At 40.2% G+C, this 104,629-nt stretch overlaps 1 protein-coding gene across 7 annotated transcripts; it reads right to left on the minus strand.

Annotated features, from left to right (window-relative positions):
- Positions 1 to 6,135: 6,135 nt before the first annotated feature.
- znf827 (zinc finger protein 827) lies at positions 6,136 to 101,458 on the minus strand. Of its 7 annotated transcripts, none has more exons than XR_012098653.1 (15): positions 101,127 to 101,458; positions 80,119 to 81,129; positions 79,388 to 79,560; positions 76,475 to 76,961; positions 62,941 to 63,156; positions 50,828 to 51,061; positions 41,746 to 41,803; positions 32,663 to 32,754; positions 25,287 to 25,424; positions 24,936 to 25,107; positions 24,625 to 24,791; positions 19,038 to 19,283; positions 15,702 to 15,879; positions 9,696 to 9,785; positions 8,512 to 8,645 (listed from the first exon to the last, which is right to left on the minus strand). XR_012098653.1 is itself a non-coding variant. In XM_073042951.1 (15 exons), exons 1-14 carry the CDS (start codon positions 101,170 to 101,172, stop codon positions 14,666 to 14,668), a joined length of 3,306 nt encoding a protein of 1,101 aa, XP_072899052.1. In that variant the 5' UTR covers positions 101,173 to 101,458; the 3' UTR covers positions 8,534 to 8,645; positions 14,637 to 14,665. The 7 variants fall into 7 exon arrangements, 6 of the variants coding, with proteins under 6 accessions (XP_072899049.1, XP_072899048.1, XP_072899051.1 ...); XM_073042951.1 differs by lacking the exon at positions 9,696 to 9,785 and adding an exon at positions 14,637 to 14,753 and having other exon boundaries at positions 8,534 to 8,645; XM_073042953.1 differs by lacking the exon at positions 8,512 to 8,645 and adding an exon at positions 14,637 to 14,753.
- Between the last annotated feature and the right edge of the window lie 3,171 nt (positions 101,459 to 104,629).

Consider the following 104,629-nt stretch of genomic DNA (forward strand, 5'->3'; position numbering starts at 1 on the left):
TGAAACATTAAACTTGTCAGCTTGAATGCTGCTCTCACCTAAAAGTCAATACACTTGGCTGTCAGATTACTGCCCACGATATGAAGACCATAGGTGTATCTCACTGAGGCAGATGATTGGACACAAACATTTTCTCTGATCAGCTGTTCAATGGCAAGCACTTTTAGACTTGTATTGCGGAAGACAGGTTCAGAAAATTTCTTTGCACAGCAGCATTGCTTGATTTGCCAAAATAAATGGTGAAAGCAGAAACCACTGGATCTCTCAAGGATAAATTTGATAAATATTTGAAGTTAAGGAAGATATGCAGTTAGTTTAGTGGCTGGTTTAAAACAAGAGACAGCACGATGGCTTTGAGTTGCTCTATTAAAGCAGCTACACACTTGCAAAGGGCTAAATGATACCACAAAACCCTTTGTTAGCTTCTTTGTGACCAGCTTTTCTACATTGTCCAATTCCAGACTAGTGCTGAGCCAACCTAGAGCATTCAGAATTGGCTTTTTGGCTCTTGTTTCTCCTCCTTTATTCAATAAAATTATAGCTGCCATGAAACCTCTTCACCACATTCCTGCACTAACACCATATCGCTGAGTTTCTAAGAAGTTAGAAACGAACAGTACAGCACGGGAAAAGGCCCTCTGGCCCACAACGTTGTGCCCAACCAAATAAATTAGTAATCAAATAGCCAATTAAACTAAACCTTCATGCCTACACAATGGGCACCAGCATAGCATAGTGGTTAGTATAACACTATTACAGATTGGGGAGTTCAATGTTTCAATTCTGGCACTGATCTGTGAGGATTCTCTGTACGTTCTTCCCATGGGAAGTGTGGGTTTTCGCCGAGTGCTCTGGTTTCCGCCCAAAGTCCAAAGACATACCAGGTAGGTTAATTAGTCAATGTAAATTGTCCCCTGATTAGGTTAGGACTAATCAGGTTTGTCGGGGATTCCTGGGGTGGCGTAGCTTAAAATGCTGGGAATGCCTACTCCACACTGCGTCGCTAAAATAAATAAAATTTTAGAATGTCTATATCACTCTGTTTTCCCTTCATTCATGTCCCTTAAAAGTCCGTAATGTCTCTTTCTACCACCACCACCACAGGTAACGCATACCAGACACCCAGCACTCTTTGTGTAAAAAACTTGCCCTCGCACCTTCAATGCATGTCCACTGGTATTAGACATTTCAACCCTGGGAAAAAGAGTCTCTGTTTACTCTATCTATGCCTGTCATAATCTTATAAACCTATATCAGATCTTGCCTCAGTCTCCACTGCTGCAGAAAAAACAACTCCAAGTTTGCCCAACCTCTCATTATAGCACATGCCCTCTCATTATATATCCTCTACCAGGCAACAGCCTGGTAAACCTCTTCTGCACCCTCTGCAAAGCCTCGACATCCTTCTTATAATGGGGCAGCCAGAACTGTATGCAACATTCCAGACGTGGCCCAACTAGAGTTTAATAAAGCTGCAACATAACTTCCTGACCTTTGAATTCAATACCTTGACTAATAAAGGGAAGCATGCCATTTGCCTTTTAATCACCCTACCAACCTGTGTAGCCACTTTCATAGAGCAATGAACTTGGACTCCAAGATGCCTCTGCTCATCAACACTGATACGGGTCTTGCCCTTAACGGTGTACTGCCTCTTTATATTTGACCTACCAATTGCAACACTTCACATTTAGCCAGGTTAGACACCATTTGCCCATATCTGCAACTGATCTATAACCCAGTGTAATCTTTGCTAATCTTCAGTGCTATCCACACCACCAACAATCTTTGTATCATCTGCAAACTTACTAACCCATTCATTTACGTTTTCATCCAGCTCATTTATATATACGTACATCACAAACAGCACAGGTTCCAATGCAGATACATACCTGCGGAACACCACTAATCAGACTTCCAGCTTGACTAAGTCCCATTGACCATTACCCTCTGTCTTCTAAGGGCAAGACAGTTCTGGATCCAAATGGCCAATTCACCATGGATCCCATGTATCTTAATCTTCTGTTTGAGATTCTGATGAGGGACCTTATCGAACATCTCACTAAAATCCATGTAGACACCATCCACAGCTCTACCTTCATCAATCACCCCGACATCTCGTCAAAAAACTCAGAACAAGTTAGTAAGACATGACTTACCTTGCACAAAGCCATGGATTTCCAAAAGCTCATAAATCCTATCCCTAAGAATTCTCTCCAGTAACTTCCCTACCACTGATGGGAATATCACTGGTCTATAGTTTCCAGGATTAAACCAGGTTCCCTTCTTGAATATAGGAACAAAATACGCTGGCTCACCTGCTCTTCAGGACCTTACCTGTAGAACACATAGATATTGGTCAAGGCCCCAGCAATCTCTTCTCTTGCCCATCCTAATAACCTGGGATATATCCTATTAGGCCTTGGGGACTTAATGCTCTTTATGAGACCCAACACTACTTCCTCCTTTACCTTGAAATGCCCTAGCGTATCAATGCACTCGGTACCAATCTCCCCACATGCTAGCACCAAAACAAATGTTCTTCCCTTTATCCTTGAGTGGTCCCAACCTTTTCCTAGATATCATCTTGTCCTGATGTATGTATATAATGCCTTGGGATTCTCTTTAAATCTACTTGCCAAGGATGTTTCATGGCTTTCTTAATTCCCTTCTTGAAATCTTTTCTGGCTTCTTTATAAACCTCAAGGGCACTGTTTGATTTCCCTCTTCCTTCTTAACTAAATTCATCACCTCTCTTGCCATCCTTCTGTCCTTTTCTCTGTGCAGTTGTTATTTAAATACCCTCCATGTGTCAGAAATGGATGTGCCCATAAACAGCTGTCCCATCTAAAACTCTTGCACTAAGAATGCCCCGGTTTAACTTAGAGAAGTTGAGGTCCCCCATGACAACAACCCTATTTGTTTTGCACCTTTCTTTAATCTGTCTACTTGTTTCTCAATGTTCCAGTGGCTTTTGTAAAGTCTGCAGTACACTCCCATTAGTAATTACACCCTTCCTATTTACCCATATAGATACAGTGGATGAGGCCTCTATCATGTCCCCTTTCAGTGCAGCTGTGATATTGTCCCCGATTAGTAGTACAAATTCCTCATCTCTTTTAACTCACTATCTTTTCTTAAACATCAAAACCCTGGGGCATTAAGCACCCATTCCTGTCCCTCTCTCAACCACGTCTCTAATTGCTACAACATCAATGGATCATGTCTTGATCCATTCTTGAGTCGATCATCTTTACCCATAATATTCCTAGCATTAAAATAAACACACTTCAAACTATCAGTCCTATTACCGTATATCGCGCAAACACGAGGAAATCTGCAGATGCTGGAAATTCAAACAACAACACACACAAATTGCTGGTAGAACACAGCAGGCTAGGCAGCATCTATAGGGAGAAGCGCTGTCGACGTTTCAGGCCAAGACCCTTCGTCAGGACCCTGATCAGGACGAAGGGTCTTGGCCCAAAACGTCAACAGCGCTTCTCCCTATAGCCTGCTGTGTTCAACCAGCATTTTGTGTGTGTTGTTGGTCCTATTATATCTATTGCTTTGTTCCCACCTGTTTTACTGGCCTTGACATCTATCCAACTTCCTCTGCATCTGTCTACATGCTGACCTGGTGCTCTGGTTCCCATCTCCCTGCAAAACTATCTTTGTCTGAAATATACTTGGAAGACGAGCCTCACAGCCCTTTTCAACAGAGTATTATAAAGAACCATTAGCCCTTGGCTGAAGAAATTTTTTTCTCTTCTGTCCTGAATGGCTAACCCCTATTGAGAGAACAACTCGTGGTTCTTTTGGCAAAGGATGGAAAACTATACAAGGAGAAATTGGAATGGGAAACAGGAGTAGAAACAAAATGTAGGAAGGGAAAAACAAATGATGCCAAGAGGGACGAGATACAGTGGCATGCAAAAGTTTGGGCACACCTGGTCAAAATTTCTGTTACTGTGAATAGTCAAGTGATTAGAAGATGAACTCATCTCCAAAAGTCATAAAGTTAAAGATGAAACATTCTTTTCAACATTTTATGCAAGATTAGTGTATTATTTTTGTTTTGTACAATTTTATTGTGAAAAAAAGGAACACCATGCAAAAGTTTGGGCACCCCAAGAGGTTTGAGCTCTCAGCTAACTTTTACCAAGGTCTCAGACCTTAATTAACTTGTTAGGGCTATGACTTGTTCACATCCATCATCAGGAAAGGCCAGGTGATGCAAATTTCAAAGCTTTATAAATACCCTGACTCCTCAAACCTTGTCACAGAATTTCATGGAAGAACACCTCTCCAACTGTTAAGCACCGGGATGGATCAATCATGCTTTGGGCTTGTGTTGCAGCCAGTGGCACAGGGAACATTTCACTGGTAGAGGAAAGAATTAATTCAATTAAATACCAGCAAATTCTGGGAGCAAACATCACACTGTCTGTAAAAAAGCTGAAGATGAAAAGAGGATGGCTTCTACAATAGGATAATGATCCTAAACACTTCTCAAAATCCACAATGGACTACCTCAAGAGGAACAAGCTGAAGGTTTTGCCATGGCCCTCACAGTCCCCCAACCTAAACATCATCGAAAATCCGTGGATAGACTTCAAAAGAGCAGTGCATGCAAGACGGCTCAAGAATCTCACAGAACTAGAAGCCTTTTACAAGGAAGAATGGGCAAAAATCCCCCAAACAAGAATTGAAAGACTGTTAGCTGGCTACAGAAAGCGTTTACATGCTGTGATACTTGCCAAAGGGGGTGTTACTAAGTACCGACCATGCAGGGTGCCCAAACTTTTGCTTCGGGCCCTTTTCCTTTTTTGTTATTTTCAAACTGTAAAAGATGGAAATAAAAGAGTAATCTTGCTTAAAATATTAAGGAAATGTGTCATCTTTAACTTTCTGTCTTTTGGAAATCAGGTCATCTTTTACTCGCTCAGCTATTCACAGTAACAGAAATTTTGATCGGGATGCCCAAACTTTTGTATGCCACTGTATATTTTAAAAAAACCAAGCTTAAAAAGTTTTTGTCTTAATGCATTGACAATAAGGTGAATGAATTAGATGTGAAAACTATTAGGTACTGGTCACCCTCTGTGCATGAACGCACCTGAATCCTTCAGTCTCGGCTGATTTTATATTATTTTCTACAAATTATGTATCTTTCGGCTGTATTACCTCCTTATACAATACAGAGTTTACCAGAATTAAATGCAATTTGTCATTGCTTGGCTTGAGAACAATTAAGTTCACCAGACTAATTTCTAGAATGGTGGTTTAGTAGTATGAGAAAAGATTAAGCAGGTTTGGGTCTATGAAAGGCCAGCTTATTGAAGATTTTAAAAATGCTTTTTGAGTTTGACAGGATAGATGTGGAATTGTAGTTTCCCCTAGCTATAGTGCCTAGAACCATTGGTCATGGCGTCAAAAGAGCTGGTTGACCACTTAGAACAATGATGAGTACAAAACAGCAGGAAAGTCACTGAGTGTATTTAAGACAGATCAGTAAGTTTTTAAGATACTGTTAAGATACTGATGAATTGAGGGTATAGAGTTTCTGTAGGAAAATGTTCTTGACATAAAAGCCATGAGTTGAGTCAAATGCCGTACGGGAACAAGACACAAAATAACTTACTCCTGTTTCTATGTCCTTATATAGATTTATGGTCTGTTCATTCCCAAGCTTGTTATCTTACAGTTATGGTCCCTAGGATCCCCACAAGTGGAAACATCTCTCTGCGTCTATCCTATTAAATCCTTCATAATCTTAAATATTTAAATTCAGTTACTACTTTGCTGTCTCATTTCTAGAACAACACTTTTCAGTCTTTCCTTATGGGTATAACCTCAGATCTTCCAACTTCTTTCTTCTGGCAACTCTAGTGAAATACTATCATTTACAGGACAATGAGTATGCAGAATGGCAACTCGAAGTACATTTTTGATAATTGAAATGGAACCACACAGGAAAAGCTCACTAGGAAAACAGAAGATCAACTTGTGAATCTGCTGTTGATTCAGGACCGTGGACAAACAAATCTTCACTGGAGTCAGCAATACAAATAGTTGTGTTTGCTTTGTCTGGCTTTGGGGACAATTGGCCAATATAGGACCAGAAAATCTCCCAAAGGTGCAAAATGTTTTATTGTAAGTTAGAAGAATAAAGAATCAACTGTGGCTACACAAATCAGAATCTTTGATACACAGAAGTCACAAGTTATTGACCCATAACAGGTCATAATAGGTAGGTATTTATTTCAAAGAAATATTTGAAATAGTTGTTGTATTATTTATTTTCTGATAGCAATTACTTTTTTGGTGCCATATTCAATGCAATCTGAATTATAGTTATCAATGGAGGCTGGGCAGCTCAGTCTGAAATAGATCAAAGTGCAGGAATTTAAAAGCAGACAAATAAGTCTTATAAACGTTCAGAAAGCTAATGTCTGCTGTGTTTGATACTACCTAAAAGTAAAAGGCAGTTTAAAATTGTTCTTACCGTAAGCCATGTACAAATCATTTTTACTTGGAACAAAACTATTTCTACATTAGATATTATTCTTCTGGAATGAACTGTTTTTCCTTCCTCAATTTTCACTACATTCAAAATATCAATTATACAAAGCATTGCCACAAATTATGTAGAACGAAGAGAAAGTAGTTTATAACTTTCAGAATTCACCAGTTGAACAGGGATTAGCCAGAAAGAGTAGCACAAACTGAAAGCAAAGGTAATGTTTCTGTAAAGAAATCTGGATGCCATTTTGATGCACGAATGATGTCAAATATGCAGGCAGAAGGTAGGAAATCATCATTCTCCCCATCACAGATAGTGTCTGCCAAGAAATTTAACGGACTCAGCAGCATTAATTCAACTATATGATTCAAGAGGAACAAAAAGGAAATTATACAACTGGCACTCTGGCAGGATCAAAACTAAGTACTAGGAAACCAAAATAATGCAGATTTATTTTGAATATACTGCAGGTTACACTTAGTAATGCAACTGAACAGGAAATAGAGCAAAAAATCTAAGTGCCAATCACTGTCACAAACAGCCTTTTAACAGCTTTTTTTAAATGCAGCAAAGCATAATCAAAGCAAAATATATAAATATATATTATGTACATACACACAATAATATATATAAATATATATTATTATATATTAGTACACACACACACACACACACGCACACACACCCACACACAATCTACACGGTTCAGAATACTGAAAACAACAATGTTGCATTTTGGAAAAAAAACAAAATACTGGAACTCAGTTGTGTGTTTGAGGATGAACTCCATAGTGCAGGGATCATTTCTACTGCATTGAATGCAAAAATGTCAATGTGCCAGTCCAAAGCTTGAAGATGAAAAATGCTGAAAACTCAGCAATGCCATGCATCTTTCAAAAAGTGCTAACGGTTTTGCTAAAATTAATGGGGGCCGATCACTATCATCACGCTGATCAAATTTAATCAACACACTGCTGCTCTGAAATTAGTAACACTAGGTAGAAAATGATACTACTTTAAGTAACGCAAAAATGTGCAAGACTAAGCATTGTGCAAAATTCTGCCTCATCACATAACTTCTTTTTTTTAGACTGGGCGTTTTTCAGCCCAGAGTCCAACTATCCCTTTCCATTACTTGGGCTTCCATACAAATATGGACATATAAGTATTTATATATAATTCAAGCAGCACTTATAGGAATACAAGAAGCATTTACAGCCACTTCTACGCATTCTACTCTTCTACAATAATAAACATTTTTGAAAAAAAATCTTATATTGCAGCAATGACCACAATTTGCTCTGTGGCTAAAACCTAAACGGGGTTTGTCTGTTCAGTTAAGCCAAGGTAGGCCAGGAACGAGTTTTTGGGTGAAACAGTATCTGCAGGTGCAGTCTGCTGCTGTGACGAATGGAATGTAGTTTCACATTTGTTTTGCGGAAAAAGTGTAGTCAGTGGAATAAGGTGGGTGAGATCACAGTTCCTGTATTTACTGAGATGTGCAGAAATGCCATTCAAGCCAAATAAGCCAAATGATCCCGTTGAAATTCCATTCTTGCCAGTCACTGACAGTGCAACAGATTGCAAAGCCTGTGATGCTGACATAACTGAAAGTGGTGAAAGGAGCTTCCTAGGACTGCCCCTGTTTAATACAGAGTTACTTTCTTTCCCAGGTACAGGTTGGGCCTTCTTTTCTCCTTCCAAATATTCGCCATTTTGATGTTTCTTTACATGCCGGCTGAAGACAAATGGATGTGTGGTTGTAAAGAAGCATTCTTCACAGCATAGAGTCTGCCTGGGAGAGTGCTTCAACTTTTTGTGCAGGTTTAGATTGTCTTTGCGTTTGCAGCTGTAACTGCACTGGTCACAATGGAAAGGACGCTCTCCTGTGTGGACACGCACATGCTCGATAAGCTTATTGGCTGTCTTGGAGAGATAACCGCATTGATCACATTTATAATGATTGCCAAGGCGATGCTCACGGATATGAATCTCTAGCTCCAGTTGGTTTGCTTTAACCACTTGACAGATTCGACACTTGAATTCCATTTTGTAGTGGGTCCTTAAATGGCATTCCATGGCTGAAGGACGGTTTGTGGCGTAAACACAAAATGGGCACCTAGTATACAATTAAAAACAAAGAAGTAGTTTAAAACAGATTTAATAATGGTATAATACCGTGTGTCATAACACGTTTGATACGAAGTCTGTGACTAAATGAACTAAACTGCTCAATAGTAACAGATGATACACTCACTGAAACACCACTGACTTGGTTTCATGTCCATAAATCATTAGGTCAACAATAAAAGTTCAAATTAAGCTTTAGGTAGAAGAGAGGAAGTAATGATTTCACCAATAAACTATACTTATAGTTTATAAATTTGTAATATAGATCAAAACTTATTTGTTAGAATACTCCCAGAAGGGGACTAACATAGGTTCCCACATCAAATGCTATTCCTCAAGTTACTGGGAATTAGAGCACTCTTCAGCTCCTACAGTATATGTGTGAGAAACACATCATTGAGAGGGCATTACAAGTACTTGCTCCTCTGTAGTGATAAAAGATGCCAACAAGTTTGTGCAATTGTGTTAGGGGTTACGTTTTATTTAGGAACTTTCTAAAATTTAACATTTCAAATGATATTTAATACTGCAGCATTTTCACTAGCTAGAACCATTTAAAAGGATTTTCTTATATATAAAATGGTATAATTTCAAAATTCAAATCATTTATAAATTCCTCTTATTACTGGTCCACCCTCTGCAATCTCTTTTGATACAACTAATTTTCAACACACCCCATTCCATTATTATTGACCACTATGGTCCAGCATTCTGCAATGTCCTTCCCAAACCCATTTGCATTACAATATTTCTTCCCACCTTAAACCTTCTGAATCTCTACTTCTATGTTCATACCTTTGGCACCTCCACTAATTCCTGCCTGTGTGAGATAAGCCCTTCAACGAAGTGAAGTTGGAAGTTCTGCTATGAAAGAAACCCTAAGCAAGCATAAATTTTGTTAAAATTCAGCACCATTAATGATTAATTTGGCATAATCTCAAACTAGAATGAGATTTCTATGTTTCATACTAAAGTTTTATGTACAAGAGGATATACAACAAGGCTTAGTGGTTTACCAAAAAAAGTTTTTGCAACTCACCAATGCCACAGTAAACCATCAAGTCAAAGTTGTGCATCCGATTTATACCACATCACTTTAGAGAAATTGTAACTTCATGGTTCAAAGTATCTGTTCAAATAAATATTTAGAGAAATGAATAAGGAGACCAAGGATTTATTAATTTTGGAGTTGGGTAGAAGGAAAAGCGGCTGCATAAAATAGGCTGATAAAGAATTTCCAGCACAAAAGATAGCTGGTTCAGATAAGTTTTGGAAGTGTGTGGTAAAGCTCTAGACATGGACACCAGATGGATAAGTGTAAGTGATGTAACCTGCAAATATTGATGCAGCAAGCTGAACAATAGGTGAGCACAAATAGACAGATGGAATTAGAAAATCAGTCAGGGACATAGCTAGAGTGAGGATAATAGGAAATTTGGGCTGGTAACACAATATTACAGCTACAAAAGACAAGAAATTATGAACTAGCTGAATGCTATTGTTTAGAACCAGTTTGAAAAGCGGGCTTAATGGCCTCCTATGCTGTAAACTTTGTGATCTATAGCAGAAAAGCAGAAGTTTGCACAAGTAAATGCTGTATAATTTAAATAAGGAAAACGTTGTATCGTTGCTAATCAGAAATCCTCATATAAGCCACAGCAAAGAGAAAAACTTGAAAGAACATACAGGTAACTTTAAAATATGGGCAAAATGAATGCCGACAAAGTACACTGAAAGTACAAAATAAAGTCAATCCCCAATGATATCATTTAACTAAATTAGTATAAGAAAGTAAATCTTATACTAATTAGCACACAGCAGGAGTAAATATCTTTTCATGTGCTATAGCCATGAGGAATCTACAGGGACCAGTCCAATTCAGTTGAACAGACTGCAAACACGAGCACAGTATACTTAAGGAGAGGTTATAATCCAACATATATCAAACTTGTTTCATTTTTATTAAAATTCAGTGATGTAAAACTTCCTCTATGAAAACTTTCCTTGCTGCATTTCTCCTGCCCCAAATTACCACTGTGAACACTAAAAGTAAATGCCAGTGATTATTTGGTATATCTGATCTTGCTGCTAAAACTAGTTCAGACATGCCCATTTATACCAAGAGATATCAGCTACAGGCAACAAGAGGGAAATCTGTCAAATCTTCCCCTCTAAACCAAGGTGCTTTCATAGCTGAGTCAAAGCAGGTTTATTCATTATAATAGTTATGTTTCAATCCACATTCTTTAAAACAAAATCAAGTTAATTCAGCAAATAAAATTCTGTAAGTTTCAGCTCCTTGCATTGTGCATTGTACTCTGCACGCTGCATTCTTGAGCATCGATTGAACATCTTACATTTAGGGAAGAAGGAAGAAATGAAATGAAGATATTGTAGGAAGATTTCTGTCCAAAGCCCTGTTTTGTACTGTAACTTGTCCAAGTGGATATTCCCAGCTGATGTCTCAGCTTCCAGCATTGGCGTGAGCCTAACACAGTACAGGTTGAATATTCTTAACTAAAATGCTTGGGGCTGAAAGTGTTTCGTATTTTTGAATATATAATGAGATTGCTTGGGATCACCATTACTCCTGACTCTGAATTTATGTGCTACCGGCAAGCAGTCTTTATCTTGAACTTGCTCATCACACATACACTACGTACTGATGAAGTTGTTCAGCATGTTAGATTTTCAACAGCGATGATCTTCGCAAACTCATCAATGAGTTTCTCTGCTGCTTTGTGATCAACAGACACTATCTTTAAAAATTTAATGCTGTGCCTGTTCTTAAGTTTCTGTAACCAGTCTGCTGAGTATTCACAATTACTGCAATTCTGTTGGTCATGATAGATATTTGCTTGTTTCATGTTCAGCATATGTTCACTCCCAACATTGACGAATCCACTCTTTCAGTACGTGTTCAAGATCTTCATTTTTTACTTTATGCAGTGATTTATATTTATTCATTAACTTCTGTCATTACATATATATCTGTAGTTACTTCTCAGAGACCTGTTCCATCTGGGAACTTTCCCAGCGCCTTGCAGAATTTTCCATTTGTGACATCATATCAGCGCTCAAAAAACTTCTGGATTTTGGAGGATTTCGGATAAGGAGTACTCAACCTGCAATATCTTCTCCTCTGCTGCTACTACTCCTGTGGATTCCCTCCATAGAGTCTGACAGGGCAGCATGAACTTCCACAGCTCTCAAGGTGGGAAGCTGCACCTAAAACCCTCCCAGTTTAACAATGTAAGTACAGCATTTCTCATTCAAATGAAAAGGAGTCAAGGCCTGCTAGGTGTCTGTGTTGCACTCAGCCATGCCGCAGCATTAGGAATGAAGCCTTGGGGCAAGTGATCAGTGATTTTACAACTACAGAAAGTCTGTGTCATTATCTAATCTCCCCCATTCCCATTTTACCAGTTCCTCTGGCTGATCTTCTTCTCCAAATATGCTGATTCCCAGATTTTTTGGAATAACATTGGGAAAATACCTTATACTACTTAGCATCCATTTTTTTATTGGCTAAGTGTCCAGCTTTTGGCTCCCATTTCGTACAATTTTTTTTTAGTTGCTGATTTGTTCAAACTTTTTTCTCTCCTATGCTCTTGCCTCTAAGGTAAACCTACAGAACTCATTTCAATTGCTCCCCCTGGTCTGGCGAATCTAGGTTATTCATCCATTGGTCATAGATCTGTTTCAAAACCAGGGCCATATCTTGCTGGATCAAAGCAAATATGTCAAGCCTATTCCCTTCATTCCACATTGTTCACTTCACTTCAATGTCAACCTAGAGAGCAAGACCCCAACTACTTTTCTCCAAAGCTGGCAATGTTTAAATTTCTCCTCTTTGTGCACTCCTTCCCCTTTTTCATGCACAGGGAACTCACAGACATCAGCACCAAATCTGAGGCATCACTCTCAGCTGCACTGCTACTTACCCCTCCTTCCTGTTGTCTAATAAGCCACACCTCTCTACTCCTGCACTTAATTGTGAACCTGTTTCTTCCCCTATTTATCACTCTCTTTCATAACATAAAAGGCAAGTGATCACCACTGTCTTCCTGGACTTCATTCCATCTAAACTGATGAGCACATAGTTTCTTATTCAGGGTCTCATACCAGTCAGCATTGTTGAAGATTTCTTCTAAACTACTGTGTTCTTCCTTTCAAAAATGCCAGCATATTTCAAAAAAAAGTTGTGCTCAACCTCCTACCAATACTTCAGGGTACTTGAGGCACTTGAGCCAAAGTCAAAGTCAGCAGGGAAATTCTTACATGACAAATCTGTTGGAATTCTTAGAGCAGATAACAGGCAGGATAGTCAAAGAAGAATGGATGTTGTTACTTGGATCTTCAGAAGGCCTTTCATAACGTGAAGCTGCTAAACAAATTAAGAATATTGGCTGACTGGCAGGAGACAAAGAGTGGGAATAAAAGGAGCCTTTTCTGGCTGGCTCAGTGACAAGTGGTGTTCCACAGGGGGTTGCTGTTGGGTCTACTACTTTTCACATTATATGTTAATGATATGGATTCACAGAATTGAAGGTTTTGTGGTCAAGTTAGTGGACGATAAAAAGATATTGTATAATACAAAGGGGCAGGTAGTGTTGAGGAAGCAGGAAGTCTGCAGAAGGAACTTGGAACTTGGAAAGATTAGGATAATGGTCAAAGAAGTGGCAGATGCAATACATGATTATGCACTTTTGTGGAAGGAATAAATTTTCTAACCGGGGAGTAAAGTCAGAAATCTGAGTTGCAAAGTGACTTGGGAGTCGTAGTGCAGGAATCTGTAAAGGTCAACTTAGAGGCTTGGTTCAGCAGTAAGGAAGGCAAATGCATTGTTATCATTCATTTCAAGAGGACTAGAATATAAAAGCAAGAATATAATGCTGAGGTTTGATAAGGCATCGGTCAGACCACATTTGGAGAATTGTGGACTGTTTTGGGCCCTGTATCTAAGAAAGAATTTGCTGGCATTGGAGAAGGTCTAGAGGAGGTTCATGAGAATTATCCCATTATTGAAAGGGTTAATGTATGAGGAGTATTTGATGTCTCTGGGCCTATACTCATCGGAGTTTAGAAGAATGAGGGGAGTTTAGAAGAAAGTGGGGAATTGCTTCAAGACCTACTAAATATTGAAAAGTCTAGATAGAGTGGATATGAAGAGGATGTTTGCAATAGTGGGGGAGTCTAGGACCAGAGGGCACAGCCTCAGAATGGAAGGACCTCCTTTTAGAACTGAGGTGAGGAAAAATTTCTTTACCCAGAGGAATCTATGGAATTTATTGTCACAGACAGCTGTGCAGGTCAAGTCATTGGGTATATTTAAAGCAGAGGTTGATAGGTTCTTTATTAGTAAGGGTGTCAAAGATTATGTGGGGGAGAGGCAGGAGAATGGGGCTAAAAGGAAAAATAGATCAGCCATGACTTGATGGGCCAAACTGCCTAATGCTTTGGCACCTCATCTTTCATGCAAGCACTACTTTGAAGGCCTTTAATTAACTTTCCATCCTTATCACAGTATTGAAGCATTTCTAATCAAAGCATTAAAGGATATCCCAGTTTTATCATTTTGGCACAGCATCCTCCTTTAATTTCTCTGCAGCCTCTGGCAAAAGCAGCAACACTATCATATTTTAATATAAACTCCATATTTCATTTCATCCTGTCCTGGTTGAACTATATTGGCTCCTGGTCAGTTGATTCAGTTTAAACTTTACATCCTTTTGTTTAAATCTTTTTAGGTTTCTCCAAGCCACTACCCACATACATTAACATATTTCAGTCTTACAAACTTTCCCTTCTTTCTCAACTCAGCTTCTCTTACTTTATACTGGTGTGCATTTCCTCTTGCCCTCATCCATACTGGAAGAACTGACTTCAACTGCCAAGATCTATTCCTCTAAAGGTCTCTTCCTAAATCTCTCTGAAACCCCACCTTTATCTCTCCTTTAAGGCCCTCCTTAAAACCCACCTGTTTGACCAATCTTTTGTTCAACCCTCTTAATATCTCCTTTGTTGGCTTGATGTCCACTTTTGTCTGTGTATGCCTCCGGGAAGTGCCTTGAGACGTTTTTCTACGTTAGAGGGACTACATAAATGCAAATTATTGTTATTGCTGTCATTATTGCTTATCCTTTGCATTCCATTCTTTGTAACACTGTGCAGTAAAATCTGGACTAAATTTGATTACCTATGATACAACATTGAATGAATCAAAGCACTCAAATAGAAAAATTTTAAAAAAAATTATAATCCTCAAGAGCAAAGGACATCAAAGTGACAAATGCTAAGTAAATTTTACCCAAAGATCAATACAAAAATTCTTCTCTTCAAAACCTAGTCTAGCTAGTTAGTCTAGCTCATTTTTCAGCAGTGGTTGCACTGTAACTACCTTTGGGGATGGAGAAAGTAAATCAACAAGGCTCTAATTTCACTTCATTGTTACAGAACCTCACTGAAATTTGCACATGTAAGGCAGCTAGATGAGGACAAGATTCAATTTAGCAATGATAATTCCCACTTCAATCTTAACTTTCTACTATCTCACTGGAATCCCAATATTTTGTATGCAAAAGTCAACATTTTTCTCAAGTTTCCACCCGTTCTGAGTAAACTAATTACTATGAGGACATCGCAGTGTTTTAGACTATTTAACAGTAACATCAACAGTTGAAAATAAAAAGGAAATGCTGGAAACCCTCATCAAATCAGGCGAAGTGTGTAGAATGGGAAAAAACAGCTTAAGTTTCAGATCTCTGATATTTTGTCGGAGGATAGTGCTGACACAGATCATTAGGCCAACATTTTTTCTTTATGGAGATTGACATGCTGGGGATTTGCAGCATTTTCCATTTCCCTGTATTTTTGTTGTTCTGACCCAAACTGGCTAATTTTCTCAATCAATACTGGAACAATTTTCTTAAAGCCAGTCTAGATTTAGCTGCTTCAAAACCAAAACTAAGCAAGGAATTAGTGCAGAAAAGTTCCTTAAAAGTCAGATCCCAAGAATGGTAGTCTAGATTCCAGCTTTCCTTACTTGAGTCCTCCGGTGGAAACATTATGGCATTTTTTGTGTTCCAAAAGCTGCTCAGATGTTTTCAAAAACTTGTGACAGATGTCACATTCATACATCCTGGTGATGAGGTGGATCTGCAGATGTCGCTCATACATCATCTTTGTTTTACACACAAAGTTACAGAAGATGCACTCAAAACCTAAGGATTAACACAAGCACCACAATTATAAACTACAAATGAACACAACAAGACAGAATGGATTTAAAAAATCTTTTAAACAGTCAGTACATACAATAACATTGTTCTAAGTGAGTGACAAATTACAAAACAGTAATTAGGTTAATTATGAAGTAGGACCACCCTTGGTGACATATAGCACGAGGAAGGTGTGAGCACTACCCCAAACAAAGATTAGCCACTGGTTATAGTACAGTACAAGTATTGATCCCAGCCATGCAAGTCTTGTCCAACAGGGAGCAATCACAAAATAGTCTTATTGATTCATCTCATTTGACTTCATAGGTGAAGGGTGTGTCACTATGCAATGTCCCACAAAAACAGGGATTCAATACAAAAAGAAACAGCTGTACTTTAAGGTGTTGAAGATGCTGTCCCTTCCAACTCCTCTTCAAATGTATTTTATGATGTCTGTGTCAAGTACAGTTTCAGGAAGCAACAAATGAAATGGACCTACATACACTCCTGCCTTATTGGTTACTACAAAATGCAATGCAAGCATCAACTCTTCCCCTCAGTATGACTTGTTCACATTCCTCTGATGGCAACCTCCTGCAGGATCACAGCATGTAATCTAACTACATAGTGCAATACCTCTGGGTGCTCTGCTAGATTGTTCTCAAAGATTAACGCCAGACCGTGAAAAGGCTGATAACCAATTACTCAATCAAAGAGGTTTTCTAACCAGCAGAAAGAGGGAGAAAAACAGAGCAAGGAGAAATTTAGGGAAGGAGTTTTAGAGTTTGACAGCTAAAGTTTTTAAAAGTTGGGAACGATTAATAGGATCTGATTGGGGAACACAGATATTTAATGGGAATAGGGCTGTGGAAGTTAAAGAAAGACAATGGGCAGATTTGAAAACTAAGGGGAAAACTTTAAAGTTAAAGCACTCTTTATCAGGGAGCCAATGCAGGTCAGTGGGCACAGGAGTACTGGCAAGTTAAAATACCGTTTATGAGCAGAACGATAAATTAGATCACAAACAGAATATAACCAAATTTAAAATATACAAGAGTAGGCCTGCTTAAAGAGGCAATATGGTTGAAAACCAGTTACTATCTATGGACAGCTATAGATCTGGGATCTCTGGCGCTGCGCTTCCACTGCTAACCAATAAACAATCCCTTAATTAAGAAATTATGAGGATCCCTCAAATGTCTCCCATGCCACGAAATCACAGAACATTTTCATGGATTGAGGGTGAATGCTATGTTTTCCCTCACAAAGTCTTTTCATTATTTAAAACATAATGAGTGTGTTTCTATATTTATACCAAGTGTTGCAAAGTACTGTTTCATGCTGAAATCCCAAATGGGCCCATAACTCCCACTGAATGAATATGTATGCAAACTTATACTGCGTTCACATACATTACTGATGCCAGAGATACACTTATTAAATCTTGTAGACATGGTTCTTATTGCTTCCCATAATAAATATTTAGAAATAGGTTGGCTACAATGGAAGAATATTCTTTCTCCTCTAATTGCTTTGAGCACACAAGTTTCACTGTGAGACACATGGTGTGTTTATAAAGGCAATCAAGGGCATTTCTGGCTTTAAATTATGCTGCTTCATATAATTAAGATAAATATAGCTCAGCAACACATAAATAAATGAATTCATAGAACAAGAAACCGTTTGCTCTACTGCAAGAAATGCAAGAAGCTGCACGATCGTCCTGTGACTGCATATATTTCTCCCAGGTGTTCTAGTTTCTTCCCACATATCAAAGACATGCTGACAGGTTAAATAATTACAGAAAAATCTGGTTAGCACAGGTAGGTGGCAGGAAAATTGGAATTAATGGGCATGTGAAGAATAGGTTTTTAGGGAAATAAATTTGGGAATGGGACAGATAGGACTGCTCCAAGAGCTGGCATGGACGCAATGGGGTGAATAGCCACTTCACTGGCATAATGAAATATAACTAAAAATAAAAATAACTTATTATATTCTAAAATAAACATATCATAAGTTATTTTTGTTTGTTCCATATGCATTGAGCCACATGAATTTTTGAACAATTAGAGCAACCAACATTGACCAATGCTGAACTGAAAAGAATGCAATTTAAACAATGAAAGTAATGAAATGAAATTTAAAGTAATGAAAAAATGTCTTTCATTTGTTTAATTTTTTATCATCTCCCTTACAATTATAACAAAGTACTCTGTACACTTAATTCAAGTGTGGCCCCTACCATAGAGGCATTTGCTCACGCTCAATGCTATTCCATGAGGATAGTTAAAATCTCATTTCTTAAGGCATTAAATGTATTCAACTACTGTTACATTTCCTCGGGGAGAGAAAAAGCCAAGTAATAAGAGCAAGTCTCAATTGATAGCAAATCCAGAAATGAATTAGTTTGCATCATCAGTACACTCCTCATCTTGAAAGTTCACCAAGAAACAAAATAAGTTCTTCAAATTAAAAGATGTTCACTACTTGTACAAGGAACTTCTGGACAAATTTTGTGTGCAAATTATAATTTCACATATTTTCACTAGTCACATTATAGGATTTTTTCTATTATTTAAATTGTTTATATAGTCTAGCTGTTTCGATCTGAATATGTGAACTATTTGCATTTCCAATGATATTTACACCATAATTATGAATTATTATTAGATCTAGGTCATTTATTCCATGCAGTATGCATGTAGATTAAGATCTCAGATCCTAATAGATCTGGTGTGTTTACTATACATTATCATAAAGCAGTAAAATTTTAAACTTTAATACTGGAAGAAATATTTAGAATTGGTGGGTTTGAGACACATGAACCACTTGTGCATTTTGATACCTTTAGTAACTGGACATCAAATTTCCAAGTTGCTCACTTCATCACTTTTACCAGTAATTTGTCAAATTTAGTACAGATTATTTTTATTTAGACATTTAATAAAAGTCAGCTTCTAATTAAATTCTGACTAATCATGACCCATTTGGACTTTTCATACATAGATGGACATTTGCATCTGAATGTACAGCTTTATGACATCAATGACAGGGTCTCAGGACAATTAGCATTAAATTCAGACTACAATGCAGTATGATAATAGAAAAAAATTTCAGTTGGATCATTATTATTAAAACAATAAACAGATTCACCCTACCTTTATCATTTTTTTCCTCAGATCCTGATGTAGATGACCCACTGAGCACCACCGGAGGGTTGAAGGAAGAGCTTTGCTCTTCGGTGGTCACGTCTGAATGGGGAGTTTCAGATTCAATGACAGAATCGCAAAGTGCTGAAGATGAAGACAACGATGATGAGGACGATGATGATGAAGAAGAGAATGTGGTAGCTGCCTTGGATTCACTGCAGGGGCTATGACAAGAGGATGTTTGGACTTTATCATCTGTAGAAATGTTAAAAGCAGAGTGACGACGTGAGGAAATTCTTCCATTAGTTGTCAGAATTGATTTTTTGACAAGTATAACCATAAGCCAAAGCAATAGTTTAATTTGACACAAATTCTAGGGCTTTTCTCTAGCTATTTGGGCTAGAAGCAAAGTATCCAAGATAAAATGTTGAAGAGAAATGTCTGAAAACATTCATCTGAAGATACTCTGGGATTTTGGTAAAAACTTTAGAAAATGATGGCAATTTTTCAAATTGATTTATGATGTTCACCAAAGGGCACTTGATTATAAGTCATAGAGTCATAGAACAGTATAGCACAGAAACAGGCCATTTGGCACATCTAGTCCATGACAAACTATCTATCCGCCCATTCCTATCGACCTGCACCCAGACTATACTCCTCCGTACTCCTCTCATCCAAGCACCTATCATCTTAAAAGTTCAAATGAAGCCCAAATCCACCACTTCCACTGGCAGATTTTTCCATGCTCACTACCATCTGACTACCACTTATTTTCCGCTAAATAATTCACCAATAACCCATGACCTCTAGTTCTATTCACCCAACCTCAGTGCAAAAAGACGTACAAAAAAGCTGGATGAACTCAGCAGGTCGGGCAGCATCTGTTGAAATAAGCAGTCAACGTTTTGGGTCGAAGCCCTTCATCAGGACTAAAGGAGGAGGGGGCAGGGGCCCTATAAAGAAGGTGGGGAGAGGGTGGAAAACCAGTCAAAGGAAAGATCAAGGGGTGGGGGAGGGGAAGCAGGGAGGGGATAGGCAGGAGAGGTGAAGAAGGAATCTAAGGGGAAAGCACTATGGGTAGTAGAAGAAGGCAGAGTCATGAGAGGTGATAGGCAGCTAGAAGAGGAGACAGAGTAGAGGTGGGATGGGGAAGGGAGAGGGAGGGAATTACCGGAAGTTGGAGAATTCAATGTTCATACCAAGGGGCTGGAGACTACCCAGACGGTATATGAGATGTTGTTCCTCCAACCAAAGTTTGGCCTCATCATGGCAGTAGAGGAGGCCATGTATGGACATATCCGAATGGGAATGAGAGGGAGAGTTGAAGTGAGTGGCAACCGGGAGATCCTGTCTGTTGTGGCAGACGGAGCGTAGGTGCTCGACGATGTAGAGGAAGCCGCACTGGGAGCACCGGATGCAATAGATGACCCCAACAGACTCACAAGTGAAGTGTTGCCTCACCTGGAAGGACTGTTTGGGGCCCTGAATGGTGGTAAGAGATGAGGTGTAGGGACAGGTGTAGCACTTACGCTTGCAGGGATAAGTGCCAGGTGGGAGATCTGTGGGGAGGGACGTGTGGACCAGGCAGTCGCAGAGGGAATGATCCCTGCAAAAAGCAGAGGGGGGTAGAGAGGGAAAGATGTCCTTAGTGGTGAGGTCCTCTTGAAGGATAATATGCTGGATCTGGAGACTGGTGGGGTGATAGGTGAGGACAAGGGGGACACGGTCCCTGTTGTGGTGACGGGAGGATGGGGTGCGTGCTGAAGTGCGGGAAATGGAGGAGATGCGGGTGAGGGCATCATTGATGACGGCAGAAGGGAAACCATGATTCTTAAAGAAAGAGGACATTTGGGATCTCCTCCATTTCCTCATTCTTCTATAGTCTAGAAAATTAAGATATAACCTATTCAACCTTTCCCAATAACTTAGATCCTTAAGTTCTGGCAATATCCTAGTAAATCTTCTCTGCAGTCTTTCAACCTTATTGACATCTTTCCTGTAGGTAGGTGACTAGAATTAGACAAATTAGGCCTCACCAACGTCTTATACAACATCAACATAATATCCCAACTCCTGGATTCAATATTTGGACTTATTAAGACTAATGTGCCAAAAGCCCTCTTTACAACTCTTTCTACCTGTGACGCCACTTCCAAAGAATTACTTGACTTCTCTGTTCCTCTGCACTCCAAGCCAGTCCTACCCTATTTTGTCTTCCCATGCTGCTGTCACCCTTACACTTGCTTGCATCAAAAATGCCATTTGCCATTTCTCAGCTCATTTATCCAGCTGGTCCAGATCCTGCTACAAGCTTTGAAAGCTTTCCAAGCTGTCCACTAATACTGCCAATTTTGGTGTCATCCACAAATTTGCTGATCCAGTTTACTCTATTATCATCCAGAATGTTGACATAGATGACAAACAACACTGTTGTTGACCCAGCACTGATCTCTTTCGCACACCACTAGTCACAGGCCTCCAATTAGATAGACAACCATCTACTAACTATTCTTTGGCTTCTCTTGTGAAGCCAATATCTAATCCAATCTACTACCTCATCCTGAGTATCAAGCAACTGAACTTTTTGACCAAATTCCAACTGGTACATTGTCAAAAGCCTTGCTAATGTCCATGTAGACAACATCACTGCCTTGCTTGCACTGACTTTTCTGGTAATTTCCTCGAAAAAACAAGATTGGCTAGACACAACCTACCACGCACAAAGCCAAATTGATTATCGCTAATTGGGCTCTATTTATCCAAATGCTGATATATCTGGTTCCTTAGAATAGGTAGTGTTGAGGAAGCTGGGAGGCTGCAGGAGGACTTGGACAGTTTAGGAGAATGGGTAATGAAGTGGCAGATGGAATACAGTGTCAGGAAGTGTACGGTCATGCACTTTGGCAGAAGGAACAAAAATATAGTCTATTTTCTAAATGGGCAGAAAATTCAACAATCCAAGGTGCAAAGGGACTTGAGCATCCTCACGCAGAATTCCCAAAAGGTTAACTTGCGGGTTGAGTCGGTGGTGAGGAAGGCAAATTGCAACGTTAGCGTTCATTTTTAGAGGACTAGAATATAAAAGCAAGGAAACAATTCTGAGGCTTTATAAGGTACTGGTGAGGCCTTACTTGGCGTATTGTGAGTAGTTTTGGGCCCCTTATCTAAGAAAGCATATGCCTGAGATTGGGAAGGGTTCTGAGGAAGTTCATAAAAATGATTCTGGGAATGAAAGGGCTAATACATGAGGAGCATTTGATGGCTCTGGGTCTGCAATCACTGAAAAAAGAGGGGGATCTCAATGAAACATATCAAAAGTTGAAAGGCCTAGATAGAGAGGATATTTCCTATAGTCAGGGAGTCTCGGACCAGAGGGCACAGCCTCAGAATACAGGGACATCCATTTGTATCTATTGCAGCACACACAAAATGCTAGAGGAACTCAGCAGATCAGGCAACATCTATGGAAATGAAGAGATTTAGACAGGGACCCTTCTTCAGTACTGAAGATGCTGCCTGACCTGCTGAGTTCCTCCAGCATTTTGTGTGTTGCTTTGGATTTCCAGTATCTGCAGACTTCCTCTTGTATCTATTATCTCCTGCACCTTTCAAACAAAGCCAGAGCCTTTCAACAGAAGCTAATGAGATAGCTTTTGACTGGGCATTTTAGAGCATACTGGACAAAATCATTTTACTGTGTACTCCTTTGTACCTTGTTCATCTCCTTTTCCCTACCTCTCTGTTTAATTGTAACTTGTCACATATCGTAACTTTTTCCTGTTCAGATGAGGTCATCAGCCAGAAATATTTCCATTTCTCTCTCGAACTGCTGTGTATGTCCAGAACTTAGCACTTCTATACTTACAGTGGCATGCGAAAGTTTGGGCACCCCGGTCAAAATTTCTGTTACTGGAATAGCTAAGCGAGTAAAAGATGACCTGATTTCCAAAAGGCAGAAAGTTAAAGATGACACATTTCTTTAACATTTTAAGCAGGATTACTTTTTTATTTCCATCTTTTACAGTTTGAAAATAACAAAAAAGGTAAAGGGCCCGAAGCAAAAGTTTGGGCACCCTGCATGGTCAGTACTTAGTAACACCCCCTTTGGCAAGTATCACAGCTTGTAAACGCTTTCTGTAGCCAGCTAAGAGTCTTTCAATTCTTGTTTGGGGAATTTTTGCCCATTCTTCCTCGCAAAAGGCTTCTAGTTCTGTGAGATTCTTGGGCTGTCTTGCATGCACTACTCTTTTCCGGTCTATCCACAGATTTTCGAAGATGTTTAGGTCGGGGGACTGTGAGGACCATGGCAAAACCTTCAGCTTGCGCCTCTTGAGGTAGTCCATTGTGGATTTTGAGGTGTATTTAGGATCATTATCCTGTTGTAGAAGTCATCCTCTTTTTATCTTCAGCTTTTTTTTTTCCAGACGGTGTGATGTTTGCTTCCAGAATTTGCTGGTATTTAATTGAATTCATTCTTCCCTCTACCAGTGAAATGTTCCCTGTGCCACTGGCTGCAACACAAGCCCAAAGCATGATTGATTCACCCCCGTGCTTAACAGTTGGAGAGGTGTTCTTTTCATGAAATTCTGCACCCTTTTTTCTCCAAACATACCTTTGCTCATTGCAGCCAAAAAGTTCTACTTTAACTTCATCAGTCCACAGGACTTGTTTCTAAAATGCATCAGGCTTTGTTTAGATGTTCCTTTGCAAACTTCTGGTGCTGAATTTTATGGTGAAGATGCAGGAAAGGTTTTCTTCTGATGACTCTTCCATGAAGGTCATATTTGTGCAGGTTACTTTGCACAATAGAACAGTGCACCACCACTCCAGAGTCTGCTAAATATTCCTGAAGGTCTTTTGCAGTCAAACGGGGGTTTTGATTTGCCTTTCTAGCAATCCTACGAGCAGTTCTCTCAGAAAGTTTTCTTGGTCTTCCAGACCTCAACTTGACCTCCACCATTCCTGTTAACTGCCATTTCTTAATTACATTATGAACTGAGGAAACGGCGACCTGAAAACGCTTTGCTATCTTCTTATAGCCTTCTCCTGCTTTGTGGGCATCATTTATTTTAATTTTCAGTGGTAGGCAGCTGCTTAAAGGAGCCCATGGCTGCTGATTGTTGGGACAAGGTTTGAGGAGTCAGGGTATTTATAAAGCTTTGAAATTTGCATCACCTGTCCTTTCCTAACGATGACTGTGAACAAGCCATAGCCCTAACAAGCTAATTAATGTCTGAGACCTTGGTAAAAGTTATTTGAGAGCTCAAATCTCTTGGGGTGCCCAAACTTTTGCATGGTGCTCCTTTCCCTTTTTTCCACTCTAAAATTGTACAAAACAAAAATACAATAATCTTGCTTAAAATGTTGAAAAGAATGTTTCATCTTTAACTTCATGACTTTTGGAGATCAGTTCATCTTCTCCTCTCTTCACTATTCACAGTAACAGAAATTTTGACCAGTGGTGCCCAAACTTTTGCATGCCACTGTATGTGGTTATTGCAGTTTAACAGAGAAAACTACCTGAAAAAAAAATTAAAAACATACTTAACCAATTAAGTCAGCACCCAGAACTACACTTAATTGCCTTGGTTACCTGCATGTGTTGCATGTATATGTGCTTTCATTTCTGTTTCATCCATGCAGGAAAAGTTGCAGGTATTGCAGCACAATGAAAACATCCACTGCTCCTTATCTACATGTAATGACATGTGGCTGACAAACTGCAGATTCACCTCGGTCTCAAATCCACAAACATGGCAGCTAGATAGAAGAATAGGCAACATGAAAATGATTACTTTTCATCTTGTTTATTCAGTGCTCAATATTTTAAAGAAAGTAACGTCAGCTGAGCATGACCTTGAACTGAGGTGAATTAGCATTCTGCACAGCAGAAACATAATTTACCTGTAGTAATAGGGGCTGTTCTTACGATCACAACTGTTTGAGGTTACAGCAGTTGCTATTTCCTCAGAATCTCCACTCACTAACTTCACTGAATGGATTGTCAAATGCTGGTTTAAGTTTGCTCGGCACTTGGCAGCATACGGACACAAATGACACTTGTACCTTCTTTCTTCTATGAAAATAATATTTTGCAGTGGTTAGTTTTCATACACCCTTGCAAAACATATAATCTCTGACAAGAGAAGCTCTTTCAAATTTAGTGACAGCAATGTGTGTGTGTGTTTTTTTTCTCAAACCTTGCATTAGTTTGTATACAACAATAACTAACAGTGCTCTGGCATTATTGCTTACCTGTGTGCAAAGAAAGATGTCGTGACAATGTTTGCTGTCGACCAAAAACTTTCCCACAAACCTTACAGGGAAAAATTTGCTCACAGAATTTCCATGGCGGATTTACAGTCCCTGACTCAATGGGTAATTTTCCCGATTCTGTAAATGTATAACAGTTCTTTAATAAATTCTGATATCAGCATTATTCCAAAAGCTGCAAAGTATAACAACATAACCAATATTGGTTCTATAAAAAGAGGAGCTTCTTCACTTCAATACATTGAAAATATTCAACATTTTTCACATATTTTCAACTGATATTTCCTTCTAACAATAATAATATTTTTCTTTATCATCAGGATTACATTTATGCCTCTACAATGCAACAAAATTAATAAAATAACCACTGCAGATATTTCAAAGACCTAAGAAGGAAAGTAGCATCAATATTCTTAGTAGATTTTCAACAATTTTCACTTGCATAGCACAAACTTGGTAAAACTTTTCATTTCATTTCACTAAACATAGAAAAAACCTGGTCAAAGACTGTGAGTCTTATTAGTTGAGAGAAGTGGAATGGTTTAGGGAAGAGAACGCCCAAGCCTGTGCCCTTGGCAGCTGAAGGTATTGCACCTAGCAAGAGAATGATTAAACTGGGGCTCACAACAGACACCCTAGAGGGTTGTACTGGCCTGCTGCACAGGTAATAAAACTCACATAGGGGCCAAATAGCAAAAAGTGAGTGAAATATATACTAACAAGAAAGAAAAACATTTCTAACACTCTGATGTGATAATCAGTAATGCACAATATTCTGATATTCAATCATTGCACGTTTTAAATGTTTTACTAAGCCTTATGTTTTCTCCTCTCCTCTCTTGAAGGTACCAAATCTTGCTGGGCTACAGGTTTGACTGCTAACTGTTACCTTGGATCAGAGCCTTAAACAGTCTAAACTTAGTAGAATCTTTTAATTAATAAAATGATCCACCTATCCTTGTTGACTGGATGTCTATCTACACCAACGCAGTTTATCTGTATTAGACCAGCATTTAAGCTATTCTTATCCAATTACCTGTCCAAATGTTTTTAAACATTTTAATTGTATCTACCACTATCACATCCCTGGCAGCTTGTTCTGGATGATCATCATTCCCTTTGTGAAAAATATATCCTTCCTTTAAATCGTTTTCCTCTCGCCTTAAATCAGTGTCCTCTAGTTCTCAACTTCCCTGCCTGGGGAAAGACCAGAAGGTAGTGGTCACCAACCCGTCGATCTTTGAGACTTTCCCAGTAGATCCCGGAAAAAAAAAAGAAAAATAAATACACAAATACTGTTGAGAAATTGTTTCCTGGTTGCGGGTTTTAGTTCCGTTCTTTCTGCCCAGTGCGCATACGTGTAGCTCCCCCGCACTACACAGTGTACTTCAGTAGTCCCCAACCACTGGGCCGCGAGGAAACAATATAAGTCAGCTGCACCTTTCCTCACTTCCTGTCACGCCCACTGTTGAACTTGAACCCACGCGAGGTCATCAGTCGCCTAAACACAGTGACACCCTCGCGCCAGGGATCACTGGTTGGCCTCAGGTAACTGCCTGCCTCGCGCGGCCGGCGGGAAGTGCCATTGCTACCGGCCTGAAGCACGGACAGATGGCTGCTGCCTCTAAACCTGTTTAGCACACCGAATGTTCGTGGGGAACCCAGTGCTAAAATATTCGCAGATGGCCTAATTCGGGTTTTGTAAGTAACAGAGCAGCTACCGCGCTGCGATCTACTGAAACAAACTTGGTCGGCCGATAAATCCTACAACGGGGTTGGGCGCGTGCCCTGTCGCACTCCTCACTCGATCGCTCTCTCCAGACTGTGTCTGCCGCGGCCCCGGCATGGGGACCTCCGGACCTGACCTTGTCCTCTCACCCCACCCACGACCAGCAGCACCTGGCCAAAGCATCTGGTGGCGGGCAGGCGGGAGGCTGGAGTATGGGCCTAGAGGCTGTCTAATGAGGCAATGAAGCCCTCAAAACTGCTTCGGTACCCTGAGTCCAAGCACCCCGCACTTAAAGACAAACCCATTGAGTTTCTTCAGCGGAAAAAACATGAGCAAGCAGGACAGAAGCTAAGTGCCGAGAGCCGCAAAAACTAAATTGTGGAATAGACTGGACATAAGGAACCTGCTTTGAGTATCGCTGTATTCCGGTCGTGTTAATCACCACCCCCCCCCCCCCCACCCGTCGGCCGGTCCACAAGAATATTGTTAATATTAAACTGGTCCACGGTGCAAAAAAAGGGTAGGTACCCCTGGTGTTTATACATTATTTCTACTGTTACGTACTCGTGACACGTGACAGTGGTACCCTTGTCACGTGACTGGGGTTGAAGCTATACTGGACTTGAGGTAATGGTCTTGTGATGATGGAGAGACGTCATTTTCCTGCCAGTAGAGGTCATGTGACAGGTTTTTTTTCACAGGGTATAAAAGGAGAACCCCTCCCTGTGAGGAGGGGCAGTTCGTGGCTGGATTTGCCATGTTGACTTCATGCCGCTGCGTGATTTAATGTTATCACGCAGTTTAGTTGAAAGATGAAGTTTTATCTAATGCCTAAAGTTTAAAAGGTCATTGCCAGCAGTTTCTTTACAATACTGCTAGTTGAGAATCAGTGGAGAGTGAAGATCGGAGTTCGGGAGTTAAAGATCGAGGAGAATCGATTTCCACGGTGAAACAGGTTCGACCTTGTTTGATCTTTTTTCGGAAGGAATTCGTTGACTGTTCTCGTGTTAATCCCTGCGAAATAGCAGAAAGGATTGGGAATAGTTCTGTAAAGGAAAGGTCAGTGCCTTTAAGCCGTTTCGTTTCGGTACGTAAATTCTTTGTGGGAAAAGTTCGATGTTGGGAACCGAAGCAACACGACGTGAAAGAGAATTTAAATCGTCTTAAAAAGTCTCTCCCTTAAATGGACTGTGAGCATTCTGAACTTTTGGCAATACTATTTTGAAGAACTGTTTTTGCAACATCACTTTAAGAACTGTTTAAGCTGCCGCACAGCAGCTGATTTCCGGTTACGTTAGTGTTTTGTTTACTTTTGGGGGGTTTGTTTTCAGTGTTTAATAAACGTGTTATTTGTTATAAAAACCCCTGCCTAACTCATATATTTATTGTTGCCTGAATCCGTAACACTACTTCCGGGTTACGGGGTTTTACTTCTGGTCTTTTCTGCCCCAGTGCGCATGCATGTAACTAATCGATCAAGGGTCGATCTTGCCTTTCACTAATGCCGAGGTAGGGGATCTTGGGCTTAAAAAGGTTGGTGACCACTACCATAAGACATAGGAGCAGAATTAGGCCATCTGGCCCATCGAGTCTGCTCCGCCATTCAATCATGGCTGATCCTTTTTTTTCCCTCCTCAACCCCAGTTCCCAGCCTTCTCCCAGTAACCTTTGGTGCCATGTCTAATCAAGAACACCCAAAGACCTGGCCTCCACAGTTGCACGTGGCAACAAATTCCACAAATTCACCACCTTTTAGCTAAAGAAATGTCTCTGTATCTGTTTTGAAAGGGTGCCCCTCTATCCTGAGGCTGTGTCCTGTTGTCCTAGACTCTCCCACCATGGGAAACATTCTTTCCACGTCTACTCTGTCTAGGCCTTTCAATATTCGAAAGATTTCAATGAGATTCCCCCTTATCCTTCTGAATTCCAGCGAGTACAGACTCAGAGCCATCAAACATTTCTCGTATGATAACCCTTTCATTCTTGGAATCATCCTTGTGAACCTCCTTTGGGCCCTTTCCAATACCAGCTTTTTCTAAGATGAGGGATCTATCTATCCTATCTGTACTCTTCATAATTTCATAAATCCTTATGTCACCTTCAGCTTCATTTCTTACCACATCGCTCTGTAGTGTGGTGAACCAAAACTGTACACAATATTTCAAATGTGTTCTAACCAATGTTTTCTACATCAACAACAGAGCATTCTAACTCGTACTCAATACCTTGGTCTATGAAGGTAAGCATACCAAAATCAGTTCTTCATCTGTGTTGCCATTTCAAGGAGCTATGGGCTTGCATTAGAAGGTCTCTCTGTTCATCAACACTCCTATATCCTTGCTGATATGCCCAACAAGTATTTGGTATCACATTATTCCTTTGTTTTTGCATGAGTTATTTCGTAATTTATAATAATTTTTATGTCTTTACACTGCATTCCTGCCACAAAACAAATGCCACGTCATCTAAGATTGTAATAATAAATCTGATTCTGATTTCCCAAGTGCATTACTTCATATTTATCAGGATTAAATGCTGTCTGCCACTGCTCTACTCAATTTTCCAGATGATATATGTTCTGCTGTACATTAGATAACAGACTTCACTACCTGTCTCCACCAGTTCTCATATTTCCTACAAATTTATTAATCAGATCACCAAGATTCTCATCAATGATTTCTGTATATACAGTACATAACAAAATCCTCACACTGATCCCCGCAGTACACCACTTGTTACAGACTTCCAATCAAACATCCGTCCATCACTACCTTTGCCTCCTACCACTTTTGGATTCAGTATGTCAACAAAGCTCTATGCTATAACGCTCCTGTCCACCCTACAATGTGACCTTGTCAAAAGCCTTGTAAACCATGCTTTGCGTGCGGTCTGCCTTCAACTGTTTACTTAGCTACTTCCTCAGAGATGTGAGACATGATCTCTCCTGCACTAATTCAGCCTTTCCAAGTGAATATAAATTCTGCCCGTCAGAACTTTTGCCCTCAACTTCCCTAAGGACTGATGGCATGGTTCACTGCTTTGTAGTTTTCAGGTGTATTATTACTGACCTTTTGGGACAAGGGAACATTAGCTACATTCCCATCATTTGCTACTTCACCCAAGGGTAACAAAGATGCAAAATTCTCGGTACGAGCTCCAACAATCTCTTTCCTTACCTCCCTAAGCATCCTAGGATATATTGTCAGGCCCTGGGGTGGTGGGGGTGTTACTCACCATAATGCCTGCCACTATCTCTAACACTTCCTTCTTCCTGATATGGACATTCTCTAGAATATTAGCAAACCTGTCCCTTAACTGTTCAGCTTCCACACGGTCTCTCGGTAAGAAGTATCTAATTAACACCTTGTTCAAATATCCTCGTTCCACATAGGCTAAGGGTAGCTGCTCTTTGCTTAGCTACCATTTTGTTTCTAATATAATTATAACATGTTTAGGATTCCTCTTAACCCTACTTGCCAAGATCACTTCATGGTCCTTTTCTTGCTCTTCTGATTTCTTTAAGTTCACTCCTATTTTTACTAAAAACCTCAAACAACTGCAATTGGTACTAATTTCCTATCCCTGACATAAGCTTGTCTTTTCCTTGATCAGACGTTTAATATCCTCTGTTAACCAAGGCTCCCTAAGAAAAGTCATAGCACATAAATATATACCGGTAGGGTGCCAAAGACTTTTGCACAGTACTGTAGTAATTGTATGTATTGCACTGTACTGCTGCCACATAAAAAACAAATTTCATTACATATGTGAGTGATGATACACCTGATCCTGATGTGGGTCTCTATTGCGAACTGAGAATGGGAAGGGGGCAGGGAGAGGGAAATCATGTTTGGGAAAAGGAGAGGGAGCAGGAAGCACCAGAGAGACATTCTGTAATAAACCAATTCTGACCAACAAACTAATTGAATCAGATGACCTTGCCTGGTGTTTCAGGGCTGGGTGTGTCTGCACTAGCACCACCCCCTGCCCCTGGCATTCCTTCTTTGTTACCTGTCTCACACCCCTCCCACAGCACTCTACCCTTGCCAGTCCCAACATCTTTTGCTCCTACCAGATATACAAACCAACTCTCTGCCCCATGTTGACAAGTACAATATCATGCAAAAGTCTTAGGCACCCTAGATATATATATGTGCCTAAGACTTTTGGACAGTTCCATATAACGTTTGTTTCTTACCATTACAGGGACACGCCAATTCATCTTATACCATTTAAAATCTGCCTTCCCCCAGTTTTGGGCCCAATCCAAGCTTGGCTTATTCCATGTCTACCTTAAAGCTTACCGACAATGGTCACTAATCCTAAAAAAACCCATCCACAGAGATCTCTTGCCACTCCTCATTCCCCAAACATCAGTAAAGCCCAAGTTTTACTCTCTAGATAGTAAAATACTTTTACTGTTTTTTAAAAAAAACCCTCTTGGATACATTTTAACAATTTCACTTTATCCGAGCCCCTTTCACAAAGGCAATTTAGTCATTATTAGTAGAGTTAAAATCTCCTACTACTACAACCCTATTGCTTTTATACCTCTGTCTGCATATCTGTTCTCCTAATACCCACTTAACTATTTGGGAGCCTAAAACATAACCTGAAATAAATACCGCACTTTTGTTCCCAAATTCTATCCATATAAACCCACTTAGCCAAACCCTCCAGATACCTACTCTAAAGTACTGCTGCAATGCTAATTCTGATCAGCAGCACAATGCTCTCCCTAATCAGATTCTCTGCACTGATACAACTATTTCAAAAAGTTCTTTACAGTGCTAACTGGCAATTTGTGTTAGCACTGCTATCTCATTTTTCCTCAATTATCCATGCAAAATACCCAGAGTTAACATATCTCGAATAAATAGAGTGATTCTTGTGAATGCATCAAAATAAATTTCATCTGCAGAAAGGAAGCATGTTGGATATCTTGACCATAAGATAACGCTCAATTAACAGAGAGGAAGGAATAACACAAAATCTACGCAATGTTGGCATCACATGATAGTTATTTCACTCATTATCTTATATTCTTTGTTTAAATTCATATTTATCATATTTGTCATATTTTCCATATATTGTCATATTTGAATAGCTTTAAAAGATAAAAGCTCTAAAGCCAAATGAAGTTCTTCTTTCTAGTATCATAAAGCCAGCAATAGACATAAACTTGCAGAAGAATTTTGACACCACCAAATGTATCACAACTGCAGCCATTTTTATAGCTTACAGCTTGAGACCATTCTTTTGCATATTGTGGACAGACTTCTGTGTTAAAAACTGCAAGCTACCCATTTTTCTTGGGTAAATTAACTTATGCTTTGTGGTAGCAAGGAACTATATATGTGGAGAATTATATCAGAGAATTACACGCTTGGATCAGAAATACAGTTATAGCACTTTCTGTTACCCGCATAATTTGATGTATGCATGCACATCTTTTCATTTTCAAATTTACACATTTTAAAAACACCATTCAAGTATTCAATACAAACAAGGAAACTGCATTTTAATAATTAAATTCCTGGTGGATTAATGTAAAGCATACCACCATAAGTTGTAAAACAACAACTATTTAATGAAATAGGCAGAAAATGAAACTTCACAGAACATCTACCTTGCGATGATGGTCTTGCATGGAGATTAGATAAAGAATCTCTCAAGTTTGAAACAAATGGTGATTGTCTAAATACCTCTTCACATGAAGAACTGCATCAAAAGAATACCAAACCCCAACAATTACTGTTAATGAAGATTCTAACATGGACTATTTTAATTAACTACACACTTAAAACATTACTTCTTAAACTGCAGTTAAATGATTAGCAACGAGTTCAAGGAAACTGGGTGGTAGAGGAAACACAGAAGATTATCCTTTTTCATTAAGGGGTCAGTGTGTGAATCTAACCTTGGTTAAAATTAACAGAGCATTTCACAATTTCACACAATGATTTCATATAAAAAAGAATCTATGACTGTTCAAGAGTTCAACTTTCTCATGCAAACCAGTTAGCTGGATATTTGACTATCTGATGCATAAAAGCCAGTTTAATTCTCTCCTGCCAGGCATTATATCTTCACATACTTGCACAAAAATTATAGATAGAATTACTAGCTAGCAATTGGAAAATAAAACCCCACGAAGTGAGTGGTGCCTGTCAGGACTTGATTGCAGAATGGGAGAACGCAGAGAGTGTCGGAGACAGCTCCTTGCAGAGTTTACACACCAATTTTAAAAAGTAAGTGATGCCTGTTAGGACATGGAGTGGGAGATCACAGACAGCATTGGAAATAGTTTACTTGCCTAATTTACTTGCCAGTTTCAAAAAATAAGCAGTGCATGTCGGGACTTGTCTGCAGCGCAGGAGATCTCTTGGGTTATTAGTAACTTAGCAAAGGCCAATAAAAAGGAAGTTAGGTTCAAGCTGAGTGGCCATTGTGGGAGTGGGCCAATGTTAGAGTGGCCAGGCTTTGGTTCAAAAGGCTTTAGTGAGAACAGGCAGAGGTTAAGGATGCTGATTCTTTCGGAGTCATTTATTTGATTACATAAGTTAGAGCCAAAGGTATTGTATAACAAGCGTAGACAGGATGGCATTAAAGCAGTGGAATGCTCCTTCTATAAGACCATAAGATATAGGAGCACAATTAGACCATTTAGCCCATCGTGTCTGCCCCGCCATTTTATCATGACTGATCCATTTCCCACTCAGCCCCAATCTCCCACCTTCACTTTATGCCTGATTAATCAAGAACTTATCAGTCTCTGCCTTAAATATAAATAAAGACTTGGCCGTCACAGCTGTCTATGGCAAAGAATTCCACAGATTCTCTACTCTCTAGCTAAAGAAATTCTTCATCTCCCTAAAAGGATGCCTCTCTATTTTGAGGCTATACCCTCTGGTCATAGACTCCCCCACTATAGAAAGCATCCTCTCCACTTCCACTCTATCGAGGCCTTTCAACATTTGATAGGTTTCAATGAGATCCCCTACCCCCCGATTCTTCTGAATTCCAATAAGTACAGGCACAGAGCCATCAACTGATCCTCATGTAGTAAGGCTTTCATTCACGGAATTATTCTTGTGAACCTCCACTGAACCTTCTCCAGTGTCAGCACATCCTTTCTTAGACAAGGGGCCCTAAACTGCTCACAAGTAAGGCCTTACCAGTGCCTTATAAAGCCTCAACATTACATCTTTAAGATACGGCATTGCAAGTTACCTAATTGTTTCTCTAATGACTGCACCTGCAGAAACACACCCAACTTCAGCTCCTGACTGACAAGGTCAAGGAACTGGAGCTGGAGCTGGAGCTGAATGTACTCAGGACCATCTGGGAGACCGAAAACCTCATAGATGAGACTTTTACTGAGGTGGTCATACCCAGAATGCAGGCTTCAGTTAGTAGATGGATGACCATCTGAAGTAAGGGGAAGCAGGGATCCCCTGTGGCCTTTCCCCTCAGCAACAAGTACACCCTTTTGGATACTGCTGCTGTGATGATCTATCAGGACACAGCAGTAGCAACCAGGGCACTGTGGCCGACTGCCTTACTCTTCTTGGCTGAGCCTCAGAGATAGGTAGGAGGACAGAAAGGACATTCTGGGGCCGTGAAAGATAAGCCAGGATGGTGTGTTGCCTCCCAGGTGCTAGGGTCCAGGAGGTCTCAGAGTAGCTGCAGAATATTCTCAGGGGGGAGGGTGAGCATCCAAAGTGGTGCACATTGGCACCATTGACGTAAGTAGAAAGGGGGAAGAGGTCCGACACAGTGAGTATAGGGTGTTAGTAAAGAGGCTGAACAGCAGGACCTCCAAGGTAGCAACGTCGGGTTACTCAGTACTGGTCAAAGCAGGAATAGCATGATAATACAGATGAATGAGTGACAAAGGACCTGGTGCAGGGGCAGGTTTTCAGGTTCTTAGATCACTGGAACATTTTCTGGGGCAGTGGTGACCTGTACAAGAGGGTCAGGTCGCACCTAAACTCGAGGAGAGCCAATATCCTGACTGGGAGGCTCACCAGTTTGGCAGGGGGATGGGAACCACAGCACCAGATAAGAAAGTGAAGGGATGAGAAGGTAGATAGATGTTAGGGCCAGTAAAAACAGAGTAATAGATATGATGAGACAGACAATTTTTAGTGTGTATGTTTCAGTGCTAGGATGACTATAGGTAAAAATGATGACCTTGCAGTATGGATCATTACATAGAACTATGATGTTGTGGATGTCAGAGAGACTTGCTTGACAGAGGGTCTGGAAAGGGTGCTTAATGTCCCAGGGTTTTGAGGGAGGTAAAGGGGTGGGGTGGGGAGGGGAATTGCATTACTATTTAGGGAGAGAATCTCAGCTGCACTCAAAGGAGACAATAATGAAGGGCTTGTCCTCTGAGTCTATATGGATAGAATTGAAAAATAGAAAGGGTGCAATCACTCTGATGGGATTGTACTACAGACACCCCCCCCCCCCCCCAAATAACCAGCTGGACATTGAGAAACAAGTATGCAGACAGATTAAGGAGAAGTGTAAAAACAGTACGGCTGTCGTCATGGGGAACTTCACCTTCTCTAATATAAACTGTGGGACATTCTTAGTTCAAGAGCTTTAGATGGGACAGAATTTGTTAGGTGCACCCAAGAGGGTTTCTTAAATCAATATGTAAATAGACCAACAAGAGGAGAGGCTATACTGTACCTGGAGGTGGGTAATGAACCTGGATAGGTTACTGACTTTTCACTGGGCGAACAATTAGGGAACAGCAATCACAACTCCTTAAGTTTTAAGATTGCTATAGATAAGTATGGACCTTGCTAGACAGCATTAAATTGGAGCAGGGCAAATTACGAGAGCATTAGGCAGGAACTAGGGAAACCGTTTACGGGCAATTCCATATCCAACACGTGGAGGGATTTAAATAACAACTGCACAAGAGTACAGGACAGACATGTTCCAGTCAGAAGGAAGGACAAAGATGGCAAGGTAAGAGAACCTTGGATGTCGAGAGAAGTGATGAATTTAGTTAAGAAGAAAATCAAACAGTGCCCTTGAGGATTATAAAGAAGCTGGAAAAGATTTCAAGAAGGTAATTAGGAAAGACAGGAGAGACCATGAAAAGTCCTTGACAAGTAGGTTTAAAGAGAAATCAAGGCATTCTATACATACATGAGTACGAAGATCACTAGGGAAGATTGGGACCACTCAAGGATATAGGGAAGTACATTTGCTTGGGTGCTAGCATGTGAGCGATGTCCTTAATGAGTATTTTACATCTACAAGGAGAAGGACGTTGGGGTTAGGGAGATCAATACCAAGTGTATTGATATGCAAGGGCATTTTGAGGTAAAGCAGGAGGTAGTACTGGGTCTCATAAAGAGCATTAAGGTGAAAGCCTAATGGGATACATCCTAGGTTAAGAGGCAAGAGAAGAGATTACTGAGGCCTTGACCAATATCTTTGTGTCCTCTAGGCAAGGTCCTGGAGGACTACTGAGTAGCCTATTTTGTTCCATTATTTAAGGGAACCAAGGATAATCCTGGTAACTAGACTGGTGAGTCTCATCCCAGTGGTAGTAAAGCAACTGGAGAGAATTTTTAGGAATACAATTTATGAGCATTTGGAAATCTACAGCTTAATTAGAGAGCTAGCATGGCCTTGTGCAGAGCAAGTTGTATCTTGCTAATTTGACTGAGTTCCTTTGACGATAAGAGGTGAATGTTGAAAGTAGAACTGTGGATGTTGATAACATGGATTTTAGTAAGATGTTTGACAAGATTCCTCATGGAAGGCTCATCCAGAAGAGTACGATACACGGAATCTTAATTGGCTGTTTCGAATCAGAACTGGCTTGTCCATTGAAGACAGAGAGTGGTGGTCAAAGCTGGAGTGCTTGATTAGTGCTATTCCGCAGGGATCTGCACTGGGACCTCTGCTGCTTGTGATGCATGTAAACAAACTGGATGAAAATGTAAACAGGAGGGTTGGTAAGTTTGTAGATTGTTGGTGTTGTGGATGGTGTTGAAGATTGGTAGAGATTACAATGGGATACAGATCAGCTACAGATACAGACAGAAAAATAGCAGACAGTGTTTAACTCAGCTAAATATGAAATGTTGCAGCTTGGTAGGTCAAACGTAAAGATACAGTACACTGTTATGGACAAGACCCTTAACAGTGTTGATGAGCAGAGGGATCTTGGAGTCCCAAGGTTACAGCTCCCTGAAAGTGGCTATGCAGGTTGACAGGGTGGTTAAGAAAGCATATGCCATGCTTACCTTTATTGGTTGAGGCACTGAGTTCAAAGGTCAGGAAGTTATGTTGCAGCTTTATTAAACTCTAGTTAGGCCATGTCTGGATGGTTGCATACAGTTCTGGTTGCCCCATTATAAGGAGGATGTCGGGGCTTTGCAGAAGGTGCAGAAGAGGTTTACCAGGTTGTTGCCTGGTAGAGGGTAATTATGAGAGGACATGTACTATAATGAGAGGTTGGGCAAACTTGGTTGCTTTCTCTGCAGTGGTTGAGGCTGAGGCGAGATCTGAGGCTAAGGTTTAAAAGATTATGAGAGACATAGATAGAGTAAACGGAGACAGTATCTTTTTCCCAGGGTTGAAATGTCTAATATCAGTGGGCATGCATAGAAGGTGGGGGGGGGGGGGGGGGGAGGGCAGGCAATTTCAGAGGAGATGAGGGGAGGAAGTTACTTTTATGTAGAGTACTGTGTGCCTGGAATGCACTGGCTGGGGTAATGGTACAGGTAGAAACATTAGGAACTTTTAAGAGAAGTTTAGATAGGCATATGAATGAGGGAAAAATGGAAGAATATGGCCGTTGTCCATAAGAGAGATTAGTTTAATTTGCCATTTGATCACTAACTTAATTGGTTCAGTACAACATTGTGGGTTGAAGGGCCTGTTCCAGTACTGTACTGTTCTATGATCTAGTATTTGTCATTGCCTAAAACATCAGTCCGGAAGCAGCTTTCAAAGGAGAGGGATCTTGCATACTCTATATTAAGTTGTTACAACAAAAAAAACAATCCATGTATGGCTTTAAAACGGTATCGGCAAACGGTTGACTAAGCATAAGTGAAAGCTCCATGTAAGCAAGTGTTGAATCATTATAATAAACGGATGGGTTATGCATAGAAACACACTATTGCATTGTTATGCTGAACTGTGAATCAACTATAGGCAGATAGCATACTGCAGGTAATTTATCAAACTTGATTTGTGTTTATATTTAGACACTTACTGCAAAGCATTATATAAATGCAACGTTCCTTTTGGAAGTGCCAAGGTCATATTAGGCCATTTGTTTGTTTTGCTGAGTCTAACTGAGGCACAAAGCATGACAGCTGGGCAGTCAGTGTTTTTCTACATTTCAACTAGGATCATCCTGAATCTTCGACTTTTTATTTCTTGAAACATAGGAGGAGGTCATTTGGCTCAACGCTCATTGAGTAAATGCCAGCTTTTAGCACAACTCCACTTTCCCATTTTACTTCTGGTAATATTTTCTCTGACACAAGTTCATCAACTTGATCCTAATTCCACCATCAACGTTACAGGACTCACAGTAGTTAAATAACCCACAACTACCTGATCTTGGAATGTAGAAAGAATCCAGAGAGTACGGGAAAATTCTTTGTACAGGGTTACAGATGACCTGTGTAAAGTCCTTCTAAGGGTAAGATATTTTGTGATATCCATTAATGACTGGATACAGTTTAATTAAGGGTAGTATTAGGGTGAATGTAAAATTAAATTAAATAATTATAGTAAGTGATATGATATAGGTTACCATACATAATGGATATTTCAGACTTGAGGAGACATCAGCTTAAAGACTGTTCTCAGGAAAGGAGCCCTTACATAACCCAGTACACACACTAAGAATGTGCAATATATACACAGACAGCACCAGAGGCCGGGATTGAACTTAGTTCCCTCGAGTGGTACAGTAACACTGCCAACTGCTGTGCCACTGTGGACAGGATATTTTGGGTTAACTTGCCACGCAGCCCTGTTTCAATGTAAAATTTTACATACTTCTCTCTTTATCCCTGCCTTTCAAAGTAACATTTTGTCCTCTATCTGTGCCACAGCTTCGTCCTCTATCTGTGCCACAGCTTCAAAACACTGTTGCTATCAAATGTAAAATGATAGGAGGTAGTTGAATAGCAACAAGCTTGCCTGTGTAGTATCAAATTTAGCTGGAGGAAAAGAGTAAAAATAATGCAGTTTCGCAATTCCACTAAAATGTAACAAAAACTGAATTTAATTCCGTTGCATTTTTCAAGTGACATTCTCACAGATTATGATAGATCTTATGCCTTTTCATAAGAGGTTTTAATCACTGAGATAAAGGCCAGTTTTCAGCTTGCCCTTTGCTAGTAAACACATGATGTTAAATAGTGCTTTAACAGTTACTAACTAAAAATCTCCATTTCTTCAAGATTCAATCAAATTATTGATCAGAACTTAGGACGCAGTACCGCTGCCATCCTGGACCCTTTTTCAGACACGACAATGGATCACTAAGCTCCTGAACTTCATTAAGTAACACTAAGTAAGAACTCATCGGAACTAGTTCCATACCACTGATACATTACTACTAGAAACAGAACCAAGCCCAAGGTTTCACAAATAACCTTCTCTATTTCTAGCATTAAATTTCTAGCACTTTCCTCCTCTCCCCTGATCTCATTCCGTCCACACAGATCAGCTGTGATTATAAGTCCTAATCACCTTCTCATAGCTACAACCATTATCTCTACCACTTGAGTCATTCACTCTCTTGCTCTCTACCTTACTACAGACATTTGCTTTGTTCTCTCCATCCTACTTAAAACATCTGATTTTCAACCATTCCTAGTCCCGATTGTTGTTCATTTCCACGCCTTGTGGTGCATCTGGCAGCTACCAGTTGAATGATTTATCATTCAACCAGACATGAATACTCATGCATACAGCCAAATGAAAACAGCATTCTTCCAGAGTCAAGGTGCAAAACACAGTGCCAACAGTCATACACAGCACAAGGCACACATAGCGCATAAGGCAGCAGTAAACACACAGTCACAGAAAAAATATAATATACTGTAGCTCAAGTCCCTGAGTGACATATCCTGTAGATTGATGGTGCAAGGACGTCGTTGGCAGGAACAGGTCGTCAGGAGTCTGTAGATGAACGCATGCGTGCACACAAGCACACAATCTAGCTTATCATCCACCAAGCACTTTTGGGACGGACCAGCTACGCCACACTGCCTCTGGCGCCTCCCCTCCTACGTGGCTCCAACAGGTGACACCCCGGCACGTGGCCAAGTCCATGCAGCTACCCCAGTGAACTGGACTTGCAGCATTCTACATTGTTGTTCCTTCCTGCACCTTGAGGTGCATCGGGTGGCAACCTTGCTATTACTTTACCATTTTTGTCCGTTTTTTTAAAAAATGAGGCCAGGGTGCTAGCTCAACGCTTAAGCAGGCAAGGAGCTGTACACAAATTACACTGCAGATGCTGTGGTTAAATCAACATGTACAAACAAACTGGATAAACTCAGCAGGTCGGGCAGCATCCGTGGAAACGAGCAGTCAACGTTTCAGGCCGAGACCCTTTGTCAGGACTGAAGAAGGAGGGGGCAGAGGCCCCATAAAGAAGAAGGGGGGAAGGTGGGAAGGAGAAGGCTGGTAGGTGCCAAGTGAAAAACCAATAAGAGGAAAGGTCAAGGGGTGGGGGAGGGGAAGGAATGTAAGGGGAAAGTACTATGGGTAGTAGAAGACAGAACCATGAGAGAGGTGATAGGCAGCTGGAAGAGGAGGCAGAGTGAAAGTGGGATGGGGGAAGGGAGATGAAGGGAATTACCGGAAGTTGGAGAATTCGATGTTCATACCAAGGGGCTGGAGACTACCCAGATAGTATATGAGATGTTGCTCTTCCAACCTGAGTTTGGCCTCATTATGGCAGTAGAGGAGGCCATGTATGGACATATGCGAATAGGAATGTGAAGCAGAGTTGAAGTGGGTGGCAACTGGGAGATCCTGTCTGTTGTGGCGGATGGAGTGGAGGTGCTTGACGAAGCGGTCCTTCAATCTACATCGGGTCTCGCCGATGTAGAGGAGGCCGCACCGGTAGCACCGGATGCAATAGATGACCCCAACAGACTCATAAGTGAAGTGTTGCCTCAAGATGTAAAAACAAGCTGGATGAACTCAGCAGGTTGGGCAGCATCTGTTGAAATGAGCAGTCAACATTTCGGGCCGTGACCCTTCGTGAAGTGTTGCCTCACCTGGAAGGACTGTTTGGGGCCCTGAATGGTGGTAAGAGAGGAGGTGTAGGGACAGGTGTAGCACTTACACTTGCAGGGATAAGTACCAGGTGGGAGATCTGTGGGGAGGGACATGTGAACCAGACAGTCGCAGAGGGAACGATCCCTGCGAAAAGCGGAGAGGGGTAGAGAGGGAAAGGAGCTGGCCTGATTTGAATCCAGGACCATTCTCCCCAAAGTCCAGTGCAGATACCACAACATCACTGGCCAGCTCTAGTCCTGATTAAAGCTAACAAACTGAAATATTAGCTCTATTTCTCTCTATAGGTGCTACTGAGCATTTCCAGCAATTTTGTTATAGTGGAAAGACTCTGTTAATTAGCAATTTTTCCATGCAGATAGAAGTGCACTGAAACTGGAATAAAACAATGATACTTACTTGCTACTACTCAACTCTGAAGCTTCCTTTCCTTGTTCTTGTGCTTTGCTTACTTTTTCTACAAAGGGACAAAACAGAACCAAAGCATTACAAAATGCATTTGATATTAAATAAAAGTCTGAAGAAATTATTTTTGTTTGCCGTTTGTGACTTAAAAGCACAGATACAAAATTTAAGAACATGCCGATTTAAGATCAGAAATGAGAACAGTGATTTAACTCTTTTACTGTCCTGTCATTTAGTTTAATCCCATCTCCTTATATATTGATAGAGGCCTTTACCCATCAAAAAAAAATCCACCTAGGTCTTGAAAATTTTTAATTAAATCAGGTGTTCACTAGAATTAAAGTCCTTACTGATTTAAATTCTGAAAGACCTACCTTTTGTTCTGAATTTAAGTCCTAACAAAATTCTAGTTTCTTTCTGGTGTCCCCCCCCCCACTTCCTTTTCAGTCCTGAAAAAGGGTCTCAGCCCAAAACATTGACTGTTTATTCATTTCCATAGATGATGCCTGACCTACTGAGTTCCTCCAGCATTTTGTGTGTGTTGCTTTGGATTTCCAGCATTTACAAACTTCCTCATGTTTAAAATTCTACCTCATCACTTCTAAGGCTATTATATCTTTCCTAAGTTGTGATGAACAAAACTGAGCATGTGGGGTCTGATAAAAGGCTCTGACTAAAACATTACTTCCTCATTTTTATATTTTGAACAATCTTCATTCCACCAGCTTTTTTAATTTGTGCAATGCATTCCCAAGTCCCTTTTCTCCTTCCTAATTTCCTCTAAGAAAATATTTTAATTTCTTTCTCAGATGCAAAGAGAATGCTTCTTGGTTTCCCACAATGAACACCAATTTTGCTTACTTTTAGCTGAACACGTCTCTTTTCACCTTATGCATTTAATTCTCAATTAAGCCCTGTAGATAGACACATAGGGCCAGATCTTTCAGTTTTACAGTCTGGAGTCGCTACCCATGGACCCTGCACAGCCTCAGTTGGATGCAGAGTTTTGATCCCAGAGTTCTACTCACCCTGGAATCAGTGAATACCAAGTCTCAGCAACAACAAGGCATCAATTGGCAGAGAAGCCCAGCACCTGAAATGCTCCTAGTAAAAGATGGTACTTTACCTTCTGTTATACCTACATGGCATTTGATCAGCATTTTTAAAAGCTTCAGACACTGAAAACAGCTGAAGAGTGGCAGTTCTGTTTGGCACCACAATTTCCAGACTGAAAAACTCACTCCATTCAGCCATGTGTTATAAGAGCAGCACAGTATCTGCACCTCTCTGCTGACTCAATTTCTACACACTAAATATATTTACCTAACATATAAAAATAAAATTGAATATGAAGATGCTATAATACAAGCCATTTCTCAAAGTCAGTGATAACTCTGGCTACCCACGTTCTCACAAGAAAACAGCAGTGCATCTCTTGGCATCGTTCTATAGCTGTACACAATTTAGGGTTATTAGTGCCTTCTGGATGAAGTCCTAGGCTTGTGGTGCTCTTGCAAATACAACACATACTCATGTCCAGATCTTGGAAATATGATCAGATCTTGCACAAGTGTGGAACAGTTTCAACGACTAGTCATTTGTTGTTAGCTAGAATTTCCACTCAGTTCAATAAGCATGACATCAAAGTTGATAGTTTATCCACTATTTATGACACTGATAGCTTCTCCCATTTCACCAGTTGTGAAGTGACTATTGAAATTACTTTCTGTAGATTATTATTCAGTTTAATTTTTGACCAAGTTCTTTTGTCATTATATCATGTTTGCTTCTTCAAAGTTTCTGTCATGTCTTGTTCTTCTACCAGGCCAGAAATTTTACAACTGTGTCTTCCAAAAAAGGATCAGTTGTGAAACTGAAAATGTCGTTATTTGTGGAGGCAAAATTCCAACACATAACTTGTCCTGCAAGCTACATAATGGGATCTGGCCTCCACAAATAACAACAACATTCTCAAGTTCTTGCTTATAGAGTGTGTTTTCTACCTGTATGCTTTATCATGTTTAGAACCTGTTCATATTTCTGGGGAAAACTGGGTGTTTATCATTGTTATATCTACACTGTACTATTGCCACATAACAACAAATTCCACAACTAATGACAGTGACAACAAACCTCTATTGTGATGCTCTGTTGGGTTAGGCTGAGAAATTCTGCCAATTTAACTGTCTGAATTTGGGCTAATGAAAGAATGGTATCATTTTTAGTATAAAACTGGATGGACTGTACTCCATTGAATAGTTTTGACAAAATGGGATTGGTTATGTTGCAGCCATATGCCGTTTTTCAGCATTTCTGTTCTTTTTCTGCTAAAGTGGAAAAACTCATTTCTCAACAGTCCCACAACTCCCATTGTTGTATATTCACTCAGCCTCATCACTAGCCACATTCTTACTTAGTATTGCACATCAAAAACTTGGAAATGTTAGCTTCAATCAATATAGACTGCAAATAGTTAAGGTATGGGCACCTATCCCTGCTGTACTACACAAGTCACTGCCTAATCATCTGAGAAAAACCTATTTATTCAATCTCTCTGGTTTTAACCCATTAACAAACAATCTGTGCTGCTACAGGACACTCCTTCCACATACTCGAATCTTGTTCAACAACCACGTGTGTCAGGCCTACTTTCAAATTACAAATTTGCCACATCTATTGCAAAATCTATTTTCTACTCCACTAGATACATCCTTACAGAACTTCAATAGATTAGTCAAACATGATTTCCCTTTTATAAATACACATCGACTTAATTCAAGTGTAATATTATTTTCTAAGTCTCTTGATAGCACTTCCAAATTCTAGCATTTTCCTAATCACCGACAAGAGGTCTATTGTTCCCCATTTTTTCTCTCTCTCTCTCTCCCTCCCTCCCTCTTTTCTCAAACTTGTCTACCTACAATTCGCAGGAATCATTTTAGAACCTGTAGAATTTTAGAAGATATTCAGAATATCCACCATCTCTATAGCTAACTCTTTCAAGAATCTGGGGTGTCCAATCAGGTTTCTGGAATTTTATTACTTTTCATACTCACTACAAGTATTGCTCCACTACTACCAGTTTCCCTTGTTTTCTCATTTCCACCAGTGGAAACCCTTGAGTCTCCATTATTGCTGCACAGTTTTTTATGTCTTCTCCAATGAAGAGCATGTTCAGTTCCCCTGACATTTGCTCATTCCCCAAAATAAGATCCCATCTGTGTAAGAGAACTCAACAGTCTTTCCCTTTCATTACAGCTGTAAACACTTAGAGTCTGTCACATTTCTTGCTAGTTTACCTTCATGGTTTATTTTCCCTGCCTTTATTCATCTCTTGATCATTTCAAATCCTCAAACTTACTTTTTCCCCCAACATATTTAAAATATTTTTCTTGAGATTTAATACCACCTTTAATTTCTCCCTTACTCCAAGGGACCACTTTCTGTGTTGTGTCTGTATGGCATAAAGGAAAACATATGTGTTACAAATTAATTAAGTTAGTCATTGCCTGTCCACTGTCATATTCTTTAATGGAGCTTCCCAATTTATCACCGTTATACTAACTTACAACCTAAGAATAGGAGTAGGTTATTCAGTCCAGTACAATTTGGCCATTTAACAAGGTCTAATTGTAACCTCATCCCTGCATTTTGACTACATACGGTAGTCTTTCTCCTCCACTATACTGCTTCCAATGAATTAATAATCTTCCTTAAATAGGAGTACTATGCTGTTAATTGAACTCGAGATGTGTTCTCAACAATGCTCTACATAACAGAAGCATATTTCCCTACTTTTTATTCAATTCACCTTGCAACAATAACTTTGTTGGTTTTCCTAATTAATTACTTGCGATATAAGCATACTAGTCTCTTGTTAATATTTACCGAGACTGCCAGATCCCTCTGCACCTCAGAGCTTTTCAAGTTCTCACCATTTAGATAATATCCTTTTTTTCATTTTTCTTGGCAAAATGAACATTCACACATTTTCTATCACTATGCTTCAATGGCTCACTTAACAATGACCCTTCTCATTGCAATGGTACATCAGGCGTTCTCACTTGATAATGGATTAGGTCATAAATAGTAACAGCAGGCTTAGCAGTCAGGAAGCCTTCCAGGATTACGACATGAACATGCCTGCTGAGGTGGCAGCAGGAGTCTCTGTGTGGTAGCCATGAGACTTTCCAACTGCCAGCCTTGCCATTAATCATTGACTGAATGGGCAGCATCACTTAGTCTTGTTTCTGATCGAGCTGAATGTCACATTAAAGGATGCTGGTTCCTGAACACAGAAACAGAGTTCTACATACAATTTCAGACATCTCCAGTATCCTACAGACAGTCCTTGGGGATACTTGTGAAAAATGATCCAGGAGCACAGATTCACCAGTGAGTAAAAGGTTACAAATGAACTAAACAGAATCATTAAAACCACATCAAGCCCAAGGGTTTGTTCTCAAGAAATAGAATTCAAATGCTTAAGTAATGTTACACCTGTATACAACCCCGGATAAGCCAGTACAGTAATCGTTAGGCAGCACTGCAATGATTATTTTCAGCATCGCGTCATCCTAGAATCTCAAAGGTTTCAAAGGTACATTTAATGTCAGAGAAATGTATACAATCCTGAAATGCTTTTTCTTGCAACCATCCACAAAAACAGAGGAGTGCCCCCAAAGAATGGATGACAGTTAAAGGTTAGAACCCCAAATTTCACCCCCCCCAGCTCCTCTCCCTCCTGCGCATTAACGGCAGCGAGCAACAATCCTCCCTCCCCCCACAGGCAAACAAAGCATCGGCACCCGCCACCGATCACTCAAGCACGAGCAAGGCACCAGCAAAGACAAAGACTTGCAGTTACTCCAAAGATTACATTGTTCACATACAACATTCAACATACCACAGGCTCTCTGTCTCCCTAATAAGGGAGAAAGAGATGTCTCCGTTTTACAGCAAGATGGGAGACATAACAAACTCGCTGGTTTACAATGTTAAACATCCATTGCATCGCTTTTTCCGTGCTCTGTGCCCAAAGCTCTTGGGTCTCTGGGCACACAGCCAGACAGTTTCCTTCTCCAACAACACACCAATCTCCTGCAGGGGGACTGACCTCCAATACATGGCCACCCCCCCCCCCCCCCCCCGCCATGTCCAGAGCCACAAGATCCCAGGCCTCTGAAGCCAAGTGGAGCTCTTAGGCCGAGCCCTTGTCGTGCGGAACAAAGGCCAGTTTTGAAACCCCAAGAGCAGGTCTCATTCCCACAAATCTGTGTACGTTAGTCTATTTTGTTATCTACTGTTGATGAAAATAAAATTGTAAACTCTTGTTAACATATAAAAACTATATTTCTATCACATGCCACTCAAAATGTAACCAAGGAAAAGCTGAGGATATCATTTTATTTAGCAAACAGATGTACAATTTCTATTTATTAATACAAGTAAACTGATTATTCTCTTTAAAACTTGGATACATCTTTTCCTTGCTATTTTTCTTCTAATCAACTGTACAATAAAACATCAACAACCTACAACTTACCCCTATTCTGTTAAAATATCTGTAACCTTGATAAAAGGAAATTAAAACTTTATTCATACTTCATACAAGGTCAACTGTTACCACTTAAATTTGCATCAGTCTCAAAAAGAATGTCTCACTATAAATGATGAACAGATGTTACCTGTTACTAGTGTAATGCCCTGGTTGTGCTGCAGGTATTTCATTTTAGTAGTTTTCTGCAAAAGCAGTGTGTCCTGGTGGTAGAATGTTTTGGTTTTAGCTAAAGATAACATGTCCTGTTAATCAACTTAGGAATCTTGTGTCAGCCAATCAGGCTGGAGGCATCTGGAGAAGGTTCTAGAGAGAGCAGGACAAAGAGATTTGTGGTGAACAGTAGTCTGGTTTGGGGTCTTTTGACAGGAGATGCAGAGCGAGACAGAAGGGAAGATGCTGCAGAATGCCTTTGGAAGGACAGTCCCTGTTGCAAGTGCTTTGTGCAGATGAATGGCTCCAAGGAGGAAGGGATAATACTCCTAAAAGAGAGCCAGTTTATTCAAGAAGGACTTTGAGGGGTATTCGGACTGTGGTGGGTGCTTTCACGTACTCTGTGGGTTTGGCACCGTCATGGCCTTACCCAGCTTTTGGAAGAGGTGAGTTCCAATGGTCATGTGCACACTAAGACTGGTTTATTGTAATGGGCCCTTTCTCCCCCTTCCTTTTAATAATTATTTGATAAAGCTCAAAAGGGCAAACATACTTGCTTTATAATCTTATGCAGTGTACAATGTTACTTCTTGCCTACCGGTAATTGTGCACAGGCAGTATTTACAACAGGGTTTCTCAACAGGAGTTCCGCGGAACCATAGTGTTCCATGAGAGGTCGTCACTAGGGGCTTTGCAAGAAATCATGATTGAAAAAAAGTTTCTTGAACTTTGTGCAACACGCGATGCTAGTGCTCGCGGTGGTGGGCAGGGACTGAGCAGCCCCGGTAGCAATCTTGTTGGAGGTCTCTCAACCCAGTATAGCAGTGCACAGTAGGACCGTGTTTACATGCTTGAGTCCATTCTCAGTTTTTGATGTGAGATAGGGAAGGCCGTTGATAATTGGTGAGCGCAGTATTACATGACAGGGAGGGCGGTAGGATGACAATTGGTGAGCGCTGTATTGCAAGGAGAGGACCCAAGGTGAATTGAACAGTTTGGTAAATAAGGTAATAAATTATCTTTATGCAATTCCCATTTTTGGTCTTTTATAAAACATATTTAAACATCCTGATTTATTTTCCTTTCTCTTTGGCACTTTATGGAAAAACATGACCAAAGAACATATTCTTCCTGGTCTTTAAACTTTTCTGATAATATTGAAGAATGGTTGAATTGAAGCACAGACCTTTCCAAATCCATTCTGTTGGCTTCCTTTGTAAGACCCTGTATATGACTGGAAATAAAATCAGGGGACATTGTGGCAATATTCCAATGTCTCCCCCTCCATTTGCATGATAACAAGAGGGAAATTTTAACACCAGGAGGAGGTGTTTAAGTATGCAAATCTACAGTATTTCCCATCATTTATGTTGCTCAAAGTTTTAAGTTTTGTGAAAACTCTGATCTCAAACCTCTGTTGCCTTGCAGCTACTCCCACTCATCAGGAAGGCTTTGGGAGTAAATTCAGAGATGGAATCCCTAAGGCAGTCCTTCATTGAGTTCAACGCTGGCTGGTAACTCCCGTGACACTGCTGGTGCCAAACTGCAACAGTCTCGGCCATTCCTTTGGATTCATCAGCTGCGTGGAGTGGGGGAGCCTGCTACCTGGGCAACAGCTCGCTCTCCATATCATATAGCAGCTAGGATGCAACATCCATGGTCAACCCCGACTAACAGAGGGCCTTAAGGATGTGTTGCTCCATTGATGGCTTTGGTCATAATATTCATACGATTTCCTTGTGGACCAGGCTAAACTATGAAAAATAGCTTTGAGCAAATTGGTCTAGAATATAGCAATATGCTAGTTACTGTAGGACTTTTATGTCTCTCACACTGGTACAAGCTCTTTACAGACATCTGCAAATAAACTTCACGTAAAAACATAGCTAAGAGGCATTTCAGTATTGCATCTTAATTAAGGTAGCAGAGATGAAAAGTTTATGACAGCACTTGAAGTAGGGAGTGACAAGCCAATGTTTCAACTCAATTCTTTTATCAGCATTCAAAATTGATGGACAGCCTAAATGCATCAGAGAAATTTATATTTTGAAAAAGCAGTGTATTATAAAAATTGATACCGTTTTACTGGAAAAGAAATAGAATAGACAGAGATAGGGTAAAGTATGTGCGTTGCCTCACCACCCATTCTCACATATTTACATCTTTACAACAGTTGATTCCAATGGTTCACATCCACGTGGTAGATGCTCATATGAAGCAAACACTTCCCTTTTATTTGCTCCCTTTTCCCCACAACCCTTACGTGCCTCTCTGCCAGACTGATAGAGAAGGCAGATGAAGTTGCAACTAAGGATGACATTTGTTGCAGATTTAGCTGTCAAAATATCCCTGAAAACAAATTGTGAACATTAGAACAATTAGTACTGTACATACAGTAACTGTATGATCAGAAAGCCAGTAACTAATGAACATATGGCTTTACACTGGCTGGACCAGCCCAAAGACAGACATGCACAGAGTGAATCAACAAGGTTTCTGGAACAAGATTTTAAAACTTTTTTTTTAAAGTAGCAGTTACCAGTTATTTATAAAATGACTTGATGAATAACTGAAATACTACACCGATTTGGCTTTTATTCTGGTTTTGAAATTATTTGTTTTGACATTTTTATTTTGCAGAGATAAAACATAATTTAAATGTTCATTCCAAAAAAAACACAGTAGCTTCCATCACATCACCCGCTACCACCAAGCACCCTCAAAAGGTTTTTCTCTCTTCTTCTTCTGATATCACTATGTGCTGAGGTGCCACTCATATTTGTTTCAATTGAAATCTGCATGCCTTAAATAATTGAGCAGAGGAAATAAAGAATTAATGAATGATTGGGATCTATAATAATTCTGATAAAAAAATAACTATCAAAAGAAATGTGAAAATATAGTCATTGCAGAATATACCAGCAACAAACTGTAGATGGTAAGAAAGTTTGAAAACTACTGCAAAAGCTAAAGAAAAATACTCAACTGATATTTATGTATTCTAAGAGGATTGGTGGTGTCAGCAGCAATGAATAATCAGTTAAGCCTTTAGATCAGGTCCCAGCTAAGCAACTCAGCATAATTGATTCCTACGAATTCATGGAAGCAGCTATGTTTTAAATGGTATTCAACCTTGTTAGTGATAGCAGCACCTTTTAGTGCAAGTGATCATGAGGTACTGGTCATAATTTATGATAATCACTGTATTCTTACTGACTGAAATCATATTACAACATCAAAATAAAGAGAATCTGAAAGGCATACAAGTTAGAAAATAAATGTTGGCATATTACTCTCTTCCCAGTATACTTCAATCATTATTCTCTGGCACAAGATAGTACATTTATTGAACAACAACACAAATACCTGAGAGTTGATAAAGAAGCTCTGATGCCATCTTCACTGATATGTCTTGAGTGAAAAGCTTAATTTCTGTGAGAGGTACAACTTCAGGTGAATTCTGCGACCGTTCACTTTTCACTGCCTTGCAATTAAATGAAAGATTAGGAAGTCGCGACAATGCGGGATCGGGTATTTCCAGTTCCATTGGCTCCTCTTTTATTGTTACGGCCTGTGTCCCCTGTTCCTTTTTATTTTCAGCTGTGACAGATCAAGAAAGAAATAAAAATAGTGCTAGAAATAAAAACGGATTTCGTACAAATAACTGCACAAACAATACTGTATCCTGTTTGAACTGCTGAAGCAGGCCATTCAGCCCATCTTGGCTGGCCATGTAAGGAATTACCTGATTATGCCTACTCCTCATGTACAAACTTTGTAATTGCCTAAGTATTGCATTTTTAAACTCCCAATTTCACATTCAATTCTTATTTGTAAGTTCCTGTTAATCTGCTTCTATCAACCTTTCAGTTGTAATCATCAGTATGTTTTGTTTGTTAAATCAACAGGCTGCTGCAATTGGTGACATTTCAGTAATGGTTATAATAGGACAGGGGTCTCAGGCAGAAAAGTTTTAGTATCTGGTTTCCAACTAAACAGAAAATACAAGCATATTATGCTTACAACGTTGGGTGATAATAAAGCAACAGGCAAAGGGTGAAAATACAATTGTAGGAGTTTAATGTGGGCTTATTTACAATTTTAGTAGTACTTGAATTTTATAGTTTCATCAGAAAACATACAGTAACCAGTGAAACCTGCCAACATCTCAAAAACCGGAACTAGCTCAGTCCGACAAGATTTTCTATGAATGGTTTGCTTTGATGTGTTTTTAAACTTGTTGATTTCTAAACACATGCTGATCAAAAAGACTAAGGACTCAAAAGATGACAGTACAGAATTCTGCAGGGTTTTGAACGTTGATTAACATGCTTCCAGCTTGGTATGACAACCTAGGGCTTGATATTTTGGCCGAGAAGAGAAGAATGTTTATGAAGAATGTTGAAAAATACAGCAAGTTCTTATAGATGAAAATGGGCTTTCCCCAAACAATTCTACAATGCTTACAATACTGCTGAGTATTATCATTACTTTCCAGAATTAACATTGCAAACAAGAAAACAGTGTCTGGCTTTAAGCAAAATAAGGATCGTCTTACTGTCCTCACTTATACCAATGTGGAAGTATACAAGGTTTGATTCATGAAAAATACAGCAAAGTAACTCCACTTCAAAAAGTAACTTCATTTACATCCTTTCTCTGCTCGTTTCTTAAAGTTATAACCGTGCCTTTAAGATGTTAACTTCCAGTTAACATATATGCTTTCATATATTGGTACAGTACCCAGACAACAAATACAAGAGATTCTGCAAATCAAGAGCCACACACACAAAATGTTGGAGGAACTCAGCAAGTCAGGCAGCATTTATTAAAATGAATAAACTGTCGATGTTTTGGGGCCAGACCTTTCATCATGGGGGTGGGCTAGGGAAGGAGGACAAGCTAGGTGATAGGTAAAGCCAGGTAGGTGGGAAAAGTAAAGAGCTGGAGAAGTAATCTGACAGGAGAGGAGAGTGGACCATGGAAGGAGAGACACCGGGGGGAGGTGATAGGCAGTTCAGAAGAGGTAAGAGGCCAGACTGAGGAATAGAAGAGTAGGAAAGGGGGAATGGAGAAGAAAAAAAAATTACCAGAAGGAAAAATCGATGTTCATGCCACCAGGTTGGAGACTACCTAGAAAGAATATGAGGTGTTGCTCCTCCACCCTGAGAGTGGCCTCATTGTGGCAGAAGAGGAGGCTGTGGATCGACGTGATGGAATGGGAATGGAGATATGAATTAAAATAATTTGCCACCAGGTAATTCTGCTTTTGGTGGATGGAGTAGAGGTACCTGACAAAGCGGTCCCCCAATTTATAATGTGTCTCACCAGGAACACTGGATACAGTAGATGATCCCAACAGATTCACAGGCGAAGTCATGCCTCACCTGGAAGGACTGTTTGGGGCTCTGAATGTAGGTAAGAGAGGTGGTGATTGGGCATGTGTGGTATTTGTCAGTTGCAGGAATATGTGCCAGGAGAGAGATTAGTGGGAAGGGCCAAATGGAAAAGGGAGTTACAGAAGGAATGATCCTTGCAGAAAGTGGAAAGTGAGAGAAGTAAAGATATGTTTAGTAGCAGGATCCTATTGAACATGGGATCTTCCCCCTTCCTTTCCAGTCCTGAAGAACAGACTCAGCCCTAAACATTGACTGCTTATTCATTTTCATAGCTGCCAGATGACCTGCTGAATTCCTCCAGAATTTTGTGTGTGTTATCTTGACTGGTTATTTTTTTCATATTGTAAATATAGGTAAAACTGTTGCCAAGCTAGTAGGACTGTTGAGTCTGATTTTCATTCTCTCATTCACTTTCACACATGCAGTCACATGGGATTGCTGGATAATGGTCAAGTTGAACTTTTGGCCAAGCCTTTCATTGCTGTTAGCTAGCATAGAGACAGTTGTCAAAAGTAATAACCTGAAAATCACTCCAATGAACCAAAAAGAGTAGCATATTTTACAACTCATTCTTTTTTGCAAGGCTAAGGAATATTTTAGAACTAAATCATATGCAATTAAAATCTGGAAACCAAACACAAACAGAAAAACCGAAGCTGGAGTAAGCCATTTGATCCTGAACCTGTTCCAACACTACAACCTTTCCTGACCCTGTATCTCAGTCTCATAGAACTGCTCTATCCAAATATCTTTAATGCCTGTTGTGATGAGAAATTCATCTACTTCTTAAGTACATTTAGCAATTTAGTTTCCTTAGCCTTTTGTGGTAGAGAATTCCATAAGTTCAGTCTTAACCCATAACCTGAGCCTCTTCTGGCTCTGGAAACCTCCCATCCACCTCTCGGCCAACAGAAACATCCTCCTCATGTACAGCCTCTTAAGATCTGTCAGAATTTTGTACTTTCAATTAGATTTACTTTTATTCTTCTAAACTCCAGCAAAACCTGCAAAGTTAAAACTTGTTTATGACACGAGTACCAGAACCTTCAATCTTGATGTTTTGTAATTCAGTTACTGCCACTATATTGTTGGATTAAGGTTTATCATCTACCTCTATAATGACACAGGATTTCTGTGGCGTGAAAGAAAGAAATGTTTAATGCATAAAAGCTATCAAACATTTAGTTCTCCAATCTTGTAAAATGCTCTTCTGTATTTATTGTTAAACTATTACAAGGATCAATGATAGCCCGTGCCATGTAAATAACTATTTTAATCTGGAGTGTTATACTCCAGTAGAAAATTCAAATTATGAAGCAAATGGCAAAGGTTTTGCTGTAACAAGGAGAAAGGCCACATAATTGAATAATTTAATCAAACAGAAAATCAAATTGGCACTTCTTTAGTTTGAGCTAAATAATATTCCATTCTATAGTTTGAGAACCAAAAACTTGATTCTTAAAATTCATACAGTAGCTCAATAGCTGGTTTCTGCCACTAGAGGTCAGAAGAAGGTTTACAAAGTCAAATGACAACTGTTCTCTGCCTCTCAAACCTGGACTATGGTTCACCCATTAACAAACAGGCTTAAATTTCACAATGACAATATCATGAGGCTGTGCTTCTTTGAGTGTATAATTTGAACAACTATTTTGCTTTACAAGCAGCACCTCACTTATCAGTTTTAAGTATTATTTTTTAACAAGTTTGTGAATAAGTGGGTGCAAATTCAATTATCAGAAGTTCAGCATGTCATTTCAATAAGACTGAAATTGTATTCAGAAAAAAACTGATAAAAATGCATGAAAGTATTAAGAATTTGCAGAAATTCATCAACTCCTTTTAAAGTAGGGAAGAAGAAATTATGAAGAGCAAGGCAATAGAGATTGTGGACGTTGAATATTTGGATCCATGCAGTATTGTTACTCAGAAGGGTACCCAACAAATGAACACTTACATCCTGGTGACCACAAATAACTCAAGCACCTAGTTCAAATTATTTATTCTGTGCTCAAAAGAAAGTTCCACATAAAAAGAGCAAATCTAAATGAAAATAATTAAGCTTTACGAAGAGACTTCTTAAAAATTATTCCTAACAGATGTGAGTTCTTTCTTATAAAGGTAGGTTACACACAAAGGTGGTTATAGCTTATTGGATATTGGGTACCTTGTTTTTCCTCAGTCTATTTCTTTTACTGAAATGGCTCACAGGATCTAAAGCATGGTAGTTTAGCTCGGATGGTACTTGTCTTGTGGGCTAAATCACAAAAAGCAATTTGACCATAATCCACGTGGGCTACTGACAGCCTACTGCAAAGAAGAAAGCTGCCATCTAATGTAACTTCAGGTCCTGTAACCACCTATTCAGATGGATATTAAAGATTTTTTTGGCAGTGCTCAAAGGTTCAGAATAGGCAACATTACCTTAGGAAAACAGATTAACCAATCTTGGCTCACATTTATTGGTAGCTATGTGTTTGAAAAGGTTTTTTGGTCTGCCTCTTGCATTGTTGCCTCATTCCAAAAAGTAATTTAGTGTACGTGAAGTACTTCATGTATTAAATAAATAACTTATTCTGCAAGAGTTGCAGAAATAATCAATGGGAAGTATTTCTTCTGACCTCGTCATGCAATGAAACATTCCATCTACAGTAAAACACTGAGAAGGTGAGGAAAGTGGAAATTTAAGAATTGATGCCAGTCCAGGAAGGGAGAAAAATTACAAAACCCTGCATCTAAATGCAAACAATCCATCATTTTAGCTAAAGCTGGTTAACATTTTTTGTTCTATCACCTCTTTGGTGAAAAAGAGATCAGATTAGTTACAAATCAATTCCACAGCCAACTTGTCATCTTGAATTAACAATTAGGTTTTAGTAATAGTACATCCCACTCTAGAAAACTAAAGAAAGCCCAATACACAAGTACTTTACCAGGCAAGTTCAATGGCTACATAAGAAAGCAACACATTTCAATGGATACTGCTTATCTATATGTTAACTAATGGTAACATTCTTTATTAAGTGAGGGTAAGAGATTGTCCTTTGAAAAATAAGTGAGTAAAGGCATATCAATGTGTGCTCAATAGAGTAGTTAAATTTGCCACTCTGCTTAGTTATCAACTGCAACAAGAGGGCTGCATAGTGATTTCTTAATGATTTGGTTACATGACTAAATCCAGAAAGTGTTTGAGAGTTTAAAAAAGCTTGGAAATAATCCAACTGGTTCATTAATATCCTGAGGGAAAGAGTGCTGCAAGCCTGGCCCAGTCTGTCTTCCATATCATTCCATCTCACTCTTAATTGCCCAGTTACATCAAATAGCTGATATGAACAGCAACAGTCCTAAAAGTATAATGGCCACCCCCACTATCTGCAAATGAATGAGGAATCCAAAATAAATATGGCTCAGTCAGCAAATCACAGATCCTGAGTGAGATTAGAAAGAACACTTGTGCATTATCTCCTGGAGGTAGAGGTAGGTAAAGGCAAGAGAAATAAAAATCATTTGGCAAGCTGTCAGTGAGTATTATTTTGCACAGCTGTCGATCAGTTGGGATTTCCCATTCAATTTTCAGTAAAAACACAAATCTGGAGGCAAAACTAAACAATTTTCTGAAACAAAATAACATTTATTCCAGTTCTGAATACTTTTGAATATTAACTAACATGGTGGGTCATAGTATGGGGTATTAATATTTATTAATAGATACTTTATTAATCCCAAAGGAAATTACAATGTCACAGTAGCATTACGTGTGCAGAAATACAAATATTAGAAGAGAAATAGAAAGAATAAAAAATAAGTTACTACAAACAGTCTAACAGGAGGGGGACAGCACTTCCCCAGCTACAGATTGACTCTATTATAGAGTCTAATGGCCGAGGGTAAGAATGACCTCATCTAGCGCTCTTTGGAGCAGCACAGTTGTCTTAGTCTATTACTAAAAGTGCTTCTCTGTTCAGCCAAGGTGGCATGCAGATGGTGAGAAACACTGTCCAGAATTCAGGATTTTTTGTAGAGTCGTTTGTTCTACCACAGCCTTCAGTGTGTCCTATAGTGTTTGACTCCTATAACAGAGTCAGCCTTTCTTAACAGTTTATTGAGTCTGATGGCATCACCCATGTTAATGCCATTGCCTCAGCACACCACCACACAGAAGATTGTACTGGCAACAACAGACTGGTAGAACATGTGAAAGAGAGGCCTGCACACTCCTAAGGACCTCAGTCTCCTCAGGAAGGAGAGATGACTCTGGCCCTTCTTGTACACAGCCTCTTGTGTTGGTGCTCACTCAAGTCTGTCATCCAGGTGCATCCCCAGATACTTGTAAGTCCTCATCACATCCACATCCTCATTATCAATAGTAATAGGGAGCAATGCAGGCTTAGTCTTCCTAAAGTCCATCACCATCTCCTTTGTCTTACTAATATTGAGCTGCTGATGATTCAGCTTGCACCATTTGACAAAAATAGATAGATAGATAGATACTTTATTCATCCCCATGGGGAAATTCAACATTTTTTCCAATGTCCCATAAACTTGTTTTAGCAAAACTAATTACATACAATACTTAACTCAGTAAAAATATGATATGCATCTAAATCACTCTCTCAAAAAGCATTAATAATAGCTTTTAAAAAGTTCTTAAGTAGTTTACTTAGATACATTAAATACAATCAACCCCGGCACTTTAACATATCTTACTCCTGGCGGTTGAATTGTAAAGCCTAATGGCATTGGGGAGTATTGACCTCTTCATCCTGTCTGAGGAGCATTGCATCGATAGCAACCTGTCGCTGAAACTGCTTCTCTGTCTCTGGATGGTGCTATGTAGAGGATGTTCAGGGTTTTCCATAATTGACCGTAGCCTACTCAGCGCCCTTCGCTCAGCTACCAATGTTATACTCTCCAGTACTTTGCCCACGACAGAGCCCGCCTTCCTTACCAGCTTATTAAGACGTGAGGCGTCCCTCTTCTTAATGCTTCCTCCCCAACACGCCACCACAAAGAAGAGGGCGCTCTCCACAACTGACCTATAGAACATCTTCAGCATCTCACTACAGACATTGAAAGACGCCAACCTTCTAAGGAAGTACAGTCGACTCTGTGCCTTCCTGCACAAGGCATCTGTGTTGGCAGTCCAGTCTAGCTTCTCGTCTAACTGTACTCCCAGATACTTGTAGGTCTTAACCTGCTCCACACATTCTCCATTAATGATCACTGGCTCCATATGAGGCCTAGGTCTCCTAAAGTCCACCACCATCTCCTTGGTCTTGGTGATATTGAGACGCAGGTAGTTTGAGTTGCACCATATCACAAAGTCCTGTATCAGTTTCCTATACTCCTCCTCCTGTCCATTCCTGACACACCCCACTATGGCCGTGTCGTCAGCGAACTTCTGCACATGGCAGGACTCTGAGTTATATTGGAAGTCTGATGTGTACAGGGTGAACAGGACCGGAGAGAGCACGGTCCTATGATGGCAGAATATAGTATTAATGGTAAGACTCTTGGCAGTGTGGAGGATCAGAGGGATCTTGGGGTCTGAGTCCACAGGACACTCAAAGCAGCTGCGCGGGCTGACTGTGTGGTTAAGAAGGCGTACGGTGCATTGGCCTTCATCAATTATGGAATTGAATTTAGGAGCCAAGAGGTAATGTTGCAGCTATATGGGACCCTGGTCACACCCCACTTGGGAGTACTGTGCTCAGTTCTGGTCGCCTCATTACAGGAAGGAAGGAAGGAAGAAACATAGAGAGAGTGCAGAGGAGATTTATCGGATGTTGCCTGGATTGGGGAGCATGCCTTATGAGAATAGGTTGAGTGAACTTGGCCATTTCTCCTTGGAGCAAAGGAGGATAAGAGGTGACCTGATATAGGTATACAAGATGATGAAGGGCTTTGATCGTGTGGATAGTCAGAGGCTTTTTCCCAGGGCTGAAATGATTGCCACAACTGGACACAGGTTTAAGGTGCTGGGGAGTAGGTACAGAGAAGATGTCAGGGGTAAGTTTTTTAACTCAGAGAGTGGTGAGTGCGTGGAATGAGCTGCTGGCAACGGTGGTAGAGGTGGATACGATAGGGTCTTTTAAGAGGCTTTTAGATAGGTACATGGAGCTTAGTAAATTAGAGGGCTATAGGTACGCCTAGTAATTTCTAAGCTAGGTACATGTTCGGCACAACTTTGTGGGCTGAAGGGCCTGTATTGCGTTGTAGGTTTTCTATGTTTCTATGTTCCCTCCACCAGAGTCCTGTATTCATCCTCCTGTCCTCCCTTATACACCAAACTATTGGGGACTCATCACAGAACTTCTGCAGATGACATGACTCAGTGTTGTACCTAAAGTCTGAGCTATACAGGGTAAACAGGAAAGGAGCCAATACAGTTCCCTGTGGGGCCCCAGTGTTGCTTATAGCCATATCTGACATACAGCTCCAAAGCCGCACAAACTGTGATCTGCCAGTTGTTACGTTCCCCAGTAACCGGGTAATTTACCAGCAAAGATAGATAGGTCTGCTGAAGCCTGATGCTACTATTTTCAAATGTTTTTATTTATAAAGGGGCACAAATGTATGGTTAATACAAAACATTCAGATCATATACATCGTCACAACTCAATCTAAAGCACAGGTATAGTAATAATCAATCAGAAATAAGCTCTATCGTTGTCTAGGGGTAATGTAGATATATATTGTTTACTGGATATCTAAAAGTCTTTTGCGGTCACTGCAGTTCCACCAGCTGCCGTCGTTGTGGTGTCGCGTTGGTGCACTTTTGTTAGAAATAGAGAGAGATGGGATGAAACAGTTACCCAACCGGTTTTCCAACCTGGAGGAGTTCGGTTTGTCGGAGCCTCGTTGGGGGAATGAACGCTCATCTGTGGCCTCCCCTGTAGCTAAGCCGTTCTTCCGTTGTGGGGTCGTCAATCCCAGGCAAGGAAAAGACGCACACGAACCCCACCACCGGCTGTCGCTATCAAAACGCTGTCACAGGATTTCTAGCGTGTCTTCTGGTGCGTCTGAAGGGGTCGTCCCCCCCAGACCCTCCTTTATACTTCCTCACGGGATCGCCGGTGTCAATCTCTCTCTCAACCAGCCCACGTTGCCCGAGGGCTTTACACGTGGTCTTCATGAGACAATAGTCAGAGTCACTTTATTCTGCTTCCCGGGGGAACGTGGTCTTCCGCACGTCTCCCGCTCTCTCTCCCATTTTCCTGTGTCTATTCAGCACGTCTCTCCCCCCTTGGGTCATTTGACCCCCCCTTGACTAGGGCTCTTGCGATTCTCACAAAGGAGGGGGCTGGGGTCATGACACAGTCAGATAGTCCATTATCCAGGATACAATGGAAGTGTAAACCTGCATTGAATGGAGCTTTTCCCCCAGCATTGAGGGCTGTATGGCATTGAAGGCACTTGAGAAATCAAAACACATGATCCTCACAGTGCTGTCCTGCTTATCCAAATGGAGCAGGCTCTATCAGCAGGTGGTAGTGAAGAACTCTATTGTACAAGGAGATGATAAATCTTCCACAAGACCATTAGTCAAATGTGAAATAGTGGCTAATTGGTGGTAGTTTCTTAAGACTTATGATTGCTATATGCTCTGACAATAATTCTCCTGTCAAATATAATCAGTCATAGTAGTAATAAATTAGCAGGATCATTTTAACAAGCAAGCTGGACTGTCATATCTCGTAACAGGCATTAAAAGAATTGTTCTTGTATTAAATGCAAAACATTCTCCCTTATGGGTTTCCTCCTAATGATCCATTTTCCTCCTACATCCCAAAAAAAATGTAGCTTGACAGGTAAACTGGGCACTGTAAATATTCCCTACTGTGTAGGGGAGTGGTAAAACCCTCAGGGGATCAAAGAAAGCATGGCGAGAATAATAGTTGAAACGAATGTAGGTTGACTGTAAAATGGGTGATCGGTGCAGATTCAATGGGCCAATGGGTCCATTTTCATGACTCGACTTTCATTTAACACAATATAATTGTAAAATAGAGACAATGCAGATTTCGACCAGTTAACTTGAGGGAAGAAAACAAGCAGGGAGATTATTCTTCATCACACTTGCTTCTACATATCCCATTAAATACTCTCCGCACTCCCTTTCTGCTAAGTTCAAAGTTAATTAATTATCAATAAATTTTTATCAAAGTACATATAACATCACCAGATACAACCCTGAGGTTCATTTTCTTGCAGGCATATTCAATAAATCCATAATAGAATAATAACCATAACAGAATCAATGAAAGACTACCTGTCTTTTGTTCAACCAATATGCAAATACAAAATAAATAAACAATAATAATAAATAAATAAGCAATAAACATTGAGAACATGAGATGAAGAGTCCTTGAAAGCGAGTACAAGTTTCCCCCACTATCCGAAGGTAGAGCGTTCCTATGAAACCGTTTGTAAGCCGAAATGTCGTAAAGCGAAGAAGCAATTACCATTAATTTACATGGGAAAAATTTTTGAGCATTCCCAGACCCAAAAGAATAACCTACCAAATCATACCAAATTACACATAAAACCTAAAATAACACTAACAAAGCAGGAATGATATGATAAATATACAGCCTATATAAAGTAGAAATATTGTATGTACAGTGTAGTTTTACTTATCAAAATCGGGAACGCAGCAAGCCAAAATCGATTTGGAGGAAAAAAAATCGGCACGTACATGCATACATGCGCACACAACTGCCCACACAAGGCTTCACGGTCATGGTAGTTTTTCTCGGGTAAACACACGTATAAAGTGGGCGTCTTTTTGTCGTAAAAGTGAAAATCCTCTTTGGTTAGTGAAAACAGGTACCAATGTAGGTCTTTCATAACAGTGAGCTGTCATAAAGTGAACGTTTGGAAAAAAAATCGGGGCCACCTGTACTAACTTGTGGGAACATTTCAAAGATGGAGCAAGCAAAATTATCTCCTTTGGTTCAAGAGCCTGCTGGCTGAGTAGCAGTAACTGTTCCTGAACCTGCTCCTGAGAGTCCTGAGACTCCTGTACTTTCTCTCTGATGGCAGCAGCAAGAAGAGAGCACGTCCTAGCTGGTGGGGTTCCTGTTGATAGATGCTGCTTTCCTGCAATGCCACTTTGTGTAGATGTACTCAGTGGTGGGGAGGGCTTTATTCATGATGGACTGGGTCTTATCCAGTACTTTTTGGTGGATTTCCTGTTCAATGGCATTGGAGTTTCCATACCCGTCAGTCAATATACACTCAATACACATTCATAGAAATTTGTCAAGCTGAATCTTCATAAACTTGTAAATAGAGGCGCTGCTGTGCTTTCTTTGTAATTGCATTTATGTGCTGGGCCCAGCAAAGGTCTTCCCAAATAATAACATGTAGGAATTTTAAGTTGCTGACCCTCGCCAGCTCCGTTCTTCTGATGAGGACTGCCTCATGGATCTCTGGTTTCCTCCTCCTGAATTCAATAATCAGCTATTGTGAGTAAGGTGAGTAGAGCAGGGAGCTAAGCACACAACCTTGTGGTGCAGCTGTTTTGATGGAGATCATGGAGATGGGGCCACTACACTACTGATCAGCTAAATATTCTACATTACCAATGTCCAACAGGGTCTTGCAATCACAAGAAAAATGTCCAAGACGATGACTTGCATACCCCCACTCTGACACCTTTCTGTAGCAGGCAGCAACACGGTCCACACCAAGGGCAGCTCCTCCACTAACAAGCAACTCACTGATGGGGTAGACCTGCAGTACTTTAAGTTCTTAATGTCCAGCAGTTTTGCAATCGTAAAAATAAGACGTTTTAAAAAGACAAAAACACCTTTGGTTTGCCTCAGAGAGATCACTGCACCCAAGCACATTATAGACTAATGTGGACTACTGGAAGTTGAAAATGCTTCACAGTATGACTTAACCAGGAGGTCAAAGTTACACACCCTTTGCTACAGTAGTAGATTTTAGCTCCAACCTTAAAAAGCAACTTTTCATAACATACTAATTTGTTTAAAACAAACTAAACATTTTGCTCATATTAGAAAAATAAATTGAGCAGTTACACAGTTGCAATCCAAGTCAATGGACAAGTACCTGATAGTTTAAACAGGAGTTCTGATGCCACCTTACAAGACATGTCCTGGTTGAACAGCTCTGAAGCAGGAGGAACTTCGGATAAAATCTTCGCCGGGGTCTCATTCCCAATAAAATTACCTGATCGTGGTGACTGAATAGGATCAGGTGTTGTCCTCTCCTTAGGCTCATCTTTCACTTTAATCTTTGGAATCAAGGGCCCCTTTTGGTTTGCAGCTATAATTTTAAAAGAATAAAACACATTAGAACAACACTCTATATGGACCATAACTCTGCTTTATACATGCAGAGCATTTACTATTTCACTAACCACTCTGTTAGCTATCCTATTATGAACATTACTCTTGTTGCATATGAAAACAGTTTCCCGATGGTTCCTTTGGCATTAGACACCCTTAAATACTTACACTAAAAATAACTGTTGCTTTTTTCCCCCATGTATAAACAAAGAAAATTTGTATTGGTGTCAGCTGCTTTTAATGCTTTTAATAAGGTATTAGATGAATTAATACAAGATTAAAATTGTATATTTTACTAACACATTTTATATTTTTAACTCAAATTTTTCACAATGTGGTGTTTGTCCCCACCAACTGGTGGTACAGCAGTATAGCAGTTACATAACAGTTTGTCACCTTTCCATTGGCTAAGTGTTAGCACATGACACACATCGTGACTGTGTAGCTTTTAATTGGTCCTTCCTTATCTCAGGAATTTGTCTTAACTGTGTATATAAGTGTCAGGCTCTGCAAAAATTGCCATCTTTGATCTTGTCTTATGCCTTTGTCTTAGTTCATGTGCTCTGTATCTGTTCCTTTGTTTAAACTTTAAAATAAACAATCATGAAGCAACAAGTTTTCACTCATTCTTGGACTCCTAAAAGAACCTGCGGATCAGAAAAATTACCAGATCCCACAGTTGATTTACAGATTTGTCTATCAGCATGCATATCAGAAATCAAGGCAAATCCTCATAATTCTCAGAAACATTTTAATTATACAAAGGGGAATAAGTTCCTCAAAATCAAAATATGCAGATATTGGGAATATGAAAAAAAGACATTGCTCAGCAGATCAAACTGCTTTCATTGTAGCCATTTTCTGACAGTCACGAACTCAAGAATAATAATGTCAGACTATAAGAACAACATTGGGATTGACTTCTTGGTGTGAACTTTGGAATTCTCTACTCTCGAGACCTGAAGATGCACAATCACTGAGTACCTAAAACATGTCGATTGGATAAGAAATTGCACTGAGGTAGTAAATGAGAGGCGACCTGATAGAGGTGTATAAGATGATGAGAGGCATTGATCATGTGGATAGTCATAGGCTGAAATGGCTACCATGAGAGGGCACAGTTTTAAGGTGCTTTGAAGTAGGTACAGAGGAGTTGTCAGGGGTAAGGTTTTTTATGCAGAGAGTGGTGAGTGCATGGAATGGGCTGCTGGCAACAGTGGTGGAGGCAGATACAACAGGATCTTTTAAGAGACTCCTGCATAGGTATACAAAGCCTGGAAAAATAGAGGGCTATGGGTAACCCTAGGTAATTTCTAAAGTAGGTACATGTTTGGCACAGCGTTGTGGGCCAAAGGGCCTGTATTATGCTGTAGTTTTTCTGTTTCTAAATCAGCATAAATCGTGAAGATGGTCTGACCTCTGACCCAGATCAATATATCTACTTTTACCTCATTGTCTATTGATTTCTGGTTAATGAAAGGTATTATCAAAACTAGATTGGAATTTAATAATCAATCCAGCAATAATTAAAACTTCTACAACTATATGCATGAAGTATTTCCTAACTTCACTCCTAAAGTCACAACTAATTTTTAGAAAGTGATCCTAGTAATTTTCCAATTAGAACACAATAAAATAGGAGGATTAAACTACCATGTCATTGTGACCTGCCCTGTCATTCAATACAGTGGCTGATCTAAGCTAGCTTCAATCCTGCACCAATTTCCATTACCCTTACTTTCATATATTTATCCAACTCCACCTTAAATGATCTGGCCTCCACCACCCACTAAGACAGACTATTTCAGATATCCTTTCAATTCACCTTATTTTGAAATTGTGACCTTTCTTTTGACTTTCCCATTCATTAAAACATTTCAGTATATACCTCTTAGGATGTTACATCATATAAGCCCATCTCTTATTCTTGTGAACTTGAATGAACATAAACCCAAAAGTGTCTAGCCTCTCACATCAGGACAACTTTCACAAAGATAATTCCTCAGATGAGAATCTCCTTTGGACCACCTCTAATGCCTTATTAAAGTAAGAGGCCAAACTGTATATAGTATTCTAGATGTGGGATCCACCACACCCTGTACAACTATAACACAAACTCACCATTCCTCAACAACAGCCCCTTAGCAATCAAGGCATAAATGCCATTTTGCCTTAACTATTTACTAGACCTATCATCTAACTTTCGGTAAATTCATGCACTAGATCATTTAATAGATTCCCTGAATATTCAATTAGTCTCTATTTAGATAATTACCTATTGATTCTTCCTAGCATGCAAGACTTCAGATTTCCCCGCATTAAACTTTATTAGCCAGGCATTCACCCAGTCACCCTGTATGTACATTGTTGCAAACATCACAAAGCCCTCAGCACAGTACCTCCTTCCATCCATTTTCGAATCGTCAGCAAACCTGGAAACATTACATTTCATTTCCTCCTCCAGATCATTAATGTAGATAATGAGCAACAGAGCCAAGAACCGATTCCTGAAGTACTCCACTAGTTATATTCTTCCAGATTGAAAAAGACCTACTTATTCCAAATCTCTTTTCTATGCAACAGTCAGTTTTCAATCCATGTTAATACTATTCTTTAAATACCCTGGGCTCTTAATTTATGTAAATTCTTGTGTGGCATATTATTAAATGGCTTTTGGAATTGTAAATACATTACACACTTAAGTTCCCCTCTATCAATTCCTCCTCTTACATCCTCAAAATAATTGTGTAAGTTTGTCAAATACTATTCACCTTTTGTGTTGACTATATTCAACATACCTAAACATTTGCTTATTTCCTCCAGTGATTACTGATTCGAGCATTTTGCCATCACTAGATGTTATCTGAACTGAACATTCTGAGTTGCTCCTTTTCAATGAGACAACCACATTGTCCATTTTCCAGTCTTCTGGAACACTCCTGAAACTTAGCAAGTTTTGAAAAATTTCATCTGTTGGGTCCACTACTTCTTTTAAATTATTTGGGGAAGGCTATTGGGTGCCAACAACTTATCCACCTGTAGCGTTGTTAGCTTACCTTCTACAAATCCTAATCACAAGATCCTCCATGTTACTTAAAATTGCCCATCTGTTTTCTTAGGGAGCAACATAGACAAAATACTGAAAGAACTCAGCAGGTATCTCCAGCATTTCGTGTGGGTTGTTCAAGATTTCCAGCATCTGCAGAATCTCGTGTCTGTGCTTTCTTAGAGGTATTTGTAATGTTCTCCATGACAAAACAGAAGCAAAAATCGATCTAATGTATCTACCATTTCTTTCTTTCCGTTGTTAATGCACTGGCCCCATTCTCAAGTGGACCTACATTTCATTTCCAACAGTTATCCAGAGAACACACCATTCGTTTTGATATTACACAGAAGTTTCTTTTTAAAATCATTTTCTTCCCTAGATCCTAAAAACTTCCCAGTTGCCTGGCCTATGACCAGTCCTTGTTACGTCATACCTTTCATTTTATTATAATATCACCCATGACCTCGATTGTTAATCACAGGTCATGCCCCTTTCTCACCAAATCTCTCTTTTTAATTGGAATTAACTCCTATTGGAAACTATGAATGTTGTTTGAATATGTGCCATTGTTCATCTACTAACCCATCTCTGAGCTTAGACAACTCCATCTCATTATAATTGCCCTTATTCAAGCTGAAAACAATGGCTCTATGGTGTCCATCCCCTGACTACATCTGGAATTCTATCATATAGAACAAGCCCTTCAGCCATGAAGTTTATGTTGAATTACTCTAAATAAGGAGTTCCCAACCTATTTATTCCTATTACGTAAAGGTCAGTGGGCCCCAGATTGGGAACTCCAGCTCCAAATCCTTTCTGTCTTTACTTGATCCTTACCCCTCCATTCCTTGCTTATTCATGTGCCTATCTAGCAGCCTTTTAAATACCATTATCGCACCTGCTTCTACCACTACTCCTGGCAGCCTGTTCCAGGCACCTACTAATCTCTGTTTAAGAAAAGTGTCCTGCACCTTTCCCTTAAACTTTCTCCTTCTCACCTTAAATACATGCCCTCCAGTACTTGTCACTTCTACCCTGAGGAAAAGAGTCTGTTTACCCTATCTACACCTCTCAGAAGTTTATAAAAGTCTATCAGTCCTCCACTCAGCTCTGCCACTCTAGGGAAAACACCCCAAGTTTGTTCAACTTCTCCTCACAGCACCTACCCTCCAAACAAGGCAGCATGCTGGTAAACTCTTCTGTACCCTTTCCAAAGCCTCTACATCCTTCTTGTAATGGGGCAACCAGAATTGTACCCAATTCTCCTTGTGCAACCTAACCGAAGTTTTATATAGTTGAAATGAAGGCAAGCATACCATAAGGCTTCTTTAACATCTTGTCTATGTACATGGCCACTGTCAGGGAGCTATGGATATAAACCTCAAGATCCCTCTGTGCTTCATTGCTATCGAGGTCCCTACCATTAATTACATATGTTCCCTTTGCGTCTGACCTACAAATGTGAAATATCTCGCTCTTGCTTTGATTTAACTCCAACTAGTATTTCTCTGGCTATATCTATAACTGATATATATCCTGTATCCTTTGACAGCCCTTTACACTGTCTGCAGCTCCATATTATGATGATGCCACCTTGCGAATCTTTAGTCACAAAATCCTTTATTAATCCTACCTCATTATACATGACCAAATGTAAAATCATTTGTTCTTTAGTAGATTCTGTAACAGACTGCACAAAGAAGCAAACCCTGATGCACGCTACGAATTCTTCTACAATATTCTTGCTGATTTGATTCATCCAATCAATCTATAGTTTAAATGTGTCCAAAACAATTGAAATTCCTTTCAATCAAACTCCATTTATCCTTCATTCTATAGAAACATTACACTTTGGAGGTGCAAAAGCTCACTGCCACCTCTGCTAATTATGCTTTAAAGCCACACTGATCCCACATTACTATCAAATGCCTCTATACACTACTCATATTGCTCTGAAAACATCGCTCAGTAACAATGCCAGCCCACTGTCTCCTTTCCCTTTTGGCCTGCTCTTTCAAAACAAACACTGATCACCCAGCCCTGGTTACCTTGCAACCAAATCTCTGTAATGTCTATTACATCATGTTCATATGTACCTATCAATTTACATATCTTATTGAAAATGTTACACACATTCCAATAAATGCTGCTTAAGTTTTGAGGTTTTTTTTAAGAAAGTTTTTTAACTTTGAATTTGTTGTAGTTCTCACATTTTCTGCCATGGCTTGTCAAACTTCGCCTGTCAATTTTCCCCCTCATGACTCACTGCCTCTGCTTTTTCATACCCTCCTGTTCAGTTTAAAGCCCTGATTTACAATCGGAGCATTCACCTACAAAGAAAGATTAGATAGGCTGAGCCTTGCTTTGGAAGGCTGAAGGGGGACCTAGCTGGTGTACAAAATTATTAAGGACATAGATAGGGCAGATAGTGAGAAACTTTACCACACAGCAGACATTTGTAACCAGAATATACAAGGTTTTGGATAAGGGGTAACAAATCAGGGGAAATTAAGGAAGAATTGTTTTCAAACAGAGAATGGCTGGTTGAAACCTGGAATGTATTGAGTGTGGATAAGATGCAGGCAGTTACTCTCACAGTATTTAAGTAGTATTTAGATGAGTACTTGAAACACATGACATAGTCCTGAGAAGTGGAATTAGTACAACAGGGAATGGCTAGTGGAACTGAAGTTTTGTTTCAGGAGTGGAATTTGAATCTGTAATTTTTTGATTCAGAGATAAGGTGTTATTAATTTATAAAGGAAAATTTGACTGAGATCCTAAAGATTTTGAAGAGCTACAGAAACTCTATAGACATGGAATATTAAACAAAGAGAGAAAGAATTAATAGTCAGAGTCCAGCATTTCAGGAGAAGGGTTAGGAAATATTTCAAAGGTTGCTGGTAAAGTGGACTTCTCTACTACAGAAAACAGTACATGATAGCTCATGTGTTATTTTGAAATTATGAGGTTGATATCCCTGCCTTTCTAAAATCAAGTAAATGTGTTTCCAAAGCAACTAGATGAATTTGAGAACTGTCATGATCTCATGGAATGACAAAACAGGGTTCAATAGTTTACTACTCTCGTTGTTTGATTTTCCTTTTTTTATATAAATCAATGACCAACCTAGATGGCAACTAGGAAATTACTGCCTTGCCTTACCAGACTATAGTTCTTCATATTCATTAAATTATCTATAATCCAATACCTAGCAAAGCTTCTGCAAGACAAAACCTTTCATGTCTCCCTTTCCAAGGCAAAATCAACTGCCTCCTGTCTGAATCAATTTCAGAGCCAACAAGAAATAAAATTTGTCACCAAGCACTATATTCAGTGTTACTCTTGCACCAAGGCAGCAGTTCAGTGCAATACATAAAATTACAAAAACACTGTGCAAATGTTTTAGGCACCCTAGCTATATATATACTTTTGCACAGTACTTCATCTTAGTTCAGATATATACAAAAGGTATTTTTGAATTCAAGATGACAAATTAAATTTCACATCAATCTTTCCCTCATCTCAACCATAACTCTTAACTCCTCAGAAACTATTTTAATTTCAGTACAGTAAATGGATTTTAAAAGATTTAACTACCACTTGAACACCAATATAATCTTGAAAACTGCAGTAAAATTACAGAAAACCTATAGCTCAAAGAATACTGAAATTGGAAACCACTATTCCAAGCATAATATTTTTTTAAAAATCAGAACTAGCACATGTGAATGTGCCTGTAGTTAATTTTCAACCCACTTTAATTTCAACTGATGTAGATGTAACAATTACCATTATCGCCTATTGTCCGGTAGCACTCACATCTACGGTGATGAAGTGCTTTGAGAGGTTGGCCATGGCTAGAATCAATCCGTCACAGCAAGAAACTGCAATTTGCTTATTGCTACAATAGGTCTACACCAGATGTGACCTTATTGGCTCTTCATATGGCCTTGGATCACCTGGACAATCCTAATACCTACGTCAGGCTGCTGTTTATCGACTGCAGCTCAACAGTTACAATAATTCCTCCAGGTCTGATCAAAAATCTCCAAAACCTGGGCCTCTGTGCCTCCCTCTGCAACTGGATACTTGACTTACTCACCAGAAGACCATAGTCTGTGTGGATCAGAAATAATACCTCCACCTTGCCGATAATCAACACTGGCGCACCTCAAGGTTGAGTGCATAGTCCACTGCTCTGCTCTCTCTACACTCATGACAGTTCAAATGCCATCTATAAATTTGCTGACAACACAATTATTGTTGGCAGAATTTCAGATGGTGACGAGAAGGCATGCAGGAGCACGATAGATCAGCTGGTTGAGTGGTGTCACAGCAATAACACTGGACGCAATGAAGCATTGATCGTGGAAGCTAGAAAGGGTAAGATGAGGAAACACACACCAGTCCACAGAGAAATCAGAGGTAGAAAGAGTAAGCAATTTCAAGTTCCTGGGTCTCAGCATCTCTGAGAATCTATCCTGGACAGTTACAAGGAAGGCACAACAGTGGCTATATTCTATGAGAAGTTTGAGGAGATTCAGTCCTTTGCAAGAGGGGACATAGGGTCAGGAGAAGTAGAGTCTGTGTGGATAGAACTGAGGAACAGTAAGGGCAAAAGGACCCAAATGGGTGTTGTCTACAGGCCACCAAACAGTAGCATGGATATTGGGTGCAAGTTGAATAGGGAGTTAACATTCGCATGTGGCAAAGGTAATGTCGCAGTAGTTATGGGGGATTTCAACATGCAGGTGAACTGGGAGAATCAGGTTGGTGCTGGACCACAGGATAGGGAGTTTGTAGAGTGCCTACGGGATGCATTCTTGGAACAGCTTGTACGAGAGCCGACCAGGGACAAGACTATTCAGGATTTAGTGTTATGTAATGAACAGGATTTGATAAGCGATCTTACAGTAAATGAGCCATTAAGAGGTAGTGATCATAATGTTACGCCTGTGCCCCAACTCTGAGGGGCCGAAGGGTACAAAGTAGCCCCCTCCTTTTTGAGAATCGCAAGATTGCTATTAATTCAGGTCAGGAGACCCAGGAAATGAGAGAGAGACACGCAGAATCCACAAGGGGTTTGGAATGTCCTGGCCCCTCAGCGATACAAAGCCACGGGAAACTGCCATTGTCTCTTGGAGACGGAATTGTGTATTGAGTACTGTGCTATTCATCTAAGCCCTCAGGGAATGACCAATAGTGGGCTGGTTGAGGGATGGCCTCATCCCAACCTGATTGACATCTGAGACCCCGTGGGTAAGGATAAAAGAGGGTCTGGGGAACAACCCCTTTAGACGCACCAGGAGAAACGCTAGAAATCCCGTGACAGCGTTTAATAGCGACAGCCGGTGGAGAGCCCACGTGCGTCCTTTTCCATTTGCCTCGGAATTGGTGGGCCTCACCACGGAAGAACGGCTTTAGCTAAAAGGAGAAACCACCCCCAACGACATTTCGAAGGATCGACATCATAAAAAGAAAAAACTGGCAAGTTCTAAAAATCCGTCTCTCTCTCTCTCTAACCAAAAGCTGCAGCCTGAATGAACTTGAGTGACTTTTATATTTCCATTGGACAATACATTATCCCCTAGACAACGATAGAGCTATCTTATTGATTATTATTATACCCGCACTTTTAGATCTAGTATTGACGACGTATAGTATCTGTATGTTTGCATTGATATTATTTTTGTGTATTTTTACCAATAAATACTGTTAAAATAGTACCATAAGACTTCAACGGACCTCTCTATCTTTGCTGGTAAGTGACCCAGTTACGGGGTACGTAACAATAATATGATAAGTTTTTATCTGCAATTTGAGAAGGATAAGGGCAGCTCGGAGGTGTCAGTGTTGCAGTTGAACAGGGGAAACTATGGAGCTATGAGGGAGGAGCTGGCCAAAGTTGACTGGACGGATAGCCTAGCAGAAAAGACAGTGGAACAGCAATGGCAGGTATTCTTGGGAATAATGCACAAGGTGCAAAATCAGTTCATCCCCCAGAGAAGGAAGGATTCAAAGGGGAGAAAGGGGCCACAGTGGTTGACAAAGGAAGTCAGATATTGCATAGCATTAAAAAAAAGGAAGTATGACAGAGCTAAGGTGAGTGGAAGGACAGGTGATTGGGAAGTTTTTAAGGAACAACAGAACTTACTAAAAAGGCAATACGGGGAGAAAAAATGAGGTACGAACGCAAGCTAGCCAGGAATATAAAGGAAGATAGCAAAAGCTTTTTTAGGTATGTGAAGAGAAAGGAGATAGTTAAGAACACTGTTGGGCCCTTGAAGAATGAATTGGGTGAAATTGTTATGGGAAACAGAGAAATGGCAGAAGAATTTAATGAGTACTTTAGATCTGTTTTCACTAAGGAAGACACAAGCAATCTCCCAGATGTATGGATGGGCCAAGGACATAGGGTAACAGAGGAAATGAAACAGATTGACATTAGGAAGGAAACGGTGATGAGAAGACTGATGGGACTGAAGGCTGACAAATCCCCAGGTCCAGATGGTCTTCACCTAGGGTACTAAAGAAGGTGGCCCTGGAAATGGCGGGTGCATTGGTAATCATTTTCCAATGTTCCTTAGATTCAGGATCAGTTCCTGAGGATTGGAGAATGGCTAATGTTATCCCACTTTTTAAGAAAGGAGGGAGGGAGAAAACAGAGAACTATCGACCTGTCAGCCTGACATCGGTGGTGGGGAAGATGCTAGAGTCCATTATTAAGGATGAAACAGTGGCATATCTAGATAGCAGTGATAGGATTGGGCCGAGCCAGCATGGATTTACCAAGGGTAAATCATGCTTGACTAATCTGTTGGAGTTTTTCGAGGATGTAACCAGGAAGTTAGACGGGGGAGATCCAGTGGATGTAGCGTACCTCGATTTTCAGAAGGCATTTGATAAGGTCCCACATAGGAGATTGGTGGGTAAAATCAAAGCTCAGGGCATCGGGGGGAAGACACTGACACGGATAGAAAACTGGTTGGCAGATAGAAAGCAAAGGGTAGCGGTGAATGGGTGTTTCTCGGAATGGCAGGTGGTGACTAGTGGGGTGCCACAGGGCTCAGTATTGGGACCACAGCTGTTTACAATTTACGTCAATGATTTAGATGAAGGCATTGAGAATAATATCAGCAAATTTGCTGATGATACTAAGCTGGGTGGCAGTGTAACGTGATGAGGATGTTAGGAGAATTCAGGGTGACTTGGATAGGCTGGGTGAGTGGGCAGATACTTGGCAGATGACGTTTAATGTGAATAAGTGTGAGGTTATCCACTTTGGGAGTAAGAACAGGAAGGCAGATTATTATCTGAACGGTGTAGAGTTAGGTAAGGGAGAAATACAAAGAGATCTAGGAGTCCTTGTTCATCAGTCACTGAAGGTGAATGAGCAAGTGCAGCAGGCAGTGAAGAAGGCTAATAGAATGTTGGCCTTTATTACAAAGGGAATTGAGTACAAGAGCAAGGAAATCCTCTTGCATTTGTACAGGGCCCTGGTGAGACCACACCTGGAGTATTGTGTACAGTTTTGGTCTCCAGGGTTAAGGAAGGACATCCTGGCTGTAGAGGAAGTGCAGCGTAGATTCACGAGGTTAATTCCTGGGATGTCTGGACTGTCTTACGCAGAAAGGTTACAGAGACTGGGCTTGTACACGCTGGAATTAAGGAGATTGAGAGGGGATCTGATTGAAACATATAAGATTATTAAGGGATTGGACAAGATAGAGGCAGGAAATATATTCCAGATGCTGGAAGAGTCCAGTACCAGAGGGCATGGTTTGAGAATAAGGGGTAGGTCATTTAGGACAGAGTTAAGGAAAAACTTCTTCTCCCGGAGAGTTGTGGGGGTCTGGAATGCACTGCCTCGGAAGGTAGTGGAGGCCAATTCTCTGGATGCTTTCAAGAAGGAGCTAGATAGGTATCTTATGGATAGGGGAATCAAGGGATATGGGGACAAGGCAGGAACCGGGTATTGATAGTAGATGATCAGCCATGATCTCAAAATGGCGGTGCAGGCTCGAAGGGCCGAATGGTCTACTTCTACACCTATTGTCTATTGTCTATTTGGTATGTTACCAAAGACTGGCAAATTTCTACAGATGTACCGTGGAAAGCATTCTAACGGTCTACATCATCGTCTGGTATGAGGGTGAAGACGACACTACACGTGATTTAAATAAGCTGCAGAAAATTGTAAGCTCAGTCAGCTCCATCATGGGCACTAGCCTCCCCAGCATCGGGGACATCTTCAAGGAGCGATGCCTCAAAAAGGCAACATCCATCATTAAGGACCCCCATCAGCCAGGACATGCCCTTTTCTCATTGCTACCTTCAGGAATGAGGTACAAAAGCCTGAAGGAACACAGTCAATGATTCAGGAATAGCTTCTTCTCCTCTGCCACAAGATTTCTGAATGGACATTGAACCTATGAACACTACCTCATTACTTTTGCACTACTTATTTCTACTTGCTTTACTTTAACTTTTTATGTATATGCAATTATGTTATTATCAATACAGTTTTATTAGGTATTGCAATGTACTGCTGCCACATGCTGGTGACATTAAACCTGAATCTGATTCTGAAAACAAAAGACAGATCATTCCAAAACATAGAATCAACAATTATACTACTTCATATGCTATGTATATAGTGCAGGTTTAACACCAGAAAAATATATTCTGATGAGAAATAACTGATTCTACTTTTGTAAGGTGTGGAAGAATTATTCTGACCACAAACTGTTGTCTTACATATGTATAAACAAACCATACTCTGCACACAATAACGCTGTGGAACATGTAACCAGACTGCAGAATGATGTAATTACTGTCCCAATATCTATGTTATACATCATAAAGCACAGTTGTAAATACATTCATGTACACAATTAGCAAAATGAATTTAGTAACTTATTAACTATGTCACCCTTTTCAGATATTATTGTAAACTGAGTGACTAAAATTATAATCTCAAGATTGGTTCCATGATGCACTTAATAGCTCTATTACTCTATTCCGTTGCTGTTCCATATTTAGCAAACTATATCAAAGTTCAAAGTAAATTTATTATCAAAGTATGTATGTGTTTCTATATGTTACCTTGAGATTCATTTTCTTGCAGGTTTTTACAGGAAAAAATAAAGAAGTTGAATAGAATCTACAACAACCAATGTGCAAAAGAGAAACTGCAAATACAAAAAAAACTGAGAACATGAATTGTAAAAGAGTTTTTGAAAGTGAGTCTGTAGGTTGTAAAATCAGTTCAGTTGAGGTCAGTGAAATTATCCACATGGTTCTGAAGCCTGATGGTTGTAGGGTAATAACTCTCCCTGAATCTGGTGTTATAACATTCACAGCAAACTTATCATAAAATAAATCTACATCGTCAAATATTGTATAACTTATTCAAAGCTCTATTCTGGAATTTATACCTCAAAAGAATATACTGAACACTCCAGAACATTAATTGACAAAGCATTAAAAGTTTGGAATCAGGATAGATCATTTTTGTAACATAATAAAGGTTCAAATCTTATCTAGCTGCTTCACTCAACAGATAATAGCATTTTACAGTGCTGACCAATCACAAATTCAGAACAGAATTATAGGTTATCAGGTCTGGAATAACTCCTGATAAATCTTTGCAATGCCTCAAAGAACCATAAACTTACTCAGACGATTTGACAATATTTCATTTTCAGAGCCAAGTGAATTAAGCCACTTTTAGATGAGACTCATTTGATCAGGGGAATTATTTTGAATTTTACTAATGTAAAATACTTCCCCCAATATTTGCATTATAGATTAGCACCAAAACATATTCCTCAACTCTTTGATTGTAAGGGAAAAAATAATACTTTTTTTAAAGAAATAGTAGACCATCAGCATAGTTTATTTCTATTGTTCCCATTGATATACTAAAATAATAAAAGGTTGCCGTTAGTCTCAGGCAAAAATAAATTCAATTGATTCAACATATGCAGTCATCAGTGGCCAGTAATTCACACTTGAACTACATTGTGTGAAAAAGTGTTTCAGATTTCACCCCTAGATGGTCTGGTTTACAGCATACAGAGAAATATACAAAACCATTGTTGCATTTTTAACTCAAGAATGACATATCCTAACTTTTCACATTATCACAAAACTGCAGGAAGTCTTTAAAGAGATAAAAGTTACCATCAGTTTAAAGTAACAGCCAAAAAAGCTACATTTTAAACAAACAAAAGTGAAATACCTGATAAGGTCATAAGAAAATCTGTTGCAGAGACGTCTTGGCTGAAGAGAAACACTTTCTGGGTAGCTGTCAAGTCAGATGGTTTTGATGGATTTATAGTACCCTGTTGGATTGCTTCTGGTTGTTTGGCAAACCGATGACTATCTGATAGTGACATACTGATGACATTCTCCTCAGTGGGTTCCTCTTTAACTGGCTTCAGTGGAACAGCAGTTTCCTTACAACTATCTGCTGCGGTTTCATACAAAAGATGGTCCTGAATTTTTAACTTATTCCCAAGTAGTTGTGTTCCCTCGTTCTTATCAGCAGTTTCATGAGAAGGTAGCCTTTTGACCTCAGATTCAGTAATCTCTTCTTTGACCTTCACCTCTGTTCTGGGAAAGTGCTGATGACAGCGCATGTGGAGTTTTAAACTGAAATGGCGAGATGAGGTGAAAGGGCAAAGCTCACAGTGGAAAGTTTCTCCTCTGTCCTGGTGCTGATGAACCTGATGATTTGCAAAGTTGTTTGTAAAGAGAATAACATAATAAAAGCTTTAAATCAGACCTTTACCCTTGTCACTCCCCAATAAACAAACAGTGCTGTTTTAGCGAAAGAAACAGCTAACTGAAGACAAAAGAAAAATCAAATCAGCCGGTTCATTCAACATAGTGCATTAAAAGCTTACAACTATTTTATGTCTCAACTTTCTCTACAAATTGATTATCTGTGACATCACCTAGCATCACTTCCAAGAATAGAACAATCCATCTGAAAAGCAAATAGAACAAGGGGACTTTGTGGTGTCAACTAAACAAAAAGGACACCTCTATTACAGACAAAACAAATGAGCATGTAGGCTTCACTCTGCAGGGGTTGAGCTGGGTCAAGTGAACACAAGAGAGTGCCAACATTTGATCATTATATAAAGATTTAAAAAGAGGAAAATTTACTTGAAATACAATTTAATAAAGTTTTGATTCTTATCATTTTTTTCTCTGAATGTACATTTTTAAAATCACATCCAAAAGTTTGCAGTACATTACGAGGCTGTCCCCAAATTTATTGGATTATCTACTCTGTTTCCATAAGACATAGAAGGCAGTTGTTTAGATACACTGAATTCACACAAATTAGTCTGATTCTCCACTACTCTTCCATGCTCTCTGCAACAATCTCCCACATTCTACCACTTACCTGCACACTAGAGGCAATTTACTTGAGCCAATTCACCTCCCAACCTTCGTTTGGAATGTGGGAGGAAACAAGAGTACCCAGGGAAAACCTACACGATCATAGGGAGAGTGTGGAACAGGAAATCAGGATTGAACCGAGGTCACTGAAGCCAAGAGGCAGCAGCTCTTTGCTGCGCCACTATAATTAGAAGAAAATAAAACTACAGCTTACTGGAACGAGCACTGTTTTGATATGCATAGAACATATGAAAAATCAGGACATTTGTAGATGCTGAAAACTTGGGAACAGGGTCTGTGAAACAAGAAATAGTTCACAAACAAGTCTGCAGATGCTGGAAATCCAAAGCAACACCCACAAAATGCTGGAAGAACTCAACAGGTCAGGCAGCGCCTGTGGAAATGAATAGATATTAGAATTTTCAAGCTGAGACCCTTCTTCACTACAGACAATAGACAGGAAACAGTTAATGTTTCAGAGATCTTGTCTCTCTGACCTGAAGCATTAACTGTTTCTCTTTCTACACATTACCCGACTTGCTGAGTATTTCCAACGTTTTTGGTTTTAATTATGCATATGGCACAGAATGATAAATGCATGCATGAACCTGAAAAGGTTACTGAAAGCCAAGTGTAATTTCTTGAAAACAAGCATTTTGGAGACACTGAGGTGATTAAAGGCATGTCCACATTTTGCTGCATGAGTAAATGAAACATTCAGTAAGTACCCACAGCTAGTTGATCTGACAACTTCTAACTTTCAATGTTATAAATGTTAAAAAGTTATCCTGCACAGTAAATTACTTCATGACTTTAGTACTTCAGGTCATATGAACTAAAGGGCAGCTGACTTTCATAGCGATAGCTATAAAGAAATAACAGTAATTTCGTCACATTGGTAACAGAAGGCCACCTAGCTATTTCCATAAAATTAAATTGAATCATTTGAACCACCAATTTATTCCCAGGTTCATTTCATTTTGATATCTTTTCTGGCAAAATCATGACACTCATCATTAAGTGGATTATAATTGCTGCAAAAAAACCGTAAGAACCAAGCAAAAATTACAATTTGAATATTTTCATTCTCATAACTTACAATTGTTTCTTACAAAAAGACAGTTTTGATTTTTAGATCAAATTTTAACTGAATTGATGACTAAAAAATCTATTTTTATTGCACTTACCAACATCAAGTGTTAGCTGCATGCCCAGACTTATTACCCAATTAAATATACACTGTGCCATTACATTTATCAGCCCCTTCTAAGATGTACCATAGGGATAGTATGCTTATGTATAAAGGTGAAGATAAAAACCAACTGCATAAATTCCCTGACAAAGCAAAGTTTTTTGACATTAATTGTACTTAGGATTTTAACTAGGACGGTTACTTCTCAGGATACAAAATAACTAGTGTCTATAAAACTGCTTTCAGGAGATGTTTGGATGGGAGAGGTAATTTTCTATTTTTATGTTAAGTATCTATAGTTTACCTACAATCACAAATTTTCTGATTTTAGGATGATAATTTATATTAAAACTGTCACCTCCTCTTAGCCGAACTTAATGGATAAATTAATTTCCAGCAATGAGATTGGTTCTATTTAGACATCTCATTAAGTAACTGTCAACAGTCACTTAAGTTAGTTCTTTTTTTATTTAAGTACCTGTACTACTCCACAATCATCAGGAAAATGCACTGAGAAATGTAAAAAAAAATTAGCATCACTTCAGGTACCTTCATGTGTGATTTCAGATTGTCCTTGCGTGCACAGCGGAATGGACAGAGTGGACATTGGTGACTCTTTAACCCTGTGTGAATCACCATGTGCCGTTTCCAGTAGCTCTTGCGTTTTATAACCAAACCACAAATGGGACACTGGAAGGATTTTCCTCCCTCTTCCTCAGAAACTGTAAAATAAAGCTTCAAGTAATTCATCTGACTGCATCTGTGTTCTCTAACACTGATTCAGCTCAAGATACTGGGGAATTAGACTAGCGTATGGAGAATTCATGTCAATGTAAGATGTATGAAATGAATTTATTTAAGTGAATATTGAAAAAAAAACAATCCAAACCTTCACAGATGGCCCCAAAACAAGAGATTTATAATTAGTGCCAGCTCAAATTTGACAAAATCTAGAATGAATTTTGTATCAGCCTTCATAAAGGGAAAAATTAAACTATGCTGCAGTCCTTTATCCACAAAATATAACATTCACCATGGAGGTTCACACACACAGACATAGCTCACATTATAAACAAAAGGGTTTCCTTTAAAAAAGCACTTCTTGTGAACCTCTGAATAACTTGAATGCAATATGTGATATTGGATAAACATAGCCCATCAAGAGATCTGTAAAATACTTCAGAATAACATAGTGACAAGTAAATGTGATCAACGCAAATGATCAAAAAGTGTTGAAAAGGATAGACATCAAAATAAAAACACCAGAATTTAACTTTTACCTTGATTGGCAGGCTTCAGAGACTTCTGTTTGGGGGCAGCCAACAGCAACTCTAATGGAGCTGATGGAATCACTTTTTCTTGCTTCACTTCCATAGATTTTAAGGTGTCTCCTGGGATAAGTTGATCTTTTCTCTCAACCATCATATTACCTGCAGCTCTAGCTGCAACTTCTTTTAAGAGGGCAGCTGATGAAGTCATTGAGGCCAGAGAAAGGAAAGAACTTCCTGGACGCTTCTGATCTTGAGAAGAAGACTGACTTCTTTCACTAACTTTCTTTGAGAGAGCAGCCAGTGCAGAACTAGCTGACTGCTTTTGAATAGGGCTGTAAGCTGACGAATATGGACTAAACCTCATAGGCTCCTCTACCCTCGAAAGACTTTTGTCCAGGCGAACTGCATTTGCAGCTGCTTTAAGTTTCTGTGTGGCTGAAGCAGGTGATAAACTACAAGATGATGAACTCTGCAGCCAAATATCTTGGTCCCACATAAAGCTGTTACTTGGACTAAAATTATTACTTTGCTCCTGTTTAGCAGCTAATTTCCTAGCAAGAACACTTAACTGTAGTGCATGAGGGGAAGATGGTGACAGAGGCAAAGCCGAAACAAGACCATCTGCAGAACCCTCTTTTTCCTTAGCTCCCAGTCCAGAGCTGCCACTGACTGGTCCAGCCTCCAGCAGTCGTCTCAAGTTGCTACTTATTGGTTTAGGCAAAACAGGGGAGCCCATTTCATGTAACAATGGTGATGAGACAGGTGACAATACATCCTGTTTACCCACAATGTCTCCAACCTGATCATTTTCAGAGATTAGCAATTCCAATGCGTTCCTAATGGGAGTTGTGCAACCTGAGGAGTTATCTGGAGAGGTTTCTTGTTCTTGCAGCTTTTTCCCAGGTGACACATTAAGGTCCTCTTGTACATCTAAATAGGAGACTTCGGAAGGAGTTTCAGAGGCATTTCCAAACCAATCTTCTTCTTCACCCAGTTCTTCTCCTGCTTCTTCATTTCCATCTTGAAAAGAAATTGGGGAATTTAGCAAAAACCAAGATATAGCAATATCATTGAAGCCAGTATAACTACTTGTTTGATCAGAAATGAGTGTATCAACTATGAGCCAAAAAATTCCTGTCATCATAGACCTACTGCAGTTCACACCTTAAAAAGCCATTTTCCTTTGATTTATCCCTACACTAAGTAATCAACCAATGATCATATTTAATCTGTGGTCTTTGTTTGACTGGCAGCTGTAATCAAACTTGTTTACAGACAAACATCTCAGCATCAGACAATAGTCAAGAGTCTCAAGTGGAGTAATGTGTCCAATTCTTGCCACCTTTAGGAAAGATGTTAAGGTCTTACAGTTGGAAAAAAAAGACTTAATAGAATAATCCAAGAAATAATGATTTTACTCTAGAGAAGGCTTAATAAAAGTGTTAATAATTATGGAAGGGCTTTGAATTAGTGTAAATAAGGAGATACAATTTCCAATGACTGGAAGATTTGTAATCAGAGGATACAGATAGCTAACAAAAAGAACCAAGGGGGTAGATGAATAATTTATTTTACACAGAGCATTGTTACGATGGAATTGAATACAGTCGGCCCTCATTATCTGCGGGGGATTGGTTCCAGGACCCCCCCCCCCACCGTGGATACCAAAAAACGGGGATGCTCAAGTCCCTTATTTAACCTGTCTCAGTCCCAGTGGTCTTTAGGACCCAGTGGAACCCTGGACCTTATTTAACCTGTCTCAATGTGGTGAACATTAGGACCTGGCGGCAGAGCTCTGAATCCATAGTGTTTCTGTTCACGATCACGATTGAAAGTAAAGTGTAAATAATAAAGCGATCGGAAAGAGGTGAAACGCCATCAGTCACTGGAAAAGCGTTAGGCTACAATTGGTCAATGATCAGAACAATTTTAATGGAGCATGTGAAAGGCCCTGCCCCGATGAAAGCTACAATCAACGCAATGCATTGCGTTGCATTGCGTTGATAAGCAACGCAGTGTTTTAATTATTAAAAACGTTTATTAAGTGTTTTATATGCATAGAAAGTTAAAATACATACTATATACTAAGACAAGCGTTGACTAAAATCCGACTTAAAGATGGACTCAGGAACGGAACACGTTCATAACCCGGGGACTGCCTGTACTTTTAAGTCATCTCTAGATTACTTATAATACCCAATACAATGCATATGCTATGTAATTAGTTTTTATACTGTATTGTTTAGGGAATAATGACAAGAAAAAATAGCCTGTACATGCTCAAGCAACGAGTGCTGGAGAGAGAACTTCCGGGTTTTCCCGATCCGCGGTTGGTTGAATGCGGAACCTGCAGATAAGGAGGGCCGGCTGTACTCAAAAAAGGCTAAATAGAAAGAAATGGAACTAAATGGGTCATTTTTTTCAAGTTAGTATAGGCACAAAAGATAACATATTTCCAAATAACTGAACTACCTAGCAGTTTATTAATGTTTGCTAGGCGAAACAAGAATAAAATAAACATTGCTAATGCCAAGCACAAATTACAATATTTACTAGCAATTGAAGAAATACCGAAGGAATTTCGATATTATTTAAGATAATGCTAATGTCCAAAATCTGAGTTCCATGCTGACGGTGGTTAAAAACAAAAATAAATGCATCTTTATTTCTGACTGTAGAAGCATTGGGAGTTTTCCATATTTTAGTATTGTCAAATCCACATCACTGGAAATGGTCATTTTTTCCATATATTAATTTGATGGTTAAAATAAGATCAGTTTGTGTGATTACCCTTCTGCTCTCTTCACAAATATCACTATTATTCTCTTCCCATGAAAGAACAATGATCACTCACAGCTGCCTCTGGATGGACACCAGCAAAACCCATGATTCAGTACTCCCACAAAGTGATTTTCTAATGGAAATGAATAGGGCTTTTCTAAAGGAAAAACATACTTTATAGAATGAACTACACTTTCACATCTCTGTCAAATAGGTACAGCAATATTGTGTAACTATAGATGTTGTAAATAATTGGTGCATACAGGTTCCTCTTTCTGCACGCAGCTAGAGGTCACCGTTGAAATACAAAATATCTTATTGACTATTATTAGCAGCTTCCTCACAACACAATCAAAATGGGGGTCTTATGTTCAGTAGCGCAGTGCTAAAACAAGTAAAAGAGACCAATAAGTAGCATGATGCTGATTGGTTGCATAGTAAAGCTATCATTGTGTTGGCGCATGGCCTAGTGGGCAAGGCCTCAGACTAGTAACCTGAAGGTCACTGGTTCGAGCCTCAGCTGAGGCAGCGTGTTTGTGTCCTTGAGCAAGGCACTTAACAACACATTGCTCTGCGACGTCACCGGTGCCAAGCTGCATGGGTCCTAGTGCCCTTCCCTTGGACATCATCGGTGGCGTGGAGAGGGGAAGGCCTGCAACTTGGGCAACTGCCGGTCTCCCATACAACCCTGCCCAGGCCTGCACCCTGGAAACTCCAGGAACAGATCCATGGTCTCTCGAGACTGACGGATGCCACCACCACCAAAGCTATCATTAACCCTCAACAGTTATCTTGAGGTAAAGACAAAGAAGAAGCCTTTTTTTGCAGTATCCATATCAATAGAGTGCCAAGAGTACAACTGTGCCATCTCATGCAATATCTGTACTTTTTTTTACAATACAGGGATGCACATCAGGTCAAAAAAAAACTTGGCTCCACTGTGATGCTGCACCAATAACCAGTGTGGATATTAGCAAAGAATATTTCAGAGACCATCACACACAAAATGCTGGAGGAACTCAGCAGGTCAGACAACATCTATGGAATGAATAAACAGTCGACATTTTGGACCAAGACCCTTCTTCAGGACTAGAAGGAAAGGGGGAAGTTGCCAGAATAAAAAAGTGGGGGGGGGGAGAGGAAGGAGGACTAGCTAGAAGGTGATAGGTGAAGACTAAGGGCTGGAGAAGAAGGAATCTGATAGGACAGAAGAGTGAACTAAGAGAGAACGGGAATAGGAAAGACACCAGGGACAGGTGGGTGATAGGTGAGAAGAGGTAAGAGGCCAGAGGGGGGAATAGAAGAAGAGGGAAGAAGATGGGAAAATTACCAGGAGAAATTGATGTTCATGCGTCAGGTTGGAGGCTACCTAGATGGAATATGATTTATTGTTTCTCCATCCTGAGAGTGGCCTCATCGTGACAGAAGAGGAGGCCATGAACCAATCTGTTGCAATGGGAATGGGAGTAGGAAAGTAAATGGAGCGGAGGTGTTCAACAAAGCAACTATGAAGAGGTCATGCAGAGACTGTACCCTTCATGCCTGACTGTTGGAACAGTTTGCCAATTTGAGCTGACATGCTTCAAAGTTCAACATTAAACTTTGACACACTTGCAGTGGAAGGTTTCTGTTAAATGTATCACAGTTATTCATGGTGGTCTCAGCCTCATGCTTCAGATTCTTAGATTATTCTTTATGTACCCATCAGTACTACCACTTTATAACTATAATCTGCTGTCATACTGACTAGTTCAATCTTTGACAGGAGCTATGGTGTTTCTTTGTTCTTTCTCAGCAAATATTAACTTAATGGTTGGGAGTTAATTTGTTCTTAATATATTAACCTGTGGGACAGAAGAAGCCTATTTGTCACACTATAGTCCCAAATGAGTTTTCTTTAGTCCCACTTCATTCTACTTAGTGTTTTGAATACATATCCAAATTCTTCTTCAATCAATAGGCTTCTATAATCTTTGAAGGCACTGTTAGCTTGATCAAACTTATATTATTATATTCCTACAGTTTTGGGTGAATCTACCTTCCGTATTTGTCAATCTTCTTCAGATATAAAACAGAATTGATGAAAGTCATTGACATGAAACAGTTTCTTTTGTTTCTCTCTTTACAGATGCTACCAAAACTTCTGAGTATTTCTAGGACTATGGATTTTATTTCAAATTAACAGCATCTGCTGTATTTTACTTTTCAAGCTCATTCATTCTTTGCATGGCAGTTCCATACAGAGTTTGAGATGCTTTTCGTACCTTCAAAAATTTATGTTCCTTATGCTAACATTCACTTAATGTGTCTATCCTGTCCTGGGAACAATTCCATGCTTTTCAAATTATTTTTACAGTCTTGCATACTATTAATCTGTTGATTTGAGAAAATGAACAAATTAGTTGATCTATGAACACTGGATTTAATAACTAACATCAATTAAATCTACCTAAAATCCACCAATAAATACCTGGGCTTAAATTATAACCATATGAAAAAGAAAACTTTGTTATTGAGTTGAAAGTTGGATTTAGAAACTTCATTAAGTCTGCAGATGCTGGAAATCCAAAACAACACATATAAAATGCTGGAGGAAATCTCAAGGCCAGGCAATATGTATGGAAAGAGGAAACAGTTAATGCTTTGGGCAGAGCCCCTTCAGCAGGACAGGGAAAGAAGGGAAGAAGTCAGAATAAGAAGGTGGGGTGAAGGGAGGAAGATGTACAAGGTGGCAGGTGATAGGTAAAACCAGGAGGGGGAGGGGTAAAGTAGAGAAGTTGATTAGTGAAAGAGATAAAGTGCTGAAGAAGGGGGAATCTGATAGGAGAGGGTAGAAGATCATGGAAGAAAGGGAAGGGGAGAAGCACCAGAGGGAGTTGATGGGCAGGTAAGGAGTTAAGGTGAGAGAAAAATAGGAATGGGGAATTGTGAAGATGGATTAAACCTTGGCACATCACAAATGTGCAAGATGTTAGAAAGCAAATAAAAAAAAGATATGCAACAGTAGAATCAAATAGGTGTTCAGGTAACATCAAGAAGTTTGAACTGAGACCACACTACAAATTAAGTTTTTGGTAATACATTTTGCTCCCAAAAAAATAGGATTGAGTTGGCTCAATGTTTGTTGTCTTTCTCCTATCTTATTAAACCAATTAAGCATCTCAAAAATATAATTTGAATCACCTTTGATCTTTTATATTCAAGAGAAATGCAAACTTAATCCATTCAATTTGTACCAACTGTTCAGACTTTTTATCTAAAAAGATTACCTGCATCTTTCTACTATACATTATGAATTATGTCTAAATTCCCAACCTAACATTTGCAAAATGTAAACTGTATAAAAATCAGTATTCAGAATTTTGTTTGACCAAAGCCCTACAAAATATTCTTTTAGATTTTTTAAATGTTAAAACCACTCTCTCTATTCTCAGCTACCTCTAAGAACTTTATATTAACTGGATTACTTTTCCATTTATGCTACATAGCAAAAAAATTTTTCAGTTGATGCACAAGGTTCCACAAAACAGCAAATGAATTGCCGTGCAATTGCAGCTTGAAGGAGAATTGTTGATCAAGACAATTGGAAAGCTCTCTGTTCTTGAAGTTGTTCTATGGTACATCAATACCAACCTAAATAGGCAAAAGCAATTTTAGTTCAAGTTCAGTTCAAATGCAAAATACCCTCTTGCAGTTTGTGTAGTTCAGAGATCCTCCAGCGTTTTGTGTGTTTGAGTTTATTCCTCTCCATAAATGCAGCCTGACCTGCTGAGCTCCTCCAACACTTAGGTGTTTTTCCATCAATTTTGCTTCTAGCTTCTATTCTGCCCTTGAAATTACTCTCCCCTTTCTTCTTCGTCTCCATCTATTGACTCCATCTTTTATAAACTGACTGACTCTCACAGCTACGGCATCTTGACTGTACCTCTTCTCACCCTGTCACTTATAAAAATTGCTATTCCCTTTTTCAGTTCCTCCATCTCCACCGCATCTGCTCTCAGAATGAGGCTTTCCATTCCAGAACATTGAAATGTCCTCCTCCTTTTAAAAAAAATGGGGTTTCCTTCTTCTATTATTAATGCTGTCCACACCTGGATCTCTTCCATTTCCTGGACATCCGCCTTCACCCATCTTCCCACTGCCATACAGGGATAGAGCTCTCCTTACCTAACACCCCATGAGTCCCCACATTCAGCATATCAGTCTCTGCAACTTCTGCTATCTTCAATGGGATCCCACTACCAAACACGCCTTTCCCACTACCACCACTGCCCCACTTTCCACTTTCTGTAGAGATCACTCACTGGGTAACTCATTTGTCCACTTGTCCTTCCCCACTGATCTACCTCCTGGCACTTAAACCTGCAAACAGGACGTGCTACACATCCTCCCTCACCACCATTCAGGGGCACAGACAGGTGAGGCAACACTTCACCCCCGTCTGTCCAGGTCATCTGCTGTACCTGGTGCTCCTAGCGCAACCTCTGATGTAGACTGAGGGACGGCTTTACTGAGCGCCTTCGCTCCATCTACCTCAAAAGGGGGAATTTACATTTTAAAGCTACTTCCCATTCATTCACAGTTTGACATATTAGTCCACAGCCTCCTCTACTGCCATGAAGAAGCCACTCTCAGGTTGGAAGAGCAACACCACATATTCTGTCTGCGTGGTCTCCAACTTGACTTCTCCAGAAATGTCTCCCCCTCCCATTCTCTTCTTTTCCTATTCCCCACTCTGGCTCCCTTCTTACCCCTCACATCTCCTCACCTGCCCTTCTCACCTCCCTCTGGTGCCCCTCCTTCTTCCCTTTCTCCCATGGTCTATGTTCCTCTCCTCTGATTTCTTCTTCAGCCCTTTAGCTCTTCTACCCATCACCTTCCAGCTTCTCACTTCATCCCCCTCTCATAAGAACTTAAGAAATAGGAGCAGGAGCAGGCCATCTGGCCCATCGAGCCTGCTCCACCATTCCGATCTGATCATGTACTCATTTCCACCGACAGTGGAATGCAAAAGTTTGGACACCCCCAGTCAAAATTTCTGTTACTGTGAATCGTTAAGTGAGTAGAAGATGAACCTATCTCCAAAAGTCATAAAGTTAAAGATGAAACATTCTTTTCAACATTTTAAGCAAGATTAGTGTATTATTTTTGCTTTGTACAATTTTAGAGTGGAAAAAAGGAAAGGAGCACCATGCAAAAGTTTGGGCACCCCAGAGATTTTAGTTCTCAGATAATTTTACAAAGGTCTCAGACTTTAATTAGCTTGTTAGGGCTGTGGCTTGTTCATAATCATTGTTAGGAAAGGCCAGGTGATGCAAATTTCAAAGCTTTATAAATACCCTAACTCCTCAAACCTTGTCCCAACAATCAGCAGCCATGGGCTCCTCTAAGCAGCTGCCTAGCACTCTGAAAATTAAAATAAATGATGCCCACAAAGCAGGAGAAGGCTATAAGAAGATAGCAAAGCGTTTTCAGGTTGCCGTTTCCTCAGTTCGTAATGTAATTAAGAAATGGTAGTTAACAGGAATGGAGGAGGTCAAGAAGACCATGAAAGCTTTCTGAGAGAACTGCTCGTAGGATTGCTAGAAATGCAAATCAAAACCCCCGTTTGACTGCAAAAGATCTTCAGGAAGATTTAGCAGACTCTGGAGTGGTGGTGCACTGTTCTACTGTGCAGCGACACCCGCACAAATATGACCTTCATGGAAGAGTCATCAGAAGAAAACCTTTCCTGCATCCTCACCACAAAATTCAGCATCAGAAGTTTGCAAAGGAACATCTAAACAAGCCTGATGCATTTTGGAAACAAGTCCTGTGAACAGATGAAGTTAAAATAGAACTTTTTGGCCACAATGAGCAAAGGTATGTTTGAAGAAAAAAGGGTGCAGAATTTCATGAAAAGAACACCTCTCCAACTGTTAAGCACGGGGGTGAATCAATCATGCTTTGGGCTTGTGTTGCAGCCAGTGGCACAGGGAACATTTCACTGGTAGAGGGAAGAATGAATTCAATTAAATACCAGCAAATTCTGAAAGCAAACATCACACCATCTGTAAAAAAGCTGAACATGAAAAGAGGATGACTTCTACAACAGGATAATGATCTTAAACACACCTCAAAATCCACAATGGACTACCTCAAGAGGCGCAAGCTGAAGGTTTTGCCATGGCCCTCACAGTCCCATGACCTAAACATCATTGAAAATCTGTGGATAGACCTCAAAAGAGCAGTGCAAGCAAGACGGCCCAAGAATCTCACAGAACTAGAAGCCTTTTGCAAGGAAGAATGGGCGAAAATCCCCCAAACAAGAATTGAAAGACTCTTAGCTGGCTACAGAAAGCGTTTACAAGCTGTGATACTTGCCAAAGGGGATGTTACTAAGTACTGACCATGCAGGGTGCCCAAACTTTTGCTTCGGGCCCTTTTCCATTTTTGTTATTTTGAAACTGTAAAAGATGGAAATAAAAAAGTAATCTTGCTTAAAATATTAAAGAAATGTGTCAACTTTAACTTTATGCCTTTTGGAAATCAGGTCATCTTTTACTCGCTTAGCTATTCACAGTAACAGAAATTTTGACCAGGGGTGCCCAAACTTTTGCATGCCACTGTACGTACCTTTTCCTCATAACCCTTAATTCTCCTATTATGCAAAAGTCTATCCAACCTTGTCTTAAGTACCGTAGATTCCGGATTATAAGCCGCTACTTTTTTCCCACGCTTTGAACAGCTTTGAACACTGCGGCCTTTACTACGGTGCGGCTAATGCATGGTTTTTTTTCATGCCGCCAAAAACATTTTGCCTCGTAACAGTAGACCAATAAAATTGATGAGTAGTTCACAGAGGTCCAATGAAATTGTACGATAAATCAAGCGCACTTTCACAATTAAATTATTGTAAATCAGTCATTTGTACTCACCCTCATCAACATGGAAAACACTCGAAGAAAAGCATTGTGCTGCCTTTATGGCAGTTATTTAGTTTATAATATTTTCGCTTAGTAATTCATTTGTTAGTATTTTCTAGTTAAAGTTAGAAGTGTTTTAAGTATATTTGTTTTCTGTACTACATCCCGGGATGCTATGAAGTCACATCCGGTTTTGCCGCGTCTTGTGGGGAAAATACCGGTTTGCGATAAACGGAAAGGAGGGGGCGAGCGCATTAGACCCGCGCGATGATGCAGCTTTTAAGTTAAAGGCGATCAATAACTTTTCCTGGTAGGCTGCAGTATATATTTTTTTACCAGTCGTTAGGAGATATTGGAATGTTGTTCGTGCACTGTTCAGTAAAAAAGTATATGCAACGTAATTTGTGTGTTACCGATACGTATGTATATTTAAAAGTAGCCGTGTTACAGGCACGGTTCAAAAAAAAGCATTTGCAATATGTATTTGTTTATGTTACCATACGGATTTAATTAACAGTTAAAAAATCCTCACGTGTAATATCTTTCTGTGTAAATATCTCATATTACAACGTGGGACACCTGCGGCTTAAAATCCGGTGTGGCTTGTACAAGTACAAAATTGATTTTCTTTCTAAAATTAGAGCCTGCGGCTTTTAATCAGGTGCGCTCTGTAGTACGGAATCTACGGTATATTTACTGAGGCAGCCCCCATTGCTTCACTGGGCAGAGAATTCCACACATTCACCACTCTTTGGGAAAAGCAGTTCTTCCCATCTCCATCCTAAACTTACTCCCCTGAATCTTGAGGCTATGTCCCCTAGTTCTAGTCTCACCTACCAATGGAAACAACTTTCCTGCCTCTATCCTATCAATCCCTTTCATAATTGTATATGTTTCTATAAGATCTCCTCTCATCCTTCTGAATTGCAGAGAGTACAATCCCAATCTCTCCTCATAGTCTAACCACTTCATCTTTGGAATCAACCTGGTGAACCTCCTCTGCAGCACCTCCAAAGCCAGTATATCCTTCCTCAAGCAAGGAGACCCAAACTGCCTGCAATACTCCAGATGCAGCCTCACCGGTACCCTATACAGTTGCAGCATAACCTCCCTGCTCTTAAATTAAATTCCTCCAGCAATGAAGGCCAACATCCCATTTGCCTTCTTGATAGTCTGCCTTCCCACCCACCTTCCTCCTCATCTGGTTTCACCTATCACCGAATAGCACATACTCCTTCCTCTCCTCCCAGCTTCTTATTCTGACTCTCCAGTCCTGCTGACGGGTCTTAGTCCAAAATGTCAACTGTTTATTCCGCTCCATAAATGCTGCCTGACCTGCTGAGTTCCTCCAGCATTTTGTATATGTTCAAGATCTCATCTGCTAGCATGTTTTCTATTGTAGCAAACAAAAGTAGCACACAAGTTTGGCAAACAATGTCTTATCCCTCAAGATCTCAGAGGCTTAGTAAGGGAACAAACATCACAAGTAGTATCAATGCTGGGAGAATCTATTAATCTTGTGCTGTTGTTTTTGGGGAGAGAGTGATGGGAATACAGTAAAACAAAAATGTAACAGAAGACAAAAACTAGACAGGAGAAGAAACTGCCAAAAAGAAAGTGAGACAATGCAAGAGAGACAGAGGGCAAGGTATTCAGAGAAATATCTCTTATGCTTTTGGCTCTCTCACCCAATATCATCTCATTTTGGCTGCTCTGTTTTAAAATGTCATTTATCTACTCTCTCCTTCAGCAATGACGTACTGTACTATCAAAATACTGAACAATTTACTGTAACTTTGGTAATCTTGTTTACAGTATTCTTTATGGTGTTATAACTGCTGTGATATTAAATGAAAACTTTGAAGAGTTGGTACTATTTAAGTTAAAATGTATGTTTTATTCTTCAATCTGGGACAGTCTTCAATATCTTAAAAATTGCTTTAGCCATGCATATGGCAGGTTGTTAAGGAGAACGAAAACACATCTGCTTTGGTGCAAAATATGCATAAAGATTCATAGTGGTACATTTTTTCAAATAAACAGCATACTTATAGCTTTCCACTTTAAGTACTACAATGTCAAAACTTTTATAAATGTCTAAATTTCAAAGCATAATTGTGTCAGATAATAGCAACTTGCCCACCTGTCTGTCAAAAAGTGATATTCAAAAGAGATATTAAAGGAAACAATTCAAAAAGGGCATCTATTCACACAAGTATAATGAATTTTAATTACTAGGAATTAGTAGAGGTGAATTTGTGTATTGAGGGGAAGTGCTGGAAGCAAATATGACAGCAATGTTTAAAATGCATTCAGACATGCACCTGAAGAGGCAGGGGATGGAAGAATATAGACCAGGTGCAGTCAAATAGGATTAGTTTGGACTTGCATCACGACTGGCACAGATATCACAAAAAGGGCCTGATCCTTTGCTGTACTGTTCTGTGCTGGATGGATTGTATGAAGTTAAATAGCCAGCAGTTATTTCAGTTGTGCAAGATTGTTTTTCTAATGGGTACTTTGTATCAGTCTTCACTGTGAAAGACATTAGCAGTGTGCCAGAGGACCATGAGTGTCAGAGAGTAGGAGTGACTGCCATTGCCATTACAAAGGAAAAAATGCCTGGCAAACTCAAAGGTTCTAAGGTGGATAAGTCACCTGGGCCAGTTGGACTACATCCCAGAGTCCTGAGAGAGGTTGCTGAAGAGGTAACGGATGCATTGGTCATGATATTTCAAGAATCACTTGATTCTGGCATTGTTCCGGAAGAACCATGGAAGACTCCAAATGTCACTCCACTCTTTAAGTAGGGAGGAAGGCAAAAGTAGGTATACAGGAGATGTCAGGGGTATGTTTTTTTTACGCAAAGTGGTGAGTGCGTGGAATGGGCTGCCAGTGACGTTGGTGGAAGCAAATACAATAGGGTCTTTTAAAAGACTCCTGGACAGGTACATGGAGCTTAGAAAAATAGAGGGCCATGGGTAACCCCAGGTAATTTCTATAGTAAGGCCATGTTTGGCACAGCTTTGTGGGCCGAAGGGCCTGTATTGTGCTGTAGGCTTTGTATGTATGTTACGTTTCAAATGAAAGGAAATTATAGGCCAGTTAGCCTAATCTCAGTGTTGGAGTCTATTATTAAGGATGAGGTTTTGAGGTACTTGGAGACTAACGACAAAATAAGTCAAAGTCAGCATGGTTTCTGTAAAGGGAAATGTTGCCTGACAAATCTGTTACAGTTCTTTGAGGAAATAACAAGCAGGGTGGACAAAGGAGAGGCAGTAGATGTCATTTACTTGGATTTTCAGAAGGTGTTTGATAAGGCGTCATACGAGGTTGCCGAACAAGATAAAAAATTTATGCGTTACAGGAAAGGCACTGACATGGATAGCGGAATGGCTGACAGGCAGGAGGCAGAAAGTGGAAATAAAAGGTGCCTTTTCTGGTCGGCTGCTGGGTGTCTGGTGGTGTTCTTCAGGGGTCAATATTGGGGCCGCTGCTTTTCACATTGTTTGTCAATGATTTAGATAATGGAATTGATGGCTGTGTGGCAAAGTTTGTGGATGACGTGAAGATAGGTGGAGGGGTAGGTAGTGCTGAGGAAGAAAAGCGATTGCAGCAGGACTTAGACAAATTGGAAGAATAGGCAAAAAAGTGGCAGATAGAATACAGTGTTAGGAAATGTATTTTGGTAAAAGGAGCAACAGTGCGGACCATTATCTAAATGGGGAGAAGGTTCAAACATCGGAGGACTTAGAAATCCTTGTGCAAGACTCCCAGAAGGTTAATTTAGAGGTTAAGTCTGTGGTCAAGTCAAGTCAGGTCACTTTTTATTGTCATTTCGACCACAACCGCTGATACAGTACACAGTAAAAACGAGACAACATTTTTCATGACCATGGTGCTACAGGAAACTGTACAAAACCTACACTGAACTACATGAAAACACAGAAAAAAAAACTACACTAGACTACCTACCCAAGACTGCATAAAGTGCACAAAACAGTGCAGGCATTACAATAAATAATAAACAAGACAATAGGCACAGTAGAGGGCAGTAAGTTGGTGTTAGTCCAGTCTCTGGGTATTGAGGAGTCTGATAGCTTGGGGGAAGAAACTGTTACATAGTCTGGTCATGAGAGTCCGAATGCTCCGGTGCCTTTTCCCAGATGGCAGGAGGGAGAAGAGTTTGTATGAGGGGTGTTTGCCTTCATAATGCTGTTTGCCTTGCGGATACAGCGTGTAGTGTAAATGTCCGTAATGGCGGGAAGAGAGACCCCGATGATCTTCTCAGCTGACCTCACTATCCGCTGCAGGGTCTTGCGATCCGAGATGGTGCAATTTCCGAACAAAGCTGTGATGCAGCTGCTCAGGATACTCTCAATACAACCCCTGTAGAATGTGATGGGGATGGGAGATGGACTTTTCTCAGCCTTCGCAGAAAGTAGAGAGACGCTGCTGGGCTTTCTTTGCTATGGAGCTGGTGTTGAGGGACCAGGTGAGTTTCTCTGCCAGGTGAACACCAAGAAATTTGGTGCTCTTAACGATCTCCATCGAGGAGCCGTCGATGTTCAGTGGGGAGTGGTTGCTCCGTGCCCTCCTGAAGTCAACAACCATCTATTTTGTTTTGTTCACATTCAGAGACAGGTTGTTGGCTCTGCACCAGTCTGTTAGCCACTGCACCTCCTCTCTGTATGCTGACTCATCGTTCTTGCTGATGAGACCCACCACAGTCGTGTCATCGGCGAACTTGATGACGTTGTTCGAGCTGTGTGTTACAGCACAGTCACGGGTCAGCAAAGTGAACAGCAGTGGACTGAGCACGCAACCCTGGGGGGCCCCGTGCTCAGTGTGGTGGTGTTGGAGATGCTGCCTCTGATCTAGACTGACTGAGGTCTCCTAGTCAGGAAGTCTAGTATCCAGGTGCACAGGGAGGTGTTTGGGCCCAGTACGCTCAGCTTTCCAATCAGTTTCTGAGGGATGATCGTGTTGAATGCTGAACTGAAGTCTATGAACAGCATTTGAGTGTACATGCCTTTTTTGTCCAGGTGGGTTAGGGCCCGGTGGAGGGTGATGACAATGGCGTCGTCTGTTGAGCAGTTGGGACGGTACGCGAACTGCAGGGGATCCAGTGACGGGGGCAGCAGGGTCTTGATATGCCTCATGACGAGCCTCTCGAAACACTTCATGATGATGGATGTGAGAGCAACGGGACAGTAGTCATTGAGGCAGGACACTGAAGACTTCTTCGGCACGGGGACAATGGTGACGGCCTTGAAGCACGTTGGGATGGTGGCGCTGCTCAGGGAGATGTTTAAGATGTCAGTGAGAACATCTGCTAGCTGGTCTGCACATCCCCTGAGCACTCTACCAGGAATATTGTCTGGTCCAGCAGCCTTCCGTGGGTTGACCCTGCACAGGGTTCTTCTCACATCGGCCACGGTGAGACACAGCACCTGGTCATTTGGAGGAGGGGTGGACTTCCTCGCCGCCAAGTCATTTTCCGCCTCAAAACGAGCACAGAAGTTATTCAGCGCATCTGGGAGGGAGACATCACCCACATAGTCAGGTGATGTTGTCCTGTAGTTGGTGATGTCCTGAACGCCCTTCCACATGCGCCACGTGTCACCGCTGTCCTGGAAGTGGCTGTGGATTCGCTGGGCGTGTGCACACTTTGCCCCTCTGATGGCTCAGGACAGTTTGGCCCTTGCTGTTGTTAGGGCTGCCTTGTCGCCTGCTCTGAAGGCGGAGTCACAGGTCCTCAACAGCACACGCACCTCCGCTGTCAACCATGGCTTCCGGTTAGCACGTGTAGTGATGGTCTTGGACACTGTGACGTCGTCAATGCACTTGCTGATGTAGCTGGTCACTGATGCCGTGTACTCCTCTAAGTTGGTAGAGTCGCCATAGGTTGCAGCTTCCCTGAACATGTGCCAGTCAGTGTGCTCAAAGAGGTGTGGCAAAGAAGACAAAAGCAATATTGGTATGTATTTCAAAGGATATAAAATATAAAAGCAAGGAGATAATGCTGAGCCTTTATAAGACACTAGTTGGGCTGCACTTGGGAGTATTGTCAACAGTTTTGGGCCCCATATCTCAGAAAGGATGAGTTGTCATTGGAGAGAGTCCAGAGGAGTTTCACAAGGATTTCAGGAATAAAAGGGTTAACATACGAGGAGTGTTTTGCAGCGTTTAGCCGGTACTCACTGGATTTTAGAAGAATGCGGGGGGATCTCATTGAAACCTACTGAATCTTGAAAGGACTAGATAAAGTTGATGTGCAGAGGATGTTTCCTTTGGTGGGGGTATCCAGAACTAGAGGGTACAGGTTCAAAATTGAGGGGCAACCCTTTAGAACAGAGGCAAGTAGAAATTTTTATAGCCAGAGCAGTGAATCTGTGGAATACTCTGCCACAGACTGCAGTGGAGGCCAAGTCCATGCGTATATTTAAGGTGGAAGTTGATTGTTTCCTGATTGCTCAGGGCATCAAAGGATATGGCGAGAAAGCAGGTATATGGATGGGGTTGAGTGGGATCCGGGTTCAGCCATGATGGAATGGCAGAGCAGACTCGATGGGCTGAATAGCCTAATTATGCTCCTATGCATTATGGTCATTGAATACCAATTGAAGCATTTTATTTATTTAGAGATAAGGCTCAGAACAGACCCTTCTGGCCCATCGATCCATGCTGCTCAACAACCCACTCACTTGCCTGATCATAGGACAATTTACAATGGCAAATGTCTTTGAACTGTGGGTGGAAACTGGAGCACAGAGGAAAGCTACGTGGTCACGGGGCAAATTAAAAATCCCTATAGACACGTCGAATTGAACTCTGATGCACCGAGCTATTATACTAACTACTATCATGCAGATAGTTATTTTGATAATCATTAACAATAAGAAATTAACATCTCTGAATAAATTTAATTATATTCAAAATGTTAGTAAACAGCTTTAAATGCAAAATGCAATATTTCTCACTAGATCATGCTGAGCAAGTAAACAGCTCACTACATTGGGAATATTCACTTAAGAGGTATGACTAGACAGCACTTCATGGCAGATCTGATCCACACAACAGCTTGCTATATTAAGTGAATGACATTGGCCAATTGTAGGTTGACTCCCAGTGTTGTTTCACAACTAACAGTTAACCATGTTCATTACAAATCCTCTGACAAGCACTAATGCACTCCAATTTCCTCACAACATCCACTGCTCTGTCCACTAAGCACTTGACAAACAAGAAATGGGAGTTAGAATGTAATGGTAATTTTCAAAGGCATAGCTGAGCTTGCTCAGGAAATGAGTTTAATTCATATCAGGGCACACCATGCACAGAAAAATTATAGCATACAATATTGTGTAAAGAAAATGTCAATTCTCTAAAATGCTTCAAAGGAGCTTATAGCAGAAGAGGTTCAAGGCTCCACCTCAAACTTTGCTAAAGTTGGCTAAACAGGGCCAAGATGTTATGGAATCAACCCAAGTTAAGGCAGAGTAAACTATCCCAAAGTTCTAGAACTCCTACAGTAATAGCAATTTTTGCTATAAATTTATACACAAGATGTCACAACAAGGACAATATCAGGCTCAATTGATATGTCTTAATTGTTGGATAACCTGGTGAAACAGGCCAACAGGGTTCACACAGGTGCACCACCTAAACTGGCTAAGAAATGCAAGGCAATAAAGGAAATATGCTAGCGGTCTAACAGCTTCAGGAATGAGAATAGTTAATGGTGGAAAACAAAGTACTGGCATTACTCAGAATTATAAAACTGAAAAGCCTGCATACTCTCCTATACTGCAAATCAGCATGCATCTCTCAGCCTATCCTCTCATACACATGAACCTAGACAATCAATAACCTTCCAATTCCATGGCAACTACCAAACAGATAGGTCAAAGACATGTACCCAACAGAACAGAACACCTGAAAGAGAAACACTGAATTTCAAAACAGAAAGACAGGAAGTTATTGCAACAGTTTTGAAATAATTGAACATTACTATCTTTGTGTAATGTTAATTTTAGTATAATTGGGAATAACAACATACAAAATACAGTCTAAATTTTATATGCAGTGTCAGGATATTTAAAAGAATACCAGCCTGTTTTGTCAACACATTATTTTTAATTTCATGTCAATAACCCATAAAATGATAATCAAAATAATTTAACTCTTATGTGTTAACTAACTTCTCACAACAATCATATGTGGCATTTTAGGATTAACTAATGGCAGTGGCTGACATGAGCTAAGCATTCAATGGCAATCACTTTTTGCTAAACTAATTTTAACAGGTAGATAGTTAGGAAGTAAAAAACTACCGGTAACTTACTGACAGTAAACTATTGATTATAACCTGAAAAATATATCTTAATTTCATTCCAGTTCTTATTCGTTTGCACTCGTAACAAAAAGGAGTCGATCAGCTTTGTACCAACTCCCAGAGGAGCAATTCCACAAATCCCAATCCCACTCTCCATTTTTCTGCTATACCCCTGCAATTTATTCTTTGTCACGCGCCTATTAACTCGCATTTGATTCTTTATTGTTATTAACTTATACTAGAATGTGACTTACAGGAGCCAATTAACCTTCTTGCTCATCTTTGGGACTTGGAAGGAAACTGGAGCGCCCAGAGGAAATGCACACGGTCAAAGAGAACGTGCACAGTCCAGAAAGTTTTACTCAAGGTCAGGGTCAAACTTGGGTCTTCAGTTATGCTGTAGCGCCGTGCTAACGCCGAGCTGGTGAGTTACTAGAACAGCCATCACCATGCAAGTAAGTGACAAGTAGTTTGTCTGTTGTCACATGTCTACCACATCTATAGGGAGAATCCAGAGATCCACAACTGAATGAATGCTAATGCGTAACCATTGCTATTCTCCCTGCTGTTTCCCCAACTCCATCATCGAGTCAACCAGTAAGTAAATCATTCTGAGCTAGAACCATCACAACCACCAGGCCTATAGCATCCATGTCCCTGTAAAAAAAAAGCCCCGATCTTTGAACTGTTGTTTTCCTGAAATGATAATATGATACTGTATTGTAGTTCAGTTCCATCACCAACACTAATTTCATTAAGTTGCAGTGTTTTTCTTTCAGTACTGATTCCCAAATTTCTTTACCCTCTCCAATTTTGCCCCATCTGCTCTGAAGACAATGATGTGTATTGAAATGACATCCCGCAGGTGCAGTCAAGAAATCTGATTGTCTAGACATCAGTCATGCAGGTGGCAAACAATGAGAGTCATTTGACTATATGACATTGAGAGTCAGGTAACTATCTGACCTTAAGGCCCTGAAAGAGGATTTTGATCTTTAAATTCATAAGCACCTCTTGTGGTATAAGTGATCTACCAACCTAGACTGAGGTTATCTGAGTGAGTCCAGAATACCAAAGGCATTTGAAATATCTTCCGCGATGCCCTCCCTGCCTAAAACCATGCGATCATGAAATCAGGGCTTTTCCTCGTCTACACGGTTCATTAACATATGATAGTTTGACCTTAAAATCTCCACACAGGTTCTCCAATCTCCTGCTCTAACATTAATTAAATCATCACAAGCTCCAAAAATGAAATGACAGAAGATTAAATACGCATGGAAATTTATGGACTAAGTATTTATTTGCAGAAATTTAAAATTAGTTCAACGTGCAGAGTTCTCAAAAAAACTGTGAAGTTGAAGAGTACAACTGCAGCTATGGATCACTGTAACAAGCTTCCCCAGATGTCATCAATATCCTGGAACAATTCTTTGCTAAAGTGCTAACTTAAGGGAGCAAAAAGGCAACTTGTGACAACAAGCCATCAGTGATAGACTTGATCCCTGTTGCCAGATCCGAGTAACTATTCTCATAAACAGTCTATCGTTCACTTTCTGTCATCCAAGCTTTTAGTAATCATGGGTGATCTTAAACTATAAATGTAGACTAATGGAGACAAAAATTATTATGTATAATCAATACAAATTTTGCTAACATGTATTTGAGTCAGTTATTACATAACTCAATGTAATTAAGACTAGCCTCTCAATCAATAAGTAAGTCATTAATTTAACAAATCTCTTAATAGGTTTTACATAGACAAGTGCTTTTAGATAGTCACAATGCTGTGTTGTGCTTTGTCGGCTGCGGTGCAATGGTGGGATTGACCTTTACTGCACAGTCAGTAACCAGAACAGGAATCCTGGAGATGTTATGCACAAGGCACGTTTGCAACGCACGCCTATTGCCGCGCCTTTATTCACCATCATACCAATTAAAATAGGAGTTTGTCTGACTGAGTAGCATTAGATGACTAACAGTAAACTAACATGCATTTGCCGTGATAGCAGAGGCTTGGTTACCGGTGTCAAAGCACACGGTACACAGTGTAAATAAATACAAGGAGGGTGAGGACAGCACTGGAGGAAGGGTCACAATTTGATCCGGTGAACTGTATTTGTAGCAAAGGAACAGTAAAAGCTGAAGTGCTGCAGATCTGAAGGAGTTTACTCGAGTCTTGATACGAGAAAAAAATAAAGAATTAAATGGCAAAATGTCAGTGCGAGGCCGGCGCTCGGCCTCGACTGCCAGGGCGGCTCTGACCCGAAGCCGTGAACTCGGGCGTGATCAACGGCGGCCCCTCGGGTAAACCCAAGGCGGCGAGAAATCATGCTATCCCCCCCCCCCCCACCCGAGCAAGCCTGAACTCAAAGTTGCCGCTGAAATAAATAAGGCAGAGAGAGAAAGTGCGGGACTGATGTGAGCAACTCCGAGTGGAAGAAGAGGAAGGAGGCTGCTGTTGCTGGGCCAGCGCCAGGAGCAAAGCCGGGGGCAGAGGCCGCGGCCTGACCTCTCGCTGGGCCCGGGGCGGGGGTCCACCATCCCTTCCTTTGGCCTAGCATAGCCCCGGACTTTCCTCGCTCACTCTGCCCGCCACCCCTTCACCCCTCAGTGGGATTGGGGCAGAGGTTAAAAACGGAGTGAGAAGCCACGCACAGTTCAGTCGGTGACCGGGAGGGGTGAAAGAGCCGAGGGCAGACTCCGGCTCCACGGGAACGTGTCGGAGATGACCCCCCCCCCCCCCCACACACACACACCACCCCGCCCCGGATCATCGCCGAAAGCCCCATAAATCACACCCGGTCCGAGGTGCAGAAGGAGACTTCAAACGTTCCCCCTCCCCTCCCTCATCGCCACCAACATGGCGGTCTCCACCCGGCCGCCGTGTTAAAAGGTGAAGCGGTGGCGGCGCTCGGTGCCTTTGTCAGCCTCACCCCGTCACCCCGGCCCAGCCGCCCGGCTCACCCTCACCTCCGACGCCGCTCACTTACGCGAATAAGGCAGGCGCTTCGGCTGCTCCTGCTTTCTCCTGGGCATTTTCCTTCCTCCCCAACTCCTCTCTCTCTCTCTCAAATCATTTTCTCTTCACATTCGCCTTTATTGTCATTTTGTGTGTTGTTGATGTTATTGCCGAGGCACAAAAACACCGACAAGAAGAATTGGCGGCGCGCACCGGAGTGTGAGTGACATGCGGCGCTGGCTCGCACTGCCCGTGTCCGTGTGTCAGCCGGGGCTGGTGCACCTGGCGAGCTGGCCGTAGCCCGGTGAGTGAGTGAGTGTGAGTGTGCCGCTGCTACCCGGAGCTCAGCTCTGCTCTGCTCTGCTCTGCCCCAACCCTAACACTAATCCAGGGATCAAAGGGCAAGTGCGGGGACGCCAAGTAAAGGTGCCGCTCGGCTCGCAGGGAAACATTCGCGACCAGCTTCACGTCCCCCTTTCTTGCTGGAGCAAAATTAAAAAATGCATTCATTGCTTGCATGGTCCATCCGCGATCAAAAAGATGATTTCAAACCTAAAGGGCGCCGTTTGCCACATAGCGTGCCCCCCCCCCTCCACGCTCTGTATATTTTGGGGTGGGAGATTGGAAAATAATTCATTGTCGCTGTCTGATAAAAATCTGACTTTGGCAGCATTTATTTTCAGCAGCTGGCTTACTTTCGTTGAGAAACCCCGAGTGAATCTTGATAAATCCAACTTTGCTTTAAAAAAAATAAGAGCTCCGTGTTTGGAGGGTTTGTAAATTTGAATCTTAAGATTTTATTACACTTAGTTAAAAAGAACAAATACTATATATAGAACCTGTCGGAACCACAGCATTTGTAAACTAAAGGTGCTTCATCGGGCAACAGCTTCGAGTATTTCATTTTAACTTACAAAACATGCCTTTGTCTATTCAACTGGTTAAAACTGTTTAAAAACTATTATCTGCTTCCTCTAATAACATTGGGAGTCAGTCCTTTTAAAAGATAATATTCTCCTTACCTATATACATAACTTTCTATTTCAAATGTAAATGATACACAAAAATAGAAGAAAATTCTGATTGATATTTGCATTTTTAAGTTATTGTTATAAAGTAGTATTTGATCTAATAACGTTTGTATTTGTTTTCCAGACCAACATTAGTTTTCTTGAAAAAGTACATACAATTTCATCAAGATAAAAGAAGTAGTAACTAAAATGTACAAAATGAATATATATTTCACAAAAAAAACACAATGGATATATTCAGTAACAGTGATGAACCTATAACATTAATTAGATTTTCCTCTCTATTTTAAAAATAAAATTCCCTTTTTTCCAGCACTTTCTGTTTTGTATTTCAGGGTTTCAACATCTACAGTATTCTGCTTTTGGAATAGTAGATAATATATTTCCTCAGAACAAATGAAGGTTGATAAACTAATGCAAAGTTCAACATTAACTTTCTCCCTCTACATATACTGACTGAAACATTAAGAGATTCTCATCATAGATGATGGCATGTATTTCCAGCAGTTTCTGTTTTTTATTAAGTGAACGTGTATGATAGTTTTGCATGTTTTAAATGTCCTTGTATTACTAATGGATTTAAACATACTTTCATATTTATTGAATGAAAAATATCAAAATAAATAACATTTCTGCACTTTTGCACAATATATCCAAATGAAACAAACAGGTGTTTCTATATAAGGAACATGTTTCTGTTAATTTATTTTGTAAGAGGAATGCATGGATTAGATAATTGTAAAATAGTTTTGGTCAATTGAGCAATCGTTGTGATTTAAAACACATGAAGTTTGATACAGCTGACAATGCACTTACTGTAAGCACGCTTTATGTATCCTGTTCCTTTCTTTAGATTTCCAAAATCAACAGAATTTTGCTGTTACGATTTCAACGTTCGAAATAGATTTATTATCAAAGTATGTATGCAGTACAAAACCCAGAAATTTGTCTTCCCCACAAGCAGTCACGAAATAAAGTACCATAGAATCAACCTGTCCAAAGAAAAACATCAAACATCAACACCCCCTTCCTGCGCACAAGAAAATCTCGTAAATGACAACAAAAAAAGAGTATAAAACACAAAAAACATACTTCAGTACAGTTCGAATGTATACACGAATCTACAATAGAAGGCAAGGAACACACTTGGAATTCTATGGAGCTATTTTCACATCTTCTGGATGTCTCAAATGCTGTAACTTCTCAGCCAATGAATTGCCTTTAAAATGCATTCAAATAAACTAACAACATCATAGCAATCCATCAAAAAAGCAAGTAACCAGTTAACTCTGTTGGTAATTTTGGTTGAGTCATTTAATAGCAAAAGGCCTGTAGTGGAGGAGTCAAGGAATTTGAGTATCTGTGTGACAAGAGACTAAAAGTACACAAAGGAATCAAAAACATGAAAAGTGTATTGTCTTTTATCTGAAGAGGGATGGAGCATATATATCCCCATCTCCCTTGCTTTTCTTCATAACTCAGTATCTGACCTCTGAAAACTAGCTCTAAAGTTTATTATAAGAAATAAAAATAAAAGCAGGAGTAAGCCACTCACCCCAAGTGACTCCTGTGCCATTCAGTTAGACCTTATACCTCAGTGCTTCTTTCCAGCTGTAACCCTATATCCCTTGTTCCTGTAACAACTAAGAATCTATTGATTCTTTCTTGAACATACTCAGTAACAGAGTCTCCACAGTCATCTTGGGTAGGGAATTCCATATTCAAATTACATACTGGGTGTTAAAATTATTTCTATGATAAATAGAAGACCCCTTATCTTAAGCCAGAAGGTCAGCCTGTAAAAAAAATTGTCTTTGACATTTGTTCTAGGTGCTTGTGAATGTGCTTTCTTAAAATCGGTTCCCACCTGCTTCAAAAGGGCGTCAATCATACCAGTGCCCAAATAAAGCAGGGTGAGCTGTCTCAACAACTATTGCCAAATTGCACTCCTATCTACTGTGATGAAGTGCTTTGAGAGGTTGGTCATGACCAGAATGAACTCCTGCCTAAACAAGGACTGGGCCCACTTTAATTTGCCTATGGCCACAATAGGTCTACAGCGGATGCAATCTCGCTGGCTCTCCACTCAGCCTTGTACCACCAGGGCAACAGCAATACCTACATCAGGCTGCTGTTTATTGATTCCAGCTCAGTATTCAAAACTATCATAACCTCAGTACTAATTAATAAGCTTCAAAACCTGGACCTCTGTACCTCCCTGTGCAACTGGATCCTTGACTCATCCTTGGATGGATCCTTGGATCATTGGGTGACCACAGACTGTGCGAATCAGAAATAATTCTTACTGACAATCAACACAGGCACACCTCAAGGATGCTTGCTTAACCCGCTACTTTATTCTCTTTACATTCATGACTGTGTTGCTAGACACAGCTCAAACGCCATCTATAAATTTGCTGATGACATAACTGCCATTGGCAAAATCTCAGGTAGTGATGAGGAGGCGTACAGAAGTGAAATAGATCAGCTGGTTGAGTGGTTT

Source organism: Hemitrygon akajei, chromosome 4 (assembly GCF_048418815.1).
Source record: "Hemitrygon akajei chromosome 4, sHemAka1.3, whole genome shotgun sequence".
In the NCBI taxonomy this organism is placed as follows: domain Eukaryota; kingdom Metazoa; phylum Chordata; class Chondrichthyes; order Myliobatiformes; family Dasyatidae; genus Hemitrygon; species Hemitrygon akajei.

Coding starts and splice junctions, on each gene's coding strand:
- znf827 (XM_073042947.1), bottom strand. CDS start 101,172: ATGCCCAGGAGAAAGCAGGAGCAGCCGAAGCGCCTGCCTTATTCGC. Junction 76,962..79,387: donor ATCTGAAATCACACATGAAG/GTACCTGAAGTG, acceptor GCAAATCATCAG/GTTCATCAGCACCAGGACAG. Junction 41,804..50,827: donor GCTTCTTTATCAACTCTCAG/GTATTTGTGTTG, acceptor GTCCCTTTGTAG/AAAAAGTAAGCAAAGCACAA.